The sequence below is a fragment of the Rhinoderma darwinii genome, chromosome 11 (genome assembly GCF_050947455.1).
Source record: "Rhinoderma darwinii isolate aRhiDar2 chromosome 11, aRhiDar2.hap1, whole genome shotgun sequence".
Taxonomy (NCBI): Eukaryota; Metazoa; Chordata; class Amphibia; order Anura; family Rhinodermatidae; genus Rhinoderma; species Rhinoderma darwinii.
In genome coordinates, this window is record NC_134697.1 from 81,680,149 (window position 1) to 81,824,327 (window position 144,179).

At 41.7% G+C, this 144,179-nt stretch overlaps 1 protein-coding gene across 2 annotated transcripts; it reads left to right on the forward strand.

Annotated features, from left to right (window-relative positions):
• The first annotated feature begins 13,069 nt into the window (after positions 1-13,069).
• On the forward strand, positions 13,070-68,469 carry CXCL12 (C-X-C motif chemokine ligand 12). 2 transcript variants are annotated; one of them, XM_075841835.1, is made up of 4 exons: positions 13,070-13,197; positions 31,028-31,145; positions 32,652-32,738; positions 61,026-68,469. In XM_075841835.1, the coding sequence occupies exons 1-4, from the start codon at positions 13,137-13,139 to the stop codon at positions 61,039-61,041; spliced, it is 282 nt and encodes a 93-aa protein (XP_075697950.1). In that variant the 5' UTR covers positions 13,070-13,136; the 3' UTR covers positions 61,042-68,469. The 2 variants fall into 2 exon arrangements, with proteins under 2 accessions (XP_075697950.1, XP_075697949.1); XM_075841834.1 differs by lacking the exon at positions 61,026-68,469 and adding an exon at positions 40,778-41,033.
• Positions 68,470-144,179: the final 75,710 nt, after the last annotated feature.

The following is a 144,179-nucleotide window of genomic DNA, read 5'->3' on the forward strand; positions in this document are numbered from 1 at the left end:
TGGGACTAAAAAAAAAAAAAGTTTAAAAAAATTTTACAAAAATAAAAAGTTCAAAGTAATAAAATTAAAAATCACCCTATAATCACATTATAGAAAATACAAAAATCACATTATAAAAATTGGAAAAAAGAAATAAACTACGCATAATTGGTATCGACGCATCCGTAACGGCCTGAACTATAGAAATATCATGTAACTTATCCCGCATGGTGACTGCCATAAAAAAATAAATAAGAAAACGATAGCAGAATCGTTATTTTTAGTCACTTCAGCTCACAAAAAAATTGAATAAATAGGGATCAAAAAGTCGCATGTACCAAAAAATGGTACCAATAAAAACTACAGTTTGTTCCACAAAAACAATCCCCCACGCAGCTTTTTTGACGGAAAAATAAAAAAGTTATGGATCTTAGAATATGTTGACACAAAAACGAAATTATTTTTTTAAGCCGAGATTTTATCGTGCAAACAGCGTAAAACATAAAAAACCTATGTACATCGCCGTATCGCCATAATCGCATCGACCCGCAGAATAAAATAAATATGTCATTTATAGCGCACGGTGAACAATGTAAAAAAAAAAGAAGAAAAAACAAAAGAAGTTTTCACGGCCTAATTACACTAAAATCATTAAAAAACCTATGGGATCAAAATGCTCACTATACCCCTAGATAAATACTTTTTAGGGCTGTAGTTTCCCAAATGGGGTCCCTTCTGGGAGGTTTCCACTGTTTTAGTCCCTCAGGGGCTTTGCAAGTGCGACATGACACCCGAAAACCAATCCAGCAAACTTGAGCTCCAAAAGCCAAATAGCGCTCCTTCGCTTCTGAGCCCTGCTGTGTGTCAAAACAGCAGTTTATTACCACATATGGGGTATTATCGTAATCAGGAGAAATTGCTTTACAAATCTTGGGGGGCTTTTTCTCCTATATACCTTGTAAAAATTGATAATTTCTAAGTTTTATTGGAAAAAATTTAGATTTTCATTTATTCAGCAAAAAAACCTGTGAGGTTAAAGTGCTCACTATACCCCTTGATAAATTCCTTGAGGGGTGTAGTTTGCCAAATGGTGTTTTTTTTTGGGGTGTTTCCACTGTTTTGGACCCACAAGACCTCTTCAAACCTGACATGGTGCCTAAAATATATTCTAATAAAAAGGAGGCTCCAAAATCCTCTAGGTACTCCTTTGCTTCTGAGGCCGGTGCTTCAGTCCATTAGGACACTAGGGCCACATGTGGGATATTTCTAAAAACTGCAGAATCTGGGCAAAAAATTTTGAGTTGCGTTTCTCTGGTAAAACCTTCTGTGGTACTGAAAAAAATGGATTAAAATGAATTTTCCGACAAAAAGAAAGAAATTTGTAAATTTCAACTCCACTTTGCTTTAGTTCCTGTGAAACGCCTAAAGGGTTAAAAATAACTTTCTGAATGCTGTTTTGAATACTTCGAGGGGCCTAGTTTCTAAAATTGAGTGTTTGATAGGGGTTTCTAATACATAGGCCCCTCAAAGCCACTTCAGAACTGAACTGGTACCTAAAAAAAAAGGCTTTTGAAATTGTATTCAAAATATGAGAAATGGCTGCTTATGTTCTAAGCCTTGTAACGTCCTAGAAAAAAAAAAAGGATGTTCAAAAAAACTATGCCAACATAAAGTAGACATATGGGAAATGTTAATTTGTAACTATTTTGTGTGGTATTACCATCTGTTTTACAAGCAGATACATTTAAATTTAGAAAAATGCAAATTTTTGTACATTTTCTCTAAATTTGTTTTTTTTTTCACAAACAAATACAGAATTTATTGATCAAATTTTTCCACTAACATGAAGTACAATATGTCACGAGAAAACAATCTCAGAATCGGTTGGATAGGTAAAAGCATTCCCAAGTTATTACCACATAAAGTGACACATGTCAGATTTAAAAAAATCAGCTGCGTCTACAAGGCCAAAACAGGCTCAGTCCTGAAGGGGTTAAAGAGGTTGCCACAACTAAATAAGCCTAGACATGGCATATAAGGCCTCATGCACAGGACCATCATTGCAGATAAAATACTGACCCATTAATTTCTATCGGCCACGGACACATTTTTGTATATTTCCGGGGGTGTGTCCGGGCCGTAGAAATAACCCGCATAAAATAGGACATTTTTAATATTAGCACGGTACGCAAATGCTGGTGACACTCCGCGGCCCGTCCGTGCAGTATTTACTGACCGTAAATACTGCACGGTCATGTGCATGAGGCCTAAGAGTATATAAATGTCATAGAGCGGGGACCTTTGCTCGGGACAACCTTCTATCACATAAATGCCGTTATATTGAATGCAGTGGAAAAACATTACATAGGAAATTCGTAATAATGATCCTTCCGCAGCAACCGTTTTTATGGCGAATTTTATTGGGACAGCTTTCTCCAAAGTGTACATGTGCTCTACTTATGAACAGTCTCAACTGTTAAATATGGTGCCCTCCATCCTTTTAACCACAGTTTTCTATTTACAATACATTAAGATATTTCCCATACTGCCGTATAAGGGTCTATTCACACTGTGTTTGAAGAGTACGTCAAAAGTATACGTCGGGTGGATTTCCTGATCTATACCTCCGTCAGAAGCTTTCGACGTATGCAACTGTATAAGCATACAGTGGCATTCGTCATCTATAGGCTCCCATATTTAAAAAAATGTATACCGCGGGTTATACTTTTTTTGTGGGATGCCTTTGTATAGAATAGCGTAGTGACCATGCTATTTAATACGGTTGAAAGAAAGGTATGCTGAGATATACCTCCTCAACGAATGTCAAAAAGACACACTTCTGCCAGCCGTCGGGTGAATGGGGCACCATGGATTAGTTCAGCAAATGCGCCGGCAGCTTCTAACTACCATGTGCAATTTATAATACTGGTTTCTTCATAGGTGGCAGAATAGCCTTTTCGGTCACCACAGGCACCAGATGAGACTGCTACCTCTGCAGCCCCTATGGCTATGCTTGCTATGTATTATGCTTGCTAGAAGATATTTTACAGTGCAGAGCGCCATTAAAGATGATGACACTTTCTCAAAAAATTAATCTCAAGGTTTATTTTTACCTATGGAGATCCATCAATCAAGATGTAAAGATGTCTCCACAAGACAACCAGCATTCCAATTTTCTTTGCCATGTCAAGAAAGGAAATAAAAATATAAGAAAATATATTTCCCACAATATATATATATTTTTTGCTTGGACAATCACTTATATCATGTAAATGATTGTGCCACATTAAAGAGGTATAATACTCTAGAAGTAATGCTTCTAGAAGAGAATATCTCCATAAGTTGACATCTGATGGAGCATGACACAAGTTTTTCTGATGGATTTATATAAAATTCCTAAGAAATGTATCATTTATATGCCTTGAAATTAGAGACGTACGGAGGTACGGTAGGGCCCCATAGATGTCTAGGTCTGCAGCATTACGGCTCCATTCAACTCAGAGGTTTTACTGATGTATGATGTGCACTGGTTTAATTTTTAGTTAGCTATATAGTTATATATTTATATATATTATATATTTAGTTATATATATTTAATGTTTAGTAGGTTAGATGCAGTACTAGACACAGGTGGTCTTCATTATAGATACTATTTAAAGTGAAGTTCTACTTTAAGTCTTTTTTTTTTTAAAGATAGATTCGGTCGATAACCCAGCGTTTCTTTGTCTTGTAGGCTTTCAATTTGAAAGAGAGACAATATGCGAATATGAGAACATTAGTATGTTCCATTTTACATTTAGAAAATCTGTGACATAACTAATTGTAAATGTTTTGCTATTAATTGTGAAAGTTTTCGCCGTTTTTTTTATTAATTAGAATTTTTTTTTGTTGTAAAGTTTACTAATTGTTTTCTTTTGCAGGCTGAGAATACTGTAACTCTTAACCATCATTCCTTGCAGGGTGATTTAACCTGTCATCGTCAGCAAATCATGGAAAACTGTCCCACAGAGCCTTGCCGTAACCTCTGACAGTGGTTATTCATCTGTCACAGTAAGTCTGTGCATCTATCCTGGCAGGACGTAGACTTATTAGCAAAAATAAACAGGCAGATGGACACCTGCACAGTAAAGGGAACAAGTAACTTTGCTCAGTGTTTTACCGAATCGACACAAAATTATCATCTGACACGATCACGTGATTTTCGACAAAATCCCACACACAAAAACAAAACAATCTTCTATTAATCTACACAGCACGTAAGGTATGTTCACACGTAGCGTAAACGCTGCAGATTTTCCATCTGGATTTGCAGGCATAAAATCTGCGGAGTATTACAGTAGCAGCAAAGTGGATGAGATGTTATCACATGTTATCCACGCGTTGCGGAAAATTTCCAAACAGAATGTGTTCAGAAATTGACCTGCGGTGTCGATAATAAATCCGCAGCTTGTAATTCATGCACCGGATTTCGCTGCAAAGTTTTTGCAGTTTAATGGGGGAAGTGAAATTCTGCAACAAATGCCTTTATTTGCAGAATTTTCTGCAATTATTCTGCGTATTTACAGCAATTTCCACAGGTTAAAAAATTTAAATTCATTTCCAAGTCTCTTGTTTTAGGGCTTGTCCCCACGTAACAGAATTGCTGCGTATTTTCGGTCTGGAATTGCGGACGAACATACACAGTGCGTTTTTTTTTTTCGTTCCGCAGCATGTAAATTCCTGCTGCGGAAAGTGGACTGATTTGCAAAATACGATCCATTTTTTGCAGTAAAAAACGGAGTTGGTTACGCTGCGTATTCGCAGCAGTTTTCGCAGTTTCAAAAATGAAAATAAATGTGAAAAATTTGCAAAAAAAATTACAGATGACCATGATCACATATGATGAAACATTATCACAGGAGGCCACCTGGACGCAGAGCAGGTGGAATAACAGGGTCACGCTGTTATGGCAATGCCAAGAGAGGTGCGTACAGAGAGTTGTTTTTTTTCTTCTCGCATATGTTTTCCGCAGCGGATAATCTGGCCAAATGTAAGCACCAAGGTAAAGCACTATTTGGTGTGAATATGCGTTATGTGTTCTGCGTTGGATATGCTACAGAATTCTCGTGTGAACATACCCTAAGGGCGGGCCAGACGTGGCGGAATTGCTATGGAATTCCGCTGCGGATATCTGTAGTTAGGTTTGTGCACTCGTGGCGGAAAACTCCGCTGTGGACCATAGGCTGCTGTGCGGAATTTGGTGTCCGCAGCATACACTGGCTGTTGCGGACGTGTAGCGGACTTGTTGCGGACTTATTGCGGAATTTCTCCATTGACTTCAATGGAGTTTCAAAATTCCGCAATGAAATCCGCAGATGTTATGTGTGTTGCGTTGCGGATTGGTTTTATAAACAGGATATTTCTTCATTCTGGCTGGACCTATGTGTTTCGAGGTCTATAGCCAGAGATTAAATGTTTTAAAAGACAGCAGGAAGTACTCTTCACCTGAATACGCAACGGCTAATCCGCATCAATTTACTGCACATTTTAGGCAAAGGCGCAACAGAATCTGCAACGCAGATTATGTGCGGCATTGATGCGCACAGTGTCGGCAGAAATACGCCACATCTGGCCATGCCCTAAGGGTGCCCGCACATGTAGCAGAACTGTTGCGGATTTGACGAAGCAGTGTTTCCATGTGATTTCCGCATCGCTTCTGCAGCAAAAACCACACATGTTATTTTACCCCCTTCTACATTGAATCTTGAATTGTGTTGCAGTTCAGCCCATTCAAGTGAATGGAGAAGAACTGATATGCAAATTCCGTCGTTTTTGCCAAACAAAATAGAGCAGCATGCAGCATTATTGTCTGGCAAAATGACAGACACCATGATGGATCCCATTAAAATCAATGGGTTTCATCAAGCACCGTTGGTGTCCGTAATGCAACGAATGCAGTATTTTCATTGCTCTGCTCCTAAGACGGAGCACAATAATGGAAACACCGAATGCATTTGTGAACAGACACTAAGATGTGCAATATCGCATTACAGCCTGGGGGCTACGGGCAGCACGGTGACTCAGTGGTTAGCACTTGGGTCCTGAGTTTGAGTCCGACCAAAGACAACATCTGCATGGAGTTTGCATGTTCTCCATGTGTTTGTGTGGGTTTCTTCCACTCTGTATTTAATGCGTTAAAAGTCAAGATAAAGACGGCTACATCTGTACATCTTCTGTTGCAACAGTAGGCAGTTCAAGTGATGATTAGTGTATGTCATTATTACAGCAGTAAATACCTATATTGCTATTGAATATATTTGAGTAAATAGCGGGAGTGCCTGATTGAAATCTACAAGTAGTTGATCACTATGGCCAGGGGCATAGCTATTGGGGGTGAAGAAGAAGCCTTTGTCCTGGAGTCTGAGTGGACTAAAAGGCTCTTCTGCAACATCAGAAGAAACCAGTATTAAAAATGGCACATAGTAGGTGGGGCATTGGTGCCCAGTAGTTTCAAGTTATGCCTCATAAACTACCCATAAACCGACTGTTCACCTCCAATTTTGCAAAATTTTGCAAATCAGTGTATTTGTAAAAGTGGAGGAAGACCAACATACGTATTATCGTGTTGGACACAATTGTTTTCATATTACCCCATATAATTGTTGTAAGTGAATTATTACATGACCCCCTACGCGTGCCAGTTTGTAAACCGTTTTCTAAACTGCTCTAGTAAAATTCGAGCCCCTGAAGGAAGGATTGTTAACAATGCACCTTTAGCAGCTGGGAATATCTTACTATCAAACAGGCACTCACAGAATGTGTCTGATGACGTGGACCAGCGTGTAAAGGAAGGAGCCTGCAGGGCACAATGCACCCAACACATCTGAGATTCTTAGGAACACTGGCCGTACATCCTTATCCAAAAAGTATGAAATCACTTGATCGCAGGTTTTGAACCTTATATTTTTTGTATTTTTTTTTTTTGTATTTTTTTTTTGTATTTTTTTTAGGAACACAATGTTTTTATATTACATTTCATTTGATTTGTCATAAATGCCTGCGGGCTAGAGTTGTTAAAACTGCACCGCTTCCCCACTATAACTTTGCAGAGAATGTGCAGAACGTGTAGAGGTGTACAAGGAATAACTATCACTTTTATTGATTAAAATTTTTTAATTGCACGCTAGTATATATTTGCTAAAAATATTTTGTTTCCATAAACTTGTGGTACACCATTCAAAACCCAAATGCCTTGAAGCGATCTGAATCCTGTCTATATGTGGTCAGTGGTGTCATTCTAAGTAATTATTAAACTGGTCATTACATTATAATACAACTATCTTAGGATACAGTAAATGCGGTATACTTTTAAATGCTCTTCTCCTGATCTATCCCAGCCAAAAGTATACCAAAAAGCACGCTTCAAATTGGCCGTCTTTATTTCGGGGGATTTTCCTGGCATACCCACCAATATATATATATCTGCTTTATAAATCTGCTGCCATAAGCCCCAAAGAATTTTTTTAATGATCCAGTATAGGGTTCTGTCTCAGTCATCCAGTCTCGGTCATGTTTGATTTTACCACCTGCTTTGGTCGTTTTCCCCTTTAAGGTAAGCGGTGCCACAGGCGTCTGGCTGTTTCTTCCCCCACCCTTGCCTGTCTTCATGGGGATTAATATGCACATTCTAAATAGGAGGACATGGACTTTTGTAGCTAAAACCAAAACAAGATCTTAAAGAAAGAGAAAAGCTTTACACTCTTTTTCCTTTATTAATGTGTCATTTTGGTTTAACTTATGGCTTCTAAAACTGCACTGTGTGAATATAGCCTAACGAGGATCATACCTAAAACACCTTTTCGGCAAAGGCTCGTGGTCTAGAAGCTTTTTATTACTATCATGTTGTAAGAAAACGCAGATTTGAACAGCATTCAATAGCCTATAGTTTCCTTAGGCTATTGGCAGTAATTACTTATATAATTATAACAGGGGGATTTAGGGTGCTGTAATACCGGTGGATTTCCTGGCCAGTAACTAGCGCCAATTGACATAATAGCGCGTCGACTGACGCTCATTTAGCACCATTTACGTGGAGCAATGGTTGGAATGTATGGGGTCGAACAATTTGAATCTTGGCAGCACATCCCCTGTTTACACCGGGAGATGTGCTGCCGACTAGCGACCATTTTTCTGACCACATAAAAGATGCGATCAGCGATTGCTGGTTCGGCGGCTAGTTGCTGCCCTGTAGAGCAATGATTGGAAACAAGCTCTCGTATCAACGTTCGTTCGCTTGATCATTCTCCCATGTAAAAGGGCCTTCATTTGCAAAACTTTTCTGCCACCTTTACATTCAGAAAAGTGGGGAAGATCAATGCCAGGTAGAAGCTGGGGCTGTTCAATGACAAGTCCTGTATTCTTTATCAGCCTTGTGCACTGTCATTGCATAGGAGTTTACCGGTCAGAAAAATTCTAGTATGAATGTCTTCGGTTAGGAAGGGCATGTGGAAGTATAAACATTTCTTTTACACCTGGATATGTACAAGTGAATTTAGAATGACCCATAGGACTCATGCACATGGCAATGTCATGTGAATGGACTTATATGGCAGTCCATGAAATGCATTATGGGTTCTCATAATGTGTAAAATCGGTGGCCCACTGAAGCCTAGGGGTGACATATCCATAATATGGCCGCGTGCATTAGTCCTTAGGCAAATCAAATCAATTGGAGAGGTACAGAAGTTGCGCGAAGTAGCCACCTTCACAGTCGAGCAGGAACTAGATGCCCTAGTACTCTCTCAGTAGCAAGGCAAAATGTAAATTTAAATTTCGCTTGCTTGATGTATTGTAGTGTATGGGCACATTACTATTCACAGTATGGAAAACAGTCAAAGTAATAAAAAACGTATTTTGCGCTAGCATTTGAGGTATGATGTAAGAGACAATTTTTCTAAGCAACTTTTTCAATCACTAGGAATTTACATAACGATAAAAAAAAACAACATAAAAAACAAACAAAAATAAGATCAGATTTGGGGGACAGTAATTTGCTTGTGTAATACTTCTTTAAAAAACAATTCACTAATATTATATTATTATTAGAATTGATTTTCAGCGGGAGAAATGTGCTGAATATATTAAGCTGGATGCAGGCGACATTTAGGCCGGGTTCCCACGTAGCTTAAACGCTGCGAAATTTTTGCAACAGAATTGTGTGCAGAAATTCCGCAGCATTTACAGTAGCAGCAAAGTGGATGAGATTTAGTAAATCTCATGCCCACGCTGCGGAAAAAAACCTGCAGCGTAAACGTTAATAAATTGAATTTAATTCCGCAGCACGTCAATTTATTCTGCGTTTTTGTTGATTTTACGTTACAGGTTTTCCCCCATTGAATTCAATGGGGATAGAAAACCCACAACAGAAAGCCAAGTGTTGAAACTTTTGCAGCGTAATCGCAGAGTTTATGCTGCAAAAATTTCCAGGCCAGAAGAAAAGAAAAAACATACTTACCCAGAACGACTTCATTCTTCCTGCAGTCTGGCCTCCTGGGATGACGTTGCATCCCATGTGACCGCTGCAGCCAATCACAGGCTGCAGCGTCACATGGCCTGCAATGTCATCCTGGGAGGCTGGAGCGGATGTCAGAGGAAGGGTAAGTATGAATGGCTTTCTTCCGCAGCGGAAATTCCGTCCGGAAAGTCCTGCGGGTTCCAGATCGGACACACTGCATGATTTTTACGCAGCGTATCCGTACCGTGGGAACCCGGAGTAGCATCCATGGCCATCGGGTCTACTCACCTTCTGACGCCCGCACCCATGGATCTGTGAGCGCTGGTCCCCATCTCCTTCCTAGGAGACGCCACCTGCTGCACCTGCTGTTATCCGCCACGTCCTGTGTCATCTGCCACGTCAGGAGGGATTCGCCATGTCTGGCGCAACCTGCTGCACCCACCTCCATCCGTGCCAGAGCTGAGGCCACTGTCTGGACTATCCAGGTACCCTTGTGCGGGACTTTGTATTGCTGGGGTTCCCTGTTGTTTGGCCAGCTGCCTCCCTGCTACGGCGGTGCGGCCTAGTGGGTCCACTTACCCACAAACCGTGACACCCGGCCTTAGGTTTCCCTCCACTCTGTCAGTAGGATATAGACTGCAGTACAGGGAAGTCTGAAAATGGTTCAATGCATTATAAATTAGGCTGGAGGGAATCTGGGAATGTAATCCCTTAACACCAGTGTTATTTTTGTTGACCAGAGTTCTCCATTATGCAGGAGTTTAATTAAATGTTGTATCTTTACTTTGTGAAAGATAGAGATATACAGCCAAACTATTTCTAGAAGTTTTTAAGCCTAAAGTGGATGAAAATATTAAAAGGAAACATTTAATCATATAAAGTGACATTAAAATAATTTCTTTAGAGGAACACTTTTGTAAAAAACGGATATATTGTGTTATTTTGGAGGAGACCTGTGGAGGCAGTGCATGATACAGGGTTTTCTTTGGTTCTCTTTGAATCCCTGTGTCATGCACCAACCCTGTAGGCCTTGCACTCAGAATTGTTAATTATTAATGATTATTTAATCATTGACAGTATTTTACATTAAAGGGGTTGTCCGAGCATTTTACACTGATGGCCTATCCTAAGGATAGATCATCGATATCAGATCAGTGGGGGTCCAACTCCCGGCACCCCCACCAATCAGCTGATTTTTGGGGCTGTGGTGTTTGACACTGCAGCCTTTTCCTAATTTACAGGCACGGCACCGTACCCTTCTATAGCGGCTGTGCATGGGATTGCAGTTCTGGTCCTATTTAAGTGAATGAGACTGAGCTGCAATCCCAGGCACAGCCTCTACGGAAGTTTGTGACGCTTTGCTTGGTAAACACTGAAGAGGCTGCGGTGATAAACGCCTTGGCCCCTTCAGTCAGCTGATCGGTGGGGGTGCTGGGAGTCGGACCCCCACCCATCTGATGTTGATGACCTAACTTAAGGATAGGCCATCAATATAAAATGCCCGGACAACCACTTTAAGTTAGAATGTGTGCAGATTCGTCCAGGGGCCACAATTGCCTAATGGCCTACATCTCCCATTTCCACAAGCACATCCTAGATGGAATATGGGAGTATTGAAAAGTGTACCTAGGACAATATAAAAGTGATTATGCCGCTTTTACAAACATAGCTGGAGCTGCATTTTTCTTGCTCAGAATTTCGATGTTCTATTTTCCTGCATGCCATGTAGAAGAAATGAGGTGGTTAGGCATGCAGTAGCATTTTCACAATGCATGTTGCATTTATATATGCAACATAATGATTCCCTATAGAAATTGTTAACTATTGATGTCGTACTGACATCGCCACGTAGCCCCAGTCTTATGGGAGAGCAATTTCATATGTCTTAAATGTCTGATTGGTGGGTGTCTAACAATCCCAAAAATGGGTGAACAACTCTCTGATTCCCTTAGAAATGAATAGGATCTGATCACCGATTGTGATACAGTGTTTTAACATGTATACTTTTTCATCATGTATATAAAAATTAAAAAGAAACAAAGAAAACAAAAACAATGTGAATGCAGTCATGCTACCTCTTTTGAAACTTACAAAAATAATCATTACCGAATAGAAACCTGGGTATCACTGGTTTCTGCCAGTTTTGAGCTGATGTCACTGCTGAACATTTTCTGATTTCGAAGAGAAGTAAGCATGATGTGTCTTTGATCTGCTGCACTAAGTTTCCTGCGTCTACGGTCCTCAACGTTGCCTGTTTCTTTGTGCTTCTTCAAAAGGGCTTGTACAGCACATCTTGAAACTCCAGTCTGATTTGAAATATTTGCCTTGGAAAGACCTTGCCGAGCAGTATAACTACCTTGTGTCTTGTTGCTGTGCTCAGTCTTGGCATAGTGGACATGTGACATGAAAGTATCTTCCACAACCTCACCTTTGTAGCAGAGTCTGGCTGTTCCCTTACCCAGTTTTACGCCTCGTACACAGCTGTTTCTGTTAATGACTGCTTTTCAATCTACAGTACATATTAAAATGATGATCATTATCACCTGTGTGGTAGAATTGGTTAATTATACACCTGATTGTAATCCTAAAAAAATCCATGACTTTGTGCAAGTGTACCTCGAATAATTGATGCTGTTTTGAAGGCAAAGGGTGGTCACACCAAATATTGATTTAAGTTAGATTTCTATTCTATTCATTCACTTTGTATTTTGTTAATTGATAAAAAAACGAACACTTCTATTTTCAAAAGCATTCTTACTTTGCAGCATTTTTCCACAACTGCCTAAAACTTTTGCACAATACTGTGTATGTATTTAGATCGATTTGCCCACGATACGACAAGCATTCGGACAAACATTTTCTTTTTTCATGGAAAATTGTTAATTTTGTAAATTGGTGCATTGCCCTACATGTATTTCCCCAATAGAGCAGATTTGGAACCGATGGTTTTTAGTACCATAGACACAAAAATTATCACTAACGATCATAAACTCAGTTGGATGGTTAATAGAAATCATGACATCTATGGCCAGCTTTAGATAGACCAGTCTCGATGATCTTGACAAGTGGAAAAATAGATCATGCATGACTTGACCTATTCATTGTATCAAGAGTCGATATAGTTAAACTCTCCGATTTCTGTAGATGTACCAGATCTAAGACGAATTCTGATTAATTCTTACAGGATTGGCTGTAACTGTCCTTACCACATTTTCTCTGCAGACCAAAAATAGGGAGTCAGTCTACGTAGGTAACAAGAGACCAAATCCAACAACACAATACATTTCTAACTAATATGTTACAGATGTAAATTGGTCCAGCTCAGCACTACAACTCCACCAGTCCACTGTCCCCCTTTGCTAATGAAATCAATCCATAGGACTCAGGGACAAGTCACATCACATTAGTATTGCGGAGAGTTGTGCAGCTGAAATCATTTGTGCTATTAACCGATAACCTACCTATAGTGAAAATAGAGTTTTGCTGATTTACATCCAACTATTTTAATAGAGGAAGGATGTAATAACATGCCAGAGGTGATAAATCACTCGGAGCTTCTCCCCACCCCCCAACCCTGCACTTCCAGGCATCTCCACATTGAGATCAGCTCATTCTCAGACTTATTCTTGTACTGGAAACATCTCCTTGTTATAACAGCAGCAGCATGGACATGAGGCACCTCGCGCTCCTTACCCTACTGCTGGGGCTCATTTGCTCCTCTGAAGGTAGGTGATGGACCCTTCAACTTTCTCAATGATAAAAGGCATCTGTTCGATTTCTCGATAGAATTATGGAAACTGTGATTACTTTTAGTTGGTTGTCCATTAAAAAGCAACAAATTCAGCCATGGAGAACTAGCATTGGTGAGTTCTGCTAGGATGTTATCTGCAATGCTTCGAGAGTGTGAAATAGAACATGTTGCTGTTTGTGGTTCTTGGCCAGCTGGCAGTATATGGCATAGTTTACTAATATGTGGTTTTTATGCAGGTGTGTAACTGTGCCAACGTTACGTTGTATTGATGTCCGCTTCTTGTAAGATGTAGCCAAGTTTATCTTGACTCTGATCACTGGCTGCAACAAAAGCCATCGAAAAGCCATTGAAAAACTCAAGTTATAGTTTTTTGCCACTGTGTATTTAATGCGTTAAGAGTCAAGATAGAGATGGCTACATCTGTAGCATTGTGGGCTTCGCAGATGTAATGTTTGTGGTTTTTCTGACACTCGTAGTAAATAGTTTCGTTCTCGGGCCTGCAGTCGGTTTTCATGCATGTTTTTTTTATATATACATGGTCATCTACAAGCTCCAAACCTCAACCACTGACCCAGGCACATCATTATAATTCTAGATGAAAAGCAACCAGACAATTGCAGCCTCTTACTACAGGGGACATCATCAAATAGTCAAAGGTTTTATGTTTGGAATGTGTGGCACACAGTAGGGACCTAATTGATGTACATGCCTTCATAATAAGCGTTGCACATCTCCCTTGTAGTTCAGAAGTATATTCCAGCGGTCCGATTCTGGCTATTGGTGACTGATTCAAACTTCTTCAATGGAAAAGACAATGTTTTCTGTCTCATTTACTCATAATAAGTTTGTTTCAGAAGGGCAAACCAAAGCCATTCATTATCCTGTCTAATGGTCCAGTGGTCTTATTCCAGGGGTGCAGGAATACTTTGTCATAACTTGTGTTTAATGATTGCAGAGACCTGGTATTTTAAGACAAGGACATAATGATCCAGGTCTGTTATCAATAGTGTTACTCATTGGTGTAGTAAATCTTTATCATTTTAGAACTGTGCAATGTTTAGATCCAGATGTTGGAATTGACAGCATAGATAATAATATTGGTGTGAAATAAGGCAAATAAGTCTAAATATAATAAATATATATAATATATAAATAAATAAATATATATATATATATATATATATATATATATATAAATAGTTAATATAGAAAATATATATAAATACACAATATATAAATATATAATATATCAAAAAATATATATAAATATATAATATATAAAAACAAATATAAATACATAATATATACAAATATATAATAGCTAAAAATATATATAAATATATAATATATAAAAAATATAAAAAATATATATAAATATATACAAAAAATTAAATATATATATATATATATATACATACACACATATATATACATACAAACACACATTATATATATATATACAAACACACATTTTGTATATATATATATATATATATATATATATATATATATATATATATATATATATATACATAATGTGTGTGAAATACTATGTGTGCTGTTTGTCTTTGTGTAATTGATAACATCTACTTCCAGTATGTCTGATTTTTTTTTTAAGACTGTAGATATGTCAGATATTTTTCTGTTGCGTGTCAGATTGGTGTAGACATAACATTATACATCTGCACTCACGCTACGTGCTGTATATTGACAAATATAGTCTGATGGATGACTTGTTGCATCTAAATTGTACTGGGGACCCCTGATCTGCACCACGGGATACCTGTAATTTTCCTGATCACATTGACATTTGTACCTTTTGTCTTGCACTGAACATCTATATTACTCATGGACATTCAGGTGGTCAGCTCCCCCTGGTCTCTGGACCTCTTCTTATGTAAAAACACACAAGAGTTTGTTTGGGGTTTTGGGACAATCCATCTAATTATTTTACATGAAAAAGAAAACCAAAAACATAATTAACATAGCAAGATAAAAGAAGCCCCAATCCAAGAGGGTGTGTGACTGACCATAGATCCTGTCCTCTGATGAGCATGGGCACATTACCCACCCTGTATCTGGTGGTGGTATATCAGCCCACCACATCTGGAAAGTATAAATGTTCTATGCTAGTTAAACTTCTCAATAGGACCATCTCCTAAAATGTTAACTTTTCCAATGGCCTTCTAACCTCTGGGATCTGGTAGAAGAAGATAGGTTCAGTCATAAATACTGACAGCCTCTTGCGGCATGATATATATTCAGGTGTCATGTCTTCCAATGAGGTGTGTACAGAGGAACCTCAGAGCCCTGTCAGGACAACCTCTCCGTATCTTTAGTAACCTCTCTGTTGTATGTTGTACATTTACTGGGTCTGATATCATCTATACTGTTACTTTAACAACAGTCTATAGGCCGGTGTGATTGAATTGGCAAAAGTTACGATGTCACGTACCAATTGGAGTAACGGAATTCTAGAATTTAATATTACGCAACTTGTTTCATTACCTTAGACTCTAGAATACAGTTAAATCATTCAAAAAGTTATAATGTCTTGATTCATATATGAAATTATATATATTATAGCATTATATTATATATATATATATATATATATATGTTCCTATTATAGAGTTCTTCTTCCTAAACAAACATTCACAAAGCACAATTCCGTTATGTATATATATATATATATATATATATATATATATATATATATATAGCCTGCATTCTGCGAATAAAACCTCTAAACTACGCTTTTCTATGGCTTTGTCTACCCATAGTCAATAAAATGTGCCAAACAGTCGTATGATATGTTATATGTTCTAATACGTTTACACACTAACTTAAAGTGTAGCTAAACATTCGACAAACTTCTGACATGTGATAGTGACATGTCAGAAGTTTGGATTGGTGGGCGTCCGAGCACTGAGACCCCCACCAATTGCTAGAACGAAGCAGCTGAAGGTCTCGTGTGAGCGCTCAGCTGCTTCGTGCCTGTTCGGCTTTTTCCGGAAAGCCGATGTATCGGAGTACGGGCTCATAGACTTTCTATTGAGTCCTTACACCGATACATTTATTTCCGGAAAAAGACAAACAGGCACGAAGCGGCTGAGCGCTCACACGAGACCTTCAGCTGCTTCGTTCTAGTGATTGGTGGGGGTCTCAGTGCTCGGACCCCCACCAATCCAAACTTCTGACATGTCACTATGAGATGTCAGAAGTTTGTTGAACGTTTAGCTACACTTTAAGGCCCTATTACTCCAGCCAATAATCGGGCAATGCAGCGAGCGCCGGTCAACGAGACGTCTCATTGATCGGCGCTCGTTTGCTCCTGTCACACGGAGCTATGAATGGGGACGAGTGGTCGTTACTCTGATCGCTCGTCCCCATACATTATTATCATGTCGGCAGCGCGTCTCCCTGTTTACACTGTGACAACGATAATATTTAACATTTTTAAAACGATACGATCAGCAGATGATCGAGCGTTTCCTGCTGATCGCTGCCCTGTTTGCACAGGACAATTATCAGCAACGAGCGTTCTATGAACGCTCGTCTGCCCGATTATCGCCCAGTGTAAAACCCCCTTAAGGCTTCGTTTACATCTGCGTCGGGGCTCCGTTCATGGGTTCCATCAGAGCTTTCCGTCAGGGGAACCCATGAACGGAATCTAAACTGAAACAAACGGGAACCATTTGCATCACCATTGATTTCAATGGTGACAGATCCAGTGCAAATGGTTTCCGTTTGTCTCCGTTGTGTAAGGGTTCTTTCGTTTTGACAGAATCAAAACCATAGTCGACTTCGCCATTCATTCCGTCACAACTACAGAACCCTTACACAACGGAGACAAACGGAAACCATTTGCACTGGATCTGTCACCATTGAAATCAATGGTGATGCAAATGGTTCCCGTTTGTTTCAGTTTAGATTCCGTTCATGGGTTCCCCTGACGGAAAGCTCCGACGGAACCCATGAATGGAGTCCCGAAGCAGATGTGAACGAAGCCTAAGGTGCCCATAATAAAACGAGGACATATATCAATTCTGATACTGAGTTACTTATTGATATAGTTAGGGATACCTAGTAAGAACCCCTTATTATCCCACAACTCATACATTGCAAATGATAACTGTATCTATGGAACCGGCATATTAGTCCTGTTTATTAGTCCTGTTTGTTAGTCCTGTTTATTAGTCCTGTTTATTAGTCCTGTTTAGGCTCCACAATAAGTCACCTTTTGTTGGATCACATATTATTAGGCCAGCGTCTGATTCTGTTCACATATTCAGCAGTCCTATGTCGCTATTATGCTGCCTGGATATTATTGTCTAGTGCTATTGGTGTGGGGGCTTTGTGGCTGGAAGTCTTTTCTATCATGAGTGCTGCTGACCACCACTGTTCCTTATCTCCCCCATGTTACTGCTATCTATATGTATACATATTCTAATCACAGACAACACGGACTGCAGCCAGACACAAATTCAATTATATCCCTCTGTATATTTATGTGGGATCAGATAAACCCAGACACAGATCAGGAACGTTCCCTAAACATGTGTGCCTGGTCCATGTCCCATTATCATTTACATCTGTTCCCCTTCTAGTATTTAGTGCTTATAGAACCGATTCTAGAAATAAACACTGCAGCTGTGAAATCTATAGATTTATATCACTGTGTATCATAGACTATAAAGGATATATATCCATAATACTCCCCATCCCCCAGTCCCTGGAACAAGGACCCTGGAATATATAGAGTCCTTTCTCTGCCTTCTTGGATTGTGCACTCACTGTTTTCAGCTGTGACTGCAGGAAATAACTTGATGATTTACAGTAAAAATCTATCTATCTATCTATCTATCTATCTATCTATCTATCTATCTATCTATCTATCTATCTATCTATCTATCTATCTATCTATCTATCTATCTATCTATCTATCTATCTATCTCATATCTATCTCATATCTATCTCATATCTATCTCATATCTATCTATCTATCTATCTATCTATCTATCTATCTATCTATCTATCTATCTATCTATCTATCTCATATCTATCTATCATCTATGTATCTATCTATCTATCTATCTATCTATCTATCTATCTATCTATCTATCTATCTATCTATCTATCTATCTATCTATCTATCTATCTATCTATCTATCTATCTATCTCATATCTATCGATCTCATATCTATCTATCATCTATCTATCTATCTATCTATCTATCTATCTATCTATCTATCTATCTATCTATCTATCTATCTATCTATCTATCTATCTATCTATCTATCTATCTATCTATCTATCACATATCTATCGATCTCATATCTATCTATCTATCTATCTATCTATCTATCTATCTATCTATCTATCTATCTATCTATCTATCTATCTATCTATCTATCTATCTATCTATCTCATATCTATCTATCATCTATCTATCTATCTATCTATCTATCTATCTATCTATCTATCTCATATCTATCTATCTATCTATCTATCTATCTATCTATCTATCTATCTATCTATCTATCTATCTATCTATCTCTCTCATATCTATCGATCTCATATCTATCTATCTATCTATCTATCTATCTATCTATCTATCTATCTATCTATCTATCTATCTATCTCATATCTATCTATCTATCTATCTATCTATCTATCTATCTATCTATCTATCTATCTATCTATCTATCTATCTATCTATCTATCTATCTCTCTCATATCTATCGATCTCATATCTATCTATCTATCTATCTATCTATCTATCTATCTATCTATCTATCTATCTATCTATCTATCTATCTATCTATCTATCTCTCTATCTATCTCATATCTATCTATCTATCTATCTATCTATCTATCTATCTATCTATCTATCTATCTATCTATCTATCTCATATCTATCTATCTATCTATCTATCTATCTATCTATCTATCTATCTATCTATCTATCTATCTATCTATCTATCTATCTATCTATCTATCTATCTATCTATCTATCTATCTATCTATCTATCTATCTATCTCTCTCATATCTATCGATCTCATATCTATCTATCATCTATCTATCTATCTATCTATCTATCTATCTATCTCTCTATCTATCTCATATCTATCTATCTATCTATCTATCTATCTATCTATCTCATATCTATCTATCTATCTATCTATCTATCTATCTATCTATCTATCTATCTATCTATCTATCTATCTATCTATCTATCTATCTATCTATCTATCTATCTATCTATCTCTCTCATATCTATCGATCTCATATCTATCTATCATCTATCTATCTATCTATCTATCTATCTATCTATCTATCTATCTATCTATCTATCTATCTATCTATCTTATCTATCTATCTCATATCTATCGATCTCATATCTATCTATCTATCTATCTATCTATCTATCTATCTCTCTATCTATCTCATATCTATCTATCTATCTATCTATCTATCTATCTATCTATCTATCTATCTATCTATCTATCTATCTATCTATCTCTCTCATATCTATCGATCTCATATCTATCTATCTATCATCTATCTATCTATCTATCTATCTATCTATCTATCTATCTATCTATCTATCTATCTCATATCTATCAATCTCATATCTATCTATCTATCTATCTATCTATCTATCTATCTATCTATCTATCTATCTATCTATCTATCTATCTATCTATCTATCTATCTCATATCTATCTCATATCTATCTCATATCTATCTCATATCTATCTATCTATCTATCTATCTATCTATCTATCTATCTATCTATCTATCTATCTATCTATCTATCTATCTATCTATCTATCTATCTATCTATCTATCTATCTATCTCATATCTATCTATCATCTATGTATCTATCTATCTATCTATCTATCTATCTATCTATCTATCTATCTATCTATCTATCTATCTATCTATCTATCTATCTATCTATCTATCTATCTATCTATCTATCTATCTATCTCATATCTATCGATCTCATATCTATCTATCATCTATCTATCTATCTATCTATCTATCTATCTATCTATCTATCTATCTATCTATCTATCTATCTATCTATCTATCTATCTATCACATATCTATCGATCTCATATCTATCTATCTATCTATCTATCTATCTATCTATCTATCTATCTATCTATCTATCTATCTATCTCATATCTATCTATCTATCATCTATCTATCTATCTATCTATCTATCTATCTATCTATCTATCTATCTATCTATCTCATATCTATCTATCTATCTATCTATCTATCTATCTATCTATCTATCTATCTATCTATCTATCTATCTCTCTCATATCTATCGATCTCATATCTATCTATCTATCTATCTATCTATCTATCTATCTATCTATCTATCTATCTATCTCTCTATCTATCTCATATCTATCTATCTATCTATCTATCTATCTATCTATCTATCTATCTATCTATCTATCTATCTATCTATCTATCTATCTATCTATCTATCTCATATCTATCTATCTATCTATCTATCTATCTATCTATCTATCTATCTATCTATCTATCTATCTATCTATCTATCTATCTATCTATCTATCTATCTATCTATCTATCTCTCTCATATCTATCGATCTCATATCTATCTATCATCTATCTATCTATCTATCTATCTATCTATCTATCTATCTATCTTATCTATCTATCTCATATCTATCGATCTCATATCTATCTATCTATCTATCTATCTATCTATCTATCTATCTATCTATCTATCTATCTATCTATCTATCTATCTCTCTATCTATCTCATATCTATCTATCTATCTATCTATCTATCTATCTATCTATCTATCTATCTATCTATCTATCTATCTATCTATCTATCTATCTATCTATCTATCTCTCTCATATCTATCGATCTCATATCTATCTATCTATCATCTATCTATCTATCTATCTATCTATCTATCTATCTATCTATCTATCTATCTATCTATCTATCTATCTATCTATCTCATATCTATCAATCTCATATCTATCTATCTATCTATCTATCTATCTATCTATCTATCTATCTATCTATCTATCTATCTATCTATCTATCTATCTATCTATCTATCTATCTATCTATCTCATATCTATCTATCTATCTCATATCTATCTATCTATCTATCTATCTATCTATCTATCTATCTATCTATCTATCTATCGATCTCATATCTATCTATCTATCTATCTATCTATCTATCTATCTATCTATCTATCTATCTATCTATCTATCTATCTATCTATCGATCTCATATCTATCTATCTATCTATCTATCTATCTATCTATCTATCTATCTATCTATCTATCTATCTATCTATCTATCTATCTATCTATCTATCTATCTATCTATCTATCTATCTATCTCATGTCTACCTATCTATTATTATATATATAGTATTTATTACTTGCTGTATATATGATGCTGCTATTTCTCTCCCCAGTCTTAACACACTTAAGCCAATTCAAAACCAGCCGAGTGTTGTCAGAGTCGTCAGTCATGGGAAAATGTAATGAATTCAGTATTAGATTCTATTAGCACAATTTTTTTTCCAGATTCCTAATTCTTCCAGTGTTCGTCTGTGTAAAAGGTATACAGCGGCACATCAATATTTCCCATTTATGCGAATAGGAATTTTTAAAGTTCATTTTGTGGTTATTTTTTGTTTGCTAGTCTTCTAGTCCTACCATGTAGAGATAACAGCACGGCATTATTATGTGATGATTACAAGTCATTAGATGTTCAGTAGCATTGTAGTATCTGACACGTCTCCCGAGCTGAAGAAATGGGCTATTGTGGTCCCCCCCCCACCCTTTATGGGACTCACTATTATATTAGACCATCTTTCCTTGGCTAAAAACAAACAGCAGAGGGAAAGTGGAAAGGGAAGCAATAAAAAGATAAAGGATCAGAGGAGATAAAAGGATCTCCTGAAGAAGAGGCACCTTTGTAGTGCAAACACCCGACTACCTGTCCACCAGTTTTTTCCCTCTAAAATCCATAGTCGTTACCTGTAATGTTCCTCTGGAGACCTTCAGTAAGGCATTGTCCCGGTGAGGGTCAAACTTTTTAGAACTTCTGACCTACCACTCACATTCGAATACCTAGAAGCTCCTTAGAAAAGCTCAGGAATTCACGTCTGCTGTGATCCAATATATAATGTAGTTTGTCATTTCTCAGCTTCTAAAATATCCCAAAAGGAGAGTCTGTGGCCTATGGCATTAAGCATTGGTTGACGTGGTGGGGTTAATGTTAGAAGATCTATTCAAGATATGAAACCCTGGAATTCCTATGAAACAGATATTTTAGGGTTGGTTGAAGACGCCTCCATGAGGGAAAAAAGTAAAGCTTGATAGCCCCTTCCTCTTCAACATTTTACGTTTTTGTGAGCCCATATTTACAAAATGATCGAGCTTCACTGACATCCAAAAAGTGGAGAACTGCAGGGTGTCCGGAGATAGAGTGACATGTAAATTGGATAATTGCGGCTAATGCGAGTCTGCGTCCAGTGGTGTCTGGATTTACTGAGCTCGTCTTTAATTTCCAAATTCCAATGGCTGTAATGTAATACGGAGCTACTTTACAAGTCATTATGCTCTTCACCATGACTCAAAATACAACACAACAGGTACAGATGTAGCCGTCTTTATCTTGACTCTCAACGCATTAAATACACACAGTGGCACGATCCTTTATCTTGACTTTTTCAATGACTTTTCCATGGCTTTTGTTGTGTAATTTTACGCTGTAGCAAGTTATGGGAGTCAAGATAAACTTGGCTACATCGGTATAGTTTTCATTTTACGGTATTTTACTACACAGCCTATAAATAACGTTCGTGTCCAACAATAGTAAATGTGATAACACATAAAAGATAATAAAACATATATAATATATTGCTAACTTATTACAGGCAAGCGTGTCCGATCCAATTTCTCTGTTAAAAAGGGAGGACCTCACTTTATGGAGCAGAAAAAGTAGACTTGGCACATGAACTATATATATATGTCTCTCTCTCTCTCTCTCTCTCTATATATATATATATATATATATATATATATATATATATATATATATATATATATATATATACATATATATGTGTATAGTTTGTATATGACTAGACAAGAGTTTCTGTTTTTTTATTTGATCTAAAAACAGCGCCACTCTTGTGCACAGGCTGTGTCTGGTATAGCAGCCTTATTCAAAGATCACTTTAAAAAAAAAAAATCTTTTCAACCCCTTTTAGAGGTTTATAAAAGTAAAAAAAAATTGATCTAAACTAGTGACTGGATGCAAATAAGTTTTGTACAACTATCCACAGGCCACCTGGCATGCAACATTACCCCCATCCACTTCAAAATAGTCTAATCTCCAAATTTTAAACTTCCTGTTTATTTCTTAATCTGGGGGGAATGAGATTCATTTGCATATCAATTGACTACTACACCTATATCCAATAGGAAAATAAGTATACTGGTTACAAACTAACCAAGGGAAATAAAGCAGGCCGTAGATGTAGAAATGTGTTTTTCTCCCAATCCAAGCTGGATTCCAATATTCTCCAGTATAAGAACTCTAGTCACTACATGCAAAGATATGTGCAGAACGTATGATTATTTTCTATGTGGAAAATGAGCCGTGTTTCCTGCCGATTCACTTAGAATTTCCAGGACTAAAACATAGATCATTTATCCTTAGGGCTCATTCAGACGAGCGTATACGTAGTTAAAACAACGGCCGTCACATGAACTCATGTATTTCAATGGGGCCGTTCACACGACCGTTGATTCAACAGAGCGTGTGAAGGGTCAGTGAAAAAATACGACCTATTTTACTGCGTGTCACGCATCTCTCCATAGACTCTGCAGTTTTTCACATCCGAGGATAGCCCAAGGTTAGCTACGCTCGTCTGAATGTAGCCTTAGGATAGCTGCAGCCCCTCTAATGAATATCCAGACACAGCAACTCATTCCAGTGAATGGGACTGAGCTGCAGTACCGCTCACAGCCACATGTGTGGATCGGTAGCTGTGCCTGGATAAACATGGAAGGAACCACAGCATATGTGGGAATGCAGCGGCCACTTCATTCTGTGATTTGGGGGATCAGTGGTTAGACCCCCACCGATAAACATTGATGGCCGATCCTAAGGTCCGAGAGAACCCCTTAAAAAAATATTTTTGCTTCGTCACATTTTTATATGCAATGGGAGGAGCAGAATTAGTCTTATCGCACTTCATTGACATGTTTGCTAACTCCGAAACATGTGCGGGAATAAAGGGAACAGTCGTATTGCATCTGCCCATCCCTTAAAAAGCATAAATAATGGATTTAATATTTTGTAAAATTTGCCAAATATTTAAAAACTGTGCATCAATCCAAAGATTTACTTTACCATGATCCCTCCAATCTTGTATCCCGACCGCTGTTTACGTCTTGTAAAATCCATGACCTAATAGTGAATTGATTGCCAAAAAAAGCAAAATAAGTTTTAAAATTTTTAAACATATTGATCTGTTCAACAAAAAGAGGTTTTAAGAATTCCAGGCTAGAAAATCATATATCCTCTAAATGTAATCACTGTATGTAATGATGTTATGTAAATGTATATCCTGTGTATACAGATGTAGCCAAGTTTATCTTGTCTCCGATAACTTGATTTTACACCACAAAAGCCATTGAGAAGTCTTTGAAAAAGTCAAGTTAAAGTTTCTCGCCACTGTGTATTCAATGCGTTAAGAGTCCAGATAAAGATGGCTACATCTGTATAGAATAATTCATGAAACATACATTATAGTTCAACTTAGAATCAGTTCTCTTTTATAAACTTTGTATATTTTGGAATGAGTCTGCAAATATACACGAAGGAATCATGTAATAGCGGCATCCTGAATAAGAAAATGTGCCGAACCATAATTGGCGGGAGGACGGACATGTTTACGATAGTTGACGTGCACTTTATATAAATGATGCATTTAATACTTGGAGCCCCCTGACTACCAAATCTCTTCATGTTCCTTTTCTATTTAACTCATTTGCAGCCCAGTTTCACTAAGCTGCTGCACATTAAGAAATCATATCACGAGATTCCAGGGTGACACTTTTACTATAGTGAAACACAGATGATATATGCAATAGTCAGACACAAAGGAGAAAGAATGCAGCCAGCGTGTGCCACAAATTAGGGGACTAATATAGACCCTCAAAGATGAACCGCGGCTTTGTGATGGGAAATGCTGAGCTAGAAGCAGACGGCTTAAGAAAAGTTGAAAGTTCTAGATGTATCTTGTCTACAAGTAAAAACTTCTCCGACACCTTCATCTTACAAATGTAATAACCAACTAAAACTACAGTTGGTAAAGGTTTCAGAATGAAATCTATAGATTGTATCAGGAGCATGACATTTAGCCCAGCATTAAAGGGTAACTAAACGTTCAGAAAACTTCTGACATGTCAGACGTCTTGATCTGTGGGAGTCCGAGAACTGAGACCCCCACGATCACTAAAACGAAGCGGCAGAAGCCTCTTCCTTTCTAATCGGCTTTTCTCAGTTGGTGTACGGGCTCAATAGAAAGTCTAGGAGCACGTACACAAATTGCTCGGCTTTCCAAGAAAAGCTCATCAGAAACCAAGCGCTCACCCGAGCGCTTCTGCCACTTAATTTTAGCGATCGGTAGTGATCTCAGTGCTCGGACCACCACCGATCAAAACTTCTGACATGTCACTATGACATGTCAGACGTTTGTTGAAAGTTTAGTTACTCTTTAAATAAGATGGGTTAGGTATAGGAAGAACATTAAAATGTATGCCCCCCTACAATTAAAGGGGTTGTCTAATCACATACAACCCCTCTACTATTAGTAGTTGATTTCCACTGCAGCGGACACTACAGGAAAAATGAAGTATTACATGTGGCAAATCAAATGAATGGGTGACAACAAACTTTACAATCATTACAGCCCATTCAGGGGTTGCCACCCGGGCTCATGCACACTTCAGTGAAATTCTTCAGTGTGCTTTCCATATTTTAGACGGATAGCCCACTGACCCATTCATTTCTATGGGGACATGCACACATACTTTTTTTTCGGATCCATAGGTCCGTTCTACGAATGATAGAACAGGTCCTATTCCTGTCCATTTTTGCGGATCAGTCTCACCCATTCTATTCAATTGTTCGTTAAAAAAAACGGACCGCACACGGAGGCCATCCATGTGCAGCCCATGTTTTGCGGCCGTATAAAAGGTCACGGATTTGTGAATGGGCCCTAACTCTACTTATGTAACAAATTGGTTATCACGCAACTTTCATTGGAACAGATGTGACCAAGAAACGGCTGTAAACAAAAATCTTAACAACTTGTCAGAAGAGGACGACTCTAGGGTTTATATTTAGAGGTGATATTTTTTTTTACATTTGTGTTGTGAAATGTTCATTTATAATAATTTCGTGTTTCTGCGTTAATGATCACATCATAATAAAATAATATTTATATCTTTTAAAAACTGCCAAAACTATTCATAAGGTAGTTGGTGTAATAAATATGGAGTATATAAAATATCAAATATAATATATATATACAATATGGATTATAGACCCATGTTATAGATTATAGACCCATGTTATGGATTATAGACCCATGTTATAGATTATAGACCCATGTTATAGATTATAGACCCATGTTATAGATTATAGACCCATGTTATAGATTATAGACCCATGTTATAGATTATAGACCCATGTTATAGATTATAGACCCATGTTATAGATTATAGACCCATGTTAATTGTAACTAGATAGAAGATGTTAAACATTTAGTAAATGATACCAAAATCTACTAATATAATTTTAAAGAAATTCCGCCAACCTTTACATTCTTTTAATTTAAGTAAACTTTCTAAATAGAAAATAAATTACAACCCATGAAACATGCAAGGGTATGTTTCAAGAATTACAAAGAAAATACTACACAAGTCTACAGCAAATCGAAACTTGGGTTTTGGATGATCACAGCGCTTTAAGACTCTTCAGAGTCCCATTTGGAAAAGCTTTCGACTTGGAACACGTTCTACAACTGAGTGGTTGACGTAAAAGATGTCTACAGCTCAATTTACTTTCCTGCGAAAGTTTGAGAAGACAAAGCTGTGGACACACGCAGGGTCCACATCATCTCATCCACCGCCAGATCACTGATGGGAAATCTTCCCTCTTCTCCCATGAGACTACAACATGTTGCAACATTTACTTTTATCCCTGCAAACTATTTTTCCAATGTAGAGATATCATAACAAAAGACTTATGATCGATAGATTTTTCTGCTACCAGATAACACAACCTCCAAATTTGGTCTTTTTTGGGCTACAGATGTTTTCAGTAGATTATCACTTTGCATTTAGACTTTATATACAGATAAAATATATATGTCCTTGGAAACATTCCTAAAGGGTATTATAAAAACTAGACATACGGAGATAAGAACTAACATGTGAATAGTCTCTAGAGAACTTGCTGTAGCAGGTCAACATCTGAACCTTGCGTTAAGAACACAGTGGTATAGTAGAGTATATAGCACAGCACCACATTTTTTATCATCCATTTATTTGGGGATTTGGAACCATGTTATTACTGGATTTATTATGTAGACATTAGACCTGGAGTATACTATGCACTGCGTTATAAACAGAAAGGAGAGGGCTCCATAACAAAGATCAAACTGGACCCCCTTTATGGTGGTGGATAGATACAAGGGCTGCATTGGGGATGGGATCAATCTAGTGTGGGCACCTCTATCTCCAAGGGTCCCATAGCAGCCACATGGGCTGCCTACTTATGCCTAATGCACACGACTGATGTGGGCTGGTCGGGTCCCGTCTGTGATCCGTGGAAAGATAGGAAATGTTTTTTCTTTCCATAGATCGGAAAGTCGGGTCACGGACCCATTCACCCGCTAAAGTGAATGGATCCGTGAAAACTATCGGGTGCCACTCGGATGCTGTGAAAAATGGCCCGAGCGGCACTCGGTGGTGTGCAACTTTTTCAATTCTTGCATTGTACAGAGTACATTTTTGCAAAGTTTAAAAAGTAAAGTTTGATATCATGCACAACGTAGAGTTGCTTTGTTTTTTGGACGAACATGGTTTAAGCCTTGTACTTTAGGACCATCTATCACAAAAGAGTTAATCCTTTTGCAGCATTTAAACTTCAATTTCCTTTGCTCCGTTTAGCTTACTTGCCTCCCAGAACAGATTTCTTCATAGCCGAGGTTAAAAACCATTCTAATAACTAGAATAACAAGACGGCTAAGTGCTGATTTATCTGCCCCGTTATCTCATCTAATTACTAACACCCAACTCCCAAAACATTAAGTAGCTGCTAGCTGAAATCTTGCTGCCATTTATTAGAATCAAATGACCCAGATGGTTTATTCAGCCCCAGTTATTGTGTCCCTCAAAAGCTATTCGTTAACATTTGATAGGTTTGGAAACACATAAAAAAAGGATTGACATTGAAGCAGGGACAACTTAGTAACGCACCATTAGTTTTGTGTTCGTTTTATGGAAGCTGTGAATTAAAAATACACAGAATCGGTAACCAGACATATGCCATTTGGTGTTGTGCCTAAGGAAGGAGCTGGTACAGTTCCGCAACGCGTTGCTCTGTACACCTCGATGCTAAAAAAATTAATTATTCTAGATACTTCTACTATCTTGTATTTCTGAGGCAACGCCATTGGACCTCTCCGACTCTTCCTGAACATCAAGTTTACCATATGTAATTGGCACCCTAAAGATCAAAACCCTTCTTTCCTCGACACAGAATCGGTAACCAGACATATGCCATTTGGTGTTGTGCCTAAGGAAGGAGCTGGTACAGTTCCACAACGCGTTGCTCTGTACACCTCGATGCTAAAAAAAGTAATTATTCTAGATACTTCTATCTTGTATTTCTGAGGCAACGCCATTGGACCTCTCCGACTCTTCCTGAACATCAAGTTTACCATATGTAATTGGCACCCTAAAAATCAAAACCCTTCTTTCCTCGACACAGAATCGGTAACCAGACATATGCCATTTGGTGTTGTGCCTAAGGAAGGAGCTGGTACAGTTCCACAACGCGTTGCTCTGTACACCTCGATGCTAAAAAAGTAATTATTCTAGATACTTCTATCTTGTATTTCTGAGGCAACGCCATTGGACCTCTCCGACTCTTCCTGAACATCAAGTTTACCATATGTAATTGGCACCCTAAAGATCAAAACCCTTCTTTCCTCGACACAGAATCGGTAACCAGACATATGCCATTTGGTGTTGTGCCTAAGGAAGGAGCTGGTACAGTTCCGCAACGCGTTGCTCTGTACACCTCGATGCTAAAAAAAGTAATTATTCTAGATACTTCTACTATCTTGTATTTCTGAGGCAACGCCATTGGACCTCTCCGACTCTTCCTGAACATCAAGTTTACCATATGTAATTGGCACCCTAAAGATCAAAACCCTTCTTTCCTCGACACAGAATCGGTAACCAGACATATGCCATTTGGTGTTGTGCCTAAGGAAGGAGCTGGTACAGTTCCGCAACGCGTTGCTCTGTACACCTCGATGCTAAAAAAATTAATTATTCTAGATACTTCTACTATCTTGTATTTCTGAGGCAACGCCATTGGACCTCTCCGACTCTTCCTGAACATCAAGTTTACCATATGTAATTGGCACCCTAAAGATCAAAACCCTTCTTTCCTCGACCAATTTCCCCCTTCTCCTCCTTTACCCTTTCCTCTACTTCCTCTTTCCTGCCCCCATCCCCATTATTCTCTTTATTATTATGTCTCGGGATGGTATTTTATGTTCTTTATGATTATTATCCTACACTATATGTTTATATTACTACTCTTCGTCAGCTCTTGCATTGTTCCCTTCGTCTTTTTATTTTGATCCGAATATTTCGTAAAAGCTTATTAAAATCCAACAGTTTATAGCCATACACTGACGGCAATATTTTTATGATTACGTTTATCTAACTTCATAATCCTCTCCGTGTATTTTTCTTAACATAAAATTATATATATATATATATCGACAGATATTATAAAGCGGCATCTAAGGGCTTCAGGGTGCTAGACACCGTTGACTAATTTTAAGTACCATGAGCAGCTGCAGATTTTCCATCACACAACTCTAGAGAACACAAGCTATTTTAAGTTAACATGTAATGCTTGGAATGTAATGTGTTGTAAAAATAAGACATAGCTATAGAAAACATTGTCTTTTCTTTTATGTAGGAAATAAATTAGACACAAATATGATGCCAGTATGGACGGCTATATATTTGTTTTCCAGAAACAGCGCCACTTCTGTCTATGGGCTGTTTATGGTATTGCAGCTCAGTCACATTTAAGTGTTTTGGACTGAGCAAGAATACCAAGAAAAGTCCATGAAGAAGACGGCCACTTTTTCTGAAAATAGGAGACCCTTTGATTTTTCTCCCATATAACCCCATGTAAATATTTAAATAATTGTTTTTATAATTTGAATATCAGTTCAGTTACTTAGTATACATGTATCTTTCACATGTATCTGCCTGTTGTCTGTTCTTTTTCTTTATTTTTCATAACCTTTATTCATATAATTTCTCACTAATTGTTATAGTTTTAACAACCGATTGCTATGTACATCACGCCGTAATGGCAAATTGTTATGTAATATCTGTTTTCAACGCAGGGGTCTTATTCCTAATGTTTGTTCCAACAGAGAAACCAGTCAGCTTGACTTACCGATGTCCCTGTAGATACTTTGAAAGCAATGTGGCCAAGAGCAACATCAAACACCTGAAGATTCTCTCCACCACCAACTGCTCTCTGCAGATTGTGTAAGTACAGAGTAACGAAACACGCCTCAGTAAAAAGAAAACAAGGAACGGATCCCAGAAGAGGAAACATGGGAAAACATTCCAAACCTTTTCTAGTGAAGAACGGGACGAATTTTACACACACTTAGACCCCATGCACACTACAGTAAATTCGGACGTAATTACGGCCCCATTCAGTTCTATTGGCTGTGGACACCTTTCCATATCACCACGGATGGGTGTCCATGCCGTAGAACTGTGCCGGGAGTTATGGAGCATGTCAGTTTTTTTGTGTTTTACGGGCTGTGCACCCATACATGTCCTATTTCTTCACACGCTCCGTTGAAACAACGGCCAACTGAAGTACATGAGTCTGTGTGACGGCCATAGTTTTAGCGGCCATCACACGGACTACATATACGCTCGTCTGAATGAGCCCTTAAAAGTTACTAATAGTTACATAGTTACATAGTTAGTATGGCTGAAAAAAGACACATGTCCATCAAGTTCAACCAAGGGATGGGAAAGGGGAAGTAAAAAATTTCTACACATAAGAGCTTATACTTTTTTGTTCTAGGAAATTATCTAAGCGTTTTTTAAAGCCATCTCCTGTCCCTGCTGTGACGGCTCCTGCGGTGACTATTCCATAGATTCACAGTTCTCACAGTAAAGAAGGCTTGTCGCCTCTGCAGGTTGAACCTTTTTTTCTCCAGACGGAGGGAGCGCCCCCTTGTTTTTTGAGGGGCTTTTACATGGAACAGGATTTCACCATATTTTTTGTATGTGCCATTCATATATTTATATAAGTTAATCATGTCCCCCCTTAGTCGTCTTTTTTCAAGGTTAAATAGGTTTAGTTCTTTCAATCTTTCCTCATAACTTAGATTCTCCATGCCCCTTATTCGTTTCGTTGCGCTTCTTTGCATTTTTTCCAACTCCAGGGCATCCTTTCTATGAACTGGAGCCCAGAACTGAACTGCATATTCTAGATGAGGCCTCACTAATGCTTTGTAAAGTGGTAATATTACATCCCTGTCCCGCGAATCCATGACTCTGTTAATACATGACAATATCTTGCTGGCCTTTGAAGCAGCTGATTGACATTGTGCTGTTATTTAGTTTATGATTTACAAGTACACACAGATCCTTCTCAACAAGTGTCTCCCCCAGTGTAGCTCCCCCTAGGACATATGATGCCTGCAGGTTGTTCGTACCAAGGTGCATAACTTTACATTTATCTACATTAAACTTCATTTGCCAACTGGATGCCCAAACACTTAGTTTGTTTAAATCCGCTTGAAATTTATGAACATCTTCCATAGTCTGAATGTTACCAGTCTTCAGGGAACGCAAAGCAGGTATATTCTTAAAGAATATATTGCAGTCATGGACGCCTCTAAAAAACAAATGCTAGGACCTTACTTGACACATTTATATGACACTTTCTTTTATACTTTTATACCAATATACTGCATTTTCATCCCTTAATGTATCACTTTCTCTTACCTGTACTGTACTCTTTTACAGGGCTCGTCTTAAACACAATGGCAAACAGATTTGTTTGGACCCTAAGATTAAGTGGATACAGGAGTACCTGGAGAAAGCTTTGAACAAGTAAGCAGATGACGCAGATGTGCAGCTTCCACTCCCGGCATGAATGTGTTAAGACACGATCTTCATGGGTACTCACACGCCTGTAACCTGGAGTCTTGTAATGTATCTGGTGCTGATCCTTGTAAGAAACCACATCTGGCCCCAAGACTGAGTGGGTTTTCTTTCCAATGCTGGGACATCCCAATTTCACACAACCGTTGTCCAATTCAGCGTCCAAAATGATAACACAAGCAAACATTTTTAGCAAGGTTCAGACAGTAGTGTATGTATTATAGAGAACTTGGCAATACCATGTTATATTTGTCTAAATGTTTTCAAAAAATTTATCGATCGGAAGAGTTACCTTGCTCCATCTATCTTTTTATACATATATATACACACACATATATATTATTTTATTTAATATAGCTTTCTTTTTTTTATTAAACTGTGATAAATGGAGGGTGGAACATATCTTGCACTTAGTGCTACATCCTTGTTTCAGAGAGTAAGAGGCTACTACTATCATACGATGTAGCCGATGGTTATTGCTTTCATACATAATGCCTATATGAAAGCTGAAAATAAAGAAAAAATAATCTTTTAAAGGTGTCATGTGGGCATAATAACCTATTTGGAACTTATTTTTTCCTAAAATTAAATATGCCAGCTGCCTACATATTGAATTTTTAAGGTTCACAGAAGACTTTTTAGCATCTGGTCCTTCTCTACTCGGCCTGCTCAAAAACATCCCCGTTCCTGTTGCCTCTAGGGTTTCGAGTATATTTTTTTAACCTGCATCAAAACATTGGTTTCGTTTGTAAGCCAGAACCTCTACAGGCTTGTGTCATAATACAAACACAGGCAGACAAGTCACTGCTTTGTAGTTATCTGAGCCCACTGTTAACAGACAGGAAAGGCCGCTTTAGTAATGCGAATGTTTAACTTGACACCATTGTCCCTTATTACATTTATTTAGCACTTCATTTATCTTTCAATTTTACTTAACTGAAAATCCAATTCTAAACCCCAACTCTTCCAGCTCACACATGTACACTGCAAACAACTTAAAGCACAGAAAGATTCAGATTTTTCTGATATTTAACTGTGTTCACATTAATCTGAAAAGGAGGTGGGTGGGATAGAAGTATCCTTACACTATGGTGGGCTATGGAAACCAATTTATTCCATTCTATACAATAAGTGATATCTCCAGGCTTCTGGAAATAATGATTACTTAACATTGCCTGTAGCAACATACGTCTCCAATCTAGATAGTGTTGCGTTAAGGTCCTCTTACACCGGCCAATTTTGGCCAGTGCCACGAGCAGCGATCAACGAGACAGCTTGTTGATCGGCGCTCGTTTGCTCCAGTCACAAGGAGCTATGCATGGGAACGAGCGCTTGTTACTCTGATTAATTTTCTAAGACCATACGTTCATCAGATGATCGAGCGTTTGATCGTTCATCTGCTGATCGCTGCCCTGTTTGCACAGGGCAATTATTGGCAATGAGCCTTCTATGAATGATTGTTTGCCCGATACTTGGCATGTGTAAAAGGGCCTTTAATCCTCACAATGTCTTAATCTTTTGGCTACTCACAAAAAAAGAAATACCATACTTGAGAGTTTGAAGTAGTCATGAAGCGGTTGTCAGCAAATTAATTTAGAAGAGATTTCCAATAAATTTTCTTGGAACATTACAAGTCAATTTTAATGGAATTACCGTTTTTGTGAACATGTACCGTACATACCGGACAACAAAATTGTAACTCTGTCCATAATATTGTACTATGTTATATTTTCAAGGCAATTTAAATCACCTAAGATTTTTTCCACGCCCTCCTTTGGCCATTGTACATGTTTAAAGTTGTCTATTAAAGATGCTTCTCTGAATTTGATCAATGGTGCTCCTGAAGAAGCAATGTATCTGATATTCTGAGGAACATAAAATGTCTACTTTGGGGAATATTGGGTTCCGAGTTTATGGATATTTCATTGCTATCCTTGTACATGTCTCTACGTCACGTACACGGATAAGTAAAGAAGAAATCTTCCATAAAATTTGTATTCCATGTTAGTATCTTGTTTTGTATTTCTTGTAAGTCATACTTTAAGGTATTATTGACGTTCACAATAGCCACCTATATTCCCAATCATTGCCCAGTGTAAATAGGGCAGCAATCAGTCAATGAACGAACAAATGCTCATTTATCAGCTGACCCGCTTATTAATGCGGCCAATAAAATGGTTGCTAGTCGGCAGCACATCTCCCTCTGTAAACAGGGAGACGTACTGCCGACATGATGAAAATGTATGCGGATGAATGCTCGTCGTAACGATCATTCGTCCCCATAAATTACCAATTCCAGCTTCGTGTGAGAGGAGAAAATGAGCACCAATCATTCGATCTGTCACGTCAATCGGCGCTCGTTTTCACGACCCATATCAGGCCATGTAAAAGAACCCTTATACCTGGAAGGCTCTTAGTGACTAATTAGGACCGCCCACTGGACTCCTAAGACCTGAATGAGCAGTGGTTTAGATCAACTCATCCTGCTCCATAACGTGCTTCCTGCAGATCATACTGCATTTCCAACGTGACAAGTTCCCTTTAAAGTAAAAACGAATCATTCCTCGGTCCAAAAATATATGACAAACTGATGACAATGAGCTCAATACTAAATGCGGGTCTATAAAATGTTCTAAAACTAAGTCCAAGTGGCATTGATTTTGTACGCCTGAGCCTTACTCCTAGTGTTTCAGTTTGGTATGGAATAATTATTCCATAGTTATTCTTAACTCTTGGTATACTAGATTGCCAAGTTTTCAGGTTCACATGAAAATACTTTCTTTTTACCTTTTAATACCACCTGCATCTACAGCATGGCAAGGGCTGAGCATTGTAATGCTTGGGCAACCCAAGAAGGAGATTATTTGTAATAAATTCGATAAACATCTGGTTAGCCTCCTTTGGCTTCTACATAACCCCTGTTGCTCCCTTACCTTCCTGCCTCTGCATATAAATAAATCCTGTGCAGCCCTGTGGAATCAGCTCTACCCCCCACCATTCCCTTTCAGTGATATATTCAGTGTATGAGCTGTTTTTTGTCTTCTGCTGCCCCTGACCTTGCTACAGGATATATAAGCTCCTGTATGAAGGTCTTGTTTTAATTAAGACACCAGAAACCCTAAGAGTTGCATAAATGAGCTGCCCCAGAGCATGTTTTGAGGTTAGACTACAAGGAACCAAGGAGTGATTGGGGCCTCTTAACACCTTAACTGCCAAATAATGTGCGGTTAGTCTTTCTGGAAGCAAAAGGACGAGACCCTAAACCACAAAGTATCCATGATGATCAACCAGATGTCTAGTAGCTACATAGACATGTTACTACTTCCTCTTGCCCTTCTTCCTATGTCCAGACTTTTACATTGATCATAAGAAAAATAGTCAGAGTCTAAATATCTAGCATGTAATTAGATAATAACTTTTATAAGTACTTGGATATTTATCAGAGGGACGTGAATTGGTTGTCCTGCTAAACTGTCTTCTATTAGCTTTTCTTAGAGCTGTAAACATATTACCTCTAACCGTAGACTAATAATTCGGCATTAATAGTAATACAATCCATAACAAACAATAGTTAAATCAAAACTTCTTGTATTGGTTGATAAACTCTATTACACGGGCCAATGATCAGGCAAACGATCGTTCATATGAACGCTCGCTCCCGATCATTGCCATGTGTAAACAGGTCAACGATCAGCCGAGGAACGAGCAACATTCGTTGATCTGCTATTTTATGCAGCATTAAAAATCATCGATGTCGGAGAACATCATCCCTGTAAACAGGGAGACGCGCTGCCGACATGATGTAAATGTATGGGGATGAGGGATCGGGGTGACAAGGACTCTGCGCGAAAGGAGCAAATGAGCGCCGATCAACGAGCTGTCTCGTTGATCTGTGCTCGTTTACACGGCCCTAAGTCTCTGAATGTGTTTAATAATGTATGTGGAAATTATTAATATCATGGGACTATAATATAGAAATTTCAATAGCACGGTGCAGCCCAATGCATTAGCTATAGGCCACAATGGACCTAGGATGCAATTTTCCCAAATACTCGTATCTCATTCCGCCATGGGCCGCCTTAAAGTTTCATCCTTAATCCCACAGGTTGACTTTTAGTAATGGAAATCATTTATAATCCATGTAGTTTTAGTTATAAAAGTCAAACAGTGTGAAAATACATACACGTTTAGTTCTGAAGGCATCTTCAAAAATCTAAAAATGTTGAAGTAGGTATACACCTTGAAGTGTACTTTGAAAGAGTTTCAACGTGTGCGTGTTTGTTTTTTCTGCCTTCTCCATCACCATGTGAGATACGGTCAGTTGGGAGAAAACAAAACATTTTGGGCCGCCTTTTGCCTAGCATTGGAGAGATCTATATTACTTCTCATTTTTCGAACAAATAAAAAACTAGAACAGGTCCCAAACGTTTTCTAATGGAATCTGGTTCCGTTTTTTTGTGAAAATATGGAGAGGAAAATGGATCCAGATCCCTCCTATGCAGCGTGAAATCAACCTTAGATATGTATGGCTAAGTTCACTAGCCAATGTTCGGTATACATAATTGTGCTATTGTACAAACTACTGGGCCAAACATAAATTGCATATATCATTTCCTATGTGGCACGGCATCTGCTGCCCTGGCCATCGTACATATCTTGCGGGTATGAGTTTAGCATAGTGAACGATGGGGATTTTGAAATTCTATGCCTGTTTCTAATTTTAAAATGGAAAGAATGTAATTTCATGTAAACCAAAAACTGAAATGTTTTGTAAACTTCCACTGGCAATTAGTATGACTAGAACAAGAAATCCATCAGCTGTTTGTATGCTTACAATGGGGGCGGCCCGGTTCACACTATAATGGATGGATGGCGAAACACATTCCAAACAAGATGACATCACACGTATCACAAAGGTTCAGATTGCTATGAAAGACACAATGTAACCCCAATATTTTTGGGTATTAGTCAAGGTTTCTGAACTCTTCCTTTGTAAATAGGTATAATCTGTTTTTTTCATGAGAGTATTCCTTCACTGTTATATATGTTATATATTTTTTATATTTGTATGGAAAGAAATAATGCACATTATTCATTTTGATACATTGTGTCAGAAATAAAATACATTTTTTATTTTTACTTCTTGCCTCATGCTTTCAAAAGTTTGTCTGCCTTTCAATCCTGTAACTCTCTAACCCCACCAGATTTAATACATATTCTGTCTTTGACAAGTTTCTACTCAGTCTTTGCTTTTTTTTTTTTATTTTAACAGCGCTTCACTAATTTACACAAGGATTTGCTATTGGTGCTAAAAATAAATAATTGGTTTACAGTCTGCACTATACACATTGTTTTTTGTTTTTTTTTTAAATGGAATTACTACGTATGCTAGGTATATTAAATATTTAAATATCCTTTAGTAATATAACATATTAACCCTCAGATTTACCTGTAAAAATAATAAATAAATAAAAAATATATATAATATATAATATATATATATATATATATATATACATATATAAATATATATATTTTTTTATCATATAAACATATATACATACACACGTGTATACATATACACATACATACTTACGTATATATATACACATATGTATATATATATATATATATATATATATATATATATATATATATATATATATAGAAGACAGCGTAGGAAGCAGTGACGGCACCAGGACTTCAAGGCCATGGCTTGAGAAAGGTTCCTGTTGAACCGAAACGTTGCTGTGTTTTTCTGAGGTGAATAAATCCACTTTGCTTGCATCTGCCTTGAAGTCCTGGTGCCGTCACTGCTTCCTACGCTGTCTTCTATCCATAAAATAGGGGAATTGATTCATCCCCTGGTGACGAGCACATGGCCTGATTTCCTGTTATTTTGGAGTGCTGTGTTTATCCATTGCTGGACTGTATATATATATATATATATATAAACCTGGTTAAGCTTGTTGACCAGGATTACAAAAAGAAGGGTCTGAATTTTTTCCAGGTATAAATGTCTATGAAAACATAAAGTAAGTAAGGACTACAGCCATTTACAAATGTGTTACATTCTGTTAGATTGGTATAATAAAATGATTAAAGAATATTCACATGTTTAATTCCAACCTGATGGAGAAACTTTGACAGCCATACAATACTTAAAAAATGATCAGCGGCCGTCGCTCATGTTGTTTAAATGGACGTTGTCGCCATTACAAAGAATTATGTATTGCTGGCCACTGGGTGATATCTTGTTATCTATTTAAGGTTAAAAATATATAAATATGAAACTCCAGCACTGGTAGAGAGAAAAAAAGAGCTAAAGAAATTTTGTATGTGTCCATTTTATACAGTAGGTAATAAACAAAAGAATATACGGTACTTCTAAATTTAGTGGCATCACATGGGCAACAGTTTTTATGGCCTCAAAATTCCTGCCATCTGTGAAAAAATCATATGAGTAAGATTTAGAAAAAAAAAAATCTGTCTTGAGTCTGTTAAGAACCTCATTATAATTTCAATCCAATAGACTCTATTGTCTGACACAATTTTAATAGTATTTGGCTGATCAACATGGATTTATATATTTGGTATGCACCTGTAAAACTTGGGCAGAATTGTTAAATGACACGCTATATATATATATATATATATATATATATATATATATGTATATATACATATATATATATATATATATATATATATATATATAATTTATATATATATATATATATATATATATATATATATATATATATATATATATATATATATATATATATATATATGGCAGTTAAGGCCATACAATATATTAGAAAATAGAATAAATTTGACAAAAATGTCAATGCTGGTGTCATTATAAATACTGTTTATTAGAATAACAATTCCTAGGCAGATCAAAAGGTATTTTATATTATTGTGTCACGTTATTGCCCTATACAGGACTAGGCAAAAGTTTTAGGCAGTTGTGGAAAAATGCTGCAAAGTAAGAATGCTTTAAAAAATAGAAGTGTCAATAGTTTTTTTTTTTATCAATTAACAAAATACAAAGTGAATGAACAGTAGAAAAATCCAAATCATATAAACCAATATTTGGTGTGACTACCCTTTGCCTTCAAAACAGTATCCATTTTTTTAGGTACACTTGCAAAAAGCTGTGGATTTTGTAGGATTCTAGTCAGGTGAATGATTAATCAATTATACCAAACAGGGGATAATGATCATCATTTTCATGTGTATGTTGAAGCACAGTCATTAATTTTAACAGAAACAGCTGTGTAGGAGACTTAAAACTGGGTGAGGATCAGCCAAACTCTGCTACAAAGGTGAGGTTGTGGAAGACAGTTTCATGTCACAGGTCCACTATGGCAAAACTGAGCTCAGCAACAAGACAAAAGGTAATTATACTGCATTAGCAAGGTCTCCCCCAGGCAAAGATTTCAAAGCAGACTGGGGTTTCAAGATGTGCTGTTCAAGCTCTTTTGAAGAAGCACAAAGAAAAGGACAACATTGAGGACCATAGATTCTGTGGTCGGCCAAGGAAACTTAGTGCCGATCAAAAATACATCATGCTTACTTTCCCTTCGAAATCGGAATATGTCAAACAGTGCCATCAGCTCAGAACAGGCAGAAACCAGTGGGACCCATGTACACCCATCTACTGTTCGGACAAGTCTGGCCAGAAGTGGTGTACATGGTAGAATTGCGGCCAAAAAGCGATACCTTTGACGTGGAAACAACATAGGAACTGGCAACGTGCTATGGGAAATATTTGGCTTTGACAGAAGGCAGTTTGTTCGCCGGAGGACTGGAGAGCGTATGGTGGAGGTGCCATGCAAGTTTGGGGCTGCATTTCAGCAAATAGAGTTGGGGATTTGTTCAGGATTAACGGTGTCCTCAATGCTGAGAAATATAGGCAGATACTTATCCATCATGCAATACTATTAGGGAAGCATCTGATTGACTCCAAATTTATTTTGCAGCAGGACAACGACACCAGACATACAGTCGTTGTCATTAAGAACTTATCTTCAGCGTAAAGAAGAATAAGGAGCCATGGAAGTGATGATATGGCCCACACAGAGCCCTGATCTCAACATCAAAGAGTCTGTCTGGGATTACATGAAGAGAGAAGGATTTGAGGAAGCTCCAAGATGTTTGGAACAACCTCCCTGCCGAGGTCCTTCAAAAACTGTGTGCAAGTGTATCTAGAAGAATTGATGCTGTTTTGAAGGCAAAGGGTGGTCACACAAAATATTGATTTGATTTAGATTTCTCTTCTGTTCATTCACTTTACATTTTGTTAATTGATAAAAAAAACTATTAACATTTCTATTTTTGAAAGCATTCTTACTTTGCAGCATTTTTCCACAACTGCCTAAAACTTTTGCACAGTACTGTAGATTTGGATATTTCCATTAATGCAAGGGTATTTAAGCAATAAAGCAGCCCATGCAACTGCTATGGAGCTCAGCTTAGGGTTTTATTAACCTGTGCAGTGACGACCTGTGCAGGGACCCAGCTCTCCACAAACCCTGCAAAAGTTAGTAAACAAGGTGTGTATAATCAACCCAAGGATGATGGAAAGGAGAAGAAAGGGCCAACAAGCATCTAGTCCTCCTGTCATAGGTGGATAGATGGTGTTGCGGCACCAACCAGCACTAGAACGGACCCCATTTTTATTTTCGCTATGGGGTCCCCGTTTTTATATGTATGGCCCTTTATCAATGAATAGATTAATGTATATAATTAACCAACAAGTAGATTCAATAGAAGTACACTGCACTTTGCCATTCTGTTTGAAAATAATATCCTAGACTCCATACATACTGCCAGCTTGCTACAAATAATCTATGTCATAAAAACAGCAACTCCCTGACCCACTGCTGGTAGGTACAAAATATTCACTATAGTCCCCTGATTGTAGTTTTACATGACTCATCAATCCATGTGACCTGGGATCAACGATAAGTTCCTGTAGTTTGCAAACTGTCAAGAGAAATTCCATACATTATCCAAGAAGGAAGATACCGTAGTCACCATAGGCCCATGGAATGGAGTGGTGGCCGCACATGGCCGTCTTTATCGCAGTCTATGAGTGTTACGGAAAGAGACGAGCTTACTTAGCTATTTCCATTACTTCTATAGACTTTAATGAAGAGGGCCACCAAGAGGGCTGCCTTTCCAATAAATTCTATGGAGACTATGGTGGACATGAATTGACGAATGGAGGTTGCTTAAAGTTGAGTGATGCCGAGGTGGGACCCGCACCTGTCGGGGCCTTCATGGCATAGCCACATATAAGATGGGAATATTTATTTGATTTAATACGTGTTTTTTTTTCTTTCACGTGTTCTATACATTTACATCACCATCGTATGATTTACAAATGTATTCTATTGGCAGCGATCTGTTGCAGGTAACATTTAATACTTAACCAGCTTGAAAGAAACTGCATGCAAGGAATTAACAGATAACAATAACAGCAAATATAAGACAATGCAATAATGTATCCCATAATACACAAAACTTTTCTCCTGCATTGCCGCATATATGTGAGTACTTTCTTCCAGTTTATACAGTGTTCAGCCGGTCTAAAATGAGAAACGCACTGATGACTACTTACAGTAGACGCTCTGACTGTATGTACAGATGTTAACTGAAAGGTTTTCTTTTAGACATAAGACAAAAAGTAAAAAGACCTTTTATGTATCAATAAGGTCTAGAAGGGAATCTGTCAGCGGTTTTGAGACATCAAAACTACCGACAGCATTATATATAGGGGGGGGGGGATAGTGTAATGATACCTGTTGTATCCGTCATGTAAGTTGCATAACCTACAAATCAATGTTTAATGACCCCGGCGCTGCCGTCGCAACTGCCACTCTCTATACTGAGTGACGGCTCTAGTGTCCAATCAGGAGACCGCTAGAGCTGCCACTCAGAGCAGAGGGGAGGAGCTGGCACATTTTTGGGAGGAGTGCCTGGTGCACATAAACAACAAGGGGCCGCCTCCATGGCACTTGCGATCGTGGAGCTGGGGGCAGATCAATTTTTTTGTCATGCAACTTGCATTACTGACACAACAGGTATCGTTACACTGCCCTCCCCCTCCTCTTTATAATGCTGTCAGTAGTTTTTACATCTCAAAACTGCTGACAGATTCCCTTTAAGGGTACCTGTCAAGTTGAAACATGCAGTCTTATCTACAGGCAGTATGTTGTAGAGCAGGAGAAGCAGAGCAGATTGATGTATAGTTTTGTGCAAAAATATTCAGGATAACCTGTAATTTATTTATTTAAAATCCTGCTCACTGTAGGTTAAAGAGTCTAGTGGGCGGTCTCCACAACTGATTGACAGCATTCCCTTCATGAGTGTGAATACAGACAAAGCTGTCAATCACTCAGTAAGACCGCCAACTGGACTCCTAAGCCCAGAGTAAGCAGGGATTTAAATCAAATGACAGGTTATTATCCTGTATCCTTTTGCACACAATTATATATAAATCTCCTTCTCGAGATATATGCCATAATCATAACGCTTCACTCGAGATCACAAACGGAGACCAAAAAAGAAATCGAGTGCTGAAAAGCCGAGAGTAATCCAATAAAATTGATACTTTAGTTGATATGCATTAAAGTGTGAATAAAAATTATTCCCACAATGACGAAAAGGGACGGCAACCATTGATTGTAAATATAAAATAGAGACAAAATATTCAGATCCATGACATAATATCCCCAGTGACAAGTACATTGTCATACAGCCTTCGTCTGACTAAAGATTTCAACCGAAACGCGTGTCAGAGTGGACGCCATTCCTGTGGTTCATTACAATATGGGTATGTACTTTATCACTACTACTTGACATGCTGACCACTCCCATGGATTGATGCACATTTGCACTTTACTTTGTGGCAATGTCAAAGTTATTTGTCACATATTATGTCATGGATCTAAATATTTAGTGTGTATTGTATGGTTACAATCACTTGTTGGTGTCCCTTTTGTCATTGTGGGGCTCATTTTGATTCACATTTCAATACATATCAAAAAAAGTATCAATTCCATTGGATTACTACTCATTTCCTTTATTGGTCCTTGCATGTTTGATGTGACTAGTTGCCTTTAAAACGAGCATTATACCTACCTGTGGCTACTGAACGTTCGGTTGGGAGAGGCTACTGTGTTCCTCTGACAGCTTATCAAACCCTAATACCGATCAAGTTCATCAACCTAGATTTGATAGGTATTAGATAAGGTGTAAGACGCACACAGTAGCTGCTCTCAGCCGAGCCGTCATTTCAGCACACTGACGTATTCGGCTGACAGCGACGATATGCAGCTTCTATATACTGTATAGTTAATGCACAGTAGCTGTATCTCTAAAACTAAGAAAACTTTTTTATATATAAAAATATATTAGAAATATGTTTAATTTCCGAAATACAAAAACTAAAAAAATGACGTCAAATGTTTACATAGCCTTTAATTACTTTCCTTTCCTAGCTCTTTTCAGTATTTCTTATAACTAGGTGGTATTCTATATGTGTGGTTTGACTAATAATTTATATAAATGTAAATCTATGTCCTTATCATGTGAATCTATGCTTCTTTTGGTGCATTCAATTACGTTATTTGCCTTTGCAGCAGCTGCCTGACACTAGTTTCTAAACTTGCCATACACTAATACCCCCAAGTCCTTTTCCATGTCCGTTCTTTTTTTACTTGTTTCAGATCCATAGACAACAAAATATTATCAAGTAACAGTATAAAAAATAATCTCCACAAAATAGTTCTCACTATTCCCTTAAATAACAAAAACATCTACAGTTTAACCACCAGGTTCAATTTAAAATGTACATCTTTAGTGTTAGTTCCACTAAAAAGATTTTCATCTTTATTCGTCTTTTATATATGGATTTTCTAATATTGTATTTTTATTTAGTGAATAATAACATTGTTATGTTTACTACCTTCCCTTCATATACCATGTTTGAAACCTTTTGTGGCAATCTATAAGCAGTTACTACCCGTTGGTATAAAGCACTTGTTTTAATAAATACCATCAGCATTCATATTGAGGCACATTTCTAAAAAAAAAAAAAATTTGTAGTCAAATTTGATGTCATCAAAAATGGCGCAAAAACTGCTGGAGCTGTGGCAAATGCACAATATTGATGCATGGGTATGTGAGACTTGTTCTGTATATTGGAGAATGAATAATATTACATCTACAATATATTCCTGGTTTGACCTGGTGTTCGTACGAGCGTTGCGGCCCCTTAAAAACAACTGCTAATGCATCCATATGTGTCATAGTGTTTTGGAATGTGTCATATGTCATACAAGTGACTGCAATGTTGGATTACCAAACCAAACAACAGAATTCTGCTCTATGGTATCATCTTCCATTCATTTTTAGTTGATGATGACATTGCATTTTTTATTTTATTTTTTAGAAATTCTTGCTTTAATGTCTATGTGGAATTGAGAGGCTTCCAGAAACTGTTAAGCTCATCCAAACTGTTGGCCACTCAGAAAATATCTACACTCATAGCAATGATAACAGTCTCGGCAAAATGAGCAACATGCACAGATCCTAATTTCTAAAGCCAAATCGCTTGCCCTCAATCAAATCACATCTTAAAAAAGGATTATCAGGTATTCTCTGAATGTCATGTAATCATCCCAATATACAGTAACTACCGGAGAGTACTTGGAAACAAAAAGCCAACAGCTGCACTGGACGTTTGTCAATTTTTTTTCTCTAATAGCAGACTAACATTTCCACCAATGCACTGTGGATTTGACTGATTTAGCAGACTAGATAACCTTTCACTGGTTTGTTTTTTAACCTTTGAGAATGAAAAGGGTTACTTACTTTTTTAGAATCAGGACTAGATGAAACCACATTAACTATATAATAAAGTGGTATAGATGAGTAAATTTACCGAAATGCGTTTCAGGTCCAATATGATCAAATCGACCGTTCTAACTTTCAAAGTGCCCTGATTGTCCTAAAAACTCATGTCTGACTCTCTGAGGAGCTCTTCACATCACGTTATTACCTTCCGTCGGAGGTACACGTCAGGAGGAGTGCCGACGTTCACCTCCGATGGAACGCTGCAACGTATCCCACTGTATAGGCATACAGAGGGATATGTCGGCGGAATACTCTCCACTCAGCCCGACAGTTGAGAACCAGCAGGTTCACCAGTTGTGAACATGCCGCTAGGGGCCACGGGCGGGCTGTGGAGAGCTGTAGCAGCTGGAGTCCCACATTGGGATTTAGACAGCTTCCCTTCCATGAATCCTGATGCTCTGCTCAGGTTCTCCGGCCCTGGGAAAGATCCTTATGTAACAGTTGCATTAGGAGTTACCCTAATGAGGTAAATGTCCTCACCCTACTGTCTTGGGGGATCTGTGCATGATCATCCGAGTCCGTTGTGTGAGGCAGACAGTGAAAGCTTCTGTGATCCCTTCCCTGATGAGACCCCTGAATGTCGTTCTCATCCATGCTGCCCACACTCCAGTCTCCTGCACCAGAGGAAGTCAGATGACTCCCCTCTCTTGATGCTCAATTTCCTTTGCCTTTGTATCCCACACCCATCCACACAACGGCCTGACTATCCCCCTCAAAGCAGCAGGAGTCCCTGGCTGCTTTTTATCTCCACTGGTAGTCCCAGTGATATAACTGTCCATATATGGACATATACATCACTGGAGCTACCCTGGGGTAGTCCTAGCGAACTTTTATGGCCTTATATGGACATTTAGAGGTCATGTCTGACTCTCTGAGGAGCTCTTCACATCACGTTATTACCTTCCGTCGGAGGTACACGTCAGGAGGAGTGCCGACGTTCACCTCCGATGGAACGCTGCAACGTATCCCACTGTATAGGCATACAGAGGGATATGTCGGCGGAATACTCTCCACTCAGCCCGACATTTGAGAACCAGCAGGTTCACCAGTTGTGAACATGCCGCTAGGGGCCACGGGCGGGCTGTGGAGAGCTGTAGCAGCTGGAGTCCCACATTGGGATTTAGACAGCTTCCCTTCCATGAATCCTGATGCTCTGCTCAGGTTCTCTGGCCCTGGGAAAGATCCTTATGTAACAGTTGCATTAGGAGTTACCCTAATGAGGTAAATGTCCTCACCCTACAGTCTTGGGGGATCTGTGCATGATCATCCGAGTCCGTTGTGTGAGGCAGACAGTGAAAGCTTCTGTGATCCCTTCCCTGATGAGACCCCTGAATGCCGTTCTCATCCATGCTGCCCACACTCCAGTCTCCTGCACCAGAGGAAGTCAGATGACTCCCCTCTCTTGATGCTCCATTTCCTTTGCCTTTGTATCCCACACCCATCCACACAACGGCCTGACTATCCCCCTCAAAGCAGCAGGAGTCCCTGGCTGCTTTTTATCTCCACTGGTAGTCCCAGTGATATAACTGTCCATATATGGACATATACATCACTGGAGCTACCCTGGGGTAGTCCTAGCGAACTTTTATGGCCTTATATGGACATTTAGAGGTTCCGTAGTGCTCCTCCAGGGAAGCTCCAGTGACGTAACTGTCCAAATAATATAAAAAGCAGCATTAAAGAGGGGATAGTTGGTCTGCCATGTGGGTGTCTCTGGATTACAAAGGTTATGGGGATGGGGCATCAAGAGAAGGGTCATGTGACTACCTCTGGAAACGTATACAATGTATATAAATGTGTTTAAAAAAAATCACAATGCAGAGCCACAAACACAAACGATCTTTTTTTAACACAAAGAAAGTCAACTGTATTTCACTCATCATAGTCTCTGAAATGTCTAGATTTTTTTACCAATTCGCCTCGCATTTGCCGCACGTCTTTCCACTGCGCATGGACCCAATCTTAGAGTGTCCACCAATTTCCCATTTGAGCCCTTTCCCATTAAATAAAGCTAATTTTATGAATGGACTGCAATGTCTGCTTTACTTATCATCCATTGCAGAAAAAAACAAAACATCATAACTGTTGTCCATCATATCCATTAGGTAAGTTGTACTTCACTTCTCTATTATGGATGAGAGTGTATTGTTTTTACTGTACTTTTTTAATTTGCGCAACATAAAATTAATTCAACATGAAACTTAACCGGTTCAGGACCAGGCTGTTTTGAGCCTTTAGCACCAGACACCATTTAACCATTTTCAGCATGTGTTTACTATAACTTTTTTATCTGTTGGGCTAGTGATGTAATTTTTGCGACATTCTCTCGTAGACAATCCAAAAGTTTTATACATATACTTTTTGCAATTTTAGAATTTTTAGGCTTGTAGTTTGAAAATAATAGTAAAAAAAATATGCTTCTTTACTTTTCAGCTAATTTTACCACGGTGCAGATTTTAAGGACCTCCACTGCCCGCTGTATAAATATTGTGGGCGGTTGTCAAACAGTTAAAGGTTTTAGCCCACAAAAACATTTATTTTCTATCCACTGGATGGCCAATAAATGTATGAGTACTGGGGGTTCCCCCACTGATGACGAGTATGAGAATCCTTGTCATCTGTTTGAATGGAACGGCGGTCGCACATGCGCACACTATCGCTTTATTCCCTCTCTATGGGACTGATGGAGAATACCTCTACAATACACCACATTATGTTTTCTGTAAGATTCGTACGGAATCCGACAGAAAGCCTACACATAAGATCATAGGCATATGGAGGAACCGTAGCATCCCATGTAATTTGCCTAAATTTCGGCCTATTAAAAATTCTAATAACATATCGGATTGGGAAAACTGGGAGATTCTTCAGTGCAATGCCTTGCTAATTCTGAGACAATATAAAAGCTATTTAGTGAAAAGATTGTCTATTAAATGACCCTTATTTACATATTTATGTATGTACGATTCTGATAGTCATGTCTAAATTTGCAACACTATTAAAAAATAAATATAGTTTGATTGAATGATAGGTATGGTTTAAATTATATGAATCTTTTGTAAGGGAATAAAGTTCTAAACACGTGTCCTTACATTTAAAAATAAATGTTTAAAGGAGTTATCTCACAAGGACTCCCTATTAAGGCTCATGGATGTCATAGAGGAGGGTCCGCGCACAGGACCCTACTCTACGAGGCACAATTGAGAGCCACTATTAAAGAACACCTCCAGCACTAAGGGACACGGCGTATCCATGCATTACATAGCCGCCCATCCATTTGGACATGAGTGGCCAGACACAGGTTTCCCTTTGGATAAGGAATCCAGCGGTTTGCCGGGCTGGCTTCCACTTAAATATATGTCTGCGTGTCTTCGTGTTACAGTCCGTTTATATTATAGACCAATATATACCAGTACTGTCCAAAAGTTTTTGGCAGTTGTGGAAAAATGCTGCAAAGTAAGAATGCTTTCAAAAATGGAAGTGTTAATAGTTTTTTTTCAATTAATTAACAAAATGCAAAGTGAATGAACAGAAGAGAAATCGAAATCATATCAATATTTGATGTGACCACCCTCTGCCTTTAAAACAGCATCAATTATTCTAGGTACACTTGTACACAGGGAGATTGTTACAAACATCTTGGAGAACTAACCACAGATCTTCTATGGATGTAGGCTTCCTCAAATCCTTCTGTCTCTTCATGGAATACCAGACAGGCTCAATAATGTTGACATCAGGGCCATGTGGGGGCCATACCATCACTTCCATGGCTCCATGTTCTTCTTTACGCTAAATATAGTTCTTAATGACATTGGCTGTATGTTTGGGGTCATTGTCCTGCTGTAGAATAAATTTGGAGCAAATCAGATGCCTCCCTTATTGCATGATGAATAAGTATCTGCCTGTATTTCTCAGCATTGAAGACACCATTAATTCTGACCAAGTCCCTAACTCCATTTGCTGAAATGTAGCCCCGAACTTGTAAGGAGCCTCCCCCATGCTTCACTGTTGCCTGCAGACACTCATTATGGTACCGCTCTCCAGTCGTTCGGCGAAAAAACTGCCTTCTGTTGCAGCCAAATATTTCACATTTTGACTCAGTCCAGAGCACTTGCTGCCATTTTTCTGAACCCCAGTTTCTATGTTTTCGTGCATAGTTGAGTCGCTTGGCCTTGTTTCCACATCAAATATATGGAAATATATGGCTTTTTGGCCGCAATTCTACCATGAACACCACTTCTGGCCAGACTTTTCCAAACAGTAGATGGGTGTAGATGGGTCCCACTGGTTTCTGCCAGTTCTGAGCAAATGGCACTGCTGAACATCTGCCGATTTCAAAGGGAAGGAAGCATGATGTGTCTTTGATCTGCTGCACTATATTTCCTTGGCGGACCATTATGTCTATTGTCCTCAACGTTTCCCATTTCTTTGTGCTTCATCAAAAGAGCTTGAACAGCACATCTTAAAACCCCAGTCTTCTTTAAAATCTTTGCCTGGGAGAGACCCTGCTGATGCAGTATAACTACATGCTGTGCTCAGTCTTGGCATGATGGACCTGTGACATAAAACTATCTTCCATAACCTCACCTTTGTAGCAGAGTTTGGCTGCTCCTCACCCAGTTTTAAGTCTCCTACACAGCTGTTTCTGTTACAGTTAATGACTGTGTTTGAACCTACATATTAAAATGATGATCATTATCACCTGTTTGGTACAATTGGTTAATTAGACTATAATCCTACAAAATCCATGACTTTGTGCAAGTGTACCTAGAAGAATTGCTGCTGTTTAGAAGGCATATGGTGGTCACACCAAATATTGATTTGATGTAGATTCCTCTTCTGTTAATTCACTTTGTATTCTGTTAGTTGCTAAAAGTAAACTATTAACACTTTTATTTTTTAAAGCATTCTTACTTTGCAGCATTTTTCTACATCTGCCTAAAACTTTTGCACAGTACTGTATGTATATATATATATACACACACACACACACACACACACACACACACACACACACATATATATATATATATAAATAAACACTGAATATACACACACATACATACATAAAACATGTGTCCCACTAATTAACATCCCTTTCATTATCAAATAAATACGTCTTTCCATAAAATTGCTCTATTTTCTTTGTTAATTACTTAAACACAGTCCTTACTTAGGAACAAATTACACATCCTTAGATATTTATATTATTGTAATGCAAGATATAGAATTTCCCCTTAACTCATGGACTGAATTAATAAGCAGAAAAATGTTAGTTAGCATGTGGCATATTCTCTCCATTTATGAGTTCCTCATTAAGTTCTATTTTTTTTTCTCGCTCCCTCTCTCAATCTCTATTTAAAAAGTGCTCTTAGTGTTATTGGCCACTGCCTGATTTTAGGTTTAAATTTGCTTGGTTATGGGAAAAAGTTCAACTTTTTAATAACATGAAGTCCCATCTGGTTGCCACATGCCGAGTTACAAAAGCAGTCTCCTTTATACAGCTGTGAAATTCCCAGTGCTTTCTGGTTGCTAGCATCAAAATGTGGAGAATTAGGAGCGCCTCCATAGCAAAATTGTGCCAGAATCAAAAAAAGTAGAAATGTCTTGAGATTTGTGATCGGGGTCGGCAATGAACTGTGATGGGGATGTGGTTAAAATGTTTCTTGTCTCTTTGCTTTCCCTTGTCTTTTTTTTTTGTCAGAAAGAATGGGAATGTTAGTGCCTGCCAAACTACATATCCCATCATCCCTCTATTTCTTTTTCCTGTTCCTCCCTCCCAGTCTGAGCCCTTATACTGCTTAATGCATAACCGTTTACAAGTCTCAGGCTGGATAAGATTGCTTAAAGGGGTTTTCCAGCTTCTGACAACTGATGACCTATCCACCGGATAGGTCATCAGTACATGATCTGTGGGGGTCCGACACCCAGGTCCCGCACAGATCAGCTGGTCCGGTGCCTCCGTGCACCGGACATACATGCCGGAAGCAGTTGGCTCCGGCCATGGAATAGCGGCCGAGCTGGAGTACTGTTCAAGTGAATAGGAGCAGACCTGCAGTTCTGCAGCACGGCCGCTATGCTATGTACGGAGCCAACTGCTTCTGGGCTCCATCCATAGCATTATGTGCCACAACATCCAGTGCCCGCAGGCCACCGGAGCAGCTGATCAGTGCGGGTCCGGATGTCGGTGGATAGGTCATCAGTTGTCAGAAGTTGGACAACCCCTTTAAACTTGAGGGGCAAGGAGCTCATATCACGTGTACAGTAACCAACATTGTATTCATGGCTGTGGAAAACAGCACAATCTCAATGTCGAGCATTACTAGAATTACTATGGCGACAACCCGATCATCAGTAGGGTAAAACTAACCAGTCTTACGACGGTCTAAACCCAGTACACGTTCCCTATAGCATCTTGCTACAAAAAATGTTTTATGTTCTTTAACCCCGAATCAAAGTTTGCATTTGTTTGCTACCCTATGTTACCTTAGTCGCATGCCCAGCCCTAGGAACGGCAGCAGCATCCGGACTAAGTGGAACTCAGTATCGGAATGGCACGGGCAGGAGACTGCTATTGGCAAGGCAGCAGGGAGTTTCAGATTTAGCAGCCGACCATGCACCCGCTGACTGCATGAGCCTCTTCTCCCGAGGAATTATCGGATACAAATAGAACTGATCACACACACACTGTTCTGCTCTATAATCTGTACCAACAGGGGTTAAAAATAAACCAAGTCTTAATTGCTAGCCCAAAAAATGGGTCATCAAATTTTGCTGCATAGATACCTCTGGGAGAAAAAAAATTGTGGTAACATTATGACCCATTGCTTGCCATTGATAGCAACAATTACTCTATATAATAAAGAACTAAAATCTGGTTTATTTTTACCCCCTTAATGGGGAATTTTATAGGGCAGAGCAGTCAGTAGTCTTTTTACAGGCAGACACTAGTGTATGGGTCTCACCCCTTCTCCCTATTAGGATACTAAATATGCCTCACATTGCTCTGCTCTATCACATAATCATATCCAACATGAGTTAAATAGAAATCAGCTTTCTATTCTTTAGTACAGAGCTTCCCAAACTTTTCAGGCTCGAGGCACCCCTGGAAAAAAAAATGTCCTCAGGACACCACAATTGTTTAAAAAGGAAAAAAAACAGCTAAAAACAAGCAGTACACTAATAGGGCAAGTTCATACAGCGTTTTTTGTAAGGCAGAAAAAAATCAGCCTCAAAATTCCTGGAATTTTGAGAGAATTTTTTAATTGCTAACTTTATTTGACGTTGTTTTTTCCCGCATTTTTTGCAGTGTTTTTTGTCCGCTTTTTTTTGAGCCGTTGAGGCTAATGCAAAAACTGCAGGCAAAAAACACTCCAAACGATCGCCGCAGTATTTTTCTGCCTCCTATTGATTTCAATGGGAGGTCAGAGGTGAAAACCGCTTGAAGATAGTGCCCGCCGATTTTCTTTTCCGGGAGCGACCAAAACCCCCCCAGGAAAAATTACGCCTCTGCACCCCATTGAAATCATTAGCGCCAAAAAATGCAGTGTGAACTGACCCTTGTGAGGCCTGGAGACAGGTCCTTTGCAGCTGAGGTGTGACATGGACAGATGTTTGTAGTAGAAAGAAATGCATGGCAGATTTACCAAGGTTGGCCAACAAGCTTGGTCTCAAAAATAAGATGCACTTTATATTTTGCTAGACCTTTACCATACCTCCCAACCGTCCCAAATTCAGCAGGACAGTCCCGGATTTCGGGTGTCCTGGACTCCTGGTGTAAACTGCATCTGTGTCCTCAGGATGTAGATACAGTTGAACCCAATGCTGAAGCAAAGAACCGTCAGCTCCCTGCTTCAGCATTAGTACAGAGGACTCTCCGGGCACAGCGCTACTTTAAGCTATGGCCAGGGATTCCACTCCAAGAAGGGATCCCTGATGTCACTGTCCATATACGAACATTAACATCAGTGGCTCCTGCTGTAGTGGAATCCCCTGCCATAGTGTTGCTGACGCTCTGGCTGGGGATTCTGCCCCTAGAGGGAGTCCCAATGGCTACAGGGGGGTGGGTATCGTTATCTACAGGGGGGGTTGAACTATCTTTAAAGAGGCTCTGTCACCAGATTATAAGTGCCCTGTCTCCTACATAATCTGATCGGTGCTGTAATGTAGATAACAGCAGTGGTTTTTATTTTGAAAAAACGATAATTTTTTAGCAAGTTATGAGCAATTTTAGATTTATGCTAATTAGTTTCTTAAAGACCAACTGGGCGTGTTTTTACTTTTGACCAAGTAGGTGTTGTAAAGAAGTGTATGACACTGACCAATCAGTGACCAATCAGCTTCATACACTTCTCATTGTTCCAGCCCAGCATGATCCACAGCACTGTGTGATTGTGCAGTGAAAGAAGCTGGGCTGGAACAATGAGAAGTGTATGACACTGATTGGTCACTGATTGGTCAGCGTCATACACTTCTTTACAACACCCACTTGGTCAAAAGTAAAAACACGCCCAGTTGGTCTTTAAGAAACGAATTAGCATAAATCTAAAATTGCTCATAATTTGCTCAAAAATGATCGTTTTTCAAAATAAAAACCACTGCTGTTATCTACATTACAGCGCCGATCACATTATGTAGGAGATAGGGTACTTATAATCTGGTGACAGAGCCTCTTTAAGGGGGGTTTGGCACTATCTACATAGGCACTGTGACACTATCTACAGGGGACACTGTGGCGCTATCTACATGGGCACTGTGTGTGGCACTATCTACATGGGAACTGTAACACTATGTGGGCACTGGCACTTTATATGAGGGCACTGGCACTAGGGGTAGCTAAGGGGACATTATACTGTATGGGGCAGATATGGGACAATATAATATATGGGGCAGCTAAGCAGCATTATACTGTATGCGTGCAGCTATGGGGGCATTATACTGTATGGGGCAAGCTACAGGGGCATTATACTGTATGGGCAGCTGTGGAGGTATTATAGTGTATGGTGGCAGCTGAGGGGCATTATAACATATGGTGGTAGCTATAGGGGCATTATACTGTAAGGGGGAATCTATAGGGGCATTATACTGTATGGGGCAGCTGTGGGGACGTTATACTGTATGGGGGCAGCTATTGGGCATTATACTATATAAGAGCAGATATGGGGCATTATACTATATAGGTCAGCTATGGGGGCATTATGCTGTATGGGAGCAGCTATACGGCATTATACTGTATGAGGCAGCTATCGAGGCATTATATTGTATGGGGGCAGCTATGGGGGCATTATAATGTGTGGGAGCAGCTAGAGGGCATATACTGTGTGGGAGGCACTAAGGGAGCATGATACTGTCTGGGCTGAAGCAGGTGTGTATGGGGGGGGGGGTTTGGGCTGATTAGGAGGGAAAAAATTTCCCTTGTCCCTCTTTGCAATACTTGAAAGTTGGGAGGTATGCCTTTACATTACACCACACCTCTAAACAAAAGACTTTAAGCAATGTGGAAATAACCATCAGCCACCCTCACAGTAAAATGACCATATATGTCGGTATATCCGCGGCGCACAGCGTCGTGACGTCATGACGCGAAAAGTCTTCAGGACTTCCGCTGTGCTAGGGATGGAAGATGGGTAAGCATGTGTTGCTACTATAGCAACAGGGGCCCTTGTATTTTATTACCTAGGCTCCAGTTACCATAGTAAATTTGATAGATGCGGTGCAGGTGGCCGCGGCCTGGATGCCATCTCGACCGCTGCGACCTGGTCACAATTGCGACCGCTGCAACCCAAATGTAGCAGTCGCTGGGGATCCTGGACACCGGGCCAAAGATCCAGGGCTTGGGCCCTGAAGGCCCGGTGCTAGCGACCCCCCATCTCCACTACTGGACAGCTATCCACCGGATAGGTCATCAGTACTTGATCTGTGGGGGTCCGACACCAGGGCGATGCACCGTTAAGCTGCTCCGGCTGCCTCTGGGCACCGGACGTACATGGCGGAAGCAGCTGGCTCTGGCCACGGAATAGCGGCCGAGCAGCAGTACTATTCAAGTGAATAGGTGGAGAGCTGCAGTCCTGCATATGCTATGTATGGAGCCAACTGCTTCCGGCTCTGTACATCGCATAATGGGCAATAACATCCGTTGCCCACGGGCCACCGAAGAGGCTGATCAGTGCAGGGTCCGGGCGTCAGACCCGCACCGATGATATACTGATGACCTATCCGGTGGATAAGTTATCAATCATCCGGTAGTGGACAACCCCTTTAACATGCATTCTATTAGACAGAAGAAGACTGATTTAAGGTGACAGCAGGCCCCCTTACCTACTGGGCCCCTATGCAGCTGCACAGGTTGCACCAGTGGTATATCCGCCTGTGAAGCTATCCTTTCCATACATTTCTGCCAACACTGCTGACTGGAAGACAAAGTGTGATTTACTTTTGTCTTTCTTCACTAACATTCCAGGTCGGGTGATTTCATTGTTTAATGTATATAAACTATTTATAAATGGAAATATACTGCTCATCCTTACACAGACACATCATAGGCAATACCACACACAGTGTCATTTAATAGGTCTTATTAAGTATGTGCATACATTTTTTTTTAACATTTATGTAAGCTGTGAATATCTTACATACATACACATAGACTGTCTCTTTATGTAAACATGCAGGAAACGTTTCACATATGATGAGAGGGTTATTGCGCAGATGCTGTTTGTTATTTAGTCAACTAACGGAGGAATATTGCTTAGATTGTTTCCACACTAGGATTTGTCTGTTTGTTATTCTGTTCTATCATTTATTAATCATTACCATTACGGAAAAGTGTATCCATTAATGTCCCCCGTAATGTCAAATGATTTTTTTCGGCATTGAAATGCCATCAGATGGCTTCAGTTCCTTTTCCTTTGGCTATAGAAAATAAAAGCCATAGTTAAAGTGTAACTAAACCTTCAACAAACTTTTGACATGTGATAGTGACATGTCAGAAGTTTTGATCGGTGAGGGTCCGAGCACTGGGACCCCCACCGATCGCTAGAAAGAAGCAGCAGAAGCGCTCAGGTGAGCGCTTAGCCACTTCGTTTCGACTCCAACTTCTAAGGCACGGGAACAACGGTAGCACGAAATGCAGGTAACAGGTACGGGAAGACTGGAAACAGGATAACACTTAGGGACCATTTGCAAGACTAACACGGGTAAACACAATGCTCAGGCAATGAAGGAAGTGGCAGGGCCCTTCTTATTGTACAGGGTGAGTATGGGCTAGCTAATTAATGATTCTCTTCATGTGCGCGTGCTGGCCCTTTAAGGCACGAGTGTGTGCGCGCACCCTACAGGACACAGCAGAACAAAGCGGAAGCGAGTGTTGGCGTCTCCTGAGCAGGAGATGCGGGCCAGCACTCACGGATCCATGGCTGCGACCGTCGGGGAGTGAATAATCCTGACGGTCCGTGGCCATGGGCGTTACAGTGACATACCTACGGGGCCCCTGTGCAGCTGCACAGGTTGCACCAATGGTACATCCGCCCCTCATATACAATTTTACATATTTTATTTAAATTAATTTCCCATATTAGAATAAAATACTGGTAGTTAAAAGAAATGTATCACGTATTGAATTTTTGTTCCATGAATTAAATGTAAGGATGCAGAAGAGAAACAATGGGAGAGATTTATTAACTGATTTCTAAAATTGAATAGAAGTAAACCTAGGCCCAATAGGCAGAAATTGCACCAAATTTATCACAATGACGCACGCTGTATGATATATATGACACATCTTGCTAGACATGTTACACAGATTCTCTTCCTTAGCTTCCTCTTAGCTGGTGTACTTTACACTAATATTTTGTTAAAAAATGCCGCAAGTCATTAATAAATTGAGCGAATTTTTTGATCCTCTTATCCACGTCCCCTTTTCAAGACACTTTTTCAAAAAAACATGCTTGGTACATCAAGTATTCCATTGATATATCTGCCTTTGGTTGGCATTTGTTACTCTAATTCATGTCACGTAAACGGCATTGACAATCAGTTAAAAAATGGTCTAAACCGACGTCTTCAGTCATCTAAAATTTATAGTGTACTGTATGGCCAATGTATTACAGTTTCCAAGAAGAGATAGAGTACTACTTCGCCTACCCTAGAGACCAGGCAGTGGCAGGATAGCTGAATACAGAGCCTTATGAGTATATTGTTGCTATCTTACCTTATATAGACCTTCAGCAGAACAATAGAGATGTCATTACATCTCCCGCCATCGAATCATAATGAGATGACTCTGCTTTACTGTCTCAGTCTACACAGGCAGGAGGTGTAAGGTGCAGGAGGATGGGCAACAAAAAGGCTGAGACAGTGGTTGCAGTTAACTCTTTCGTTACTTGGAGTAATGCATATCATTAATGTCACTGACAGCACCAGGTTACAGCCCGGCTTACTGGAACAGGCCAGTTCTATGGCAAAGATTTTGAACAGATTCTGTAATTTCTTAGTTGCTTTTACACCAGGTGCCCTTTCTCTTTGTTCTGGTCGCTGCAGACTAGCTCGGAAATGTGATTTCCACTAAGCCATCCGTTATCAGGCCGTCTCATCCACTGTAATGCAGCTCTGTTGCAGGCCGGTTCTCTCCCTGCAAAGCAGCTCTTGTAGCAGGCTGTCTCCTCTTTACAGCAGATTTTTATTTTAGCAAGCTGTCTCACTCTTTGTAAAGCAGTTCTGCCCACATGTGTCTGAAAAAGCACCGCTTTGCATATCCACTTCCTGTCCAGGCTGAATCTCCTTCCCCTGCAATCCTGACCAATGATTTGGCGCCCCCTGCTGTAGACCTTTATAGCATACCTCCCAACCGTCCCGGATTCGGCGGGACAGTCCCGGATTCTGGGCGGTGTCCTACTGTCCCGGGCGGCCGGTGGTATGTCCCGGTGTCAACTGTATCTGTGTCAAGACGCAGATACAGTTGAGCCCAATGCTGATGCAGGGAACCCTCAGTTCCCTGCTTCAGCATCAGTTCAGAGCGGAGGAGCAGAGGGAGCTCCTCCGCTCACCGAGTACTCCTCGGGCACAGCGCTTCTTTAAGCACTGTGCACGGGGAAGCCCTTGACGTCACTGTCCATATATGTCCTTTAATTTCAGGATCACACACACAGTTTTGGCTCCGTTTTTTTTTAAGCCAAACAGGATTGGACACAAAAGAAAGGATCCACTTCTGGCTTTGGCTCCAAAAAATTAGTCCAAAACTGCACCAAAAACTGCATCAAATCTGTGTATGTGAGATCCTGACCCACAAGATTATTTTACTGTATTAAAACATTTCAAAGAAAACACAGCTTTGAAGCCACTATAGTCTACTATTTATACTACTATATTTTCTAAAGATGGTCATGGATATGGGTCAAAAATTTAATATGGGTCACAAGCGTGTATTGTAGTTGACTCAGCTTTTTAACTGTTTTTAAAGGTAGTTTTGTATGTCTCATTTAGATTGTTTTGTATGTCTCATTTAGATTGTTTTGTATGTCTCATTTAGATTGTTTTGTATGTCTCATTATGGCTATTTTCTTTATCTATAATGTTAAACAAATGCTTTAATGGTTAATGCCAACTCTGATTTTGCAGACAACGCCACTGATACTAAGAACAGATGGCAATGAAGGTTAAAAGATCAATTAGAGTAGAGTATAAATGTATTCTGAATATTAGGCTGGTTTTCCAAAGGGCGTTTTTATAGCATTTTAGGTTTGATTTTCATGTAGCGTAAATTCCGCAGCATTTAGGGAAATACTTCTCCGCAACATAATGTGCATGCTACATACCCCCCTACCCAATTAGATGCTGGAAGTCATCCATCTATTCCGTCAATACAAAGGAATCGGGTAACCTCTCTTCGAAAATAAAAGTCCTCCCAATTTTTTCTTTTTGAAGAGAGGTTACCCGATTCTTTTGCATTGACAAAATAGATGGATGACATCCAGCATCTAAATGGGTAGGGGGGTATCAACGCCTAATTTCCGTACAATTTCTACGGTCATTTATGCGAGGCAGGCATAACATCAAATGTTGGTGGAACCTTCTCACAAAGTAAAACAACACAGATTAATAACCCTCACTGAGGTGGACAATTTGCTGTCTTAAATTTTTGGATGCATACTAAAAGAAATATATGAAAAATGCATGAGTATATGGCATATGAAATCACCATGTGTATATGTTTATTTTTCTACAAATTGTTTTAAGTGAAAATATAGTAAAAGCTATATATGTATATATATGTATATGTATATATGTATATATATATATATATATATATATATATATATATATATATATATATATATATATATATATACACACACTCCGGATCTACTTTTTTTCTTTAATAAATATTACTGAGAATTGCAAAAAATCTCAGTCCAGGTGGTGGACTTCAAACTATACCATCAAAATTTACCTATGATAGAAAGGTCTAAGAACACACAATGCATCGCAACTTGCTGTGTTTGGGACTGCTTAGTCGCAAACCGGTCAGAGTGCCCATACTTGTCCCTGTCCACTGCCGAAAGTGCCTAGGATAGACATGTGAACATCAGAACTGGACCATGGAACAATGGAAGAAAGGTGCCTGGTCTGATAAATCACGTTCTCTTTTACATCATGTGGACGACCAGGTGCGTGTGGATCGCACTATGGGAAGAAGACAATCCAGCAAAGGCAGCGTGAGGCTCTGGGCAATGTGCTCTGCTGGGAAACTTTGGGTCCTGTCATTCATGTGGATGTTAGTTTGACATGTACCACCTACCTAAAAACCAAGTACTCCCCTTCATGGCAGAGCAAGCGCACCCCTTTAAAATCTCTTTCAGCAGGAAAAATTGTCACTGTAAGGCCCCATACACACAACCGTATCGTAATCGTCTGTAATTGCAGTCATCATTTACAGTCCGCAATTACGGACACAATCAGTTGTATCATCCATGGACACTTTCACGTTTATTTACGGGAAGGTGTCCGGGCCATAGAAGTGTACCGCAAAAGATAGGACATGTCCTATCTTTTGCTTTTATATATACCTTGTATGGGAGAACGGGCCGAAAATGTGGGTCTTTGCTCCAGATACCACAGGGCACATTCATAGGTCTTGCAGAGTCCATGTTTCGATGGGTCAGAGCTCTTTGGCAGCATGATGTGGAATTATACAATATTAGGTGTCAATGAGCATTTAAATCATTCCTATTTATATGATATAGACCAGTATCAAATGGGTAGAAGGAATTGTCTCGTTTTTCTTACCCACTGTTTCTTCTTTTTCAACAGGAAGATGAAAACTTAAATTCTCTCTCGGGTGCTGGTTCAGAAGACATTTTTTGAAACTTATCATCCAGCACTGAATTCTTGCAAATCTACCACAGGCTTCCAACTGCAGACAGTAATCCAGTTCATATTGTGCGTGCTTCGACTATATATATATATATATATATATATATATATGTGTGTGTATATATAGATGGACTCTTGATACTTATCATGCCAACACTGTTGGCAGAATGGACAGCTGCACTGATTCTCAACTTTATTAAGCTAATGCCTCCGTTTTCTCCTTGGTTCTTCAATGATGGCACTTACGCCTTGTACAGGGATGCCCAGAAAAGGGTTAAGGATCAGTAGGGATCAGTAAAAAAATGAAAAGCAATAAAGACCTTCTCACGCCAACTCACTCTTCATATGTTCAAAAGAAAAAGTTTCATTTCACGTCACTTCTAGTTTTTCTGCTCCAATGAAATGATCTACCATGTTTCATACATGACACGAATATGACATACAACATCATAAGAACATATACTCTACATATCCAAACCAACAGTGCGAAACATTGCCACCCCACCAGCGCAAGGATAGAGCCTACTTGAAATTTTGATTTCACTCTCTTTACTTCAGGGATATGCCAACAATGGTGACAGCATAGGCATTCAATAGCAAGCGTTTGCCATTCCCTTTAACTTCCTTCTACCTTCTTTACACTACAAATATGTTTGCACTGACAGATTGCATATCCCATTGACCTGGGTTCACAGATCACATGTGTTAAGTGGTTTTATGTTAGTAAGGTATAGATGGGTTTCCAGAATTAGAAAAACATGGCTACGTTCTTCCAGAAACAGCCTGTCCGTGGGTTATGTCTGCTTTTGCGGCTCAGCTCCATTGACGTGAAAAGGGCTGAGCTGCAATACCACACACAACCTGTGGATAGGTGTGGTGCTGTTTTTGGAAGAAAGCAGACATGTTTTTCTAATCCTGGACTACCCCTTTAATAACTAATGAAAACTCCTGCAACTTTCTACTATACGCTGTGTCTTAGTCCTTCATCATTTCAAGACATGTTTGCTTTCCTTTAATTGGGGTTTACATCCAGAGGCTGAAAACCCATAGAAAAAAAAAATGTGAGCTAAAAAGCCTCCAGGCTGATACATTTTACCTACATTGATACACTGAAAGATCTCTGTACTGTAAGACCCCATGCACACGACCGTAAAATCGCCCGTAATTACGATCCCATTAATTTCTATGGCTGTCGGACACCTTCCCGTATGTCTACGGGAGGGTGTCCGTGCTGTTGAAACCTGCCGAAAAAAATAGGACATCTATTTTTTTATTTTACGGACCGTGCGACTATACTTTATAATGGGAGCATGGCCCTTAAAATCGTCTGGCTTCCCGCGGCCGGCCGTGCCTGTAATTATGGGCACGGTCGTGTGCATGAAGCCTTAGTGTCCTTATACATTGGCCAATATTGGCCGTAAAAACGAGCGCCGATCAACGAGACAGCTCATTGATCGATTCTCGTTTGCTCCTTTCACAAGGAGTTATATATGGGGACGAGCGCTCGTTATTCCGATCGCTCGTCCCCATGCATTTCCATCATGTCGGCAGCGCGTCTCCGTGTTTACACATGTGCTGCCGACAACGATGATTTTTAATGCTGGATAAATTATACGATCGGCCGATGAATGAGCGTTTGCGCGTTCATCGGCTGATTGTTGCTGATCGCTGATCGTTGCCCTTTTTCAACCTGTGGAACAATTAGGGTATATTCACACGGCCTATTTTCAGTCATTTTTCGGGCCGTAAACGCCCCAAAAAACTTCTGAAAATACGTAGGCTGAACACCTCCAAACATATATAGAAAGCAGACATCATGCTCACATCATTTTTCTTTAGATAAGGGGTTGTGTCAGCATCAAAATTATTCTAACAATAATGATAATAAAGTGTAAAGCCACAGCACTATTTATTTAAACAGCATTTGGATGATCAGTGACCCCAATTTTTTCTTGCGCAACTTGTGGGTGTTAAAAAACGAAACCAATGCCTGGCAGGACTGTTCTTTTGAACGGCAGAGGTGTTCAGCCATTGGGATCAATGACCTTCATGACGGCACAATAGTCCCAGCTCCAAGTTAACACATCATTTAGTCAGAATTACAACATGCGGCACTTCGGGTTTTGTTACCGTGCGGAATGTATAATTATTATATTGAATGCCCCCTGTCCTTGGAGTGTGTGGACTTTGTATACTGAGTATTTAGCCGAGTCAGCAATTTACAGTACGATATATAATACCTTAGTACAGATACATTTATATATACTTTCCCTATGGCCGGAGCCGTAACTTAAAGCTCATGGTCCCTAATGTAAAACAGGACCCCCACTTTATAATACTGGTGCCATCTTATGTAACAGAGGGCATCAGGGCCTGGGTGTGACTGCTACACCTGCGCCCCCTATAGCTACACCCCTGCTTATGGCACATAAAATGTAAACTTTTTTAACCTTAAAGCCCTTTTACACGGGCCAATCATTGGGCAAAAGTAAAAAGGGCAACGATCTGCCGATGAACGGGCAAACGCTCATTCATCGGCTGGTTGTATCGTGTATGGTGCAAGAAATATTATCGTTGTTGGCACCATATCTCCTGTGTAATCAGAGAGACGCGCTGCCGACATTATAGAAATGTATGGGGACGAGCGATCGTAGTAATGAGCGCTCGTCCCCATAGATCGCTCCCTGTGGTAAGAGAAAACGAACGCCGATCAACAAGCTGTTTCCTTGATCGGCGCTCGTTTACATCGTTTTAAAAAAGTAAAATATTATCGTTGTCGGCAGCACATCTTCCTGTGTAAACTGGGAGATGCGCTGCCGACATGATAATAATGTATGGGGACGAGCGATCAAAGTAACAACCACTTGTCCCCATCCATAGCTCTGTGTGACAGGCGCAAACGAGCGCCGATCAACGATGACTCGTTGATCGTGCTCGCTGCATCAGCCAAAATCAGCTGATGTAATTTAAGTATAGGATAGATTTAATGAGGACTAAATAAAAGCAAATGCATTGCCAATCTTTCCACTGTATGGTTTCTAGAGATAAAACTTGTGAGTGTTGTGGCTGGGTTTGGGTGAAGTGTCATCAGTCTGAGAAGCGATAAGAACCCTTTTGTTATTTTGTCTACAATTCGCCCCTACTTATCTGACAGATAATGCATTGCTGAAAATTTCAACTAACTGCATTTGAAAACTTGACACGATAATACATTTTCGAGTTTCATGGATTGAGGCAGAAAAGGGTGAGAACAGATGACTGCCAAATGTTGATAACTGTAGTTGTAGTGAGTAGAAATTACAATGTAACCTTTTAGCAGACAATATTTTCCAACAAGTATTATTAAAAGTAAAAAATGAAGCTCGTAAAAGCGTAAGAGCTGCTAATAACATGCACACATATGTATAGAAATGTTTCTGAATGTTATTACCAGAAGTGAAGATAACTAAATTATAGTGGGATTATGGGGTCAGATATTGCGCATTTAGTAATCTGATAGTACAGAAATTGTTCCCTTCCCTTTTCCCATTCCTTGGTTGAACTTGATGGGCATGTGTCTTTTTTCAACCGTACTTAGGCCCCATGCACACGACCGTAAAAACGCCCGTAATTATGGGCCCATACACTTCTATTGGCCACAGGTACCTTCCCGTTTGCGCACGGGAAGGTGCCCGGGCCGTTGAAAAATATAGAACATGTCCTATTTCAGACCATAGTCACGGCACGGGCAGGCCCATAGAAGTCTATGGGGCTCCCGTAATTACGGATGGCTACGTGTGTGCACTCGTAATTACGGGTGCGTTGCTAGGCGACGTCAGGGGATTTAAATTTTTGAATAAAGAGAAGCAGAGAAAATGGCGACTGAGCGATCATATGACCCTTTTAAGGGGTTTGGACATAATTGTGACATCATTTCTAGCCCCCCGGAAATACGGGTAGAATACGGATGACAATGGACCCATATTTACGGGCACGGGTCCGTAAATACGGGTTAAAAACGTGTGACAAAGAACCCGTATTTACGGACAGTATTTACGGGAGGGGAAAAATACGGTCGTGTGCATGGGGCCTAACTATGTAACTATGCAGCATGACACTATAGCCTCGCCCAAGCCTGAAATTACATCTTACAAACAATAGGTTGTATCCTGTATGACAGGGGTCAGCAACATTCGATATAAGTTAGACTTCATGTTTAGTGTTCCGTTAAATAAGCCAGAAGTGGATCCTAAACAAAGGAAAAGTCCTCTTTTTTTGTACACACTACATCCAAAACTGAATTACGGGCACCAGGCGACTCAAGGAACTGTAGGTACTATGTGTGCCGATGTACAGGTTCCCTACACACAGATCTGATGACGGGTATGATCACGCACTATGCTGCACCTATTAAAAAACCCTACAGACATGAGGTGTAACCCACTGTTGACTTAATGACAAGTAAAAAACACTACTGCTTACTCAACCAATAAATAGTGTATGTCCACTAGGACATATTCACACTTGGGGCTAATGGTGCGTTATGTTGGTTATTGCACCACAAGACTTCCTAAGTGTTAATATGGTTTTTGCAGCGTTTTGTGGTGTAGTAATGGTGCAGATTTTTGTAGCGCCATTACTGCTTCATGTGAATATACCCTTAAAGGGATGCCCACCCTTGAACACCATTGTGTTTTTTTTTTATCTAAATAGGCTCAAAATGATCTGCTGATTCATTTCTTAATATATCTTTATAGTAATCAGAGCTCTGTTTTTATTGTACAGAGCTCCAAATACCTTGAACCGATTCAAAAGATAACATGGTGGCTACCTGAAATAACAGTGTTTGAAGTGTGCTCCAAAGCTCCCCTAGTGGTGGCTGTAGGTAGAATCATGTTATTTTTTAAATCTATATCTAGAGCTATGTATCAGAAACACAGAGTTCACGCACTGCATTTGTAAACATTATTTTCGCATATGAAAACCTCCTCCAATTTTTTTATCTGGATAAACACATACAAATTTTGTATAACTTTACAAACTAATCTGATGATCTGCCAAATATTAATGTATAAATTCATGTAAATATAATTTCTGATTTTCACAAAAATATGCACCTTCCTCATACACATTGGTCATTAGAGCTGAGTAAATCAATCTGGCTAATTTCCTGCCACAACATACAATGGGTGAATTTGTACTTACACCGAATCTGGCAGATTGATTTATTCATCTCTAAAGGCCTGTTTACACGAGCCAATAATCGGCCGAACGAGCATTCTTACGAAATCTGCCTGTGTAAGGGTCACGACATGGGCCGAGTAAGCGAGCGCCGATCAACCAGACAGCTCTTTGATCGGCGCTCGTTTGCTCCTTTGTGCTATGTATGGGAATGAGCGCTTGTTACTCCGATCGCTCGTCCCCATACATTTCTATCATGTCGGCAGCGCGTCTCCCTATTTACACACCAAGACGTAACAGGACCTTAAGCAAGCCTTTACTGTAATGTAAACCCTACCGCTCCTCAGCTTATATTATTTTCTGCTTAACCATATTAGATTTATACAATATGACTAACAATATAAAATAAGTGTCCGGCTCCAAAAAGTACAGTGCCAAAAAATGTGATATAAAGTGTGGTCGAATATACTCCTCTTGTAGTAATGCTTGTAGGTCAGATTCTGGTGTTCTAAAATACAGTTCATCACGCATGTAAACCCTTTGATCGCCATTGTATACAATTTCTACTTAAACTATGACCATAAAATATGCTAAATAGCACTGGAGTAGCAGAAAGAATTCACGGCCCTACCAAAATTTGAAATATGTAATTTTGTCAATAAATGTGAAACTTTCTGATCCGATTTTTATCATTTAATACATTTCTTGATACAAGCAGAGTAAATTGTTCTCTATATCCTGTACGATCGCTTGTACATGAGGTAGTATAGCATGCCCCAAGATAAGGCCAGATTCACACGAACGACTGCAAACTAGGACGTCAAAAACGGCCGTTTTTCACATCCAAATTGCACCCGTGCGGGTCCCGTTTTCACAGACTTGAGTCTATCGAGGGATCCGTGAAAACGGAAGAAAATAGGACAGGTTCTATTTTTCATTGGACCCTTCACACGAAACTATGGTCGTCTGAATTCGGCCTAAATGTGTATTATTAATGTATCCATATGTAACATATTAAAATTGCCCTGACAAGACAAGTAATAATATTGTACTGAAAGGTTCAACAAAACATTTTCGGCAATAAATTTAGGAATTTATAGGACGTGAAAGATGACATTAGCCAAGTACTTTCTAAAATAATCTCATGATAATTCAGAATGATTTTCAGCTGTAATAAATAATAGTTGACAAGAAAACAGTAAAATGCCTTGAAAAAGATCATATCATATGCCATAAAACTCGTAATACATAGTACAATTCTATCGGTATAGACCTGCCAGCTCTCCGGACATGCCTGCTTTAGTAAATACTTGTTTTGCAAATGAAATAACAAGGCTCCTTTCATGGAACTCTGCATTGTGCCATTCCTCTGCTATTCTTCCTGGAAATGTGTGAATAAATTGACAACTGGTTGTTACAGAGTGTTTACTTACAGTCTAAGGCCTTATTCAGACGAACGTAGAATACGTCCATGTGACGGCGCATGTATTTCAATGGCGCTGTTCACACGGCCGTTGTTTTACGGATTCATGTGAAGGGTCCATTGAAAAATAGAACATGTACTTTTTTCTTCCGATTTCACGCATTCCTCCATAGACTCCGTTTTTCACGTCCGAGTTTCCCCAAGGTCTGAATAAGAACTTACACTGTCAGCACTGATTGGACAGTGTCAGCATGTGTAGGGACACACCCCATTGACAAGGGGAAAGGTATATATTTCCAGTAGGAATAACAGAGGCACGGAGTTCTAAGAAATGATTGACAATTATTTACTAGGCAGACAAGTCTGTAGATCCGCCTGGTCCGAAACATAATTCTTACAGAATATATAATGGAAGTCACAGATATTACCCTAATTTTTTTATTTTTCTTAAGTATTATAAAAGTCATTTTTGTATCTGTTTTGCTCATCTGTTGTTTTAAGACATTGCTCTGCATGAACAAATCTGCACTAAAGTCCCAACATGCCTGAGAAGGAATCATTCTGTCTGGTCCATGTTTGGATTCTTCCGTGCATTCGATTTCCCAGATAATGTGAACAAAGACTCCTGGTAACATGAAGGCAGCTCCCACCCATGTACGTCTGTTCTGTGTCTATGTAATCTCTTCTATCTACAGTATAAACTTTATACCAAATAACTATCATTTGGATATTTACCTGTGCACTTATACTTGTACACAATTTATGGTATGTACCAAATAAAAGAGCATTTTCTTATCATTGACTGTTCAAGCTTCGATCATTCACATTTCATCAGAAAGACTTTGGTTTGTATTCTTCACCATTTATACGATGTCACGACACATATAAGTCGAAATTAAACTTTTGAAATTATCTGAAACTGGATGTTAAAGGAGTTTTTAAGTGAGAAACTCTTATTGCCTATCCACAGTATAGGTTATGAATGTTAGGTTGGTGGGGTCTGACCGCTAGGCCTAAACCGATTACTAGAACAGGGGACCCCAGTGCCCATTACCCCAAACCATATGACTACGATGAGGAAGAGTTTGAATGAAGCGGCGGTTGAGTATGCCCGCCACTCCATACCCCTCTATGAGAGTAAAGGCCCATTTACACTGGGGAATTATCGGCAGACAATTGTTCATAGAACGCTCATTGCTGATAATTGCTCTGTGTAAACAGGGCAGCGATCAGCAGATGAACGAGCAAATGCTCGTTCATCTGCTGATCGTATCGTTTAAAAAAACTGAAATATAATCGTTGTCGGCAGCACTATGACCGCTTGTCCCTTGTGACAGGAGCAAACGAGCGCCGATCAACGAGCTGTCTCGTTGATCAGCGCTCGTTGCACCGCCAAAATTGGCCGGTGTAATAGAGCCTTCAGGCCATGTTCACACTTTATGAACTCTTGGATTCAGAATCTGCAACCATTCTCCCAGTAATGCATTTGAATGGTGTATTTTATGCCCCATTAACATGTTCCGGAAAGAATTCACAGCATGTACATTATTGACTCAGATTCCACATTGCAAATTTGCAGATTAGCTCAATTTAACATCAATGGTGGATCTGTATGCCAATCTGCCATGGATAATCTTCAAAAACCGCAAATCCTCATCAGGTGGAGATACCCTTACTGGGAGTTCTCTCTTCTCATAACTCTCATAGAGTTGTATGGAGTAGTAGCGCTCATGCTTGACCGCCTCTCCATACATGCTCCTCCTACTTGTGGTGAGGCAGAATCTGGGGACCTATCTACCCATTGGAGCGATTGGTGGAGGTCCAGCGGTCCGACCACCACTGATCTATTTTTTTTATTGCCTATGCAATAGATAGATGATAAATGTTTCTTTTTAAATACCCCTTTACTTGGTATTAAACAATCTTCCAGAATCTACAATTATTTCTCCTTTTTTGACCCCATTTCTTGATGCATTATGCAGGGGGTATTCTTGACTGGATCATTTCATGTGCTGCAGAGTCACAAAGTGTAACAAGCAGATTTGGAACAATTTTTTATATTTTTTTCTCATCTCTTCAGGATTTTCTTTTGATCGTGCATGGCATAGTGTTCTTGTAGAAACGTTGTGGTGACTACGTCAATACCTCTGATAGGGTTCAATATATATATATAATCAGGTGACATGAGAAACTGATATCAAATTATAGAAGGTGCTTATTAATGCTGCTAAGGGTGGTTCAACCACCTGCATATTTTAAGGGGTCAGTGACTTTTTCACATTGGTGATATCGGCGATGGATAACGTTGTTCCCAAAATCTCTGCTATGTGTTTGTTCAGGTTTCCTCTCTTCAATATTACATTTTATTTGAAGATCAGAAACCGTGTAGTATAACAAATAATCAGGGCCATATTATAGGTAGGGCGTTCCGAGCACGTGCACTGGGTACCCCCACCACACAGTGGGAACTAGGGGGCTTCCGCCAGAGGCATAATACCAGGCTTGTGCTTTTAACATACCATGATTTTGGCGCAGTTTTTGGAAAACCGCTCCAAAAAAGACTGCAAATAGAAAGGGTGCAGGAGATTCCTTAATAATCCAAAATCTGTGTTGTGTGTTTTCTCAGGTTTCATTCTAGTTAATATTCCATTTTATTCATTAAACAAGCTGATCTTTGCCGGGGTTGGGGCCCATGAGATATGCCAACTAATCAACCAAGGTTGGGACACGCCCTAAGTGACTGTCTGCTTATGCCCATTCTAGAGTGCCGCTACGGGTCTCAGGGATTTTCCTCCCAACCACAGCCAGCCTCACCTTCACGTACCTTGTGAGGGTTGCATCAGCCACTAGTCTAGGTGTGACCTGCGCCTCCGTGGATCCTCGTGGTTGCTACACCACTACCTTTCACGGATTAGTCCAGCCACCCACAGGTGTGATCATACAGCATACACATCACACGTCACATACACAGGTTTTTTTCGGGGTTTTCTCATCAGAGACATTTATGACATATCCACGGGATATGTCAGAAATGTCAGATAGATGCGGATCCCACCTCTTAATAGGAGGACTAACATGGCAGACCTAGGGGAATTCATTAGGCCCCCGGTTGCCATGTCAATCCATCGGCACCCCTCGATCACATTGCATACGGTGACAGAGGGCCCAGTGGCTCTTAAGGCCACTAAGGACCACACCATCTAAGCGGATAAGCGCCCGGGCTCAGATTTATCTCCGATCCCAGCTGTTAGAGTGAGGTCAGTTTTAATATACCTGTAACCTCCCCGATATGTAATGTCAGTATAGGGAGACAGACAGGTGAGCCCTAATCTACCCGCCACTCAGTCCCTGCCTGCTTGCACAGCCCGACCTAGGCGACGGCGTACAACTGGGCGACGGTCTCTACGCTCAATATGTGCACGACAGACAAACAAGACAAGGGTACACAAAAGCAAGGGAAGTGGGGCAGTTGCCCACGGCAACACCGTGAGCAACAAAGTAGTGAACGAGCCGAGTCAAACAAGGAGTGTACGAGGTAACAAATGCAGAGCAGGAGAATTGTCAGTCAGGCCAGGGTCAATATGAAGCAGAGGTCAATGGTAACAGCAGGAACAGCAGAGCCAGGAAGCAAGAGAATCACAGGCAAAGGACAAGCAGCAAATGAAGGTATAAGTAGACCAAGGGTGGGAGCTAGAACCGTCTGGCCAGGCTGCGATAGGCTCTCCCACTCCTCAGCCTACCAGCCTGAGTGGTAGCAGATCGAGTCACTCTAGCAGACCTAGGAACATATGCAGGCTGATTAACGATGGGCGTCGACACAGAAGCTGTGTCAGGCAAATCCTTTACAATACCACTGGCAGCCGCTCTACATGGAGCGGACTCAGCTCGTGAGTCCACGCCATACTTCCCCCTCCTGACTATAACTTATCCCGTAATGCTAGTCAAATAGAATAAAGGTGGGAAAAAATGAAGAACATAAAATCGTTTAAGTAAATCTGGCCATAACACTACAATTCTAGCGATTCTCTATTTTTTTCCCACGTGAAATTTTGCTCCCAGAAGTGCAAGGCTGCAGTATTTGCAGTGTCAGCATAGCTTCCAAAGACTTCATGCAGACCACAGATATGGAGTGTGAGGTGGTGCTTCTGCTTTATTTTATTTAATCACACCTCATTGTTATTAACAAGTAGTTAAATAAAGTAGAGTTGAGTTTCTTTTGATTGGCTTTATTCCTAGGTTATTTTATTACCTGGCAGCATGACTCTGATTGACAACAACGCTATATAACCTGTCTACAATGGAAAATATCAGCCAAAAGAAGAAAAAAGTATGAGAATATACAGGTTATGGATTAATTTTAAATCATCTACAGTATATCAGCCTCTTATTGTTAATTAAGTTAGACTATTAATTAGAAGTGCCCGCCACCTCTTAGACTGTAACATAAGGGCGTTTTTAGACAGCCGTAATACAGGCGCATTTTAGCGACTATATTATGGCTGCAATGGCCGGACCGCCCGGGGGATCTATTGATCACCATAGAGAGTACAGTTATCTAAGTCCGGTTTAGCAGGACCCAGTGAAGTACCGGCACTGTGGCTGTAATACGGATAAACCTTATCAATAATAACTGAGAAAAACACTTATATCTACCATATTAAAGATAAAAAAATGTCATGTTCAGAATATTATTCTGCATGTTTTCATTATTATAATGACAATTTAGAGCCTCGCATAAGCATAGAGTACTGTCACATCGGAAGTTCTTTATCGGATTATAATTGATGGAGGAAGTTCCCATCCTTATAATAACCATATTAATCTAAAACTATAGTTTTTCAGAAATTATCGGCACAAATGATTGACAAAGATCATGGCAGCCAATGAAATGCCCCCACGTGAGTGTGAAAGATAAAAGTTCTATAATGATGTATCTTACATGTAGGTGGGTTTATACGAGATGACCAATATTACAAAGGATGGGGCGCTGAACCTACTGACATTCAGGACAGGTGAACCATAGACTTTGATAAATGAGGCTAAAAATAATTTCACAACTTGACCGTGCCCACATTTCTTGATTTATTTATTTTTTTGCATGAGAAAATTAATGTTGCTAAATTTAGGGGTAATTTTGGCACAATTTTTGCACACTTTTAACCTGTGACGGAACTGCAGATGGAGGCTTTGAACAGAGCCCCAAATGCAGATGTGAACAAAGCTTAACCCCTTCAGGACCAAGCTCATTTTGACCTTCAGGACCAGCCCTATTTTTTGCAATCTGTGCGTCACTTTATGTGGTAATAACTCTGGAATGCTTTTAACCTATCCAAGTGATTCCGAGATTGTTTTCTCGTGACATACTGTACTTTATGTTAGTGAGAAAATGTGGTCGATAAATTCAGTATTTATTTGTGAAAAACACCAAGATTTTGCAAAAATGTGCAAAAATTATGTTGTTTTTTTTTTTATTTAACTGTATCTGCTTGCAAAACAGACAGTAAGACCACAAAAAATAGTTACTAGTTAACATTTCCAATATGTCTACTTTATGTTTTTGAACATTCTTTTATTTTTCTAGGACGTTACAAGGCTTAGAATTTTAGCAGTAATTGCTCACATTTTCAAGAAAATTTCAAAAGCCTTTTTTTTCAGGGACCAGTTCAGTTCTGAAGTGGCTTTGAGGGGCCCATATATATGAAAACCTTAAAAAACACCTTTTAAAAATGGCACCCCTCAAAGTATCAAAACAGCATTCAGAAAGTGTTTTAACCCTTCAGGCGTTTCACGGGAATTAAAGTAAAGTAGAGGTGAAATTTACAAATTTCATTTTTTTTTGCTGAAATTCATTTGTAATAAAAAAAAAATCTGTAACACTAAAAGTTTTACCAGAGAAATGCAACTCAATATTTATTGCCCAGATTCTGCTTCTTTTTTTTTAGAAATATCCCACATGTGACTCTAGTGTGATAATGGACTGAAGCACCGGCCTCAGAAGCAAAGTAGCACCTAGAGGATTTTGGGGCCTCCTTTTTATTAGAATATATTTTAGGCACCATGTCAGGTTTGAAGAGATCTTGTGCTAAAACTGTGGAAACTCCCCAAAAGTAACCCCATTTTGGAAAAGACCCCCCTCAAGGAATGTATCTAGGGCTACAGTTGGCATTTTGACCCCACAGGATTTTTTGTTACATTTATTTGAATTTGATTTTCTTTTTTTTTTTTTTTTTAAAAACAGAATTTTCTAATTTTTACAAGAAATAAAGGAGAAAAAGCACCCCAACATTTGTAAAGCAATTTCTGCTGACGATGGTCCATTGCAAACCCGGAACGAACGGAGGTAGTGGTAACATCACTACAGGGTGCCGAGCTGTCAGTTCGCTCCGCACAAAGGGGGAACGAACGAACGTGGTGGTAATATCATCACAGGCTACTGAGCTGCCGTGGCTCTGACAGCTTACATCCTGATTATTTGCTGGAGCAAACAACCAGCAAATTTTATAATTGAATTTATGAAGTTACGCTCACAATTTAAACAGAGCCTGTCTACCTGTGCACACTGCCGCCTGAATGAAGGCAGTTCATTACGTTAGATACTATTAAGGTGCATATCCAACGAAGATTGAAACAATAGCGTTGTATATAAAACGCACAAGCAAACCAACTGCTTACCGGCATAATTTGCAGTCCGAACTGCACCATAGTATAACCAATTAACCAATTGGAAAAAGACCAAAAACGCATTCATGCAATACGCAGTTGCTCACAGAATCTGAATACAACCTCTTGCGGAGTGCTCATGCAAGGAATTTCACACATACCTATTATCCTTGCAGCACTACCTCTTCTATTCTCACCAAAGTAGTGAAAGCAACTAATAGATTTTCTACTTTGTTGAATCAGATATAAGTCGCAACTACACATTGTAACAATTTATTATTACTTCCCAACTTGGCAATAACAAAAAGGGGACATTGCACAACATAATCTTTCTGCTCTTATTCCAGTCGGTATCAATATACAAAAATTGAAGGCGACTTTTAACCCTCCATGCTCCTTTTCCTCCTCTCCCCTTTCCCAATATTTCTCTAATGGTCATATGTGGTAATAAACTGCTGTTTAGACCCACGGCAGAGCTCAGAAAGGAAGGAGCACCTTTTGGATTTTGGAGCGCAGATTTTGCTGGAATAGTTTTCGATGCCATGTCGCGTTTGCACCACACTGGAGGGACCAAAACAGTGGAAACCCCCCAAAAGTGACCCCATTTTGGAAACTAAACCCCTCAAGGATTTTTTTATAGGGGTATAGTCAGCATTTTGACCCCACAGAATTTTTGCTGAATTTATTGGAATTAGTCTGTGACAATGAAAATAGACTTTTTCTTTGAAAAAACATAGAATTTTCAAATTTTTACAAGGAATAAAGGAGAAAAAACACCCCAACATTTGTAAAGCAATTTCTCCCAAGTACGGAAATACCTCATATGTGGTAATAAACTGCTGTTTGGACACACGGCAGGACTTAGAATGGCAGGAGCGCTACTTGGCATGCACACCTGCTTGATTGGTTTTTAGGCGCCATGTTGCTTTTGCGGAGCCCCTGAGGTACAGTAGAAACCCCTGAGAAGTGACTCCATTTTGTAAACTACACCTCTCAGGACATTCATCTAGTGGTGTAGTGAACATTTTGACCCCACAGGTCTTTCATAAATTTTATTAGACTTAGGCAGTGAAAATGAAAAATATTTTTTTCCCAAAAATATGTAGATTTTTTATTTTCACGAGGGGTAACAGGAGGAAAAAAAACACACAATTTGTTACTCAATTTCTCCCGAGTATGGAAATACCTCATGTGTAGCCCTAAACTGCTCTTTGGCACATGGCAGAGCTCAAAGTGCCATTTGGCTTTTAGAGCACAGATATTGCTGAATATGTGTATGGGCGCCATGTTGCATTTGCAGAGCCCCTGAGGTACCAGAGTACAGTAAAAACCCCAGAGAAGTGACCCCATTTTGGAAACTACACCCCTCTAGGCATTTATCATTTGCCTGGACATATGACAGGGCTCAGAAGTGAAGAGCACAATGCACATTTGAGGTATATTTTGGGGATTTTCGCAGCATTGGCCCACAATTGCAGAGGCTCTGGGGTCAAATAGTAAAATAAACTACCAAGCAGTGACCTCTATTTTGGAAATTACACCTCCCACGGCATTTTTTAAGGGGTGTAGAGAGTTTGGTTTCCACTGGAGGTCTTCTTTAAGATGCTTGAAAAGCATGTGATTGCTTTGCACAAATCTTGTAGGGTTCGGATTCATTTTGCTCGAGTCTGAACTGGGAACACATGAGAATCACTCTGTGTCGTTTACTATAATTGAGCTTTATACTCTATTACATACTAAAAATCTAAGGAAATCTATGAGATGTAATGAGATATATTGCTCTTATAAAATTTCCAGAAGCAATTCTCCCAAGACTATGTTTTCACCTAGCTATATAAGAATCTATTGCACTTCTGAAAGAGCCACGTGAGAAAAAAGATACCTTAAAACAATACATGGATTCGAGGTTTATGTAATGTATTTAGAAAGCTTAGAAAAATACCTTTTCTAGTTCAAGCTATGATTTTAAGTATTGATCTAGAGACAAAAACAAATCCTATGAGGTAATTGCCAATTCTCCTAAGGTAGGGGAAAAAAATCCTTCTTGACTCCAAATATAGCCAGAAGACTAAGGCCTCATGAATACAGCCGTATAGTACAGAGCCATAAATGGGCACCCATGGAATTGCATGGGGCCTTACTGTACCTCCTCATGCCTCCATATGAATCCAACAGATAAAATTCGTACCATACTCTATTGGATGCTGTATTCTGGATGAAGTCTCCCCTATAAGAGTTGCTTCTTGGGGAGAATATCCCTGGCATACGGCACCCAACAGAGCACTGTATGGCAGAATGCGGAAAACCTTCAGATTCTTACTAAGGAGTTGCAGGCGACGATGTGCGCTGCCCTACAGTCTCCTGTAAACAGCCAATCAACCATCAGAACATCCTAGAGTTTCATAGTCTCACCACTCTTACAGTGAAAAAAATCCTTTTGTTCTGATGTCGAAATCTTTTTTCTTCTCGTAATATGAATTTCTATGTTGTACTCTTTTCCCGAACTGCACGGAATACATTTTTTTCAATAGTATCCAACAAACCTTGATTCATCCATCAGAGTGCCGAATAGTGAAACATGATTAACCCCTCTAGAGAATGTTTCCATTTCTCCAGAGTCCAGTGGCAGCGGGCTTTACATCCCTCGAGCCGACACTTGGCATGGTGATATTGTGTGCAGGTGCTAAAAAATGGAAACCCATTTCATGAAGCTCCAGTTCTTGTGCTTATGTCATGTCTAGGCTGTATGGAACTCTGTAGTATGTGATGTAACATAATAGATTTTTACATCCCACACCCTTTTAGCACTCGGTGGCTCGCTCTGTTAGTTTGAATGGTATACCGCGTCATCACGGAGGTCTAGGTGTAGCCCTGGCTTTATGGCCATAAAGTGTATGTAATCATATAAATCAAATGATTCATCTTTATAATAAAAATCAATATATAAAAAGCAAGGCAGAAGAAATGGGTAAATGAAGAAGTGGGTTGGATTAAAGAAGGAGATGAAAAATTTCAGGAAATATCAGACTATACTTTCTATGCATACTGGCTAAGAGACCTCCAATTCATCTCTTGTTCAATTTCTGCGCTGTTTTTTTGTGGTATGGGATTTTTGTGGAATGCCTTTGTATAGAAAAGCATAGTAGACTATTGACCAGGACATTACTTGTTTTTCAATGATCTCATGTAAATTGATCATTAAAGGGTAACTAAACGGTCAACAAACTTCTGACATGTCATAGTGACATGTCAGAAGTTTTGATTGGTGGGGTCCGAGAACTGAGACCCCCACTGATCGCTAAAACGAAGCTGCAGAAGTGCTCGTGTGAGCGCTCAGCCACTTAGTTTCTGTTTGGCATTTTCCGGAAAGCCGATGTAGTGGAGTACGGGCTCCTAGACTTTATATTGAGCCCGTACTCCGATACATTGATTTCCGGAAAATGCCGAACAGAAATGAAGCGGCTGAGCGCCCACACGGGGAAGTGTGAGCATTTGTGTCGCCTCTTTTTACCGATTGGTGAGGGTTTCAGTGCTCCGACTCCACCAATCAAAACTTCTGACATGCCACTATGACATGTCAGAAGTTTGTTGAACGTTTAGTTACCCTAAGGTGTTTAACCTTTTTGCCATCTTTACATGTTTTATTCTGTGATATTTTGTACATGCGTTTTTCCTGGCATTTTTTAGGTCTTTTAGAGAAGCCTACGGAAAATCACAAGAAAAGCAAATTCCGAGTTTTGAAAAAAAAAAGCAAAAACGCCGCTGACCACAGAAACGCTACAATAATGCTTTAAGTCAAAACACTGTGTATGTGGGCTTTCCCATATTTTACTATATACTTTAAAGGAACGTCTGATTGCAGCCTTCTTCGGCAAAAAAAAGGGCAAAAAAAATGCAGCGAAAAACGCTCTCGAAAACGCTAGTTAAAGCTGTGTGTAAATTTAACCTGGTAAATTCTGATGGGGGTGAGGAATTTTCTTGTTACACTTCTGATTTCAATTGTATCCGTGTGTGTTTGGAAGCAAAGAAATGAACAGCACTATAGGTACAAAAATGGGGACACCTGGGGAAGACGCAGGGATAGTATTGGTGGTAGCAGAAGGATGGGGGGTTTGTTGCTATAGAGGGTAGAGAGATGGACTGCAGAAGCAGGAGGCCATAGATGTTTGGAAAGCAGAACAAAATGAAAGAGAACGACTTCAATTAGAGAAGATGTCTCCTGTGAGTCAATAGATTTAATTGTTATGTTTTTTGCCTGTCACTGTGCCTGGGAATATTATTGGTTATATTATTCTTAAAGCAACTGTTAATCTAATATGTTATCAGTATATTATTATGCATTGCAATTTATTATCAGTAGGTATTTGTTTCGGAAATATTGTATGTAACTACTACAGTTGCTGTATCGACAGTTATTATAATTGAAAAATCGTACAATGATCCATGAGTTTACAACCCTTTTTTTATGTCATTTTTATACAATTTTGTTTTAATTAATTTAGTGTGGTGACATACTGTATGTCAGACTTTTCTCCTTGACAATTTGAGTACTGGATTTTTACTAGAAAAAGTGTGAAAATTGTCCTACCAGAGATGAAAATGTCTAGAATCCCCGGGCTGCAAAAGTATTAATGTCCAGTTCTTTAAATTCAGAAGTTTATTTTATATGTCCAGTAATTACTCCTTGCTCCTGCACTATGACAGACTTGATGACGTGCTATATGCTCATATTACCTACAGTATGTTTCATGCCTCCCTTAGGCTATGTGCACATCACATTAGAGCCCTACATTTTGTGTAAAGCTATCGGTGTGTACCCTTAAGCCCCCATTTACCCAACGTATACCAAAAGAGTGTTCTTCCTTATTTTTTACTGTATAGAACAGCATGATAGACTACACTTTCTATACATATCTATACAGTTAAAAAAAATTATACTGCGCTGTATACATGTTTTTACAATGGGTGTCATTAGTTATGTATCCTACTGTATGCCTATAAAGTGGGATATGTTGCAGTCTTCCATCGGAGGTATACATCTGGAGATCCTTCTGGCGTATAATGTTATGCGAACTGAAAAGAAACTTCATGCATGCTATCACACAGTAATCACATAAAGGTTTCAGATCTTGCACCAAACGAACAAACATTTTATCTGAAAGGCACTTTGATTCTTGAAATCACAGTCAGATACCAACTGTTTACCCAGCTGTCATTGATAGGAGCTCTGTGTAATTCTGGCCATATTCAGTACTGTGCAAAAGTTTTAGGCAGTTGTGGAAAAATACTGCAAAGTAAGAATGTTTTAAAATAGAAAGTGTTAATAGTTTTTTTTTTATCAGTTAACAAAATACAAAGTGAATGAATAGAAGATATATCTAAATCAAACCAATATTTGGTGTGACCACCCTTTGCTACAACTGTCTAAGGCCCCATGCAACCAACCGTAGGTTTTGTCCATAATTATGGACCCATTAATTTCTATGGCCAATGGACACGTTCCCGTATATTTACGGGAAGGTGTCCGTGCTGTAGAAAGGCTCCACAAAGGATAGGACATGTCCTATTTTTTGCATTTTACGGACCGTGTTCCCATACTTTGTATAGGAGCACGAGCCGCAAATGCGGGTGGCTGTCCATGGCCGTCAGCAGCTGGCCGTGCCGGTAATCACGTACTGTGATTACAGGCACGGTCATGTGCATGGGGCCTAAAACTTTTGTACAGTACTTTGCATTCCAGATTTACTAACTGCCACTTAGTCTGATCTGGTGCTGTTTATCTCTGGGCAGAGAATAGGAGTCGACAGGTAAAAATTAAACAAAAACCTGTCTTTGTTTCCTACAGTGGCAGACAGGGGACAGACAGGTAGACCCTTTAAATATAATGTCCAGCGCCAACTTTGACCACCTCACCTGTGTCTCGCCCTAATTCCATCCAGTGTTTTTTTTTTTTGCCTCTTTCACTATTGTTATACATACAATGATTTAGTTTCATATTATATTTCTTTGAGTTTAGACACTTTTTTTTATATACCAGTATAGTATGTTAGCGCTATCAATTATACCTCAAAATATTTTGGACTCATTTATTTCCCTGAGCGAAATTTTTTTTTTGTTTTCACAGCAAATATTTGTGTTCTCTTCTCCCTTAAGTTACAACTGTGCTATACTTGATGGTTTATAATAAAACTGGTTTAATATCTATATTAATACCCCACAGTGAACATGACAAGAACTATTTGTGTGCTTTAGTGAGTTCATGGCTGGCAGTTGTATAGGGATTCAGAATAAAAAAAAGTAAGAGACCCCCCCCCCAACAAAAAAACACTCTGCTGTTCTCGTACGCAGCTCTCTACCTCTGTCTGACACTTCCTGTACACTAGTTTACCTGCTTCTCTAGGGACAGGCAGTCTTGTATGGAATCTGAGACCAAGATCAAAATAATTAGAGGGACTGAAACTACATATCCCTTTATCCTCATGACCGAGGCTGTCTAGGAATATGAATCCAATTAAATGAGGCACTTGCAAAGCTCTCTCTAGCTCTGCTGTGACACCAAAGGGAATACGTATCAGTTTGCTTTTAGAGGTGAGGGCGTCAGAAATTACACATTACTATTGCCACATGTTTAAAAACGCTGCATGGCAAGATTTTGTTTCCTTTGCATATGGCAATTGTGACAATTATTTGACATTTCTACTAATCATAATTGCACAGTACTCGAATTGTGAAATGCAAAACAAATCCTAATATCACTTTCTTTAAGGAAGTTTAAAAATGCAAATATTGCTAAGCAGCACTGTCTTCTACTATCTAAGGCAGTGGTTCCCAAACTTTCTGAGTCCGGGACCCGCTTTTGGCAGAGACTGTTGTCTGGGACCCCACACTACCGTGCTTATCCCCATTTCGTCTGATGTATGTCAACATCATTCATAGTTAGATGCCGGTACTTAGCTCCATTGTAAAAATAAGTCCCTGCAATATCGAATTTGGCGACAATTATACAGGCGGGGGTTGGGGCGGGCTCAAGTTGTCCTGTTGCTGTTTGTCGCTGAGGCCCGACTATGGCTGGTGGTGTTGAGTCATGTGACCCGACCCATCCATTAGTGGCCAACAGAGACGTAGCTAGGGGTTTAGAACAGGGGGTGAATGCCATCTGAGTGGGCCCCAAACCAGTGGGCCTCCCACACAGTGTAATGACCCCTTAGTGGCCCAGACACAGTAGAATGCCCCTATAGCTGCCCCCACACAGTATAATGCCCCCATAGGGCCTCCGCACACAGTATAATGCCCCTACAGTGCCTACCCATGCAGTAAAATGCCACCATAGCTGCACCTACACAGTATAATGACCCCTTAGTGCCCCACAGTATAATGCCCCCATAGCTTCCCCTACAAGATAATGCCCCTATAGCTGCCCCACACAGTTTAATGCACTATAGCTGCTCCATAGGATAATGCTCCTATAGATGTCCCACGCACTATAATGCCCCGGTAGCTGCACCCACACAGTATAATGCCCCCTTAGTGCCCCACACACAGTGTATTGTGCATAAGATCACTATACAAAATAGATTTGGGGGCCACTAAGCCACCAATATACATTAAATCATCTGACCATTAAGGTTGATAACTCTGAATGTGCCTGTAAAGGATCTGCCAGGCACAGCTTCGGGGTTAACTCCCATAGGTAATCAGTCTACACCTGAATCTACGTCTCTGAGACTGACTCCATCTTCCACCACTCAGGATGGCAGGCTTAGGAGTGGGAGAGCCTATCGCAGCCTGGCCAGACGGAGCTAGCTCCCGCCCTCTGTCTATTTATACCTGCCTTTCCTGTTCCTCCCTTGCTTGTGATTCTTTCCGTGTGGTTTCCTGGCCCAGCTACAGCTCCTAACTATTTGATCCTGCGCCATACTGACCCTGGCTTACTGACTACTCTCCTGCTCTGCGTTTGGTACCTCGTGCTCTCCTGGTTTGACTTGGCTCGTTCACCACTCTGTTGCTCACGGTGTTGCCGTGGGCAACTGCCCCTATCCCTTTGCTTTGTATTCCCTTGTATGTTGTCTCGTGCACTTACTGAGCGTAGGGACCGCCGCCCAGTTGTACCCCGTCGCCTAGGGCGGGTCGTTGCAAGTAGGCAGGGACATAGTGGCGGGTAGATTAGGGCTCACTTGTTCGTTTCCCTACCCCCCGTCGTTACATAATCACAAGCCCATACCTAGTCTACCCTGGTCCCTGACACCACTATGGACCCCCTTGAGACCCTGGCTCAGCAAATGCAGGGTCTCTACCTACAGGTCCAGGCCCTGGCTCAGAGGGTCAACCAGCCTGATGCTACCTTGGTAGTTCCCCTCACCTCACCTCCTGAACCCCACCTCAAGTTGCCCGACCGGTTCTCAGGGGACCGGAGGGCTTTTCTCTCCTTTTGGGAGAGTTCTAGGCTTTACTTTCACTTAAAGCCTCATTCCTCAGGTTCTGAGAACCAGCGGGTGGGTATAATTATGTCCCGGCTCCAGGAAGGGCCACCAAGAATGGGCCTTCTCCTTGGCTCCTGACGCCCCTGAACTTTCCTCCGTTGATCGTTTCTTTTCTGCTCTTGGACTCATTTATGACGAGACTGACAGGACTGCCTTTGCCGAGAGTCAGCTGGTGACCTTACGTCAGGGTAAGAGACCTATTGAGGAGTATTGTTCTGACTTTAGGAAGTGGTGCGTAGCTTCTCGGTGGAATGACCCTGCCTTAAGGTGCCAGTTTAGGTTGGGTCTGTCGAATGCCCTGAAAGACCTGCTAGTTAGCTATCCCTCTTCTGACTCCCTAGACCAGGTTATGGCTTTAGCGGTACGACTTGACAGACGTCTCAGGGAACGACAACGTGAACGTTTATGTGTTTTCTCCTCCGACTCCCCCATGATGCCTCCCGAGGTTCCGTTGCTTCGTTCCTCCCCGGAAGACTCAGAGGTACCTATGCAACTCGGGGCCTTCGTGTCCCCCCAACAACGTAGAGATTTCCGCAGGAAGAATGGTCTCTGCTTCTACTGTGGGGATGACAAGCATCAAGTGAACAACTGTCCTAAGCGTAAGAATGCAGCCGGAGAACTTCTGCGCCTAAGTGATCATCGGGGAGGTCACTTGGGCGCACAGGTATTTCCCGTAAATATGAAACGTAATAAGATCTTGCTTCCCTTTCAGGTCTCTTTTGGTGGTAGGTCTGCTACAGGCAGTGCCTTCGTGGATTCAGGGTCCTCTGCTAATATCATGTCTGTGGTATTTGCTATGTCTCTTGCTATGCCTTTGATCGATTTGCCTAAACCTGTCCCGGTAGTGGGTATCGACTCCACTCCTCTTGGTAATGGTTATTTTACACAGCATACCCCTGTTTTTGAACTCCTTGTTGGCTCCATGCATTTGGAGCAGTGCTCTGTACTGTTGATGCAGGGATTATCGTCCGATTTGGTTTTAGGACTTCCCTGGTTGCAGTTGCATAATCCCACGTTTGACTAGAATACTGGGGAGCTTACCAAATGGGGTAATGAATGTTTGACGTCATGTTTTTCTGTTAATTCTATTTCTCCCCCTGAGGAGGTGAACACGCTACCTGAGTTTGTTCAGGACTTCGCTGATGTTTTCTCTAAGGAGGCCTCCGAAGTGTTACCTCCTCATAGAGAATACGATTGCGCTATCGAATTGGTACCAGGAGCTAAGCTTCCTAAGGGTAGGATATTTAATCTTTCTTGTCCCGAACGTGAAGCCATGAGAGAGTATATCCAGGAATGCCTGGCCAAGGGTTACATTCGCCCCTCTACTTCTCCGGTAGGTGCAGGCTTCTTCTTCTTAGGGAAGAAGGATGGTGGTCTTAGGCCATGCATTGACTACCGTAACCTGAATAAGGTCACTGTAAGGAACCAGTATCCCCTTCCTTTGATTCCTGATCTCTTTAATCAGGTTCAGGGGGCCCAATGGTTCTCTAAGTTTGATCTACGGGGGGCGTATAACCTTATCCGCATCAAAGAGGGGGATGAGTGGAAGACTGCGTTTAACACGCCCGAAGGTCATTTCGAATACCTCGTCATGCCCTTTGGGTTGTGTAATGCTCCGGCGGTCTTCCAGAATTTCATAAATGAGATTTTGAGAGATTACCTGGTGATATTTCTTGTAGTGTACCTTGATGACATACTGGTGTTTTCCAAGGACTGGCCCTCCCACATTGAGCATGTCAGGAAGGTGCTCCAGGTCCTTCGGGAAAACAAACTGTTTGCAAAAACTGAAAAATGTGTGTTTGGGGTACAGGAGATACAATTTTTGGGTCAAATTCTCACTCCTCATGAATTCCGCATGGACCCCGCCAAGGTTCAGGCTGTGGCGGAATGGGTCCAACCTGCCTCCCTGAAGGCGTTACAGTATTTTTTGGGGTTCGCTAATTATTACAGGAGATTTATTGCTAACTTCTCGGTCATCGCTAAGCCTCTTACGGACCTCACTCGCAAAGGTGCTGATCTCCTCCACTGGCCTCCTGAGGCTGTCCAGGCTTTTTAGGTCCTTAAGAAGTGCTTTATCTCGGCCCCGGTGCTGGTTCAGCGCAACCAAATGGAGCCATTTATTGTGGAAGTTGACGCATCCGAGGTGGGAGTGGGGGCTGTCTTGTCCCAGGGTACCAGGTCCCTCACCCATCTCCGCCCCTGTGCCTACTTCTCCAGGAAGTTTTCGCCCACTGAGAGTAACTATGATATTGGCAACCGCGAACTCTTAGCCATTAAATGGGCATTTGAAGAGTGGCGCCACTTCCTGGAGGGGGCTAGGCACCAGGTAACGGTCCTTACCGACCACAAGAATCTGGTTTTCCTAGAATCTGCCCGGAGGCTAAACCCGAGACAAGCTCGATGGGCGCTATTTTTTACCAGATTCAACTTTTTGGTTACCTATAGCGTTGGGTCTAAAAATATTAAGGCCGATGCACTGTCGCGTAGCTTCATGGCCAGCCCTCCTTCGGAGGAAGATCCTGCTTGTATTTTGCCTCCCGGTATAATCATTTCTTCTATTGATTCTGATTTAGTCTCTGAAATTGCGGCTGATCAAGGTTCAGCTCCCGGGAACCTTCCTGAGGACAAGCTGTTTGTTCCCCTGCAATACCGGCTAAGGGTACTTAGGGAAAATCATGACTCCGCACTATCTGGTCATCCAGGCATCCTGGGTACCAAACACCTCATTGCCAGAAACTATTGGTGGCCTGGGTTGCCTAAAGATGTTAAGGCCTACGTCGCCGCTTGTGAGGTTTGTGCTAGGTCCAAGACTCCCAGGTCCCGACCAGCGGGCTTACTACGTTCGTTGCCCATTCCCCAGAGACCTTGGACACATATCTCCATGGATTTTATCACCGATTTGCCTCCATCCCAAGGCAAGTCGGTGGTGTGGGTGGTAGTAGACCGCTTCAGTAAGATGTGCCACTTTGTGCCCCTCAAGAAACTACCCAACGCCAAGACGTTAGCTACCTTGTTTGTCAAACACATCCTGCGTCTCCATGGGGTCCCTGTCAATATTGTTTCGGACAGAGGGGTACAATTTGTTTCTTTGTTTTGGGGAGCCTTCTGTAAGAAGTTGGAGATTGATCTGTCCTTCTCCTCTGCCTTCCATCCTGAAACCAATGGCCAAACTGAGAGGACTAATCAATCTCTAGAACAATATTTAAGGTGTTTTATCTCTGACTGTCAATATGATTGGGTCTCATTCATTCCCCTCGCTGAATTTTCCCTTAATAACAGGGTTAGTAACTCGTCAGGGGTCTCCCCCTTTTTCTGTAATTTTGGGTTTAATACACGTTTCTCCTCCGTTTCACTTGGTAGTTTTAACAATCCCGAGGTAGAGGTCTTTCATCGGGAACTGTGCACAGTCTGGGCCCAGGTTCAGAAGAACCTAGAGGCGTCCCAGAGCGTACAAAAAACTCAGGCTGATAGAAAACGTTCTGCTAACCCCTTGTTTATGGTCGGGGATCTGGTGTGGTTATCGTCTAGGAACTTGCGTCTTAAGGTCCCGTCCAAGAAGTTTGCTCCCCGGTTTATTGGGCCGTATAAGGTCATTGAAGTCCTCAATCTTGTCTCCTTCCGGCTGGAGTTACCCCCATCTTTTCGTATACACGACGTGTTTCATGCCTCCCTCCTTAAACGCTGCTCCCCGTCCTTGGCTCCCTCGAGGAAACCTCCTGTTCCCTTTCTCACCCCTGAGTGGGTGGAATTCGAGGTGGCCAAGATTGTGGACAGCAAGATGGTCCAAGGCTCCCTCCAGTACCTGGTCCATTGGAGAGGATACGGGCCTGAGGAGAGGACTTGGGTACCCGCCCGGATGTTCACGCTGGGGTATTGGTCAGGAAGTTCCACCTTCGTTTCGCCAGTAAACCAGGTCCACTTAGAAAGGGTCCGGTGGCCCCTCATAAAAGGGGGGGTACTGTAAAGGATCTGCCAGGCACAGCTTCGGGGTTAACTCCCATAAGTAATCAGTCTACACCTGAATCTACGTCTCTGAGACTGACTCCATCTTCCACCACTCAGGATGGCAGGCTTAGGAGTGGGAGAGCCTATAGCAGCCTGGCCAGACGGAGCTAGCTCCCGCCCTCTGTCTATTTATACCTGCCTTTCCTGTTCCTCCCTTGCTTGTGATTCTTTCCGTGTGGTTTCCTGGCCCAGCTACAGCTCCTAACTATTTGATCCTGCTCCATACTGACCCTGGCTTACTGACTACTCTCCTGCTCTGCGTTTGGTTCCTCGTGCTCTCCTGGTTTGACTTGGCTCGTTCACCACTCTGTTGCTCACGGTGTTGCCGTGGGCAACTGCCCCTTTCCCTTTGCTTTGTATTCCCTTGTATGTTGTCTCGTGCACTTACTGAGCGTAGGGACCGCTGCCTAGTTGTACCCCGTCGCCTAGGGCGGGTCGTTGCAAGTAGGCAGGGACAGAGTGGCGGGTAGATTAGGGCTCACTTGTTCGTTTCCCTACCTCCCGTCGCTACAGTGCCACTCTGGGCCATCAACCTGAACATTTTTTGGCCCACCAGGAACTATGGAGTTATGATGCTGATCCATGGAGGTTAAATGTACCACTGAAAACTGGAACCATATGTTGAACATCCTAGAAAAAAATCCTGCTATTGTTTGTGGGTAAGAAGGTTGGGGCTATATGAATCAACAGGATGGCCATAGGTTTTGTAATAATTGAGGTGTAGTTTTGAAATTCCTTGACCCTAATGCATAACAAGATCAAAACCCAACACATCCAACCACCCTTTATTATTAGCATGTTCTGATCGAGTTTATAGTTTACATGGCCAAAGGCATCCATATGTACTTGTTGAACACCTCTTCCAATGAAGATTAATATGGACTTAGTTGCCATTTTACTTTTTTGGCCTTCTTTGATTTTTGTAATATGGCTGTAAAGATTCTTTCCATTCAAAATCCATAAAAGCTTTAGTGAGGGGCACCGATTATGAGAAAATAAGACCTGGATCCCAATCCAAATTCGAATTCTTTCAAAGGGTGTTTGAGAGGGTTAAGATCAGGGCTTTGTGCAAGCCTGCTACGTTCTGCCACAAGAAACTTGTTCTTTGACTATTTCTCATTCCTAGAGGTTTCCACTGTCCATGTGCATTATATTCAATTATTGGAATCGGTCCACAGCCCCCCAATGTCTTCTGTCAGGGGAGAGAACAATTGTGTTGTACAATTGTCATGTACATTCAGAGATGAACCCCCACCAGAGGTATCTGACTGCAGTTTATTATGCTCTCCCTATTGAGATAACGTGAGCCGGAACAGATAGTTGTCAATCGAGCAAGTGTTCAGCCGACTACTATCTAATGTGTATAGCTGGCCTTAAGGTGGCCATACACATAAAATAATTGTCAGCTTAGCTCAACATGCATGTTTATTTCAATGAGGGGAGGCTGATGCCTGACCCCTCTACTTATCGCCCGTCGGAAAACAAAAGATCAGACATTGAAATCCAACATGCCCAATACTTTTTTCCTCTGACATCTGCTGTCGGAGGTGGAAAAAAGTACTCCTTGTATCGGGCGCTCTTGTGCAGATGGTTCAGTGAGACCACAATCGGATTTTGAAAAAAAACAATTTATTCAGTGAACATACTTAAAATACGCGTTTCCATCTTGCACTGAGGTCTTCGTCAGGCATATGCCTGGATATACCTGACGAAGACCTTACTGTGAGGTCGAAACGCGTTGCAGCACTTGTATTTTAAGTATGTTCACTGAATAAATCGTTTTTTTTCTAAATCTGATTGTGGACTCACTGAACCATCTGCACAAGAGCACCTGATACAAGGAGTACTTTTTTCCATGTCTTTAATTTGAGAATTACCCGACCACGGTGGAATTTCCAATCTCGGAGCTATACATCGAGGGTCCGCTCCGGAGGCTTGCTCAGTGTGCCGATACCAGGGTGAATCACCCACGATACGCAACAAAGTTGAGTTGTGACGATGATCTTGCACAAATCCATCAGGTGAGTCAATCCAGATTCACTTTTACAGATTTTATTCTTAATCAAGTACGTTATCACCTTAGAGGAGCTCCATCGCTCCCTCTTTTTTGTTTTTTGTTTATCAAGTATCTGCTTTTGGAGGTAAGTCGCCATCATACGCATTAGATTGTTGTCCGATCCTGCTGAAAATGGCGGCTTCTTGCTTTGTCTAATGTGCATGGGCATCTTTACAGTTATATGTTGCAGATCAAGAAGGGTAGAAAATTGACAAACTGTTTTTTGTAAAGATATTTTGGCATGGCTGAAATGGCCAAACCAATTATTCGGAATGGTGAACTGCATACTTTTAACGATTTATTGGTTCTTTTGACCTGTCCTTAAATACTAGTCTTGGACTTAATGATATGAGATTAAAGGCTGTCTTTATAGGAACTCAAACTATAGTTCATAAAAACAATACTTTTTTATGGTGCTTTATCTACAGTACATTTCCAGAATATATCCTGCTAAAACCAAAATTCCCATGGGCTTGGTATGGTTTGGCTTAAAATTGCTGCTATGTGGTTAAATATACGTAACCTTTAATTAGTGTTTATATTAATCAGGTCACTTACGGTTCTGCCAACGAGAGCAGAAGGGTAATATACCTTACAAGAGCAGTTTTTCTCAGGTTATGATTATTGGCCCACATCCTATTTAATTCTGCCATGTTAGATAAAAGATTGTTCTAGAACATTTCAGTAACAAAAATGATTATGTATATTGCTAACTATATTATTCACAAGAAATGTCACATTATTGTGTGGGAGTTTCTGGAGATTTATTTAGCTATGTCCTTTTTGCAATACTTGTGGTTTCCTTCATATTCTGAAAATATGAACAGTGTGATACAAGGGAAAGGACAATGGATGGTCACTGAAAGGGTAAAGACGCGGGTAGATAAACAGTGCTATGGAGAATAAAGGCAGCCACACCGAGAGCGGAATGTCTTTATGGACAGCAGTGACACCGAGCAAAGGGGAAGCCACAATGATAACATGAGTAGAAACCCAACGAGGGAGAAGGGTAAAGAAACATAATGACAGATAAACGTACCCAATAGACCGTGAGGAAAATCCTAGCAATGGATAAGGTCATGGCCCAATCTAGTTACATAGTTAGAACGGTTGAAAAAAGACATGTCCATCAAGTTCAACCAAGGGCAGAGAAGACTAGCGCCGATAACGGAGAAAGCTCGTCAATGGGGGCTCATAGAGCATTGATCAGTTATGTACGGGGAAGAGGGATCGTTACTACGATGGTTCGTCCACATACATTTTCATTATGTCTGCAGTTTACATAGGGAGATGTTCTGCCGACGACCATTTGCTCGTTCATCGGCTGATCGTTGCCCTGTTGTCATATGAACGCTCGTTGGCCTGTCTAAAGGAACCTTTACTACGCCGACATTTCAACAAGTTTGTGCCTCTATCTCTATTTGCAACAAATTTCAAAAATGTGAAACACAAATTAGTATATTATAGGATATTATTTCGATATGATTTTTTTTTTGTCTCAGTGGTTTACATAGGACACTTTCTGAACTTCACCTGCTCTGGCTATCTGCAGGATTTGCAAACAACAGTTCAGCCGAGGCCATGCAAGTAGACATTAAAACTCTATAATATGGTCCTGTCACATGTGCCGTCATCACATAATTGCATGCCACTGCCGCTTCTACAGGTACAGGTGCCGATGCAGGGCAGCAGTCCATTCCTCTTCTTTCTCTCGCTCTCTCTAGATGACACAAGCCATCTTTGCAGGAATTTCTGTCGGTAGACAGTAGTACCCTCTCAGACGGGCATATTTTGGTCAGTATTTTGCATCAGTATTTGTAAATTAAATAGAGTTGTTTCTGCAGCGTGTGCATGGATTTCTGCAGGCTCCATTCACACAAATGTGACAGTCGTAAATATTTCTGCAACAAATCTGCTGCGTGTAAATGTACCATTAATGTGATTGTGTTCGGGCTCTCTGCCATTCCATTACCATCCTTTGAGAATACAACCTTAGGCCCCATTCACATGACCATAAAATCGCCCGTAATTACGGACCGTAATTACGGACCGTAATTACGGGCCCATTAATTTCTACGGACAATGGACACCTTCCCGTATGTCTACAGGAGGATGTCTGTGCCGTAGAAACCGGCCGAAAAAAATAGGACATGTCCTATTTTCTTATTTTAAGGACCGTGCTCCTATAATTTATAATGGGAGCACGGCCCGTAAAAACGACCTTACGGGTCATAATTACGCCCACTCACAGGTGAATATTCAAGTAGTTTTTGTATCTCGAAGTCCCAACTGCTAAGTTAAAAAAAACAAAACAAAAAAAACAATATGAAGATAAAAACACTGCAAACAACTGTATGACAAAGTTATTGAAAAATTACCAGTTAGAAGAAAGATACAAAGTTCTAAAATAACCCTTGGAATACTATTGTCACTCAACACAATTATGGCACAGCTATCCCCAAGGATTTCTCCCTTGGACAAAGCTTTTCTCAAAAATGTGCATAGGATTCTAGTGGGGGAGGTTACCAAAAGAATGTGTGGTAGAATCTGAAGTCAAGTGGAAGAGGTTCTGTGTCTTAATGAACCTGAAACTTAGCTTATTTTTGTTATAAGCCAAATATCACACACTTTTCAAAATTTCCCAAAAATGTTTGTGTCTACAGCTCTCATGCAAATCTATGTGTCTCCATGGTAACAGGCAACAAACAAACCCTGTGTAGGTTGAGCCTGCAGCTTCAATCCTTACACCAAAATATTTGGTAAATTAGCAAGAAGTAAGGGACAGATGGTAGCGAGTATGACTGCATAAATAGGCCACACAGGGTTAATTTGTTATCTATTACCATGGAGATATATGGGTCTGCAAAAAAGCTGTGTGCAAAAAGCAAAAATAAATTTTTAATCAAGACTAGAGATCAGTGGATCGATTCTAAACAAATTAAATTGGGTTAAAATTTCCCAAATTTCAGATTAGGCATGATCCGAAACTTTTAGGGATTGCGGCACTCGAATTACAGATTAGAAAAAGAGGGTAGAAGAGGAGATAAAAAAAATTACCATACTCCGATGGTCTCCCTGTGACCGCTGCAGCCAATGACAGGCTGCGGCGGTCACAGAGGACAAAACTACGTACGTTTAGGAGGCCAGCAGGTGAGATTAATACCTTTTGTCCCATGTGACCTCTGCAGACTATCACAGGCAGCAGTGGTCACATCGGACAAAACTAGGTCATCTCAGGAGATCGTCAGGTGAGATGCCGTCAATTTGTCCCATGTGCCCACTGCAGCCAATCAGAGGCTGTAGCGATCACATGGGACAAAACAACATCATCTCAGGAGGCTGTCAGGGCCGCGTCGCTACTGAAGACCTGGGGAGGTGAGAATAATTATTTTTTTCATTCTGCTTTCGGCACTTTTTTTTGCCGCTTAATCAGGACTACAATTGACTATGGAAATAAGGCGCATTTATGTGCCAAATAATTGACCTGAAGCTTCTTTTTTTTGCGATGCGTTTTTTGAACACACGAAAAACGCATCAAATACATGCCGTGTGAACAGGGCCTTATACGGATAGTTTATTTATGCCAATAAAAGACAACATAGTCTTTAGGTTTTACTTTTGTGCCCTTTCCAAGTGGTGGTTTACCTTATGGTACAATATACAAGCCACTAGTCTATGGATGGGACACATATGTGGGTACCATGTGTTTTTTTACTGGAGTCCTTTTTGTGAATCAGTGTTTTGATATAATGTTTGTTTGTTTCATATGTGATTAAATAAAATAAAAGAATTTCAGATAACAATAGCATTTGACTCCCATTTGACTCCCCTTTTTCTTGCTTTGGATAATGATCATTGATGGAGTTGTCTATTGGTTATGTATGTGGGGTCTAATATGAGCGGTATTATGCACCCAGAGCGAGAGAGTATACAGTATGTTGCTGCCATTTTTTCCTCGAGGCAGGGTTACGATTAGCAGCAGGACTACTGCTAATCAATGATTCTGTTATCTCTGTGTTTGGGCATTGCTAAACAATGCCTTTGGTCTGAATCTGGATTTGGTCATCACTTAAGTTTGCCTGGTTGATTAGGGCGGAGTACCTTTCTTGGGTCTATATATACTTCAGGCCTGGATTACTCAGGTGCTAGTTAGACTGTTTCTGGCATGTGCTGACTCTTTCCAGAGTCTTGTTTGTACTTTGTTCTTGTCTAGTGTTTGTTTGTACTGTGGGATCTGTTGGTCCTCTGAGAGATCTAGTATTTGTATAGTGGTTTTGTGTGTATCCTGGGATCAGTAGTTCCACTGTTTTGTTTGCCTTTCCTGTGGGTTGGTCTGCTGCCAAGCTGTTGTCTTACTCTGCTGTGGGATAGTATTCAGATAAGGTCAGTGAGTGCTAAAAACTCTTGTTCATTGTCCATTCATCTGTTAACTTCTTGCATGCTATTCATCTGCCATTCACTCCATTTGTGCATCGTCTCAATCTTCTACTACATTCAGTGTTCGGTTCCGCTCGTCCACTGATGAGTTACGTGTGCGTTTAGTTTTCTGTCAGTGTTGAACAGTCTACTAGTACAACATGATTTGTCAATGATTTGTTATAATGTATGGATCAGTACTAAAATGTATTTATTGTTTTATCATGAAAAAGACCATTAATATTTTTCCTGCAACATGTAACTCCCGTAACTGGCAGCACTTTGATATTTAATATAAGCCAACATCAAGAGAACCTATTACTCAAGTTTATGCCAATGTCTAAAACATCCAAAAGAACAGGAGATTCGTAACCAAACCTCTTTTGGTTAAGGTTGTGTAGAAACTGAGGTTTTGTAAGCTGGTTTAATAAATCTTGCTAAAAAGTCCCTGCGTCTTATAGTTGGCAGTCAAGTGACCCGGCAGCGCCGGGCCCCCTGACCGCTCCTTACTTATCCCCTTCCCGACCCATGATGTGCCGGCACATCATGGAGCGGGGAGGGGATGATGTATGGAGCGGGCTCACGCGCTGAGCCCGCTCCATGCACTGCAGGTGTCAGCTTCTAACATGCTGCTCTAACGGCCAGGAACAGTTCCTTGCCGTTTAACTAGTTAAAAGCCATGGTCAATGGCGACCGTGGCATTTATAGTGGTTTTTCCATGAAGGACATTTATGACATATCCACAGGATATGTCATAAATGTCAGATAGATGCGGGTCCCACCTCTGGGACCTTCATTTATCTCTAGAACGGGGCCCCGTTCTATCTTACCCGGCTCCGCTGTCTTCCGGCCACTTCCTGCTTAGGTGGTCGGGAGTTACGGAAACAGCCGAGTGCTCGCTGAGCTACGCAGTTTCCATAACTCCCATAGAACTGAATAGTATTATGGAAACAGCGTAGCATGCAACGCTGATTCTGTAACTGCCATTCATTACTATAGGAGTTACGGAAACAGCGTAACTCATCCATGTATTGTACGAGTGATTTAATGATCGCTGGTTCAAGTCCCCTAGGGGAACTAATAAAATGTGTAAAAAAAAAAAAAAAAGTTAGATACATTTTCAGGAGTGTAAAATGTTATTAAAAGTTAAGAAATAATGCCTTTTCCCATTTTTCCCCAAGCACAATATAAAAATAAAAAAATAATACAAAAATCGCCCAGAATCGTTGTCTTTTGGTCACCAAAGAATGAAATAAAAAATGATAAAATAATTGTATATACCCAAAAAAATGGTGCGAATAAAAACTAGGAGCTCGTCCCGCAAAAAATAAGCCCTCACACCGCTCAAACGATGGAAAAATATAAACGTTATGGCTCTCAGAATGTGGTGAAACTGAACAATTTATTTTTTTTTAACCAATAGTTTTTTCTTTAGATGTTTTTTTCCTATTTTTTGTTGTCTAAAACCTGGGTGCGTCCTATAGTCCGAAAAATACGGTACTTTATTAGACTATTTATATTCATTTTGCTTATATAAGGGATATTAGCTTTTACAATATAAACTAAACATTAGTCTTAATATTGCATTTAACTAACAGTAAGGTAAGAATCTGATACAGTCGATTCTCAATATCACAGTATTTTGGCGCAGCGCCAGTTAATAGATGCTGTTTTGTAGGAAGCGTGTAATTCTTCTGCTGTCTTTAGTAACAGGAAGGGACTCCCTCTAGCCGGAACGGTGACAGTCACTTTCTGGATTGTTTGACAAGGATAAAATGAGAGCCCTTTGTTGTCCATCTAGTTCAGTCATGTGAGGATGTGCCAAAAACTAAGATGGCAACCAGCCTTCAGAGATACGGGAGGAAAAGGGAAGGGATAGGGGCGCCTTCCTCGACTGACATATGTATATACCCATAAAGGAACAGGTGGGGATATAACATCATGATGGTAAACGGCAACGTGCAGTGTGGAAAAAAAATCACAACTGGATATTGCTGTTAAGAAGAAAATATTAACAACTTCTGTGTGACCGGGTATTCCCTATTGTTTCCTTAAAGCTCAGTAAAATCTTATACTGGTTTTATGTAACCCTTTATAGTCAAAAATATTTAGTTGCGGAAAATCCACAACATAATACAGTAAGGGTCCTCTTACATCGGCCAATTTTGACCAGTGCAACGAGCGCCGATCAACGAGACAGCTCATTGATCGACGCTCGCTTGCTCCTGTCACAAGGGGCTATGTATGGGGACGAGCGCTCGTTACTCCGATCGCTCGTTACTCCGATCGCTCGTCCCCATACAGTAGTATCATGTCTGCAGTGTGCCTCCCTGGGAGATCTGCTGCTGACAACGATAATGTATTTGTTTTTTAACCCCTTTAGGACACAGCCTGTTTTGGCCTTGTGGACACAGATGATTTTTTCAAATCTGACGTGTGTCACTTTATGTGGTAATAACTCCGGAACGCTTTTACCTATCCAAGCGATTCTGAGATTGTTTTCTCGTGACATATTGTACTTTAGGTTAGTGAAAAAATTTGGTCGATAAATTCAATATTTATGCAAAAATTTGCAAAAATTTGCATTTTTCTAAATTTAAATGTATTTGCTTGTAAAACAGATAGTAATACCACACAAAAAAGTTACTAGTTAACATCCCCCATATGTCTACTTTATGTTTGCATCATTTTTTTTCACGTACTTTTATTTTTCTAGGACGTTACAAGGCTTAGAACTTTAGCAGCAATTTCTCATATTTTCAATAAAATTTCAATAGGCCATTTTTTCACGGACCAGTTCAGTTCTGAAGTGGCTTTGAAGGCCTTATATATTAGAAAGTCCCCATAAATCACCCCATTTTTAAAACTGCACCCCTCAAGGTATTCAAAACCACATTCAGAAAGTATTTTAACCCTTTAGGCGTTTCACAGGAATTAAGGCAAAGTAGAGGTGAAATTTACAAATTAAATTTTTTTTGCCAAAATTAATTTGTAATAAAAAAATAAATCTGTAACACAGAAGGTTTTACCAGGGAAACGCAACTCAATATTTATTGCCCAGATTCTGCAGATTTTAGAAATATCCAACATGTGGCCCTAGTGTCCTAATGGACTGAAACACAGGCCGCAGAAGCAAAGGAGCACCTAGAGGATTTTGGGGCCTCCTTTTTTTAGGAATATATTTTTGGCACCATGTCAGGTTTGAGGAGGTCTTGTGGTACCTAAACAGTCGAAACCCCCAAAAAGTGACCCCATTTTGTAAACTACACCCCTCAAGGCATTTTTCTAGGGGTATACTTAGCATTTTGACCCCACAGTTTTTTTGCAGAATTTAGTGGAATTAGTCTGTGAAGAAGAAAATCACCTATTTTTCTGTGGAAACATAGAATTTTTTCATTTTTACAAGGAATAAAGGAGAAAAAGCCACCCAACATTTGTAAAGCAATTTCTCCCGATTACGGCAATAACCCATATGTGGTCGTAAACTGATGTTTGGACCCACAGCAGGGCTCAGGAGGGAACGAGGGCCTTTTGGATTTTGGAGTGCAGATTTTGCTGGATTGGTTTTCAGTGCCATGTCGGGTTTGCAACGCCCCGGAGGGACCAAAACAGTGGAAACCCCCCAAAAGTGACCCTATTTTGGAATCTACACCCTCAAGGAATTTTTCTAGGGGTATAGTGAGCATTCTGGCCCCTCAGGATCTTTTTTAGAGCTAAGGTGACCAAAAAACAGCGATTTTGGCGCTTTAAATTCTTTCTTTATTACAGCGTTCACCGTGCGCAATAAATTATGTTTTAATTTATTCTGCCGGTCGGTACGATTACGCCGATACCATATGTGTATAGTTTTTTTTTAAGTTTTGCAGCGTTTGCACAATAAAATTACGTTTCTATAAAATTATTTATTTTCTGGGACACGCTATTCTGAGCCGTAACTTTTTTTATTTTTTCGTCCAAAAAGCTGTGGGAGGTCTTGTTTTTTGCGGGACGGGTTGTAGTTTTTATTGGTACCATTTTGGGGTAAATGCGACTTTTTGATCACTTTTTATTCTATATTTTGGGAGGGGTGGTGACCAAAAAATAGCGATGCTGACAGTTTTCCATTTATTTTGTTTGCGGCGTTCACTGTGCGGAAAAATTAACATTATAGCTTCATAGTTTGGGTCGTTACGAACACGGTGATACCAAATATGTGTACTTTTTTTAACGTTTTCATTTTTTCCCTATAATAAATGACTTATTATAGGAAAACAAAACCTTTTATTTTTACACTTTTATAAAACATTTTTATTAACTTTTCTTTTACTTTTTACACTTTCTTTTTTTGTCCTGCAGCTCTGATCGCTGCTAGAATACATTACACTACCTAGGTAGTGTAACGTATTCCAACTGTCAGTGTGACGTCACAGTCACTCTGACAGTTGGTCTACGAGGATCAGCAAGGCTGATCCACATAGGCTTCCATAAATGGCAGACCCGGAGGCCGTTGTCTGGCCCCCGGGTGCCATCACAAGCATCAGAAGCCCCACAATTGCATGGGGGGCTGCTGATGCGCTACAAACCCGCTACATGAGGAGATCGCAATCGAGCCCCGCATGTAACGGGTTAATTGCCGAAATCAGCTGCGATGAGCCGCTGATCGGCAACACTGGAGTGTCAGCTGTCGGGGGCAGCTGATCTCCAAGTTCCCGATGCACACTGTCGCCGACAGTTTGCCATCGGGAACTACACAGTGACTTCCTGTCACTCTGACAGGAAGCCTATCAGGACCAGCCGAAGGTTGGTCCTGATGGGCTACCGTCCATGGCAGACCCGGAAGCCATTGTTTGGCTTCCGTTTGCCATAGTAACTATCGGCAAACCCCGCGATTTCGGACCAGGGTCTGCCGATATGTTATAAACCCCCAAAATTCGGCGATTGCACCCGATCGCCGAATTTAAGGGGTTAATTAGCCGAAATCAGTGGCAAAGGACCGCTGGCCGGCAAGAGGGGAGTGTCAGCTGTCGGTGACAGCTAACTTCCCGGTGCACACTGTCTCCGACAGTGTGCACCGGGAAAAACTCAGTAACTATACGTCCTCGTGCGGGAAGTAACCTCCCGCAACGACGGACAGTTATGTCCTGGTGCAGGTAGGGGTTAATACAATACGATCAGCAGATGAACGCTTGTCTGCCCGATAATTGGCCAGTGTAAAAGGGCCTTAACAGCAGAGTGGATAATATTTGGACAAATCTCATCCACACGCTGTGTAAATAATGAGTGGAAAAAACTTTCAGAATTTGACCGACGGTGCGTTTTTTAAATCTGCAGCATGTCAATTCTATTTGTGTAATCAATTCAATTGCGGGTCTTCCCCATTGAATTCAATAGGGAGGTAAAACCCGCAGCAGATGTTGCGACAGAAAAGATGTGATTCCGACGAAAAAAATCACAACTCGGGCAAAAAAAATCTTATACTTACCCAGAATTCTGTGCTTCTTAGTCCAGGCCGGCCTCCTGGGGTGACATTTTATCCCATGTGACCGCTGCAGCCAATCACAAGCTTCAGCGGTCACATGGGATGAAACATTATTCCAGGAGGCCGGGCTGCATGACAACAAGGGGTTGAGTCACCATGGCTACAGGTAAGTAAGACATTTATTTTTTATTTTTATTCTGCAGTAAACATTCTGGCCGAAAAACTGAACCACAATTTGGTGCAGTTTTTCGACCAGAGTTCCCTGCGGCGACCAGGGCGGATATGCTGTGTGCTTTTAGTCAGTGTATCCGCCCTGTGTGAACTTGCCCTAAGAATTGCCCTACTTAAATAAAATGGTAATGCTTCCGTTTCAGTTGGTTTCCGTTCAGTAAAGTTTCCATTTTTTTAACGGAAACAATAGCGTAGTTGACTACGCTGTTGTTTCCGTGAAAAAAACCCTGAAAATGTATGTGATTTATAGCGTGAACTAGAACCATTAACAGTTCAAATCCTATAATGAAGGACAACCTATAGAGGTAAAAATAATTCTTACAGCTGACTTCCTCACTTGACATGTCTGTTTTAGTAAATACTTGTATTCACCAAAAAATAACAATGCTGGAGCATGTTCTCTTAGAATGAGTTGTGCCAGTCCTCTGCTATTCCTCCTGGAAATGTATTATTAGAGTACAGCAGGTCATTTCTATTTTTCTTGTCAAAGGGGCGTGTCCGTACACAGTCAGCTCTGATTGGACAGTATCAGACGGTGTAGGGACACACCCTCAACTGGTAACACCCAGTTGTCAATATATTCATATTTTCAAGTGGAATAACAGAGGAACGGCACAACACAGTGTTCTGAAAAAAGATGCTGCAGAATTATTAGTTCATGGAGAATACAAGTATTTATTTAAACTAACATTTCAGGGGTGCTGAGGTTCTGTTTAAATACGCATGTCTCTTCATGAGCAGAATCCCCCCCCCCCCGCCAAAAAAACGGTAGCTCACTGAAACCACCTTCATGAAGAAGGGTGGAATGGGGAGGATGAATCAGGACCAACTGCAAAGTGAAAACTGCTAAATTTACTTCCAATTCCATATAATTATAAACATATTATTTCAAAGAATTTCTAATCTTGAATTTATAAATATACGCTTTCATTGGTCTAAATCAGGGGTCTCAAACTCGGCCGGGTAAGTGGGCCGCATATAGAAAAAATGGGAAGTTGACGGGCCGCATTACTTTCAAATTTGATACATTACAAAATTATTGTTAATCAATTAGTTATTTGAACTACTATAACACTATATTACTAGAATAATAATACTACATTACTATAATAATAGCGCTAGGTTTAAAATTTGAGATATTTCTCCACGTGCTTATTTCAACAATCCAGCTTTCCAGTTTAAGTGTCGCTAAATGCAGTCCGGCGGCTCAGTTAGTACACATGTCAAGATTGGGCAGCCCCTTTTTAGATATTGTCGCAGTGCCCTCTGTGTATGCTGCCACAGTGCCCTCTGTGGATGCTGCCGCAGTGCCCTCTGTGGATGCTGCCGCAGTGCCCTCTGTGGATGCTGCCGCAGTGCCCTCTGTGGATAATGCAACACACCCCTAGATAAGGCCACAGTGCCCTCTGTAGATAAGGCCACAGTGCCCTCAGTAGATAAGGCCACAGTGCCCTCTGTAGATAAGGCCACAGTGCCCTCTGTAGATAAGGCCACAGTGCCCTCTGTAGATAAGGCCACAGTGCCCTCTGTAGATAAGGCCACAGTGCCCTCTGTAGATAAGGCCACAGTGCCCTCTGTAGATAAGGCCACAGTGCCCTCTGTAGATAAGGCCACAGTGCCCTCTGTAGATAAGGCCACAGTGCCCTCTGTAGATAAGGCCACAGTGCCCTCTGTAGATAATGCAACACCTCCCTAGATAATGCCAGTGTCCTCTTCAGATACTGTCACACACCCACTTGTAGATAACGCCACAGTGCCCTCTGTAGAGGCTGCCACAGTGCCCTCTGTAGAGGCTGCCACAGTGCCCTCTGTAGAGGCTGCCACAGTGCCCTCTGTAGAGGCTGCCACAGTGCCCTCTGTAGAGGCTGCCCCAGTGCCCTCTGTAGAGGCTGCCCCAGTGCCCTCTGTAGAGGCTGCCCCAGTGCCCTCTGTAGAGGCTGCCCCAGTGATGTCAGGGGCTTGCCCAGAGCTGGAGTCCCAGGCAAAGCGCTAGTAGGCTCTTCCTGGGACTCCAGCTGTGCTCCTGACATCACTGGGACTCCTGCTTTGGGGAAGCCCCTGACATCATTGTCGATGTATGGACAGCGATGTCATAGGCTTCCCCAGAGTCCCGGAGCAGAGCCGATAATAGCGCTCTGCACGGGACTCCGCTCTGGGGAAGACCCTGACACACTGTCTATATATGGGCAGCAATGTCAGGGAATTCCACAGAGTCCCGGAGCAGAGCCGACACCAGCGCTCTGCTCGGGACTCCAGCTCTGGGGAAGCCCCAGACATCGCTGTTCATATGTGGACAGCGATGTCAGGGAATTCCACAGAGTCCAGGAGCAGAGCCGACACCAGCGCTCTGCTCCGCTCTGGGCAAGACCCTGACACACTGTCCATATATGGGCAGCGATGTCAGGGAATTCCACAGAGTCCCGGAGCAGAGCCGACACCAGCGCTCTGCCCGGGACTCCGGCTCTGCGGAAGCCCCAGACATCGCTGTTCATATGTGGACAGCGATGTCAGGGAATTCCACAGAGTCCCGGAGCAGAGCCGACACCAGCGCTCTGCTCGGGACTCCGGCTCTGGGGAAGCCCCAGACATCGCTGTTCATATGTGGACAGCGATGTCAGGGAATTCCAGAGTCTCGGAGCAGAGCCGATACTAGCGGCTCTGTGTCCCGCGGGCCGCATGCTTGAGACCCCTGGTCTAAATGGTCACTAAAAAAGTGAAAGTTGTAAAAGGTAGTTGTGTAGGTACAAATATAGTGTAGTGTGATTTCGCAAAATTAGGGTTTCATTTGGAAAAAAGACTGCCGATAGTGACTGACCTGTACTTAGCCCCCGTGCTGTCCGAGTCCATGGAAAGGTAGGACATGTTCTATCTTCCCACGAATCGGAGAGTCAGGTCTGTTTTTACAGACCCGATTCACCAACTGAAGTGAATGGGTCCGTGAAAACTATCGGGTCCCACTCGGATGCTGTGAAATACGGCCCGAGTGGCACTCGGTCGTGTGCAATAGCCCTTACTTTGTATGAATAAACCAAAGAGATATCTATATAATAATTTTTTTTATCCCAGGCCTCTAAATATGACAAGGGGGCATCTACTACATCTACAAGTGACAAGAAGAATAGGTTCTTTTTTTTACTTCAAGATCAATGAAATTATGGAAGTCTCTGCCAGGGACATATCAAAATCAAGTATCGGTTATCCTCCCCTCTGAACTGTAATAATGCCTATTACTTATTACTTATATAGCGCCAACATATTCCGCAGAGCTGTACAGAGATTGTTCTTACTCACTGCCCCCATTGGGGCTCAAAATCTAAATTCCCCAGTGGTATGTATTTGGGGTGTGGAGGGAAACCAGAGTCTCCGGAGGAAACCCACACAAACACAGGGAGAACATCCAACTCCATGCAGGATGGATGGTAGTGATCTTCAGCCCAAAAGAGAACCCACATAGTAGAGCACGACAGCCCCACAGTGGTTTTCCCCACAAAAGGGAACACTGGCCCGCATTTGTTTACGTGTTTGTGCCTCTTTTTTCGTTTTATCAGATTTTAGTCCAAAATGGTATTTTACCTGATGTGCAACAGAATTCAGTGCCATTTAGTAAAAAGTGGTTGTGGCTTACTGCTTGGCCAGGATTTAGATACATTTATAGTAGAAGCCTAGACAGAGGGGCCGCTGTGGATATCGTGTTTTTGGACTTTGCAAAGGCATTTGACACTGTCCCTCATAGACGTCTAATGGGTAAATTAACCCCTTCCCGCCGCAGCCATTTTTCAGATTTTAATTTTCGTTTTTTCCTCCCCACCTTCCAAAAGCCATAACTTTTTTATTTTTCCGTCGATATAGTCCTATGAGGGCTTGATTTTTGCAGGACGAGTTGTAGCTTTTCTTAGCATCATTTATCCTGCCATATAATGTACTAGGAAATGGGAAGAAAATAATTTGTGGGGTAGAAAATGAAAAAAACAGCGATTCCTCTATTGTTTTTTGCGCGTCGTTTTTACGCAATTCACTGTGCAATTAAAACAACATGTTAACTTTATTCTGTGGGTCAATACGATTACGCCGATACCAAATATATATAGTTTTTTCTATATTTTACTACTTTTACAAGTAAAAATCTAAGTGTAAAAAATAAAATTTATTTTGTGTCGCCAAATTCCGAGAGCCACAACTTTTTTATTTTTCCGTCTATTAAGTGGTATGAGGGCTTATTTTTTTGTGGGATAAGCTGTAGTTTTTAATGATACCATTTTGGTGACCATGCGACGTTTTGATCACTTTTTATTTCATTTTTAGTGGGAGATTAGGTGACCAAAAAATAGAGATTCTGGCATTTACAATTAATTTATTTTTTGCGGCGTTCACCGTGTGGGTTAAATAATCATATACTGTAATAGTTCAGATTTTTACGGATGCGGTGATACCAATTATATGTATTTATTTATTTATTTTTACTATGTTCTAGGGGGAAAATGGGAAAAGTTTTTTTTTTTAATTTGTAATTTTTTTTTACATTAAAAAACCCCTTTATTTGACTAATTTTTACTTTTTTTTTATTAGTCCCCCTAGGGGACTTCAACTAGTGATCGTTAGATCGCTTGCACTATATACTGCAATATTAATGTATTGCAGTATATTGTGATTCTGACAGGCCAGAGGCAGGGCTTAATAGGAACACAAAGATGGCAGACCTGGGGGCCTTCATTAGGCCCCCAGGCAGCCATAGCAACCATCGCCCCCTCACGATTGCAATTCGGGGAGCGCGATGAGCTGTTAGAGGTGGTGGCCCCCTCTCTCTAACGATTTAAATGCTGTGGTCACTATTGACCGCAGAATTTAACGAGTTTAAACTAGCGGAATCGCGCACGAGCGTGACCCCGCTTGTTACTCTGAAGTGTCGGCTGTAACATGCAGCCGACACCGGCATTGTATGGAGCGGGTTCACTCCGTGAGCCCGTTCCATACTTCCCCTACCCGACTTTGGCGTATGGATACGTCAAATGTCGGGAAGGGGTTAAGGACTATAAGTTTAGAAAGTATAGTTTGTAATTGGATTGAGAATTGGCTCAAGGACCATATCCAGAGAGTTGTGGTCAATGATTCCTACTCTGAATGGTCCCCGGTTATATGTGGTGACCCCAGGGTTCAGTGCTGGGACCACTATTATTCAACTTATTTATTAATGATATAGAGGATGGGATTAATAGCACTATTTCTAGTTTTGCAAATGACACCGAGCTATGTAGTAATGTTCAGACTATGGAAGATCGTGAAGATCGTGAATTGCAAGCTGATTTGGACACACTGAGTGTTTGGGCATCCACTTGGCAAATGAAGTTTAATGTAGATAAATGTAAAGTTATGTACCTGGGCATGAACAACCTGCAGGCATCATATGTCCTAGGGGGAGCTACACTGGGGGAGTCACTTGTTGAGAAGGATCTGGGTGTACTTGTAAATCATAAACTAAATATGTAATGGCAGGAAGGAGGTGAAGGGAAAGTGAGCCCTAATCTACCCACCGCCCTGTCCCTGCCTACTTGCAACGACCCGCCCTAGGCGACGAGGTACAACTGGGCGGCGGTCCCTACGCTGGCTAAGTGCACAGGAAGACAAACAGGGAACACGCAAGGGAAGGGGCAGTAGCCACGGAATGCCACGAGGAAACGGGGCGGCGAACGAACAGTCAGGACCAGGACGAAGTGAGTACACCCGAGCGGACACGGAGACAGAAGCAAGCCAGGGCAAGCAAAGCAGGTCAAGCAGAACTGCAGCAAGGCAGAAGCACGGCAGAAGCAGGCTGGAGCAAGCAGCAGTGGGGCCAGGAATCCAAAAGAATTACAAGCACTGAGGGAGAGCACAGGGCAGGTAATAAAGGGCAGGGGGCGGAGCTAACTCCGAGAGACCAGGCCGCGATAGGCTCTCCCACTCCTGAGCCTGCCACCCTGGTTGGTGGGAGAAGGTGTCAGTCGAACAGGTCTGGCCTCAGGTGTGGATTGATTAATCCCAGGAGTGTAGCTAGATGAAGTACCTGGCAGATCCCTAACAGTACTCCCCCTTTTATGAGGGGCCACCGGACCCTTACTAAGGGGACCCGGTTTAGTGGGGAAGAGGAGGTGGAACCTCCTGATCAATACCCCAGCGTGAACATCACGGGCAGGTACCCAAGTCCTCTCCTCCGGCCCGTATCCTCTCCAATGGACCAGGTACTGGAGGGAGCCCTGGACCATCCTACTGTCCATAACCTTGGCCACCTCGAATTCCACCCCCTCAGGGGTGAGAACGGGAACAGGAGGTATCCTCGAGGGGGACCAGGACGGGGAGCAGCGTTTAAGGAGGGAGGCATGGAAGACGTCATGTATGCGAAAGGATGGGGGGAGCTCCAGACGGAAGGATACAGGGTTGAGGACTTCAATGATCTTATAAGGTCCAATAAATCGGGGAGCAAACTTCCTGGACGGGACCTTAAGGCGCAAGTTCCTGGACGACAACCAGACCAAATCCCCGACGACAAACCGGGGGTTAGCAGAACGTCTACTATCCGCCTGAATCTTTTGTGCGCTCTGGGACGCCTCTAGGTTCTTCTGAACCTGGGCCCAGACAGTGCACAGTTCCCGATGAACCTCCTCTACCTCAGGATTATTGGAACAACCAGGGGAGACGGAGGAGAACCTAGGGTTAAACCCGAAATTACAGAAAAACGGGGAGACCCCTGACGAGTTACTGACCCGGTTATTCAGGGAAAATTCAGCAAGGGGAAGGAATGAGACCCAATCGAATTGACAGTCAGAGATGAAACACCTTAAATATTGTTCCAGGGATTGGTTGGTCCTTTCCGTTTGGCCATTGGTTTCGGGATGGAAGGCGGAAGAGAAGGACAGATCAATCTCCAACTTTTTACAAAAAGCTCTCCAAAATAAGGAAACAAATTGTACCCCTCTGTCAGAAACGATATTGACTGGGGCCCCATGGAGACGCAGGATGTGTTTCACAAACAAAGAAGCTAACGTCTTGGCGTTAGGTAGCTTCTTAAGGGGCACAAAGTGGCACATCTTGCTGAAGCGGTCGACTACCACCCACACCACCGACTTGCCCTGAGATGGAGGCAAATCGGTGATAAAATCCATGGAGATATGGGTCCAAGGTCTCTGGGGAATGGGCAAGGAACGTAGTAGGCCCGCAGGTCGGGACCTAGGGGTTTTGGACCTAGCGCAAACCTCACAAGCGGCGACGTAAGCCCTAACATCTTTAGGCAACCCAGGCCACCAATAGTTTCTGGTAATGAGGTGTTTGGTGCCCAAGATGCCAGGATGACCGGATAGAGCGGAGTCATGGTTTTCCCTGAGTACCCTCAGCCGGTATTGCAGGGGAACAAACAGTTTGTCCCCAGGGACGTTCCCGGGAGCTGCACCCTGATCAGCCGCGATATCAGAAGCTAAATCAGAATCCGTGGCAGAGACGATTATACCAGGGGGTAAAATACAAGCGGGATCCTTCTCGGAAGGAGGATTGGCCATGAAACTACGTGACAGAGCGTCAGCCTTAATATTCTTGGACCCAGCCCTATAGGTAACCAAGAAATTAAATCTGGTAAAGAATAGTGCCCACCGAGCTTGTCTAGGATTAAGCCTCCGGGCCGATTCTAGGAAAACCAGATTCTTGTGATCCGTAAGGACCGTTACCTGGTGTCTGGCCCCCTCCAGGAAGTGCCGCCACTCCTCAAAAGCCCATTTAATGGCTAGAAGTTCGCGGTTGCCAATATCATAGTTACTCTCCGTGGGCGAAAACTTCCTAGAGAAGTAAGCACAGGGGCGGAGATGGGTGAGGGAGCTGGTACCCTGGGACAGGACGGCCCCCACTCCCACCTCGGAAGCGTCAACCTCCACAATAAATGGCTCCTCTTGGTTGGGCTGAATCAGCACGGGGGCCGAGATAAAGCACTTCTTGAGAGTCTCAAAGGCCTGGACGGCCTCAGGGGGCCAATGGAGGACATCGGCACCCTTGCGGGTAAGGTCCGTAAGAGGCTTAGCGACGACCGAGAAGTTGGCAATAAATCTCCTGTAATAGTTGGCGAACCCTAAAAAACACTGTAACGCCTTAAGGGAGGCAGGTTGGACCCATTCCGCCACAGCTTGAACCTTGGCAGGGTCCATGCGGAATTCATGAGGAGTGAGGATTTGCCCTAAAAATGGTATCTCCTGTACCCCAAAGACACATTTTTCAGTCTTAGCAAACAGATTATTCTCCCGAAGGACCTGGAGCACCTTCCTGACATGCTCCACGTGGGAGGACCAGTCCTTGGAAAACACCAGTATGTCATCAAGGTACACAACAAGAAAATTACCCAGGTACTCTCTCAGGATTTCATTAATAAAATTCTGGAAGACAGCAGGGGCATTACACAACCCAAAGGGCATGACCAGGTATTCGAAATGACCCTCGGGTGTGTTGAACGCAGTTTTCCACTCATCCCCCTCTTTGATGCGGATAAGGTTATATGCCCCCCGTAGATCGAACTTAGAAAACCATTGGGCTCCCTGAACCTGATTAAAAAGATCCGGAATCAAAGGAAGTGGGTACTGGTTCCTTACGGTGACCTTATTCAGGTTACGATAATCAATGCACGGCCTAAGACCACCATCCTTCTTCCCCACGAAGAAGAAGCCAGCACCTACAGGAGAAGTCGAGGGGCGAATGAAACCCTTGGCCAGGCATTCTTGGATATACACCCTCATCGCTTCACGTTCAGGACATGAAAGATTAAATATCCTACCCTTAGGAAGCTTGGCACCAGGCACCAAATCGATAGCGCAATCGTAATCTCTATGGGGGGGCAACACCTCGGAGGCCTCCTTAGAAAACACATCGGCGAAGTCCTGAACAAACTCAGGAAGTGTGTTTACCTCCTCCCGGGGAGAAATAGAGTTAACAGAAAGACATGACATCAGACATTCATTACCCCATTTGGTGAGATCCCCAGTATTCCAATCAAATGTGGGATTATGCAACTGCAACCAGGGAAGGCCTAAAACCAGATCAGACGATAATCCCTGCATCACCAGTACAGAGCACTGCTCCAAATGCATGGAGCCAACCAGGAGTTCAAAAACAGGAGTATGCTGAGTAAAATAACCATTAGCAAGGAGTGTTGAGTCGATTCCTACTACAGGGATAGGATAAGGTAAATCAATACAAGGCATCTTTAGAGACATAGCAAATTCCACAGACATGATATTAGCAGATGAGCCAGAATCCACGAAAGCACTGCCCGTGGCAGACCGGCCAGCAAACGAGACCTGAAAGGGAAGCAAAATTTTATTGCGTTTCACATTAACGGGAAATACCTGTGCGCCCAAGTGACCTCCCCGATGATCACTTAGGCGCGGAAGTTTTCCGGCTTCTTATTCTTGCGCCTGGGACAGGTGTTCAGTAGATGCTTGTCGTCACCACAGTAGAAGCAGAGACCATTCATTCTGCGAAACTCCCTACGTTGTCGAGGGGACATGGAGGCCCCGAGTTGCATAGGTACCTCCGAGTCCTCCGTGGAGGGGCGAGGAGACGGGACCTCGGGGGGAATCGCAGAAAAGTCAGAGGGGAGCACACTGAAGCGTTCTAGCTGACGTTCCCTGAGACGTCGGTCAAGTCGTACTGCTAGGGCCATAACCTGGTCAAGGGAGTCAGGCGAGGGGTAGCTAACCAGCAGATCCTTCAGGGCGTCAGATAATCCTAACCTAAACTGGCACCTTAGGGCCGGATCGTTCCACTGAGAAGCTACGCACCACTTCCTAAAATCAGAACAGTATTCCTCAACCGGTCTTCTACCCTGACGTAAGGTCACCAGCTGACTCTCGGCTAAAGCAGTCCTGTCAGTCTCGTCGTAAATGAGTCCGAGGGCAGAGAAAAAACGATCAACAGAGGAAAGTTCAGGGGCGTCAGGAGCCAAGGAGAAGGCCCACTCTTGGGGCCCTTCCTGGAGTCGGGATATGATGATACCCACCCGCTGGTTCTCGGAACCTGAGGAGTGGGGCTTTAGGCGGAAATACAGTCTGCAACTCTCCCGGAAGGAGAGAAACGTCTTACGGTCCCCTGAAAACCGGTCAGGTAACTTGAGGTCGGGTTCTAGAGGTGAGGTGAGGGGTACTACTAAAGCAGCGTCACCCTGATTGACCCTTTGGGCCAGGGCCTGGACCTGTAGGGAGAGGCCCTGCATATGCTGGGTCAGGGTCTCAAGGGGGTCCATGATAGCGTCAGCGTAGGAGAAATGGTAGACTAGGTAAGGGCTTGTAATTATATAATGGCAGGAAGGAGGTGAAGGGAAAGTGAGCCCTAATCTACCCACCGCCCTGTCCCTGCCTACTTGCAACGACCCGCCCTAGGCGACGAGGTACAACTGGGCGGCGGTCCCAACGCTGGCTAAGTGCACAGGAAGACAAACAGGGAACACGCAAGGGAAGGGGCAGTAGCCACGGAACGCCACGAGGAAACGGGGCGGCGAACGAACAGTCAGGACCAGGACGAAGTGAGTACACCCGAGCGGACACGGAGACAGAAGCAAGCCAGGGCAAGCAAAGCAGGTCAAGCAGAACTGCAGCAAGGCAGAAGCACGGCAGAAGCAGGCTGGAGCAAGCAGCAGTGGGGCCAGGAATCCAAAATAATTACAAGCACTGAGGGAGAGCACAGGGCAGGTAATAAAGGGCAGGGGGCGGAGCTAACTCCGAGAGACCAGGCCGCGATAGGCTCTCCCACTCCTGAGCCTGCCACCCTGGTTGGTGGGAGAAGGTGTCAGTCGAACAGGTCTGGCCTCAGGTGTGGATTGATTAATCCCAGGAGTGTAGCTAGATGAAGTACCTGGCAGATCCCTAACAAAATAACAGCACGATGTCAATCAGCTTCTTCAAAGGCCAGTAAGATATTGTCGTGTATTAACAGAGGCATGGACTCGCGGGACAGGGATGTAAAATTACCACTTTACAAAGCACTAGTGCGTCCTCATCTAGAATATGCAGTTCAGTTCTGGGCTCCAGTTCATAGAAAGGATGCCCTGGAGTTGGAAAAAATACAAAGAAGAGCAACAAATTTAATAAGGGGCATGGAGTATCTAAGTTATGAGGAAAGATTAATAGAATTAAACCTGTTTAGACTTGAAAAGAGGACGACTAACGGGGGACATGATTAACATATAAATATATGAATGGCCCATACAAGAAATATAGTAAAAATCTGTTCCATGTGAAATCCCCTCAAAAGACAAGGGGGCACTCCCTCCATCTGGAGAGAAAAAAAGATTCAACCTGCAGAGGCGACAAGCCTTCTTTACTGTGAGAACTGTGAATCTACGGAATAGTCACCGCAGAAGCCGTCACAGCAGGGAGAGTAGATGCTTTAAAAAAGGCTTAGATAATTTCATAGAATGAAAAAATATCAGCTCCTATGTCAATGTGTAGAATTGATAGGGGTAAAACAAAGTTCTAGAGTTTCTCCCATCTCTTGGTTGAACTTGATGGACATGTGTCTTTTCTCAACCGCACTAACTATCTGACTATATCTGACTATATGTAACTATGTGACTATATATAACTATGTGACTATATGTAACTATGCGACTATATGCAACTATGTGACTATATATAACTATGTGACTGTGACTATATGTAACTATGTGACTATATGTCCTGTAACTATGTGACTATATGTAACTATGCGACTATATGTAACTATGTGACTATACGTAACTATGTGACTATATGTAACTATGTGACTATATGTAACTATGTGACTATATGCAACTATGTGACTATATGCAACTATGTGACTATCTGCAACTATGTGACTATATGCAACTATGTGACTATATGTAACTATGCGACTATATCTAACTATATGTAACTATGTGACTATATGTAACTATGTGACTATATGTAACTATATGTGACTATATATAACTATGTGACTATATGTAACTATGCGACTATATGTAACTATGCAACTATATGTAACTATGCAACTATATGTAACTATGCGACTATATGTAACTATGCGACTATATGTAACTATGTGACTATATGTAACTATGTGACTATATGTAACTATGTAATATGTGTGCTAGATTGCTGAAAATACAGAGCTGTGCCAGGGATTTATTCTGATTGAGAAGATATATTTTTGTTCTATGAGAATATTTAGCAAATGTTTCATAGAGGTGTTCATTCCAAAAGGTAAATGGTTTGAACTATAATAATGTATGTCCTTTTTCAGCCTTACTATGTTACTATGCCTGCTTGTATCATTTTATGCCAAGCAGTGAAGATGCCAACAATAATTGAATAGCTGGCTCACCAGCAGGGATCACTGAGCTGCTGCCGATGATGCAGTGAAGAGTGGAATAGACATGCGTGCCCACCAATATTGTGTACAGAAGGTGGACACACTAAAGGGTGAGGAGACGTAACACTAGGCGGCACTATGACAATACAGTAATGAGTATATCTCAACATAGAAATATTTTTGGGTGTAAATTGATGAAATGTACATGCTGGTCTGGATTCACATGGGGCGAAAATGCTTAACGTTGGATTCACACAGGACGAAAATACTGTGGATTTTCCGCAACGGAAATTCTGCTGCGTAGATCAGTCTTAGGAATCTGCAGCAAAATAGTGCATTTTTGCTCCACATATTGCTGCGGAAACAAAATACAGCTGCGGAAATCATTGCAGATTTTCTGCTGTAGTTTTACATGCGGATCTGGTGCAAAACATCCATTGTAGCAAACTTTCCGCTGCGTAAACACTGTGCAAACCGCAACAAAACTCAACTTGTGCATTTTAGTTCCAAATTTATGCTTCACATCTAAGTCTACGCTCCAAACATGAAGCATCTCCGCTCAGAATACGCAGCAGAAATGCTGCAGATTTGAAAGCCGCACCGCAGAACACATTCCACAGGACTTTTCAGCCTTTTTTTCCTGCAGTGTGTGGCTTAGATTTGCTGAAATCTCTTGCGTTTTTTGTTGCATAATTTGCTGTGAATTTCACCCTTTCTGCATGGAAAAGGCTAAAAGATGCAGTAAACATCCAGAACAGAATGAGCATGCTACATATTTAAAAATCCACAGTCTGCTCTGATTTCCGTCCAGAATGTTTACCAGCATGTGGATGGGATTTGTTCGAACCTCAGCCACAAACTGTACTACGTCCCATGTAACTCTAACTTTAATCTGAAATTATTTATGCGATAACTCCTCACAATGCAAATGGGCAGTATAGTAGCGTGGTAGCTAGTACTATTCCGAAAAGTGCTCCAATACTGGGCTTAAAGGGTAACTGTCGTTTCATTAGATTTTTCAGGATAAGCTACCATGTGTGTGTATATGAGGAATAGCACTATTTCTGGCCATTAAATTACTTTGATTTTACAATTTTTTTGCAGTTTTCCGTTTGCATGCTATATCTGTAGCTTGCATCTCTCTCTGAGCTGGGAGGGGGTGGAGATTTGATGCCATACATTACACACAGTAAGAAAAGGAGAATCTGCTCCATAAACTTCTCTCTCACTTGGAAACAGCCCCAGGATCATGCAGGACATATATAGAGACGTATTGACTTGTACTGATGTGAATAAAGTCCTTTGGTTGTGACAGAAAGTTCCTTCTGCTGTTACCTCCTGCACTTCCTGCTCACTCTTTCCCCTCCCCTCTCCATAAACATCCATTGACATGTGTAATCTGATACATGTGAGCTGCAGACCGACTCCAGACGGATAGAGCTGAATTTTCAGAGTGAAAATCAGTTTAGCAAAGGGAAGGGGAGCAGGAAAACAGCCAGATAAGAGCAGAAAGAAGCATTTTTCTCTAATAAGATATATTACAAAGTTTCTTATAATCACCTGTACTATTCATTTATGCAATGTTTGTTGAAATGACAGTGCCCATTTAAATCTAAGGCAGCATCTACAGTGGAGTGATTTCCCAGTGGCTCTGTGGGTTTCCTGAGGGTACTCCAATTTCTTCCCACACTCCAAAAACATTCTGGTAGATCGATTTGGCTTAAATGTGTATATACAAAAGAGGGAAATTAGATTGTGAACCTCACTCGGCACAGGAACTGAAGTGAGCAATTTGTGTACATCTTTGTGGCATATGTTGGCGCTATCTAAACTAAAGATTCACACTAAAATAAAAACTAGTAGTTTTCATAAATTTATATGAGAAAGCCGTAGTTGTGTTCATTAAAATGCGAGTAGCAGCAACCGTGGTGAATTATAGGTCTGGGTTTACCATCTGTCTTAAAAGACCCTCAGTGTCACAGTTGTTGTAAGAAGAAATTCATTTTAGTTTTTTTATCCCCTTACAAAAAGGGTTTTATGTTTTCATAGTTTGTTGTTTTAGTAAATGACTCACATTAAACTTGATGAGTAGATGTGTTTGATTGAATAAAAAAAACACTACATGCTTGGATTTGTTTCTTTTGATGTTACAGTAATTTTTTTTGCTACTGAGCATATCAGTCGATAAATAGCACGCGAGGAGGCACTACACAGATGATGCAGAGCTCAACTATGTCCGCCACAGCCATTTTCATTTTTTCCTCCTAACATCCAAAAGCCATAACTTTTTTATTTTTCCGTTGATATAGTCCTATGAGGGCTTGATTATTGCAGGACGTAGTTGTATTTTTTTATGGCACCATTTATTGTACCATATAATGTACTAGGAAACGGTAAAAAAATTATTTGTGGGGTATAAAATGAAAAAACAGCGATTCCTCCAATATTTTTTGCCTTCGTTTTTTACGGCATCTACCATGCAATTAGAACAGCAGGTTAACGTTATTTGAGGGTGAATACGATTACGGCGACACCAAATTTATATAGTTTTTAAATATTTTTCCTACTTTTACAGGGAAAAAACAAACTGTAAAAAATTTATTTTGTGTCGTTAAATTCTGAGAGCCATAACTTTTTTATTTTTCCGTCGATTGAGTGGCATGAGGGCATATTTTTTGTGGGACAAGTTGTAGTTTTTAATGGTACTATTTTGGGGTAAATGCGAGGTTTTCATCACTTTATATTCCATTTTTTGTGGGAGTTGAGATGACCAAAAAACAGTGATTCTGGAATTTTACTCTTTATTTTTTTACGGTGTACTCCGTGCGGGTTAAATAATGATATATTGTAATAATTTAGACTTTTACGGATGCAGCACTACCAATTATGTTTATTTTTTTACAATGCTATAGGGGAAAATGGGAAAGGGGGGGTTTGTTGAACTTTTAATAAAAAAAAATAATTTGTACATAAATGAATTTTTTTTAACTGATTTTTACTTTTTTATTTGTCCCACTAGGGGACTGGAACCAGCGATCGTTGGATCGCTTGCACTATGTAATGCAATACTAATGTATTTCAGTATATTGCCTTTCTGACAGGCTTCTATTAAGCGCTACCAGAGGCCGGGCTTAACCCCTTCCCTCTTTGGCCACTTTTGACCTTCCTGACAGAGCCTCATTTTTCAAATCTGACATGTTTCAATTTATGTGGTAATAACTCCGGAATGCTTTTACCTATCCAAGCGATTCTGAGATTGTTTTCTCGTGACACATTGGACTTTATGTTACTGGCAAAATTTGCCCAATACATTCAGTATTTATTGTGAAAAACACCAAAATTTAGCGAAAAATTGCAAAAATTAACATTTTTCTCAATTTAAATGCATCTGCTTGTAAGACAGGCAGTTATACCACACAAAAATGTTGCTAACTAACATCCCCCATATGTCTACTTTAGATTGGCATCGTTTTTTGATCATCATTTTATTTTTCTAGGACGTTACAAGGCTTAGAACTTTAGCAGCAATTTCTCACATTTTCAAGAAAATTTCAAAATGCTATTTTTACAGGGGCCAGTTCAGTTGTGAAGTGGCTTTGAGGTCCTTAGATATTAGAAACCGCCAATAAGTCACCCCATTTTAAAAACTGCACCCCTCAAAGTATTCAAAACAGCATTTAGAAAGTTTCTTAACCCTTTAGACATTGCTCAGGAATTAAGGCAAAGTAGAGGTGAAATTTACAAAGTTCATTATTTTTTTACAGAAATTCATTTTGAATCCATTTTTTTTGTACCACAGAAGGTTTTACCCAAGAAATGCAACTCAATATTTATTGCCCAGGTTCTGCAGTTTTAGGAAATATCCCACATGTGGCCGTAGCGTGCTACTGGACTGAAGCACCGGCCTCAGAAGCAAAGGAGCACCTAGTGGATTTTGGGCCTCCTTTTTATTAGAATATATTTTAGGCACCATGTCAGCTTTGAACAGGTCTAGTGGAACTAAAACAGTGGAAACCCCCCAAAAGTGACCCCATTTGGGAAACTACACCCCTCGAAGAATTTATCTAGGGGTGTAGCAAGCATTTTGACCGGCCAGTTTTTTTGCAAAAATTTTTGGAACTAGGCCATGAAAATGAAAATCTACATTTTTTCAAATAAAATGTAGGTTTAGCTAATTTTTTTTCATTTCCAAAAGAACTAAAGTAGAAAAAGCACCACAGCATTTGTAGAGCAATTTCTCCCGAGTAAAACAGTACCCCACATGTGGTAATAAACGGTTGTTTGGACACACGGCAGGGCTTAGAATGGAAAGTGCGCCATTTGGCTCTTGGAGCTCAAATTTAGCAGAAATGGTTTGCGGAGGCCATGTCACATTTGCAAAGCCCCTGAGGTGACAAAACAGTGGAAACCGCCAACAAGTGACCCCATTTTGGAAACTATACCCCTCGAGGAATTTATCTAGGGGTGTAGCAAGCATTTTGACCGGCCAGTTTTTTTGCAAAAATTTTTGGAACTAGGTCATGAAAATGATAATCTACATTTTTTCAAATAAAATGTAGGTTTAGCTAATTTTTTTTCATTTCCAAGAGAACTAAAGTAGAAAAAGCACCACAACATTTGTAGAGCAATTTCTCCCGAGTAAAACAATACCCCACATGTGGTAATAAACAGTTGTTTGGACACACGGCAGGGCTTAGAAGGGAAAGAGCGCCATTTGGCTCTTGGAGCTCAAATTTAGCAGGAATGGTTTGCGGAGGCCATGTCGCATTTGCAAAGCCCCAGAGGTGACAAAACAGTGGAAACCCCCAACAAGTGACCCCATTTTGGAAACTATACCCTTTGAGGAAATTATCTAGGGTATAGTGAGCATTTTGACCCCACAGGTTTTTTGCAGAAATTTTTGCAAGTAAGCTGTGAAAATGAAAATCTACATTTTTTCAAATAAAATGTAGGTTTAGCTAATTTTTTTTCATTTCCACAAGGACTAAAGGAGAAAAAGCACCATAAAATTTGTAAAGAAATTTCTCCCGAGTAAAACAATACCCCACATGTGGTAATAAACGGCTGTTTGGACACACGGCGAGGCTGAGAAGGGAAAGTGCGCCATTTGGCTTTTGGAACTCAAATTTAGCAGGAATGGTTTGCGGAGGCCATGTCACATTTGCAAAGCTCCTGAGGGGACAAAACAGTGGAAACCCCCAACAAGTGACCCCATTTTGGAAACTACACCCCATGAGGGAATTATCTAGGGGTAGAGTGAGCAGTTTTACCCCACAGGTTTTTTACAGAACTTATTGTAACTAGGCCATAAAAATGAAAATCTACATTTTTTCAAAGAAAATGTAGGTTTAGGTATTTTTTTTTCATTTCCACAAGGACTGAAGGAGAAAAAGCACCACAACATTTGTAAAGCAACTTCTCCCGAGTAAAATAATACCCCACATGTGGTCACAAACATCTGTTTGGACACACGGTAGGGCTCAGAATGGAAGGAGCACCATTTGGATTTTGGAATGGTTTCTGGGTGTCATGTCATATTTGCTGAGCCCCTGTAGTACTAGTACAGTGGAAACACCCCAAAAGTGACACCATTTGGGAAACTGCACCCCCTGAGGAATCATCTAGGGGTATAGTGAAAATTTTGATCCCAAAGGTTTTTTTCTGAATTAATTAGAATTAAGCCATGAAAATGAAAAATATTTTTTTTTTCCAACAAGATGTAGTTTTAGATACACATTTTTCATTTTTACAAGGAATAGAGAAGAAAAAGCACCCCAACATTTGTAAAGTAATTTCTCCCGAGTACGGTAACACCCCATATGTGGTTATAATTGACTGTTTACATATATGGGAGCATTCAGAAGAAAAGGAGCGGTATTTATCTTTTGGAGCGTAGATTTTGCTGGAATGGGTTGCGGATGCCATGTTGCATTTGCAAAACCCCTGATGTACCAAACAAAAGTGACCCCATTTTAGAAACTACACCCCTAAAGGCATTTATCAAGGGATGTAGTGACAATTTAGACTCCACAGGTGTTTTTCAGAAATGAATACGCAGTGGATGGTGCAAAGTGAAAATTGCAATTTCTCCACTGATCTGCCCATTCACCGCACAAGATGTTGTGCCCCTAGAGAATCTTACCCCATAAATTGTTAAGCGGGTTCTCCCGGGCATGGTAATGCCTTACTTGTGGCCATAAATTGCTGTTTGGGCACGCTGTAGGGCTAAGAAGGGAAAGACCGCCATTTTGAGCATGGATTTTGCTTGGTAATAGTTCTGTTTGGGGTTTTGCTGGTATTTCAGCTTATAATGTGGTGGCATATGTAATCTGTGCGGAGTATATCAGGGCATAATAGGAGGGTATAATCATGGGGTAAATAATACAATTATCCATAGATGTGTGTTACGCTGTGAAGCGATCCGTTATGCGCAGGCCGGCGTCACACTGATAAACGGTTTTATTTCTTATCCCTCCTTTGTAACGCTCTGCACCTTTTGGGGACTTTTTCTCCTTCGTAGTTTGGGAAATATTACTGGGAAAGTTTTGCGCTGATATAATACGGGCGCCCTCGCTTCCAGCGGATGTGCTATGTCCCTGCCCTTTCCTAGTTCCTAAATACTAGGGCCCTGAAACTGAAGGAATGTTCCCCTCCGGCCTGCGCATTGAGATGTTTTTTCATCACCGCATTACTAGTGCCGTAACTTTTTTATTTTTCAGTTGATTGAGCGGTGTGCGGGCTTGTTTTTTGCGAGACGGGCTGTAGATTTTATTGGTACCATTTTAGAACACATACCACTTTTTGATCACTTTTTATTTCATTTTTTGGTAAAGGAAATTACCAAAAACAAGCAATTCTGGAATAGTTTTTTATTGTTTTTTTTTCTCTGCATCCACAGTGCCCCCTAGATTACATGTTAGCTTTATTCTGCGGGTCGATACGATTACGGCGATACCAAATTTATATAGTTTTTTTTATGTATTGCGGCTTTTGCACAATAAAATCACTTTTTTTATAAAATCATTTGTTTTCTCTGTCGACATATTCTAAGACCCATAACTTTATTATTTTTGCGTGCACAAAGCGGTGTCAGGGATTATTTTTTGCGGCACGGATTGGCGTTTTTTATTAGTACTATTTTGGAGTAAATGTGACTTTTTGATCACTTTTTATAGCATTTTTTGGAAGGAGATGTGACCTAAAAACAAAGATTCTGGCGCTGTTTTTCATGTTTTTTTTTTACCGCGTTCACCGTGCGGGATAAATTACATAATAGTTTTGTAGTTTGGGTCGTTACGGACGCGGCGATACCAATTATGTATAGTTTTTTTTATTTTTACGGTTTTTCCCATAATAAAATACTTACTATGGGAAAAAAGTCAGTTTAGCTTTATTTTTATTTGAAATGTGTGTGTTTTTATTGTTTTACCACATTTTTATTTACTTTTTTTTACTTTTTTTACTTGTCCCACTAGGGGACATGAGGGCCTGATGCCCCGATCGCTACTCTAATACACTGCACTACATACGTAGTGCAGTGTATTAGCGCTGTCAGTTATTCACTGACAGCAAGCCTATGAGGACTCGCCGCAGGCGGGTCCTCATCGGCTCCCGTACAAGGCAGACTCGGACGCCATTTTCTAGCATCCGATTGCCACAGCAACCCAGCGATTGCATCACTGGGTTGCCGATCGGGTGAAAACCTATCAGATGCTGCGCTCTATTGAGCGCAGCATCTGAGGGGTTAATCTGCCGGATCGGAGAGTAGCTCCGGTCCTGGCAGTTACAGGAGGGTGCCAGCTGTATAATACAGCTGTCCCCCCGCAGTGATAGTGCCGGCTCTGCTCCTGAGCCCGCACCATCACTGCGCCGTATATATACGGCGCTTTGCGGGAACCACCTCCCGACAGCGCCGTATATATACGGCGTATGTCGGGAAGGGGTTAATAAGAGCGTAAAGATGGCAGACCTGGGGGCTTTCGTTAGGCCCCCTGGCTGCCATAACAACCATTGGCACTGTGCTATCGCGTCGCAAGGTGCCCAATGAGCTATTAGAGGGGGTCACCCACCTCTTTCTAACTAATTAAATGCTGATGTCGCTATTAACCGCAGCATTTAATGGGTTAAACGAGCAGGATCGTGCTCCCGCTCGTTACTGTGAAGTGTCGGCTGTAACATACAGCCAACACCTAGGTTGTATGGAGCGGGCTCAGCCCGTGAGGTCTGGTCTATACTTCCCCTACCCGACTATGATGTAACTGTATGTCATATGTCGGGTAGGTGTTAATCAGGCACAAACAGTATAGACCGGTTTCACACAAGTGTAATTCGGCCATATTTTTGCATCCGTATTACACCTGCATATCCCGGCGGTTGATAAACAGATATATTACATTTTGAAAGCCAAGAAAAGTTCACTCATGAAAGGGTTCCCGGGAAAATACATTGATGTTCCTTATGATAAGCCATCAAAGTGTGATCAGTGTGGGTCCAACCCCCAAGACCCCCAATGTGCCGTTTGGTTTCCGTTCATGGGTTCCCCTGACAGAAAGGTCTCAGGGAACCCATGAATGAAAGACCAACGCTGATGTGAACGAAGCCTAGAGGTTTGGACTCGAGGTTTACTTTTTATATGGTTATTATATGTGGTTGGCACTCCTATTGGCAATCGGTGGCTGTCACCAATATCAAGGGGTTGTATCTATTTGTAAAGGATCTGCCAGACACAGCTTCTGTGTCGACGCCCGTGGGTAATCAGTCTGCACCTGCTCCTATGTCTGTGAGACTGACTCCATCTTCCACCACTCAGGATGGCAGGCTTAGGAGTGGGAGAGCCTATCACAGCCTGGCCAGACGGAGCTAGCTCCCGCCCACTGTCTATTTATACCTGCCTTTCCTGTTCCTCCTTTGCCTGTGATTCTGCTCTGCTTGTTTCCTGGCTCTGCTGCTGCTGCTTGAACTACTGATCCTCTGCTTGTTATTGACCTTGGCTTACTGACCACTCTCCTGCTCAGCGTTTTGTACCTTGTGCACTCCTGGTTTGACTCGGCTCGTTCACTACTCTCGTTGCTCACGGTGTCTCCGTGGGCAGCTGCCCCGTTTCCCTAGCTTCTGTGTACCCTTGTCTGTTTGTCTATCGTGCACTTACTGAGCGTAGGGACCATCGCCCAGTTGTACCCAGTTGCCTAGGACGGGTCGTTGCAAGTAGGCAGGGACTGAGTGGCGGGTAGATTAGGGCTCACCTGTCTGTCTCCCTACCCCGTCATTACACTATTATTGCTATCTTGAATCTGTGGCTGTCATTTTCAGGCTTCTTTCACATCAGAGTCGGGACTCCGTTCAGGATTCTGTCTGAGCTTTCCGTCAGGGGAATCCATGAACGAAATCCAAACTAAAACAAACGGAAACCATAGATTTCCGTCTACATCACCATTGATTTCAATGGTGACGCATCCGGTGCAAATGGTTTCTGTTTGGCACTGTTGTGTAGGGGTTCCGTCGTTTTGACAGAATGAATAGCGTAGTCGACTACGGTATTGATTCAGTCAAAACAACGAAAACCTTACATAACGGTGACCAATGGAACCCGTGAACAGAGTCCCAATGCAGATGTGAACGAAGCCTTACAGGGGTCTGTAGCTGTTTCCATTAATTAGGGCACCCTAATGAATACACCCTGATGGCACTGTTAATGAACACACCCTGATGGCACTGTTAATGGTGGGTGTGATGACATTCTGATGGTGAAATTAATATGGACACTCAGATAGCACTATTAATGAGGTACTTTGGTGATATCATAAGAAAAGGAAAAGTTAAAAACACATTTTATTTTAGTTTTGCATCATTAATGGTTTTGTCGCCTTGTGGTCGGCTCTTACTGAAGTAGATCTTCAGAACTTTCCATTTTTTATCTAAGAGTTCTCCATGTCTCAAAGGTTGCCAACCCCTGGTTTAAGGTCAACATATGAATCTTTCAGTATGTTAAGGAAGGAAAGTCTACAATGATCCCATACAAATACACAGAAAATCAAAATGTATTTTTAATTTTTGCATAATGAAGGACATTATTGAAATATTCTACTTATGGAATAAATGAATAATAACATAGAAAAGCATTCTTTTTATAGTAAAGTGATCGTGAAACTGTGACACATTGTCTGCCTGATATTCACTATCCCACCGGCTTCCCATTCTGTTCCAGTACTTACTTTCCTGTGATTGAAAGACTTTGAATGCTGGCTCCACGGAGGAGGAGAATGGAATTCTTGGACTAAATTTCTCTGCCTCAATTACCGTCTCTTTATAACCTTGCCTCTATACTTTTTTATTCTAGGCTTCAAAAGTCGCAATATTTCACAGTTCAATTTCCTATCTTTATTTATTGCTGGCACTGTGTGAAGTATTGTGTGCTGAATAAGGCAATGTACCCCGAAATAGTAATGCATAACTTAATTAAAATGTACAATAGTCAGTAACATTATTTCTTATTACTACTATGAAAAAAAACTTGGTCTAAATAATGCATCTGCCCTAATTTCGCAGAAAAAACATATGTGTGATCGGTGATCGCCCAAATCCTGGGATCCCCATCGATTACCAAAACAATGGCTCAGCAGCATTTACTAGAGTTAATGGGACCTCAACAAAACTCAACTTGCATATTTTAGTGCAGAATTTATGCTAGTTTTTGGTCCAAACGCGCAGTATCCCCGCACAGAACGCGCAGCATAAATTGACATGGTGCCGATTTGAAAGCAAAACACTTTGCGCGTGACTTTCTGAGTTTTTTTTCCCTGCAGCATGTGGTTGAGATTTGCAGAAATCTCGTTCACTTTGCTGCTACTGTAAATGGTGCGGAATTTCCACAACATACACGGAATGTGGGAACATACGCCAGGGCTGGATTCACACACAGCGTTCCGCTGCATTGATCAGCGTTTTTGTGGGGCTTTTTTGTATAGTAAAATATCAAAAGTAACTACATACACTTTTTGTGGCGTTTTTTAAACAGTTTTGTGGTCAGTGGCGTTTTATGTTTTTACAAACGCAGTATGCTCTGGGTTTTTCCCATTGGCTTCTCTATAGGACTGCAAAAATGCCAGAAAAAATACTTGTACAAAATGACACTAAATAACATAACACCATAAAAAACACAAACAAAATACCATTAAAAAAATATATAGTCAGTGTGATTGGTGCAATATTCTAATTAGTTTTTATTAATAATTATTTTTACTTTTTGAGAGCTGCTTTGGATCCTGTATAGGGCCGCCATCAGGGCAGTACAGTGGGTACTGCTACCAGGGGCCCGGCCGCAATGCAGAAAGAAAGGAGCCCAGTTTTGCCGCGATTTTAAAAATGCCTCATTTGTGCCTCGATTACAAAAATTGCATAAAATAATGGTACAAAACATGAAAAAAACAGTGCTTTTAGGCTATATTCTGATAGTGCAGTCAAATCACGTTTTTGCTGCAATTTTGCAAAAAATGGGATTTGACTGCACTGTATGAATAAGACCCTAAGGCTACTTCAGGCATAGTGGATTTGTCTCCTATTTTCGGTGTGGATTGCACACTGAAAATCCACTACAAGTTACAGTACAACTCATGTGAATGGGGTTTTCAAAACCCCATTCACATGCAGCAGAAAAAAATCCTCATGGGCTTTAGTGCATTCTGCTGATTCTTAGATGAGCAGCATGTCTATTATGTTGGAAAATTGCCACACATTTCACCTATGCACAGGGTTAATTTTCTGCAAATCCTTAGCAAAGTCTGTAAGGATCAGTTCACAAATAGCGGAAACACTACGGATTTTCCGCAACGGATTTCATTGTGGAAAATCCGCAGCGTAATACAGTAGCAGCAGAGTGGATGAGATTTGAACAAGTCTCCTCCACATGCTATGTAAAAAATACATTCTCTATTGAATTCAATGGTGGAGGTAAAAGCCGCAACAAATAGCAGATGTTGCTATTTTCAGGCTGCAGGACGTCAGAGAGACGCTTGGCATGGTAAGTATAGGCATTTTTTTTTACCTGCTGTAGTCACGGACCCTTCACACGCTTTGTTGAAACAGCTGTCGCGTGAACGGCCCCATTGAAATACATGAATCTGTGTGTCACTCAGACGAAATACACGCCCTAAGTGCTCCTTACATCCTCGCAAGTGCTTCATTTTCTTTTAAGGCGCCCTCCACATCGTGTTATCGCTCTACGTTTATCTTGTACGTTGGTAAAGCTCCCGACGTACACGATAAATGTGTTCACAGGGCTCCATTATGTCCTTTTGGTCTCCGTTGGGTTAGTATACTTCGGTATACCTTTTTTTTTTTGAGGGATGGAATAGTGTAGTAGACTCTGCTATTCCATTGTATAACGCGCCTGACAACACTATATGGACAGTGATGTCAGCAGCTTCCCAATGCTAGAGTCCCCAGGCAGAGCATCACAAGCACTCTGCCCGTGGACTTTGGAAAGCACCGGAAGTCTCTGTTCATTTATGGACAGTGACTTCAGGAGTTTGCCATGGCCATTCCCGAGGCGACGTATCCCATTGCACGCCATATGTTTTGGCTGAATTCAGTAAAATCCAGGTTAGGAACCGGTCACTGACTGCTCCGTGGTTTAGTTCATTGTAACTCGACGTCAGTAACAAAATCAGTTACCAACAAACGTGAGTGCCAAACTTTCCGTTGCCCACCCCCGGTAATGGAGGGGGGGGGCCCAATCTCTTTGGCTGTATGGGGCCCAGAAATTCTTGATGGCGGTCCTGATCCTGTATACAGAGCAGGTCTGCGGGACTGACGGGTTCAGTGACAGCGGATCCACCTGTAATTGATAACATCTAAGTTATGAACTTACCATTGTTTCTTTTGTTGTTTATGTAGGAAACCTTTTTTCATTATCATAATTTCTATGTATTGCTTTTCAAGCATTGGTAACTAATAACAAGCCTCACTTTAATGATAAGATTTCAGATTAATGAACACCACATAATACTGTATAATCATTTAATTCTGCTCCAGAGGACTAGCGCTGCTAAACCCAAAACCAACAAGTCATATGCACACTCCTGTCTTTGCAATCACACAGCACCTTTATAATTATTTCCACATTTACACAATATGCTGGAAACCCCATTGTCCCTGTGCACTAACTACAGGGCATTATGTACATTGTATACCTGCCAGCTGACTCAGGGTCATGATCCGATTGCTGTTTTTAATTCCCATTTTCTGGTCTCTTGGCAAGGCTAATGTAGAAGTGTAAAAATGTATTCAAATTATTGAGCTGTTGTTAGCTGACCAGTAATGTATGCAGTTCTATGGAAACCTCTTAAAAACAGGATTAATTGGTTACTTATATATTTAAAGGCACAACATAAACTAGTTAAAAGACATATTGACTGACTTCAGAATTAAAAAATAAATGTAAATATTAACGATTTATTAACACGTATAGTATTATCTACTAATATATATAATGTAAATGTAAAAATATTGGAAAATGTAAAAATAATAATAATGTGATCAGGAAAATCACTTGGGGCAATCCTTTTCTGAGCCTTGCCTGCTCACCCACTAGTAACATTTATCACAGTTTGCTACAATATATACATCATCTAACATGCATCGTGCAAAGGGCAATTGTTGAACACAATTAAAATTGGGGTGTCAAGGTGACCTAGTTAAATGGATCATGTATTTAATTTAATTTTTAATTAATTTGATGTAAGTCTGTAGAAGTCTAGTGATGTGTTAATATATTTATTTTTATTTTTCAAAACATCCAGCAATATAGGAGGCACATACACCCTTTCTGGATTATCTGTGTAAACAGTGCAGCAGAGGGTGTGTGCTTTATGGCAGCTGAAATTAATAGGTGTAAATAGACAGAAAAGTGTCCATTGACTTATACAGTCTCCTGGAAGAGATTGAGCATGGCTCCTCCCCTAGCTATTCGAAAGTGGCAAGGGAACTGCATGCAGAGCCTTAGCTGTTTGTATAATGCAACTAGCCTGCATTTAGAGGTTTGCTGTGCATACAGGGGTAGGGTCAGCGGAGTTCTCTCATTAACATTAGAACAGAGGTTATATAATGACTGATGGCAGCTCAATTTTACTGCTAGAGTAGGATTCCAGCGGTACAATGGACATGTACAATGGACAAAATAGACATGTGAGAAGAGGTGACAGTTCCTAATGCTGCAGATAAGGTTGGAAACACTATACACTATACACACACAAATAAGGCTCTGTATGCAGCTCCCCTGCAACTCCCTTGCCTCTGGGAAAGACGCAGTACTCATCCCCACCCATCATCCCATCGTCCTTCCAAACAACCGCCGCAAAAAACGCTCAAAATAAGCGCAGCAGGTTTTTTTCTGCCTCCCATTGATGTCAATGTAAGGTCAGGGTCGGAAACTGCTCAAAGAAAGAGCACCGGTGTAGACAAAATTGTGTCAATAAAAAGGAAAATAAAGTACAGGATTTAAGGCATTCGAGGTGTTAGATAAGTCCAAATCTTTCGTTTTCCTTATTTTTAGAGAGAATTACCCCTCATTATCAATTTAAAATATATAGACATACGATAGATATACAATCTAGGGGGGGGGGGGGGAATCTGTTGTTCTGGGAATGTCCCAGACTTTACCCGAATCTCTATCCGTGGCACCTGCCGTTTTTAATTAGTGTCTGAGACTAAGGAATAAAACCATATGGAATTCTCAGCATTTTATGTCACAGGGGGAATAAAGTAGTTGAAATATTTCTCCAGTGAAAAGCTTTCCTTTGATTTTAGGGCAAAGTGCAACTAAAACACAAAAGGACATTGAAGATTAAAGGTTAATGCATGGTGATCATCTGAAAGTGTACATATCCTGAATAAATAACCCTGTCTTCAGTCCGTTATTAAGTTGGATGTGACTGAATACCAACTTGAGACTTATTCACACATGGGATTAGAACTACAAAGAAGAATTTATGTAAAGTTATGTACTGAATACTACTATGAAGAATAATAATTACTGCACAAATTGGAATGATGAACTACCGCCATCGCTGTAAGGTCACCAGACTGGTTAGAAACGGCTTCCAAACTCTCTCGGATAATTTATCTACATAATTCCTCATTCATTTAAAGAGAGGTAGCTGGTCTCTGTAGACGGTACTTGTAATCCACCCCCAGCTTTTCCCCTAAACATTAATTAACTCAGTGGGGACCTGATAGTTATGAATGGACCACCCGCTGTACTGTGTGTCAAACAGCAGTGTTGAATGCTTAATAATGAGTCATTTCATTCGCATGCATAATCACACATTTATTTTTGTGTTCCTTTTTTAGTAGTTGTGTTATTTTGTGTCTAATATAAGGATATTATTTCCTCTTTCCTCTACAGTTGTAAAAATGTATACATCCCAAGAATAACTTTATACTTAACATAATCACCTGAATTTGAACTTTTCTTATCATAAAACCTACAGGATTCACATCAAACTTACAGGATTCACATCATAGCCTGACATGGGGCGTGTAAACCAGCACCGATCAACCAGACAGCTCGTGGATCGGCGCTTGTTTTCTCCTTTCACAAGGAGCTATGATTAGTAATGTCTGGAAACGAGCGATCGGTACTACGATCGCTCGTCCCCATACATTTACATCGTGTCGGCAGGACATCTCCCTGTTTACACAGGGAGATGTGCTCCGGCAACGAGGATTTTTAATGCTGCATGAAAGACCAGATCAGCCGATGAACGAGCGTTTGCTCGTTCATCGGCTGATCGTCGCCCTGTTTACACAGGGCAATGATCGGGAACGAGAGTTCACATGATCGAGAGTTTTCCTGATAATTGACCCGTGTGAATGGGCCTTACGTCTGGTTCTAACTTGGATTTAATCTAAGGACCCTAGTGCTGCAAGGCAACAGTGCAGATCACTGAGCCACCATGCTGCTCACTCAATCATTTTTTTGCTCAATATATCACATCAAATGCATTGAATAAATACATTTTTATTTCTAATTTTATAGAAATATCATAGTGATTATAAAATACATAAATGACATTCAGCAAATATGTCACATGCACAAACAAAATGCCAGACATGTAAGCCTAAAACTTTTAACAGCTTATAGCGTAAAAGTACAAATATCTCTACCCTAAGGCTGGATTCACACGAACGTGGCGTTTTTGCGCGCGTGAAAAACGCGGCGTTTTGGTTGCGTTGTAGTTGCGTGTGGCATCCGTTAGGGCTGCGTTAGGGCTGCGTTATTGCACTTTTTACGCGCTTATGGCATGCGTTTTTTACGCGCGTCAAAACAACGGAGGGTGGAGTAATGGAGAGGGCAGCCTACAAAAAGACACCTTCTCCAACACCTGCTTGATGTGAGCACATGTTCGCATCAAGTTTGCACCTTGCAAACTACTTTTGGTCGTGTAGGCTGTTTTTTGGGATTTTGCCAGGTATAAAATCTACACTATGCCCTTGACTCTGCTGGGCCGTGTGCTGATATCCTGGATGGTTTCTCCGAGATTTGGTGAGCGCCGACCCATGCTTCAGGAGGGAACCCGGAGAAGAGGGAGGATTTGGGTTCATCCACTTATGGCCCAGCGCACCTCCAAAGGCCATTTTCATACTCTATATGATGACCTTCGCAGCCACCCCGAGAAATTTCGGTCGTTTTGCCGCATGTCTGTGTCGACTTTTGATATTCTGCTGGACCTGATTCGCACAGGAATAACCTACCAGGACACAAATATGTGGCGCTGCATTTCCCCCGAGGAGAGACTCCTTGTGACGTTGAGGTATGTGTGTTTTAAACAATTGCAGCTTACAGGATGGTGTGTGGTTGTCATGTTCTACATCACATTTATTTGTGTGTTGTGTTTTTGCATCTCGCCCATGTAGATTTCTTGCTACCGGAAACAGCTATCATTCGTTACATTTCGAATTCCTTCTTGGAGTGAGCACAATTTCGGGCATTGTGACAGGCACCTGTGTTGTGATGTGGCAGCGATTGAAGGCCACAGTGATGCCTCAGCCCACGACAGAGCACTGGCTTTCGATTTCTGAGGATTTTCTCACCACCACCCAATTTCCAAATTGTATTGGGGCCCTAAACGCCAAGCATATTCGGGTCAAGAAGCCCCCCCCACTCAGGATCCCGATTCTATAACTACAAACAGTTTTTTTCCATCGTCTTGTTGGCCTTGTCCGACAGCAATTATTGTTTTACCATTGTACATATAGGGTCCTATGGAAGCTCAGCTGATGCCCGCATCTTTCGCACATCCAGGATGGGCCATCGTCTGATGTGCAATCTACTTTCTGTGCCGGCACCGAGCCTCCTGCCTGGCTCGCGAGGACCACCAGTCCCTTATGTAATCGTGGCAGATGAGGGTTTTGGACTCACAAGTCAAGTAATGCGCCCATTTGCTCGAAGAGGCTTGGATGACCGTCGGCGCATATTCAATTACCGGCTTAGCAGAGCACGCCGATGTGTGGAATGTGCATTTGGAATAATGTCCACCAAATGGCGTGTTTTTCTCACCACGATGCAACGGACGCCGCAAAATGTCACCCGTGTCATACAAGTGTGTGTCGTGCTTCATAATTTTTGTCGCATACATGACGCCGGTTGTGATGCCGAATATATTAGGCAACATGTTTCAACATCAACCATTCCGCAGCAAATTCCACTCGGAATGGCTCAAACATCTGGGATTCGAGTACGCGACATATTTGGCCAATATTTTGACAGCCCCGATGGAGCTCTGCCATGGCAGGAGGATGTTCTGTGAAGTTTGTCCTAGTGTAGATTAGTGGCCCAATGTAGCATTTGTTCTTTTAATTTGTCGTTATTTGAGGAGGGGATATTTTTATTAGGGACTCGCAAGACATGAGGACCCTTGACGTGGGTTGCGAGCTTATATCTTTGGTGGTTTTTCTGTTTTGTTTTCATGTCCTCTAAACGAATTAGCATGGGAGGCACATTGCCTTAGCCAATGTTCACTAATCCCAAGCCAAAAGACATTTGGTCGGCATTTCTCACACCACTGCAATGCAGGCGAGCACAATATGAGGAATTGAGCAAAACCACAAAAGATACTGTAATGTCCGTGGCTGCGGGCTGTCAGCTCCAGCCTCCCGCTGACAGCTGCAGCCACGAGTCGGCAAGCGCTGGCCCCAGCCGCCTCCTCAGGAGACACCATCCACTCACCTCCGCCGGAGCCCGCAGGGTGCGCACGCTCGTCCCCGCTCTTAAAGGGGCAGCGCGCGCACCTGACATCTTGAACGACCTTTGATCCGTGGGCTATAAGAGGGGTCCAGCCCCCTAGTTCGATGCCTGAGCGTTGTTCGTTTTCCCATTCTGTCTTGCAAATGGTCCCTTAGAGTTTCCCGTTCCTGTTGTTACCCGTACCTTGTTCCCCGTTCCTGTTTCCTGTGCTTTGCCCTAGTATCAAGTCGTGCCACGTCCTGTGTCATCTGCCACGTCCAGAGGAATCTGCCACATCCTGTGTCATCTGCCACGTCCAGAAGAATCTGCCACGTCCTGTCATCTGCCACGTCTGGAGGAATCCGCCACGTCCTGTGTCATCCACCACGTCCGGAGGAATCCGCCACGTCCTGTGTTATCTGCCACGTCCAGAGGAATCTGCCACGTCCTGTGTCATCTGCCACGTCCAGAGGAATCTGCCACGTCCTGTGTCATCTGCCACGTCTGGAGGAATCCACCACGTCCTGTGTCATCTGCCACGTCTGGAGGAATCCACCACGTCCTGTGTCATCCGCCACGTCCGGAGGAATCCGCCATGTCCTGTGTTATCTGCCACGTCCAGAGGAATCCGCCACGTCTGGTGCAACTTGCGGCTCCTGTGTCATCCGCCACGTTTGGCGCCATCTGCTGCACCCATCTCATCTGCTGCACCCATCTCATCTGCGGCCACCATCTGGACTATTCAGGTACCCTTGTGCGGGACATTGCATTTCTGGGGTGTCCTGTTGTTTGGCCAGCTGCCTCCCCGCTGCGGCGGTACGGCCTAGTGGGTCCACTAACCCGCTCCGTGACAGTACGCTCAGGCCATGGACCCCGCTGGTCAACCTGAGACGTTGACTACACAAGCCATGCTGGCTGAGATGGAAGATCTCAAGTCACAACAAGACCAGCTCCTCCTGTCAGTGAACTCCATAGCCCATCGGCTGCTTGCTCCAACCATCATCATCGCACCCGTTCCTGCGGTTCCACCTGCTACACTTCCTGTCTGTACCGGTACAAACCCCCTGTGTTTCTTGCCGCTACCTCCACGCTATGACGGAGATCCAAGGTCCTGCAGGGGATTTTTGAATCAGTGCCTGATCCATTTCAGACTACATGCCAGGTCCTTCTGTTCGGATGATGTCAGGATCGCCTTCATCATCTCTCTCCTTACCGGCAAAGCCCTGGCATGGGCCAATCCTCTGTGGGAACATCAGGGACCAGAGACCCAGGACTTGCAGTGCTTCTTACAGACATTCCGCTCGATCTTTGAGAAACCTGCGAGAGTTTCTTCGGCTGCTGCATCCTTGCTGACCCTACACCAGGGAGACCTCTCCGTGGGCGAGTATGCCATTCAGTTCCGTATCCTGGCTGCTGAATTGACCTGGAACAACGAGGCTTTGGTGGCTACATTCTGGCAGGGACTGTCTTCAGGGATCACGGACGAGCTGGCTGCTCGCGATCTGCAAACCACCCTGGACGATCTTATCCTACTCGCCTCCCGTGTCGACATGAGGATCCGGGAACGTTCCCAAGAGGTTCTCCGGGGGAGAGAACTTCCCAGGCTGGATTCTGCTGTCCTGCAATCCTCCTCAGTCGTCCCACCAGAGGACCCAATGCAGAGTAATTATGTTAAATTGTCTACCCAGGAGAAACAACGCAGACGCACTTCTGGACTTTGTTTGTATTGCGGCCATGGAGGCCATATTGTGCGTCTGTGCCCCCAGAGGCCGGAGAGACCCCATTGCCTAGGATTGGTTGGAGAGACAACCCTAGGTGGAAAGGAATCTAACAGAGGATTCGCTTCCAAATTGACTATTCCTGTGACCCTGTTATCCGGCGACAGGACGCATCATGCCTCAGTTAATGGACTACCTCTGCCTGATCCCATTATCTCTAAAACCAAGCCGTTGAAGCTCCAGGTTGGAGTACTTCATTCTGAATTTATTTCGTTCCTTGTTTTGCCCAAGGCCATCAATCCTGTTCTGCTGGGCCTGCCTTGGCTTCGACTACATGCCCCAGTCCTGGACTGGAATTCTGGAGAGGTTCTCCAATGGGGCTCCAAGTGCCATGGTCGTTGTCTGTTGCAGATCCATCCTGTCAAGCCTTCTCTGCCTCAGTCGCTGTCGGGACTGCCTCCCCATTTTGCTCAGTATGCAGATGTTTTCAGCAAAAAGGAGGCTGAGACGCTGCCTCCACATCGCACCTATGACTGCCCCATTGAACTGGTTCCTAATGCCTCTATTCCCCGTGGACGGGTATATCCTCTCTCCTTGCCTGAGTCTCTATCCATGTCGGCCTATATTAAGGAGAACCTGGAGAGGGGTTTTATACGAAAATCTTCCTCCCCGGCCGGGGCTGGATTCTTCTTCGTTAAAAAGACGGATGGATCCCTTCGTCCCTGCATTGACTACAGGGGCCTCAACCTGATCACAGTCAAGAACAAATACCCATTGCCACTCATCTCTGAGCTATTTGATCGCATACGAGGGGCCAACATTTTTCTAAGCTAGACCTGCGTGGGGCTTACAATCTAGTCCAGATTCACCGGGGTGACGAATGGAAGACGGCATTTAACACCCGGGACGGGCACTATAAATACCTGGTGATGCCCTTTGGACGGTGTAACGCTCCCGCAGTGTTTCAGGAGTTCGTTAACGACATCTTCCGAGATCTACTCTATGTCTGTGTTGTTGTTTATCTCGATGATATTTTGATTTTCTCCCCAGATCAGACGACTCATCGGAGGCATGTCCGTCAGGTTCTACTACAATTGAGAGAGAATCATTTATACGCCAAGCTGGAGAAGTGCGTCTTTGAGAAGAGTTCTCTGCCCTTCCTGGGCTACATCATCTCAGATCAAGGCCTCAAGATGGATCCTGAGAAAGTGAAGGCTGTCCTGGAGTGGCCATGTCCCCAAGGCTTAAGGGCCATACAGCGGTTCCTGGGATTCGCCAATTTCTACCGGCAGTTTATTCCTAACTTCTCTTCTCTGACGTCTCCCATCTCGACCCTTACCAAGAAGGGTGTGGACGCCAAAGTGTGGACTCCAGAAGCAGAGTCTGCATTTAATAGCCTGAAGAGTGCCTTCACTTCAGCCTCGATCCTCCATCATCCTGACGTATCTCGGCAGTTCTCACTGGAAGTGGACACTTCCTCTGTCGGTGCAGGTGCACTTCTGTTCCAGAGGAGCTCCAAAGGAAAGGCAGTAGTATGTGGCTACTACTCAAGACTGTTTTCTTCTGCTGAGCGCAGTTACTCCATTGGAGATCGGGAGCTGCTGGCCATCAAATTGGCTCTGGAGGAGTGGAGACATCTTTTGTAGGGCGCTGCTCACCCCATCCTGATCTTCACCGACCACAAGAACCTCACTTACCTTCAGTCCGCTCAAAGACTTAATCCTCGTCAAGCCAGGTGGTCGCTGTTCTTCACCCGTTTTCTGTTTGTGCTCCACTACCGTCCCACAGACAAGAATGTGAGGGCCGATGCCCTGTCCAGATCGTTTGAGACGGAAGACACGGTGGAGTCCCTTCAGACCATCATAGACCCGTCCTGCATTGTCACTGCTAGAGACATCCCTCCTGGGAGGACTTTTGTTCGGTTGGCAGACAGGAAAAGAATTCTCCGCTGGGGACATAGTTCTAAACTTGCTGGGCACGCCGGTGTCCGTAAAACCCAAGACCTGATTGCTCGTCACTTTTGGTGGTCCACACTACCTAAGGATGTTCTGGACTTTGTCTCTTCTGGCATGGTGTGTGCCTCTAACAAAGTGACTCACTCCAAGCCTGCCGGTCTGCTTCAACCTCTGCCTGTACCCAATGCCCCCTGGCAGCACATTGCGATGGACTTCGTCACAGACCTCCCCCCCTCAGCAGGATGTAACACTGTCTGGGTGGTGGTGGACCTGTTCTCTAAGATGGCTCATTTTATCCCGCTGACCGGCCTACCTTCTGCTCCTCGTCTGGCAAGTCTCTTCATTCAGCACATCTTCCGCTTGCATGGCTTGCCTCTTCACATTGTGTCCGACCGGGGGGTTCAGTTTACCTCAAGGTTCTGGAGAGCCCTCTGTAAACTCCTGGATGTGAGATTGGACTTTTCCTCTGCCTATCACCCCCAGTCCAATGGGCAAGTTGAGAGGATCAACCAGATCATGGAGAATTATCTCCGCCACTTCATCTCTTCACAGCACGATAACTGGGTACAGCTTCTACCATGGGCCGAATTTTCTTACAACAACCACACAAGTGAGTCCACCACTTCCACTCCGTTTCACATCGTGTATAGTCAACATCCCAGAGTCCTTCTTCCTGTGTCGACTTCATCTCAGGTTCCCGCTGCTGACTCTGCATATGGGGACTTCCTGCAAATCTGGCAACAGACCCGGTCCTCTATTTTGCTGGCAGTAGATCGCATGAAGCGAAAGGCAGATACTAAGAGAAGAGAGCCGCCTCAGTATCTTCCGGGGACTAAAGTCTGGCTGTCCTCTCGGAACATTCGCTTGAAGGTGCCCTCATACAAGCTCGCTCCCAGGTTCCTTTGACCTTTCGAGGTCCTGCAGCAGATCAACCCTGTCGCCTACAAGCTTCGGCTGCCTCCTACCCACAGGATTCCCAACTCCTTCCACGTCGCCCTCCTGAAGCCTGTGATCCTAAACCGCTATTCCAAGACTCCCAGCCCTGCGGTTGCTCACAGCGGCTCCTCGGACATCTTTGAGGTCAAGGAGATCTTGGACACCAAGAGAGTGAGAGGAAAGACCTTTTATTTGGTGCATTGGAGGGGGTTTGGTCCCGAAGAGAGGTCCTGGGAGCCAGAGGAGAACCTCAATGCCCCTACTCTTCTAAAGAAGTTTCTCTCTCGCTCCGGTCCCAAGAAGAGGGGATGTAAGAGGGGGGATACTGTAATGTCCGTGGCTGCGGGCTGTCAGCTCCAGCCTCCCGCTGACAGCCGCAGCCACGAGTCGGCAAGTGCTGGCCCCAGCCTCCTCCTCTGGAGACGCCAGTGCTTGCATCCACTCACCTCTGCCGGAGCCCGCAGGGTGCGCGCGCACGCTCGTCCCCGCTCTTAAAGGGGCAGCGCGCGCACCGGACATCTTGAACGACCTTTGACCCGTGAGTACCCTGGGCTATAAGAGGGGTCCAGCCCCCTAGTTCGATGCCTGAGCGTTGCTAGTTTTCCCAGTCTGTCTTGCAAATGGTCCCTTAGTGTTTCCCGTTCCTGTTGTTACCCGTACCTTGTTCCCTGTTCCTGTTTCCCGTGCTTTGCCCTAGTATCTAGTCGTGCCACGTCCTGTGTCATCTGCCACGTCCAGAGGAATCTGCCACGTCCTGTGTCATCTGCCACGTCAAGAGGAATCTGCCACGTCCTGTGTCATCTGCCACGTCTGGAGGAATCCGCCACGTCCTGTGTCATCTGCCACGTCTGGAGGAATCTGCCACGTCCTGTGTCTTCCGCCACGTCCGGAGCAATCCGTCACGTCCTGTGTTATCTGCCACGTCCAGAGGAATCTGCCACATCCTGTATCATCTGCCACGTCCAAAGGAATCTGCCACGTCCCGTGTCATCTGCCACGTCCCGTGTCATCTGCCACGTCCCGTGTCATCTGCCACGTCTGGAGGAATCCGCCACGTCCTGTGTCATCTGCCACATCTGGAGGAATCTGCCACGTCCTGTGTCATCCGCCACGTCCGGAGGAATCCGCCACGTCCTGTGTCATCTGCCACATCCGGAGGAATCCGCCACGTCCTGTGTTATCTGCCACGTCCGGAGGAATACGCCACGTCTGGCGCAACTTGCGGCTCCTGTGTCATCCGCCACGTTTGGCGCCATCTGCTACACCCATCTCATCTGTGTCAGAGCTGCGGCCACCATCTGGACTATTCAGGTACCCTTGTGCGGGAAATTGCATTTCTGGGGTGTCCTGTTGTTTGGCCAGCTGCCTCCCCGCTGTGGCGGTACGGCCTAGTGGGTCCACTAACCCGCTCCGTGACAGATACACTAATACCTCAATCATGGCATGCAACAATCTTGGTACGTGGGCATAATGTTCGAACGTTACGTAAAAGAACCTGTTGGGGACCCTGGGTTCCAGCACATAGATGGAGGCAAATACATCATATCTTACTTGCAACCAAAAACACACTTTAATGTGTAATTTAGAACTGTAACTTTAAACAGAAACCAGCAGGCATCCAAAAATGGCAAACGCACCAACATGATGCTAAATTAACCTCCTCGGTCTTCTCTGTTTAGCTCACAACATCGAGCCCCCCATAATCTGCCTACACACAGCTACAAATCTTGAAATCTCGGTGATGGCGACTGATAGCTCTGCATTTCAGCACCACTATACTGTCCCTGGGCCTGCTGAGGATGTTCCTCAACAGCATAGTGGTGCTGATACAGAGGGTTGAACCCTGCCGGGGGTCCCTGGGCAAAGGGTTGCTGGGGTCTGCCGTAGGGGGCGAAAGGGCGGTCCCGAGGCACCACATGACCAGGTGACGTGATGCTCACCATTGGCCGTTGGTACTGTGGCCGTGGAAAGGGGTTTGCAGGCTGGGAAGGCAGAGGTGCAGTAGAGGGCACCGAATCCTCAGGCAATCCACGCCATTGCTCTATTACCTGGAAGCACTGGCGTGGATTGTTAGGAGGAGTGGCAGAGTCAATAATGGCAAGGATGGAGCCTTGGAGTAGTACTCGCCGGAGTAGCGGAACTATGCTCCGGCCAAATGCGTCACAGGCATCCTCCTCAGAACAGCGGCGGAGGTACTCCAGGACTCTGGAGTCCACGTTGGCACCTGTTGTGGCAACCTGGCTGCGCCTGCGCCTGGCTGGTGGCGTCCGGGGATTGTCAACGTCCCGTGGCAGCTGTGGTTGGCTGCTTGACTGGGTGGCTGCTTGTGGTTGCGTTGGCTCGGGGGTCAAGAGCAGCATGGGATGTTGTTCCGTGACCGGCTGCGACTCCGCATGGCCAGCCTCCTCCTTGGTGTCGTTCAGATTATCACTGCATCTGCCAGAAACATTTTGCGTTACTCCTTTTAACATGTCCACAATGGACAAACAACCATTTTTGGCCGATTATACAGTGAACACACACATGTCATCAAGGTACAGTCAGTACTTACGGCCGCATCTCCATTATGTCCTTCAGGAACATTAGTTGTTTCATGTATATGTATGGCCGCTTTTTGGGCGCCCCATCCCCACTTCGCCCTCTGCTTCCAAATTCCCTCCGGAACTGATCCCGACAGCTCCTCCACCGGGTTTTAACATCATCAACTGGACATAGGAACAGCAATCAAACAAAAAAAGGACACCATGTGACATCACAGAAAACTGCACTTGTCCGAAACGTCGCCATTCCTTAAACACATCTAAACATTATACACCTGCCTAATGATGTTGTGACACACCCGCGACCCAGCACAGTAGGAACACGTGAAACACAAGGATATACACTACAGCATTGCATTAGCATCAATGCAGATCTGCGCTTACCTATGTTTTTGCGGTCTCTTGTGGTGCTTTTATCCCACTCCTGTCCGAAGAGGCTCTGCGCGACCTCATCCCAGCCAACCTCCTTGCCCGTGCGGTCGTGGTAGGCCTCTGCATTGGTGTTCCACAACTGTGGCCTCTCATGGATCAAGCAGATCAGTTTTTCGACATCGCACGCACGTGGCATTGCACGTGCCCAGAAAGTGAAAAGCCACTTCCTGGTTTGTGCTTGTTTTGTCTAGTTTGGTCAACTCATTTACATAGGCTTAACAAGTGTTGCGTGAAAAACGCTGTGCGTACGGAGGTGCTTCCGTGTGCCGTGCATTGTTTTCACGCACCCATTGACTTCAATGGGTGCGTGATGCATGGAAAACGCTGAAAGAACGGACATGTCGTGACTTTTTTTCAGCGGACTCACGCTGAGTAAAAATCACGCACATGTCCGCACGGCCCCATAGACTAATATAGGTCCGTGCAACGCGCGTGCAAATCACGCGCGTTGCACGGACGTTTTTCCCGTTCGTCTGAATAAAGCCTAAGGGTATGTTCACACGCTTAACAAAAAACGTCTGAAAAATACGGAACTGATTTCAGAGAAAACAGCCTCTGATTTTCAGGTGTTTTTGAAGCTGAGAATGAAATTTGGAGCTTCTTTGAGTCCTCTTTTCAGATGTTTTTTGAGGCGCTTTATACGGAGCATCTTTATACGCCCCGTTTTTTGACAGCGAAGCGTAAAATAAAGGCTCGTGGGAACAGAACATCGTAATTCCCATTGAAAGCAATGGGCAGATGTTTGTAGGCGTATTAGGGGCGTTTTTTCAGGCATAATTCGAGGCATAAAATGCCCGAATTACGTCTGAAACCACTGCGTGTGAACATACCCTAATAGTTACATGTAAATGTCTTCAATAATTCAGTATTTCAGCACTACCCAATACAAATGTCCCAAAATGTAACATCCAGAACAAGGGTCCCCACAGTCTTAGCCGCAGCACATTTCTAATACAAAATCAGAGGTTTTATTCACCAAACTTGTACTACATTTCTACCCCACATTGGGTTTGAAAAAGATCTCACATGGGGTCGAAACATTACACATGTTTAGTTAATAAAACCTCTGGTTTTGTACTACAAAGGAGTGCTGCGATTTCTTACATTTTGGATATTTAGATGGTAGTTATAAGTATAACATTGAGTACGAAATTGCCAAACTAAATGGGTAAGTGGCTCATATGTCATAGTGTTACTGCAAGCTAAAGAGATTCAGGATAATCTAACTTGAACCCATGATAAAGCAATACCTCCTTTGGGGGTCTTCAGTCATACCACAAGACAGAAAAGTACAGTATAGTGGTATACACTATGGTCATGAACTTCCAAGATAAAAAGGTTTTCAATTTGTTGATTTTCTGTCTCTGTGTTGCATTACTTACTTTGCCTGTAAACAATGTAGTCTTGCATTTCACAAGAAAGTGAAAATAGTGCATAAGAATTAATTAGGCCATGTTCACAATTGCGTCATGATATCCTTTTTTTACAGGAGCCATAACGGACCCGTTATGATCCATCATGATCGGTTATGACGGAACCCTGAACCCTGACGGAAAAGAACGCAGGTGTGTACAGAGACTTAAACTCATTATGTATAAAGAGTACACAGTGAAACCTCCACAGAAGACCACCTCTTTAAGAAGATCGCCCAATAAAGGCCGCGTTTTTCTGTGATGGATTTACAATTACATCATAGTCTATGTACAGTGACCCTCTTTAAAAAGACTACCTCTCATTCTGACCGTTGACCATCCTTTTTTAACCAAATTTTTGCCAAAGGAGGGGAGGCAGCTGATAAGCTTTGAATCACTTTTCACGATTCCTTCTTTCAGTGTTGGTGGATCCCCTGATTGAATGCAGCGCAGGGGAAAGGCACTGCATACAAGAAAGCGGGAGGAAGCCAGGGAAGGGGAGTTGCCAAACTCCATGTGCAGCTGGTGGTATTTGAACAGTGCTCAGACTGCGTGATAAGCTGCAGCACAGCCTGTCAATACCAGTTGAGGAATGAGCCATCATTTTGAGGAAAATATGTAAGCCATGCTGTGTACTATATAATGAAAATGAGAAGGGAGGCGATGCTAGGGACTGAGGAGAGTGAAGCCATTCTGGGTACCAGAGCTGTTCTTAGCCTTTTTGGGGCCCAGGGCAATGGTAATGAATTACACATGATAGGTTTAGATACAGGGCTTCAGCACAAAGTATCAAACATGATAGGCTTAGATACAGGACCCCAGCAGACAGTGTCACACATCATAGGGCTAGATACAGGGCCCGAGCAGACAGTATCACACATGATAGGATTAGATAAGGGAATCAGGGCACTACCCTCCCTGCTCCTGAGTTGGGTGCTCTTTACCTTCGGGCGCAGAACTTGGTCCTGATGCCATTCATCATTAAGAGGTTATCTGCGCCACGCACACAATGTCTTGATGCTGAATGGCGTCAGAACCAAGCACTGCGCCCAGAGCTGAAGAGAAAGCAGCTCGAGAGTGGCTAAGTATATGGAGATGGCAGTGACTGGTGCGGGGCCCGGGATATGATGGGGCAATTTTCTGTTGGATTTGTGAATAGATAACAGCCATTAACTGTTGGATTTATCAATACATAACGATTATATGTACCCTCCTCGCTCCTGGGCTCCTTTTCCGCTCTGCTCAGTGCACACAACATTTTGATGCTGCTGCATTCAGAGGACGGGGCTGAAGAAGAGGAAAGTATATGAATCGTGTCTGAGGTTTAAATAATTTTCGGAACTATGGTCTGGGGTCCTAATTAATTTAGGGGTCTGGTCTAAGGTCTGAATTTAAAGGTCTGGTTTGGGGTCTGAATTTAGAGCTCTGGTCTGGAGTCTGCAGTTAATTAAATGGTCCGGTCTAGGGTCTGAATTTATTTCCGTCTATAGTGGAGTCTGCAATGAATTTAGGGGTCTGGTCTGGGGTCTGAATTTATTAGTGGTCTAATCAGGGGTTTGAAATAATTTAGTGGGACTGAATTAATTTAGGGGACTGACCTTAGGGGTCTGTTCTGGGGTCTAATTTACTGTAGGAGTTTGGTCTGGGGGTCTGAATTTATCTAGGGGTCTGGTCTGGGATCTTAGTTTATTTAGTAGTCTGGTTTGGGGTCTGAATTATTTAGGTGGTCTGGTGTAGTGTCGGAATTAAAAAAAAAAATATTACCGTGTTTTTGTTAAACATTTTCCATGTACATCATGTAACAAAAGGGGAAAGGATACGGTACAGGGTTGAATCTCAAAAGTAATTAATAATGTCTGTTTGATCACTATCCATCAGGTATTCACTGTGAAAAAAAAAAAAATTTTAGACGGTACAAAAGATACAAATTTCCTAACTCTACCGAGGATATGTAGTTGAGATGTAGACGGGGAGGTGGGGAGTGGAAGAGGAAAACATAAGAAAGTAACCAACTATCTGATATGCAATGAGCAATATATCTAGCAAGATAATTATAGTCTCTTATAAATCTCACTCTTCGCCGCATCAATATTCAGCCGTGTAGCAGATCCATAGCTGTAATAGGGTTTTAAACATAGACATCTTGCCTGGGGTCCAGCCTACCAGGCCACTAAAGTCATCCAAAGAGAATAACTATATTGCGATACCACATCCAGCATAGAAAAGTATTCGAGTATAATGTGGAATCAGACACAATAGATGGGCACGCGAATGCAGCAGTGATCAACTTAGACATTTTGAAGTCAGACTAAATGTAGGGGGTCCTCCAGGCGCAATTGTACCTGAAGCCAAACAGTCGGTTGGAAACTCTCTTTTATATCTGCCTTATGTTTCGGAAGTGCACCAAAGCTCTCCCAAGTCTCATAGAATTGTTTCACCATTTGTTCTTTATCAAGTGATGCTTCTATCCGGCCAAAGTACTGATTCCACTCCACTGGAAATCGTCCGAACCTCCAACTTTCCGTGAGTGGTTAGATAAGATGGACTCCATTTGCAGGATGGAGGAGCAATTGAGCTGGGAACTCAGGAAACATGTTAACTATCTGAAGGTGTGGACACCATGGCTAACTTTTTGTGCCCCTATCCCCTCCCTCAGCCTAAATTGACACTACTAGTTGGTAGCTCAAATTGGAAACCCTACGTCTTCACTGGTCCCCTCCAAATATGAAGACCCTAACATTATGGAGAAGCAGGTAATTTTTAGTTATGCGTCCCTTAAGGGGTCCAATGGTACCAGGCATCCAGCACAGTATTCCAGTCCCTGTTTCTCAGCTTACAAATTATCTCTGAGCTTGGATATAGGCAAAAAAAAAAATAATAATTAATAAGGCAGAGTATTTCGATTTTAGTTCCTCTATGGACTACATTTGCCTTTCCTGTTCAGATATCAACTTGGCTATACTAGTTTTACTAGCGGTAAAATATTGCATACAAGCTCCATTTAAAATTTTGGATTTCTGACTAAAGTGAGATATGGAGAAATTTGTGAGGTCAATTGTAGGTGTTGATAAGATTTATTCCAAGTTCTCTATGTGGAAAGCAACAATGGATTAGACCTGAAAGCTTCAGGCAATTCGGTATAGGCTAGATGATAAAGAGTAGGCAACGTGTAGGATGGCATGAAGTGTTGTTCTACTGCCGGAATTGCATATAGTGATTGGTTATTCAACCAGTCATGTATTATACAGAGCAAATAATCTATGTTGTAAAATTTTATATTTGGGAAAGTAATACCACCATTACTTTTATGTTGTTGTAGAAGACAATATACTATTAAGGAGAGAGGGGGCATCGCTGATGTGTCCTACAAAATAAATCTCAAGGCAAATGCTATGTCCTTTTACAGTAAGGCTAGTCATGCATCAGTTGGTAAACATTAAATAATTTGCTTAAATACAGGACCAAAGTATCGATGTTGGAGTGTAGAGTATAGAAATGGCCATGCCATTTATCAAATGCTTTCTCTGAATCTAGACTCATCAACATCGTAACCGGTTGTGAGGGATGTAGGGCCAGCACCATAGATGCTACCGCCCTACATATATTTCTTATCGAGTCCCTTCCTTGTGTGAAACCCACTTGACCTGAACATAGTATAAGAGGCAGAATAGTTTGCAGATGAGTGGCTAAAATTTTTTATAAAAAGCTTGTAAATATTACTAAGTAAAGAAATTGGACGATAGGACTTGGGGGCAGTTTGAGTAATAACACCGTTCTGGATTCTGTGAAACGATCCATTGGTTTGTTATGTTAAAAGAAAGTCCGAAAATGTCAGTAAGGGTAGGAACCAACTCGAGATCTAAAAACGTAGAATAATAGTCTTCTGCGAGGTCATTCAGGACCCGGGTCTTGCCATTTGAAGATGCCAGAATTGCTACCTTGACCTCATCCTCTTATATCTCCAAGCATAGAGAAGACAGCTGCTCATCCTCAACATGTGGGAGTTGAACAGAATCCGAAAAGGTTTGTATATCAGACAAATTAACTGAAGATGCTCGATACAAATTTTTTAAATAATTATAAAACATTTGGGCTATTTCAGCTCGGGATGAGGTGGCAGACCCCAGAACGCTTTTCCTGACCATTACAGAGTTTGCTGCTGAGACATCTTTGGCTTCTCGCTTCTGCAGCCATTCCCAGTCTCTACAGCAACCCCAGACCAGACCCCTAAATTAGTTCAGACCCCAGACCACTGAGAAAGCCGGTGTATGCCTGTCCCTAAACATATTATGTTATTTTTATGTTCTACTTTTATTTTTCTTCTTGTGTTGATGATGTGGTTTACATAGTGACGTGACCAATTAAAGCAACATTTTCAGCAGCGCACAGTGCGTGCCACTATTTTTCTGTGGCGTGAGGGGCGATATTGTATATGAGGTTTGTGTGCTAGGACTACATTTTAGTCCCAGTCTGGCCCTTGGTTTAGCAAGTAAGTTCTATTAATGAATCTCTATATAATAACTCAAATTTATTCTAAGTGAAGCACTCGGTCATAGATCATAGAACATATGCAACCTGGCAAGATATAGTTAAATGCAAAAATCTCTCTAGCACCCCCCCCCCCCAATCAATATATACCAGACATAATGAGTGACAACTACAACGCAGGGTAATGGACTTAAAATTACTCCTAATGTCTAAATGGCGACCAGATGCTTCTGATTTCACCCCAAACTCTATGTGCTCCTTCCTGACTCCCACACTTTCCACACTGTTCCTCATTCAGCTGTAATCATTTCACACACGGCCTCAACAATTAGGGTATGTGCACACACACTAATTACGTCCGTAATTGACGGACGTATTTCGGCCGCAAGTACCGGACCGAACACAGTGCAGGGAGCCGGGCTCCTAGCATCATAGTTATATACGATGCTAGGAGTCCCTGCCTCGCTGCAGGACAACTGTCACGTACTGAAAACATGATTACAGTACGGGACAGTTGTCCTGCAGCGAGGCAGGGACTCCTAGCATCGTATATAACTATGATGCTAGGAGCCCGGCTCCCTGCACTGTGTTCGGTCCGGGACTTGCGGCCGAAATACGTCCGTCAATTACGGACGTAATTAGTGTGTGTGCACATACCCTTAGACATAATACATTTCTTTATCATTCTTACATCATGGATTTGAAAAGTTTATTTAAAGTGACGCATACAAGACAATATACAGTGTTTACCCCTTCCCTCTTTGGCCACTTTTGACCTTCCTGACAGAGCCTCATTTTTCAAATCTCACATGTTCCACTTTATGTGGTAATAACTACGGAATGCTTTTACCTATCCAAGCGATTTCGAGACTTCTCGTGACACATTGGACTTTATGTTGCTGGCAAAATTTGCTCAATACATTCAGTATTTAATTGTGAAAAACACCAAAATGTATTGAAAAATTGCAAACATTTGCATTTTTCGAAATTTAAATGTATCTGCTTGTAAGACAGATTGTTATACCACACAAAATAATCACTAATTAACATCCCCCATATGTCTACTTTAGTTTGGCATTGTTTTTTGAACAGCCTTTTATTTTTCGAGGACGTTACAAGGTTTAGAACTTTAGCAGCAATTTCTCACATTTTCAAGAAAATTACAAAAGGT

Excerpts from the sequence above, each read along its gene's own strand:
- CXCL12 (XM_075841834.1), top strand. The coding sequence starts at position 13,137 with ATGGACATGAGGCACCTCGCGCTCCTTACCCTACTGCTGGGGCTCATT. Across the intron at positions 13,198-31,027 it reads GCTCATTTGCTCCTCTGAAG|AGAAACCAGTCAGCTTGACT; the intron begins GTAGGTGATGGA and ends TTGTTCCAACAG. Across the intron at positions 31,146-32,651 it reads AACTGCTCTCTGCAGATTGT|GGCTCGTCTTAAACACAATG; the intron begins GTAAGTACAGAG and ends ACTCTTTTACAG.